This window comes from Manacus candei, unplaced genomic scaffold (assembly GCF_025592945.1).
Source record: "Manacus candei isolate 608988 ecotype Guabito, Panama unplaced genomic scaffold, ASM2559294v1 h1tg000067l, whole genome shotgun sequence".
NCBI classification, from domain to species: domain Eukaryota; kingdom Metazoa; phylum Chordata; class Aves; order Passeriformes; family Pipridae; genus Manacus; species Manacus candei.
In genome coordinates this window covers 5315847-5460025 of record NW_026138115.1, presented here as the reverse complement: position 1 = coordinate 5460025, position 144179 = coordinate 5315847, and the positions used below count along the sequence as shown (strand labels likewise).

Below are 144179 nucleotides of genomic sequence, written 5' to 3'. Positions count from 1 at the left end.
TCCCCCTGCCTCTGAGGAATGATGCTCTGGCTTTCTCTGAGGTAATATTAACCATGTCTCTCTCTGATACAAGAAGGGAGTTGAATATCCAAAATTTTGGGGTTTCCAACTATATCAGTTGGTATACTAAAATACATTATTCTTTCTACATGTTTAAGCTTACATCTGCATTCTTTGCCTGTAATCAGAGGATTAAGATAACCTATAGGCAGATCTTTACAATTGCTTGCTATTAGAGGAATATATTGTCTGGAAAACATATTTTTTGGTCTTATTTGTGCTTTTAGTTGCCTGTTAAAATTTAAGCAACTTTGTTTAAACTTTTGCAGTGCGTCTTTGCAATTTTCAATCTATTTTATTTGTATACAGAATGTAGGGCACCTGCCTTTCATGAGCTATTGCTAAGGCAGGAGGGCTGTGTACAGTGAATGTGTCCATGATCTTTTGCAAGGACTGCCTCATCTGCTTGCAAGTGTTGTCATTAAGACATATGGAAGACACAAGGAATATATTTTTTCTTTCATAACTCCCACATCATTTCCATTAAAAAAAAATGAACTGATGAATGTGTTCTTAGAGTCAATGAATTTATCTGAATTCCCAGAACTAAATTAGTACCTTTTTAAAGAAAAGTTCACCCTCTGTTCTAAGCATCTGAGCAACCCTACTCTGCTGCACATATAAAGAAATGAGATGGAGTCAGCAATCTCTGCTGCCATCTTCTGATGCTATTTTTTATGCAACCAGTGAACAAGGGACAGAAATATTAAAATCCCATCCTTTCTGAAAATGAGTGTAACAAATGAAAAGGCATAAATCAATAATCAAAGCTCTGTCACACAATCACAGAAATTTGGGAAGAATATGTCTTTGAATCACATTCAATCACCTTCACAGCACAGAATTATTCATTATGATATATTCTCCCATCTAACTGAGGCTCTGATATCCCACATGACCAGTTGTATATTCTCCCCAAAAGCTTCTTTCTCATATCATTTCATTAGAGCCAGAGACTGCTGCTCTTTGTCACAGGGCAGAGATTCACTCTATGAGTACCTATATTATTTTTAATGGGATACTAATCCACTTGATCCAGGTTTTTGAAACAATATAGATCTTGGGCCACGATCATAATTTACCCTCACCTTATTGTAACAATAGAATGTTTCCCCCCTTCACTAGCAATTTCCTCCCAGATCATTATTATTCTTTCATGTTCTCAATATTTGGTAACAGGTCAAACACCATCAGAATGATCTTTACTGAGAGATATAGCTTGTTTGCCTCCCACTGTCCTAAACTCCAAACTTATGTTCTGCATATGGGATAACTAAGTTACCTTCACCTTTTACACTTTACAGGTATTTGCATTGTGTGCTCAAGTCCTTATCCCCTTCTCATTCTCACTCTTTTCTAAGTAATGATCTTTTGATATTCATGATCATCAGCCTTTGAGTATACTCATCCAGATCATTTCTGCTGACTTATAATCATGAGCAATTTATCTTTATTACACTAAATCCTATTTGTTTTCCATTTCCATCAAATCTCAGTCATCTATTGCACTACATCTTCTGCAATGAAATCATCAGCATATGCAACATGGATTTGCACCAAATGGTCAACTTTTTTAATAGCTTTAGCAAGAAATAGGAGGAAAAGTGCCCTGCCTTCACACAGTGTCAGAGCTATCAGATAGATAGCTGTGTTTTCTTAACAGTTTTATTAAAGATTCCAAAGTTTTGTGATTTTTGAGTGCAGATGATATACCATCACATGCTTTTTTAAATCTGACAGGAAAAAATAATTTTTATAACATTTCTCTTTTTTTCAATAGAAGAAATACAGGGAACATAACTATAGCAAAAATAAAAGAACAATCAAGAATGTTAGCCTTTTTCTTTTGGTTTCATTTTTCAATGTTACCCTGTATAAAAAAGTATCACCCCTAGACTTTCAGTCCTCTTCTTGATCTTCCTCTCTATATAGCTGTAGATGCTTCCTATCAAGGGATTAAAATTTAAATATTTCAGTTATCATTTTGGTCCTTCCTTAAGTATCCAGAACTGACTGACCCTAGGTTTTTTTTCAGCTGCAGACAGGAAGTAGCTATTAAAATAAGCACTAAGCCCAGCAAGAAGTTCATGTACAAATTGTAGTCCACATCCTAGAAGAAAAACCTTGACTGTTGGCACATGCAGTGCAAACACTCCATGATAGATTTTAAGAACTTTCTAAACACACCCACTCTCCTCAACTCTTGCACTACAACAAGCTTTCTAAAAACAAGGTCCTGTTATGATTTTTTTTCCCTGTCTTTTTTGTATCATTTCTTGCTACCAAGCTGTGTTTTAAAAAGAATCATTTCTCATTACAATTTGTCAGCTAACTGTTGTATTCCATCACTCTTGATCAATTTTCTTTAGTTTTCCTGTGGAATCTGTATCTCAGAATTCGCATTTAAACCATCTTTGCCACGTATTTTGTAGAACCTTTGTGAACACATCTTTAGAGATAAAAAGGACAAGATTCTATACTATTATTCATCAAGCATAAAGTAGTCCCAAAGGACTGCATAAAGAAATGCAAGTTAATGAGAAGTCACACATCACTTTTTTAATATTAAAATTATAAGACAATATTTTGCCCTTCTTCTCTTTAATGCCTCAGATACCCTGTTAAACACTTTCACCCTTTCACTAGACATTTCAGAAAAGTGGTCCATGATGGTTTCTGTGAGCTGGGTAATGAAAATAATTTTAAGGTCAGATCAGCTTTCTTTTTGTCCCCTCACAATTACTACAGCAAGAATCTACCTCTTTAGCACCCCTGGTACCTGAAAATACCTTCCACATCTTACTATCTTATATGTAGCATCATTCTGCTTCACTGTAGTATTCTCAGTTAAAATATATTTAGAAAATATGTATTAGTTTTTCTTGTAATCTCTCCTTTTTTTCTTTAAACATGAACTCTATTAAAATGTTTCTAACTACAAGCCTTATCTACAAAAGGAGGCATTATTCAGTGGGAACACTGCCTCATTTGTTGGGCATAGATTGAGAGACAAGCTGAAGTAATGAGAAGTGGAAGAATGCTTTCTTTTTTGGGCAGGAAGGAAAAAGGGCTTTGTCATGATTGCATTCAATTTTGTTAGAATTTATTTTAAAAATGAGTACTTATTTTTTCAGACATATTTCTAGACCACCAGACAAGAGTCCTGGGCCTAGTGCAGTATTGAATGCAATGAGAAAGCAAGTGAAAGAGAAATAAAACAACATATGCACAATTTCTTAGCATCTGTTCAACACCAAAGTCTATTTCTTGTACATAAGAGAAATAAATGTAGGAGTTGGAAGTACAAGAGTATATGCAACCTTCAGTAACTAGGGAGTTCATGAACTTTGTGCATCATGGCTATTTGTGATAGCACATCCAGTGATCATATCACCACATAACTGCATGCTCAGTCCTCACTACCATGTTAGTCCTTACAGTTGCAGTCTTATGGAGACAAGATTTTTTGGTCCTGAAATATCCAGGCTAAAAATAATTTGTGGTCCACCAGGGCCTTAATTTCTAAAGAACTTAAATACTTGGACCTCTGCAGAAATGGGCACATAAGAGCAATGATGAAACTTATAGCAAAGTCATTTTAAAAGCAGAAAAGTGGTCACAATTTTCCACTGTTTTCTGCTCCTTTTTTTTCTAAACTCTCAAAAATTTTAAATTACAGTAAAATCTGCTTTGATACTCTTTCTATTTGACTGTGTATAAGTCAAATTTTCGCAAGTGACTCCTATTTTCCTTCATCTCAATTTGAATTCTAAATTTTCATTTTTCTATTACTCGGTTCTGGAAGAGTTGCACCTTTACAGCTACTATTAACTGTATTCTTCTTTAACCCTTGCAAAATTGATTCCCAAATGATTAATTAAAAATCACGCCCAAGCACATAAAAAATGAATTGTTAAAAAGCACAAAATAGAAGATACTTTACTGGCCGATTTCCAAATGTGTGAAAAATGTGTAAAAGCATAGCTTAAGCAGAGTAAATATGAATGAGATACACACAGGAATTTCTGATCCAGTAATTTTACTAGGGTTTACTCACTTCTTTCTGCTTTAGACCACAAAACACCTATGGTTGTTTACTAACAGTAGAATTCAAACACATTCCTTTACCTGTCCTTAACCTTAGACTTCCTGCAAAAACCAGGCTGTCAAACAACATTGTTGGAATCAGCTGCACACATTTGATTGAATGTTGCAATGTCTCTGTATAGAGGCATGTCTGGATGTTGCTTTTCTTTTCCTCCTTATCACTGACACAATGTGTTGCTGAATTGTGCATCAGCAGCCACAGCAGTTGCACTCCCAGAACTGTGAAAAGAGTGATAGGATTTTTCCCTTCAATTCCTCTAAAGTACAAAACATACCAGTTTCCCCTGGCGATATTCTTTTGTGGTGAAGTCTAGATTGGATTCATGCTTTTGCTCCAAATGGCAGATTAAGAAATGCGTGAATATTAATTTGCAGTATGTTTTGTAGACTATGTTTCCAGTAATTCTGTGATTACTCTCCAGTAATTGTGTACTAATAATGCTAGTTGCTTATATACAACTTTGAAAATAAATATGAGGCAACTTCATTAGCAATGGACTCTCAAGAGTGATTTCATAATGAAGATAAATTTCCTCTATTTAATATGGAGAGGTTGCAGATATATTCAGATACAGACAGGTGTAACATCACTAAACAGATGCAATTGAAAACTCACAAACATTTTTGGCTGGATTTACATCGGCTACCTTTTAGGCATTTAACTGAGGCACATAAATTAGATATCTGGTCTCATTCCATAGTCGGCAGAGATCACTGACCACGGAGATTACACAGAGATCACAAAATAAGACAATTCAGGCTACCAGAGACTGGCAATCAAATAAGAGAGCAGACCTGAAATTAAAGACTCAGGGTGTAGCTCAAGGCTTTACTGGGCAATCTGGAGGAGAGTTTTATCATAGTTTTCAATGCATTTAAACACCAGAAAGAATTCAAAGAAGTTTTAGGATTGATGTGAATGCACCTTCAATAAGAAACAATGACAATGGTAATTCTGAACATATCACATCTTTCTGCACCACTGTGCTAGCAGGGATTATCTGACAGAAGTGGCATGTAAAATCACAGCTTGTAAACTGAGATTCATTAATGATCCCTACTAAAAAGTGGAGATGTTATTGCATGACCAAGCCCATCCTGGAGTGATACCCATGCTCCTTGACCTACTACTTCCTTTCCACTTTTTCTTGAATGTATAGCAAATTTCTTGCTTTCTGCACCAATCTGATAGCTACTGAGCAGTTGCTGTGCTGTGAGCAATTAAATAGCTGTCAGGGGTGGCAATACATGATGATGGATTAGGCAAACCTTACTGTTTGCAATTTTGGTCAGTGAAATTTGGAAAGAACTTCAGCATCTTTGGCTGAAAGTCCCTCCATTAATGTCAGTGATTAATTATTAACAAATGTGCTGTTGTTATTTTAATAAGCCTCTCCATATGCTTATTGAGCTGTGGAAAAGCTCACACCTCTCTTAAAAAGTTTGCTTCACAATACAGTCACCTGTTCTGTTTCCAGAACGAGCCTGTATTCACCCCTGAGGGGACCTGCTGTGTGTGGAGGTCAAGCCCCACAATGTGTTGGCTTCACAGGAACAGCATGAGAGGTCACAGCACAACAGATACAATCCTCCAGCTACTATTCAAGTATGGTCTGGAGGTCTGGAACCAAACAAACGATCCACACAATCCTCACTTGATCTATTTAAAAAATTCCCCAAATGCTCACCACTCTGCCAGAAATGAAAGTCACCTTTTTGCTGCCAAAGTGATCTTGGAGGACCCTTCACAGCCAAAGAGCTCTATCCATCACAGACTAAGCACTAGACTCGCTGCCCCTGAATGGCTCCATCCACCACCCGGCTCTCAGCGACTCTCATCAGCAGGAGACAAAACCGCACACTGCCCAAGGCACCTCCTGAGAAAGAGCAAGACATGGCAGTAAGCTCACCTCCATCCAAGATGTTTCTCCTTGAAAGAGCCCATCCCTTTCCAGCCAGTGCTGACTGTCTGCCAGCCATGGCTTATCCCCAGGTCAGCCACCTGCCCGTTGCAGAGGCCATTCTGGAGTTCCTGCTCTGTTGAGGAGTCTGGGGGCTCAACATGGCCCTGGCAGATCCAAAACCCCTGTCATCTGCAACAGGGCTCCACTTTGTGTGCAGCCATTGGGGTGGATTCAGGGTTGGCAGGAACCTTGCCCTGGAGCAGCAGAGCTGTGCCACAGCTACCATTTGCTGTGTCTCCAGAAGGAGCAAGATCAGCATGAGGTGCTGCCAGCAGCCAAAGCTCTGGGTGTGCACTGCTGACCTGGGCTCTGTTGCCCACTGTTCCTAGAGCTGCAGCAGGGACCTTGGATGATGTTCCATACCAGACTCACAGGGAAGTTATGATGATAGACTGAATGAGCCAGCACCAGAAAAGCTGTTATTGGGCTGCATAGGGTCATTCTGACCCACAATACTCTCCTGGAGTCTCCAGGAGGCATCTTGTGAAAGCCGTCAGGTCCCCCAGAAGTATGTACCCAGTCCTGTGGTGAACAGAGCTTTGACTCAAGCACTAGCATCAAGTACCTCGGCTGCATTTAACTCTGCAGACACTGCAGTGAGTAAGAGGCTGCCTGCAATGGGGACATCCCCCAGGACAGACACCCACACCTACCACAGTCACAATTTCTCCTTGAAACACTTAGCACACATAGTTATCTTCCTTAGAGAGGGAGTTATACACTGAGGGGGTTACCTGACTTCTAACCATTGCAGAATGTTGCTAAGTTTGACCTCTTTTTCCTTCTCTATTCACTGGCTGAAAAACTGACTTCAAACTCAAACAGGTGCTAAAAATGAAAAATCAGATGTATTTCAATATTAATACATATATCAGTCACATAGAACATAGCCAGTTTCCTGGTAAAACACCTGTGGAGCCAGAGAAACCACAGCATATTAAAAATGCATTAAAGGTCATAGGTCAAGATTGAAAGGAGAAAAGACTTTGTACACTTTCACATATAATCTCTTCTACTCAGAGAAGAAGCATTAGCTTCATGTAGAAATGCCTGGGCAGATGTGTCCATGCCATTGTTGTTGTTTTAAATCACATTTATTTTCAGATCACAGCTTTGTTAAGATCATTAGTCTGATGACCTAGCAAGACAACAGTTAATGTAGTAATTTGCCCTGGGCTGTTTTATTTTAAAAGCAGCATAAGGGATAATATTGGAACTTGGAGTTTGGACAGAGAAAAGTGTGAATGAGGCTCCATGTACTGTGTCATTGCCTCTGTCAACAACAATGAATCTAACAAAATACTTTTTCTTTCCTCAAAAAAATGCAAGGAATCACCTCATCCTGTGAAACAGTCGTGTTGTAAAAACAAATTAATCCTCTCAAACTGTTTTGAATTTCTCAAATGAGAGAGTTAAGTGCTGATCCTCATTCCTGATGCTGGCACAGAAAAGGATAGGATGTCCCCTATAATGGATATCCAGGTGGTCATGATTATTAAAATACAGAATAATAACAATGAACCAGACTCTTATTATGGACATCAGAGGATTGACTAGGAACATATAATATACATCAGTTCTTTCTTCCATATGTGTGCTCTGCATTTTTTGTATTTTAATATACTCAGAGGCAATGCTCAGACACAATTGAAGCAAGTAGGGATGGACTAGCAGTCAGAAAATGATCTGTAATTTAGTATTTCTTCCATGACTTTTGACTCCTTTACACCAACAAGCAAACAGACCAATGTTGCAAATGTATTTCTCATGTGGAACTCTATCGGCACTTGGGCTTTAAATCTGCATTTGAATCAGTTTAAGTAGTACCACTGAACACAAAATTTCACTATAACATGTACTTCACTTTGTATAGCTGGCAGTTGCAAGTAATGAGCAATCTTTAACTACACCACAATTTATTCACTGGTATTATTTCTAGTCCAGCTGCAGAACTGCATATACTATCCAGTAAAGGAAGCAGAAATCAAACCACATTGCTTACATAGTTTATCATACCAATTCTAAATCTCAGGACTCGCAACTGAAATCTTGCTTGTCCTGAAACACTTCTCTCAGCATCTTTGTTCCTCAAATATTTGCATTCTAAAATTCTCAGAAGGAAACACAAAACATTGCAGGATAGAATAATTTGCAATTGATGCTTTTTTTTTCTATTGTTCAGTGAGCCCTAGTCGAGCTTCCCATGGGAAAAAAAGTAACAAGACACAAACAAGAAGACATTTCAAGAAAAATAATAATAATAGACTGGTCAAGTGTCTTCACTGAAGAGACACTGAATCCTGACACTGAGATTGTTTACCTGAGGTAAAAGAACTCTAAAAGGATATGACAAAATATGCAAATCAATGACTAACTATGAGAAGGGGTATCAACACCTTCTGTAATCTTTGTCTCAACATCCATGAACAAGAGAACAATAAAATTAATAGGAAATGTCTTCCATCCGGCATAACTAAACTGCAGACATCTTAACCAACAGATCTGTGTCAGAATTTAATATGATTTAAGGAGATCAGACATTTGTAAAGATAATAAAAAATATCTACAGACATAAGAATAAATACTTATAAATCTTTTTGGAAAAAAAGTTTTACTGTTTAGGTCTGTACCACTTATGACATGCAAGAACTTAAAACCCATTAAATAAGTATTACTGGTAAAGAAACAGATTATGTTTAAAAATTGAAGTTAACTGAAATAAAGCAAACACTTTAACAGTAAGGGGTTTAAACATTGCCACAACTCTGGAGGGGTATAGTGGCTTCTCCATTGATAGGACATTCAAAGAAGGATTGTTTTTTGAGGGGGTTGGTTTGCTTTTTTATTGTTGCTTTTGTTTTCCTCCTGAAATATTCTGGTACATGACAGACCCTGATAAAGCAAGAATTACTCATGGAAATCCTCTGCATTCCACAAAAGGTCAGACGAGAGGATCAAAATAGGTCCATCTCTCTATAAAAATATCTATGAGTATGTAAGATTTGCCCTGAAAAATGACTTCTCCATTTTGATGAGTATATCATTCACAGAGAAATATACATGCAAAAAATTAACTGACTGAAACCTATATAGGGCAAGACACCTGGCTCTTGACACTTCACTTTCCTTTGACCTGTGATAAAACTGCAGATGAATCCTTTAACCTCTCAGTACTCTTACTTTGCAAACCATAAAACATAAACAATAGGTTCCCGCAGTATAGTTTGTTGAGCTGCTTAATTAAAAAATATTTGTAAAGGGAATCTAAATCCTTGGATTAAAGAGGAGAGAGACATGCAAATGATTATTGAATGCAGGTGCTCACAGCTCGGTAGTAGCAGAGAATGTTATCCTCCCATGTGCATTGTAACATCTTTGAAATAAATGTCAACTGTCATTTTAAAAGTACTAAGAACAAGCACAATAGGCTGTTCCTGGGTAATTTGTCCTCCTTGGCCCCAGCTGACAGGCACAAATTTTCTGCATCTTCATGAATCACCTTAATGTAGTCAATCAGAAGATATGTAATAAGATTTGCATATTTGCAACTTAGCAGGGCTGCAAGATTTGCAATTCAGTTTTTAAGTATCAGCTGTTTCTTTTCACATTTATTCCAAAGGCTCTGGCAGCCATTTTTACAACAGATCGCATGGATCTGACTGTGTGACACCTCCTTCCCTAATAAGGAATTTGTTTGCTCAATATTCAGGCAAAAGACATCTGAGGCATAGTAATGCACTGTGTTGCATCAAAAAAAGGCCTGGACATGCACGTAGGATTAATAGAGACCTCTGCTCAATGTGCAGCTGTGGTTTGGCCTGAGGGTCACAAATGCTGTGTCTGTATTCACTTGTGGGCTCCTCCAGCATCCCTGGAGGTAACAGTCACAGCCAGCTAACATCTTTGGGGAAAGAGGGTCTATGTAGCCCTGTGCTATTTAGTCCATTGCAGGAGTGTCTTAAAATTATCTTTCAAGCCCTTTACAACCATTAGCCACTTAGTAATGGTAATTAACACTAGGTAATCACTAGTATTAGTTATATTTCCAAAAGTGTTCACAGATCTACAAATCTTTCTTCTGTTAATGTTACATTCAGTGACTGCAGCTGAACCAGAAGGAAATAATCATCACCACAATTGCTTTTATTCTAGAAGTTGAATTAATTATTATTGCTCTTTTTGCTCTTCCCATTTTTGTCTTGATTTTGATAGTAAAATCCCTTATGATGTTCTTATTGGAAGGGATGTGTGCAAAGTGGATAAAAGAACTGTCAGAACTGTATACCTGGACTACAACGTTTTCATCCTTCTCCTCTAACCAGTGAGAGACAGATGAATCATCTCCAAAGTACAGAAGCAGAAAGCAGGGACAAATTAACATAGTGAAAAGCCCACTTCCTTCTGTAACACAAAATGAATTGCATAGGATGCACTTATTTTAACTTAATGAATGAATGTTCTGACAAATGCACCAGAGAAAAGTTAAAATGCCAGCATGCTCTTTGTTTGTCTTAGTTTCTATATCCTGAGTGCTAATTTTGTAAGTGAAAAGAAAAGAAATCACCAGATATATTTAGAAATCACTAGATATCCAGCTCAGTAGATGTTTCTGCTGCATGCTATTATTTGCCTGCAGGATTCAAAGCTATGCACAAATTCCAAGGTCCGTACCAATATTTCCACTGGTTCTAAAACAAGCTATGCTCCTGCTCCCACAGATGTAAGGGGCAGAGAATAGCATTCATGCTGAACATAAATTCATTCTACTCTGAGAGGTATTGAAAAGATTTAGTTTTTTTTAAAAAAAGGGGGAGATTACAAACGTTATCTCCAGGAATTGTTTCACCAAGGGGCCCTAACATTCTGACATTTTACCAGAGAAACAACTGTTTTCATTCCCTGTTGAAGTCTTCTGGGTAATGGAAAAAGAAACAGCTTTCCTGTGCAGCCTCTGAGCCTGATAGTGGGAACATCTCTACAAACTGATCCTATCAACAAGCTGTGCTATATTTTTTCTTGAGGTTTTCTTTCACCCTGACTTTTTGTTTTACTGGATTGATTTATTATTTGGTATAGGCTATTTTATATATACCAGCAGCACATGCTGTGGATCAGAGTTTGTCTGTAAGGTGTACCTTCCAAACTGCCTATCAGATTCAGGATGTGAATCCCTTGTTATGACTTCGTGACTATTTTTTCACAGTAGGGATGAGTAAACAGTGCAAACCCACTTTCTCCTACAAAAATACTGACAAAATAGTTTTCATTCCTTCATCGACATTACTACATGCAAAACACGTGGCAGGAACACATGTAGTTTACCACTAAAAATTTGCTGCTATGTATATGACTCTGTCTGAGCTGAAGTTTCAGCTCCTTATTGATATCCTGGTCACCAGGAGTATTGCAAACTCAGCTTCCCCTGGGCAAACATCACTGTGTGACAGCAAATCAGCCCGTATATACCACAGAATCTATCCAATTTTGGGAAGATTAATTTTTCATTTTTCTTAGCATTTCCAGTTCATTGTTTTTGGGAATCTGACACAAAGTTCCATATTTCAATAGCTAAATTCCTTTTGTTATCCAAACACATTAATTTAACACATATAAGGTGAGCTTATATGCAACTCTCCTGTGATGCAATGTGCAGTATAGATACATTACAAGAGCTGACAGTAATAAGCAGTCAGAATCAAAATGTCTTCCTTCCTTTTCGCTCCATGTCTTTGCCAGTTAAATTCTAATTAGCAGAGGACAGATAAATATGCAGACAGCTTCCATAAGTAGAGTTCTGTACTCATAATATTATTAATAATGAAGATATTCCCCACTGTTACCGTGGGACCACATGTCTGATAAGGCTAAACTGAATTACTGCATGTACCAAATATTCACACTGAGTAAACAGAAGAAAGAAGAGATGGTAAAGATTTCAGCTCAAACAATGACAGGAACTCAAACTTGTAAAAATTGGAATAATAAAGTCATATTTGCTCTGGGGATAAAACAATCTAGCAAGAATATAGTTGCTCATCCTGTAGCAAGGATGAGAGGTGAGAATAGAAGAATTTAAAAGCACAGGATGTTTTCCTCTAGACATTTACAGTCATTATGACTAAGATATTTCTCTTGGTCTTTGTCATACAGCATTTTTTTCTTTAAAAAACATTCTAGTTTGGGATTGGAAATAATAATAATGTAGTATGTGGGGACAGTCCAATGTTTGGATATCTTTATAATGTACGGCAATATCTAATATGAATCTAAAAGCTCAGACAGTCCTTATAATACTTCAGGAATTTACACCAGAAAACTTAAAAATGATAAAAAGTCCTACATACTGTGTGTGTCTAGTAAAGTGGGGAGAAAAGAATCTTTTGCTGCCACTGCATTGCACTGACTGAATGAGCTGAAACCTCTTAATTCAATCAGAACATCCCAGGAGAACACAATTGCTTGAAAATTATGTTTGGCACTAGGTATCACCCTTCCATTTAAACTCCATCTATTCAAACAGCAAAAGAAAGTCCAGCTGCTCTCTGTATCCAGCTGCTCTGGAAAATCCACAGCTAGCACTTGAAGACATTAGATTTTAAGTTATTATATACACACATCATTAACTTTTAAATGTAGAGTAAATGGAATATTTTGATTATATCTGCTAGTATATGACATATATTTGAACCAACCATGAATTTTGTCTTTTTTTAAAGTATCTATATCTCCACAAACATGGATATAAAACAGGTCATTATAACAGGTTCTTAATCTTTCGAAAGTCTGACAATAAAAAAATAGATGTAACTATCTCAATTAAAAGCCACTAGATAATTGATTATTTGTTGATACCCCTCTGCTCAGGCATTTTTGGAACAATTAATTATAATGTCTAACTAAATTGGGCTCATCAACTCACTATTATTCAATGGAAATCTGTGGTATTTACTAAATGAATAGTTTGAATTACATTCTTTAAGTAAATAGCCAAGTTTATAGAGAGTGACAGTAAACTATCTTGTGGATACTGCAGTACAGATTGGTTTTTCTACCTGCATTGCAAGTGCAATTGATTTGGTTTTGGAATGGTTTTTCATCCTGTAAATAGCAGGAGAACATTTTCTCTTTTAATTCTATCTTTTGTATAACCCTATAGGCAGTGGGGTACATGCAAAATTCAACACAAAAACTGAGCCCATACTAAAAATAATATCACTTAAAGATAAGTCAACATTTGAACCTCAGACTGATTCCTTTCCAATTATTTGGTTCTTTGAAAGAGCTCCTGTGGTTTTACAGCCAAGTCAAACTGAACCCAGACAGGGGCTGTTTCCAGGCTCTGACCCAGATATGTCTGATTGTGCCTTGAATGAAAACCTGAAACCTGATCTGCCAGAAACCTGAACTCTGAACTCTGAGGCTGTGTCTAAAACTTCAGCAGTGAAACTTCTTGAACAACTCTGAGTAACTGACACCACCAGCTTCCCAGACATTTTTTTTGGCCTTCTGCCACCTTCTTCCTTCCCCAATTCAGCCCACTGCATAGCAGCTAATACAAGCGTTTCTGCCAAACCAGCCCAGTGGGCCATTCCAAAGGCAAGAATAAATGGCCAGAGGGAGGCACTAACTGCTTGTCCTTCCATTGGCACTAAACATTTTATTGTGAAGTTTCCCCTTTAGCTTAGTTCCAGTTTCTATCCAGATCCTCATGAAGACTTCAATATCTACAGGCAGGGCTGCAAACAGTTGTTTGTTATCACTGAAGACTCACTGATTCTGACAATATGACAACAGCAAATCACAACTTCAAGATTATAGGATAGCTGGTAGCCAGAGTCAGTGCAAAAGTGCAAGGTGTAAAATGTCCTTCAGTCACCAGCAAAGGAACACAAAATACATGGGAGACATTTAGTTTCCATTCCTTTCCTGAGGAGCTGGATGAAGATAGCAATATTGTTTTGTGTTTGCAGCCTGTAAAAGAACTGAGCATATCATATTAGTGTTCACTCTGGTTTGTATTTTCAAACACTGGTAAAACTGAAATGAACTGGAAAGGGAAATGCTGGTAATCCATCTTAATTGATTGACCAATATATCAACCCTTGAAATCTAACAACAAGCCATAAGGTTGGTGTAGCTTAGGGCAAATAATTGAAATAATGTTTTATGCTATATTTCCATGATGGAAACCTCCCTACAATGCACAAAGATCAATACTGAGAATGATAAATGGATGGTTTTGAAAGCTTCAGAAGTCAGCTGGCTGACTTCTAGTTCATGAGGTACGAGAAATATGTCAACCATTGCACAATTGCGCCATTAGTTTTGGAAACTCATTTAATAAATGTTTGTAAAAAAAGAACAAAAGGATTTGTGACCTGCCTGTTTAATAACTTTCTACACATGAGAAGGCAGCTCAGCTGTTTTCTAACTCATCAAACTTTCTTCACACCTGGGAAAGCAAAACTAAAGTCTAAATTCCTGAAAGTTTTCATTCTACACACTGAGTTTACTTTGTGAAACAGAAGTTTTATTGAAACAAATAGTAACTTTGGTAGAGAGCCTGGATTTGACTTCAAGATTACCTGCAAAATGAGGGAAGGGTGGTCCAGTGCTCTCAAATTGCCAGAGGAAACATACAAAAGTGGAGAGGAAGAGTCAGCGTTTAATATGACTTTCTCATTGATCATTCTGAAGGAAAACCTTGTCAAAAAAAAAGGAGCTAGGTCTGCTCAACTTCTTGTAAGGTTGTTAGGGATTAAGCACTTAACCAGTGAAGATTTCTGCCTTTGCTTTCTTCATTTATTTGGGTGGAACTTAAAAATTATTAGTGAAGTCTGAAGACATTATAGTGATGGCCTCAAAAGGCTTTATGGTCATTCTGATACAGAAGGTGTAAGAAGATTTATAAATGCCTTTTTTTCTGACTAGGCAGAACTTTGAGCTTTAAAGATACGTAGAGGTTTGGTTTAGTCTAAATACTTCAGGTAAAATTAAATAGCTTATCTCCACTTCAGAGTGAGCAAATGCATAAGAGGCTAACAGGGCCTCACATTAGATATATATCCTACATGTTCTGTGCTTGGGATGCATAGTAATGGTGCATGGAGATTCTATTGCCCATTTTATGAAATCCTCTTTTCTCCTTCTATACACCATTTAACTCTTCAGTGAAGCATATGCCAGAATCTCATCTTTCAATGACTTAGCAGAAAGCACTACACAAGCAATAAACTAAGAGTGAACAAGGAGGTCTCAGTTAAGCAGATGTTAATAGTTCTTGGTCATCTTTCAAAATGAAGACCATTTACCTTCTTAGGACTCAAGGAGGTGAACTAACTCAACTGCTGCTGATCAAGGTGACACAGATGCCACCATCAAAATGTCCTAGCTTTTTGTATTAGACACCTCATATACTCTCACATTGGAGATAACAATTTCCATTTCTCCTCTCCTAGTATCTTCCTATTTAGCTGTGTGTCTCTTTGGTCTCTTATAAGGTCCCACAAAGGAAACCAAGAAAAGGAAAAGGGAAATCAAAGTACATCACCCAGATCCTTTTAAAGATTACAAAGTGAAGACTTAAACTATCAGAAAAGAGTAGTTAGTAATCTCAGGACAAGGCTAAGAGAGCAGGGGAACAGGCAACCCAGAGATCTGAAGCCACATTAGGCTTTTGTTGGGTTTGAGTTTTGTTGTTTGTTTTTTTTCCAGGCTGTGATTGCAGTACAGCAAATACTTAACTGAAAGAGAAGACATGATAAACAAGGTCAGATGTAATGACCACGTATGTTGTGCTTTTGCTTTCATGGTACTCCAGATTCAACAGAAGATATGAAAGAGGCAGCAGATTAATGATCAAGGCATTCTTTTTGTAAAACAGAAAAGCAGGTTAAAATTGCCCACATCTGAGTGAGTTTGAACTTCCTGCACATGTTTTCTAATCATAAGGCACTTCCACTATGAGTGTTTTCTCCCACAAATACACTTCAAATTTACTTGACTACTTTGTTTTATGATAAGTACAGTGCTTCCATGGTGCATTAAGTGTCATCTAGACAATTGTAACCAAGTGGACTCTCAGGGACCTGTGAACACAAAGCAGCTTGAAATGGAAGATAAGTACCTAGATATTGACTCAGTCACAATGGAGTTACCTCCACAGTAGGATCTTGGATGCCATATAAATTCTTCCAGGGGAAGCATCACATGTATGGTTTCTTAGAATAGGTGTATGTTTCATTTTGCTCTTACTAGATATATAAAATCTTCTGTGGTTAATAAGGGCAGTGTATTTGATGGTTTCTTTAGGTTAATAAAACACTCTGTAGTACCAAATTTTTTCTAAATGAAGACTTGCAAAGTTAGAAAAAGGTTAGAACCTCAGTCTAAGTCCACAGGACTGTCTGTAATCCAATTCTTTTTGAATTTCCATACTCACTTTCATTCTTGGACTGCTTCAGCCCCCAGATGACAGGTGGGTGTAACCTATCAAACTTACTGCTTACTACAAAATCTTCTCACACAAATTGAGAAGTAATTATTGCACACAGCTACTGCATTGTACTTTGGGATATCAGTGAACTCACATTGCATTTCCTTGCCCTTTCTTTAAAGGTGCACAGAGAAACAAGGTATTCTTATAAAATTCTCAAAATTTCTAAGGCATTCCTTTAGATTTCCTGAATGGAAATCTACAGAACAGAACAAGAGGATTATAAGAGAGTTCAGACTGGCTTATTACCAACCCCCACTGCATTCCTCTAAACATTTTAAACCAAGCTGGATTGTTTTTATTAAGATAGATTTGAATCATGAAGTTATATAAGATTAATCCTTAACAAAGTCTGAGCAATGAGTCAGCCATGATGCCTTGATTATTCTTCCTTCACTATATTGTCCAGCAGATAGTAATTTTTTTTCCAAAATATAGTGTTTCTGGGTGGATAGAATTTCATTTCCATACATTCAGATGCAAAGAATGTGGTCTTTGGTCTATGGAGGAAACCTTCTTTGTCTGTGTAGAACCAAAATAATTTTCTAGCACCTCAAGATTTGGAGCAAGTCATGTGGCTTATTTTCAATATGTGCTACTTCTATATGGAATCTACCATGTTTTTTTAGCATTAGGTGGTTCATCCACGCTCTTATGCTACACGAAAGGGCTACACAGCCCACACTGTCCTCCCAGTGTGGAGCATCTGCGTATTTAAACATCTTGCTTTAAAACAAAAAAAATAATTTATTAGCATTCAGTACAGAAGCAATTTTATATCTGTAGCTCCATGAAAGAAAAGGTGAGCTAGTACTTTACAAAGTTAAAGTAATCTCTTGAAACTCCTTGTTCCCCATAATATTTTCAGAAATCCTACAGATCAAGAACACAATATCAGCTCTATGAAAACATGAAGGAAGACATGGATGTGTGTCCACAGCATAAGGGTAGAGACTACTATACAATATGCTGCACTGCCATAAAGATAGTGAGCCTGTCCACTCAGAACCTGCAGTGCCTCTGAAACAGAAATAATACACAAACAACACAATTGCCAGAAAAAAAAAAAAATGGAAAACATTGACAGACAACATTTTCAGAATCAATCTTTTATATTTTTCGTACTAAAACAACTTCTCCTTCTTGTTTTATATTTAAATTACATTATAGTTCAAAGTTTTAAGTCACAGAACACCTCTCACCAACTTCAAGTGCAGCTGAATGTGTGTTTTGAAGGATAAAATTAACAGAGTTTCTCAGCTAAATAATAGTAGGAACTTTTAGCAAAATCAAAATTGCATGTTTTACTTTAACTCTTTACTAGTAACAATAAATTGGAAGGAAAGGAGGAAGAAATGATGCTTTAGGAAAGCACTTCAGTGTAACTGGCTGAACTGCTTTTGAGCATCTGTAAACAAGCTTCTATAATGGGAACTGTCCTGGAAGGGACCGAGTTGTCATCAATACGCAGAAATCTGAAACGCTGTTAAGATTTTTTTTCTGAGGTCCTGTGTACATCTGGAGAATAATATCTTAACTATGAAGCATACCGTGGTTTACTAATTATCACTAGATATAATCCAGGTGTTATTATCTTTACTTACGAGATGCAAATATGTATTTTCCTATCTGCTCCTCAACCCGTCACTGTGAAAGAAAATAGAAAAATACTAAGTATCAATTCTTTTTAATTACAATTCTGACATATTTCTAAATAGAAATTCATCTAGAATTTATAGGCTTGTCAAGACAAAGAGGTGAACACATTTTTAAGGAGAGTAGGCATTTGGAAAAGAAAAAATATTAAACCATGTGTTTTGTAATCTTTAGGACTGGAAAAGGATACCTGCTCTATTGCTCAATTGTTAATTCAATTTTGTTAATTGAATGAAATGGTCATCTGCTCTAGAAATTTCTTTTATTTAACAACTCTGTCTTGTATAACTCAGCTCAGAGGATTCCAAAGGAATTTGCTACTTCTGTCCTGCCTTATCCATCTGCAATTAATGAGAATGGTGGAGGATGGAAATGGATGAAAGTCCCTTTTATAAGACCTTTAAATTTATCTGGAGGGAATTTTTAACAATATGCATACAGAAACACACATAATTTTTCTGTACATTAGCAATGGGGATATGTGCAAAACAGATACTGGTTTTTCCTGTAAATTTCTGATATTTGAGCATGGAATAACAGCAACTTCATATTTTTTGCGGCTGTAAAATGACTACTCTGTGTCTACCAGCTATAAACTCCCCGTCAGTCTTTCCCATCTCGTAAATAGGATTATCTTCTTTTCTGATTTTGCTTTTGCTACTTCCTATGAAAATGCCTCTGTTGTCCTCATAAAAGCAATTTATATAGGGCTATTTTTATCTTACTGTCTTTTGAGATCTGGCTCAAGACACTCTATGTCCCAGCTATTAGCTGGAATGAGAATTGGATCAAGCTGTTACCTCCACCATTAGAAACTGAAAGCAGAAAATCTTATATATAAGATGTGAGGCTTTGCAGTGGGTCTGATTTACCACTAGTGAAAGATTTGTTTAAGCATGTTCCCTGTGCGGGAACTGATATGTTGTATCACTTCAACTCATCCAGTCATCCGGAGATCCCTTCTTCTGGCAACCCCATTGTTTCTTTCCCTGTAAATCTGACTTATTTTTCTGTCCACAGACATCACAATCTCGCTGACCTTTTTGTTCCTTAAGGCATTTTTCCCTCTAGGCAGGTTCTTCTTCAGGCTTGTCTTCTGTCACAACAAAGGTCCCTGCTGCTTCTTTCAGTTTTCAACTGGGAAGCTAGAGGTTTGTCAGTTCATCAAAATGCTTTGATGATTTTTATGAAGAAAAATAGTAGATTGGCCCACTGCTGCAGACCTAGGGAACTGGTTTCCTATAAACTAGATTACAGATGAGAAGTAAGCTTTCAGCTTTCCTGGTCCAGACTGCAACTTAAATGCAGAAGTGTTAAGTAAAGCAAGAGGAGCTTAATACCTTTAAGTAGTAGTGGAAGCATGCTCTGTCTTAAAGAAAATGTTGGATCTTAATTAAATCATTAGTACTTACGTATAAGTGGCCTCTCCAGAGTAAATTTAAGTAGAGTCACTTGGACTTGTAGCTACCTTTCCAATACAATGCGTCTTGTATTACGAACAAAAGTCCCAACAGAGACCTTGATGAATAATGTAATCAAATGAAATCTCAATTTCCCAGCTGTTGAAAGATAATGATAATATTGCTCTCTATTATCCTTTGATGATCTTGTCTAGTGAGATAGTTTGATCTTTATGAAAGAGCTCAGTGCAGTCTTACCAAACTAGCAGCATGAAAACACGGGAACTTGTTGAAGTACAGAAATTGTTACTGTCTACAAATGAAACTGTTAGCAATGGATATAGAGACCATGGGTAAAATACAGGGACATTAACAGAAGAGAAGGAACAGTTTTGGTTATTTAATGGAAATACACATTTTTCCTTGATTGAGATTGGATTTCTACTGATTTTACATTTTGTTGATGAATTAATTTCCTATTTCTAGTTGTTATTAGCAAGACAGTAAAAAGGCATTCAGTTCCCTGCTGCTAAAAAGTGAAAGGAGAAATAAATGAGAGATTATTTATGCAAAAAAAGTGTCAGAGCAAATATGAATCACAAGTTCAGCCTCTTATGAAAGCAGATAATACAAGTTGTCTGAAAGAAGGAATTGCGCGTTTTCCTATACAGTGCAATAAATTTCCTTTTAAAAATGAAGTCATTCCTGAGGTCTTGAGTGTAAGAATTATACTCAACTTATGGTTAAAGTGACAGGACTGATATTAAAATTTAATGTTCTCAGTATTGTCATGTTACAGTAAATCAAACTGTTAGAAGCTGTAAGATTCCTTCGTTCTCTTTCTGAGAAGACCTAGACTTCTTTAATTTGAATGGATGTTAGCTTATGATTAAGAATCAAGTTCTTGATAGGAAATTGCATGAATTTGTGTCTCTGTAGAAATCAGAGGGAGCTACATAGATAGTTCATAAAACATGCAGTGCATTGCTTTGTCTACCAGTGCCAACTAGCATTCTGGGGCTTTATTTATACGATAGGTCATGTGGATGACAAGCCTGAAGGTAGAAATAGTGATCTAATGATTGTTTGGAAAATTCATACTCCCTTACTTCAAGGTATGGTGTATGATTTTTTCTTATTAATGTGCAGAGCTTTCATATATAAAGGTAAAGGTAAAGGAAGAATTTCAAAACAAAAGATAATATATTTAGGTAACGGCAATAATTACTGTTAGAACATACCTGCTTCTTTTATATCCACAGATATTATTGGATCTGAGTATGACGCAAATGGTATGGAATAAGGGATGGAGATTGTAGTGGGTCTGGCTGAGATGGAGTTCATTTTTCCATAGCAGCCTTCACATTGCTTTGCACTGTTAGCTAGAAAGGTGTTGATAACATGCCAGTGTTTTGGCTACTACTGAGCAGTAAAAGGAAAGAAAAAAGAAAAAGAAAAGGTTCAATATCATATTCTAGTACCTCTACTGCCCAAGAATGCATCAATTGAAAAACTATGTTGGTAATATACATTTGATTTGATGACACCTAAGTATCAAGAATGATGTTTGGACCATCAAACAAGAATTTGTTTCCAAAGCAGAGGGTGGATGTATAACCTTCTCCATACACATATTGGTAGATGTGCTGAATGATAGCAAAATTATGGAAAAATAAAACTAGCTATAAATCATCTTCCCTTGTGCTGCACACCTTGCAAGTACTGAATAATAAATATATTTTGCTTTAAAAGTTGCCTTTCTAAAACAGAGAAATGAAAAAGAGAGAAATACAACAGTGTAAGAGTCTGGCAATTAAAAAGCTTGACCCTGAGTTGCATTTTGTCCTGCAGGCAAATGAAGGTGGAGCATCGGTGAGGGCAGGGATAAGCTATATGGAGAAAAAACCAAAAGCAGAGGGGTACTTAAAGGAAATGTTGGGTGGTGGAAGGACTCTGTAGGAGCTAGTTAAGAAGGCCAGTTTTATAATGATACCAAGATAAAGAACCTGTGCCAAAAAGATTTGGAAGGTATAAGAACAAACTCAACACTCTGTGAACTGCTTTTTGTGAGGAAGGCCTCAACTGAACTGGCTACTATAGTTCTACCCAAAATCTCCTCATATTATCTCAAAATCCATCCTTCCTGAGGGCTGTCCTCATGTTCCGAGCCCTACATTCTGCTGCACTTCGCAGCTCAGAGGATGCCTGCCTGTTTCATCTTGTTCAAAACAGCCATAGAATAAATTATTTGAGAAATGGTTTCAGCAGATGTGAATACAAATATTCACAATTTAGGGAAGCCAAAGACCTATTTTACAAATCCCAAGAGCTCAGTTTGAGTCAAAGAGTTGAAACTAAAACTCTTGTAGGCTCTGAATGTAAGCAGAGAAAGTGGTGGTTTATTCTACAAACATCTGGAGCTGCAAACAAGACAAAACATTATTATTCCCGGGCAGTCATCGTTTCTGATTAAAATTGGCAGAGTGGTGAGAGTGATTAATCTAATTCTCTTAGAATTGTATTGGGAAATTAAGCTGTTAATGAAGAAGAATCAGAAAAAGTTGCTTGTATGTTTCTTAGGAAATAAGGCACTATTGACTCATAGCTCATGTGCAACGTCAGCCTCCTTCAATCTTTCCTAGTCCACTAGATGCTTAGTTATTCATTGGAATAGAGGAAAGGGAAATAAAAGTTCTGGAATTCAAAGATTAAGGTGACTAATGGAAAGAACATCTCTCATTTTCTCTTCTGGAGAAAAAATTTGAGGTAGCCTAGATTTTGAGAGATATTTTCCATCTTCCAGTAACTTTTCTTTATGAGACAAGGATTCTCTCCTAAGCCTTTCTAAATAGCATCTGCACATACTCCTGTGTGATTTGTCCATCCTGTTCATAGGTACTTTGTTTTTCCTGTGCAATGAATTGGGACGCAATGAATATTTCTGATTTGGGACTGAATATTCTGTCAGTTGATGGCACCCCAGGCTTATGTGCTAAAGTTACCTAGACTAAGACTAGATGAATTAAAGGATTTAACCACTGTAAAGTGGAGAATCCAACAATGTCTGACAGTCAGGAATTGAACCTGGCTTCTCGCTATGATCCACGTGCACTTTTTCCTGAATGGATGGATTGAAGAGGGTTACCATGTAGTGAGATTCATGTCTAGAAAGGATCATGGCAATCCCATACTCCTTCCTTCATGAGCATATAATGATTCTAGTTATTTGCAGGTAGTTTCAGAATGGAGGTTCTGCAGACTATCTTGTATTTAGGGAACTAAAATAAAAGCAAACAACAGTGGATCTTGCAGCTACCACTGTGTTTGAATTTATGAAGGTCTGAAATGTGTTCTGGTTGCTTTATTTCTGAAGCCCCACAACACTTCTGCCAAGTAGTATTATCAACTCCATCTTATAAAAGCAGATCTCCAGTGTAAAGAGGCCTAATGCTTTGCACCTGGTCACACTGAGTAATTGGGAAAAGTTTGGAACTAAAATCAGCTCTTCAGACTTTCTGTCTTCTGCTTTAAGACCTTGTTCCTTAACAACAAAAATGGAAGAGTAGGTAGGGGGCACTGTCATGTATTTTTACCTATTTTTTTCACCACCAAGCCAACTACTTGACATTATTTATGAGAGGTTCCATGATTTGGAAGGGGAAACTGTTAAAAAGATGATTTTCCATCAGCCTTACTTACATATATCACTCAAAGCAACATTTCATCAGCACTGAAAGGTAGTGATGAGACTACATTTTTTAATGTTATACATGTAAATTTTTATTTTAAAAAACACCTTCTTTCCTCTTAACTTCATCTTCCTGTGTGCTCATACCCTAGGTATGATTTATAGAGCACCCAAACATTTCACGAAAGACTGAATAGGAAAGCAGCAGCTTTTTCATACAAACCGATTTGTTAGCAAAGGATAAATCAATGTGGCAGGCAGAAATACAGTGGAGATTATAACACAAATGGTAAATGTGGAAGGCCTCTTGGATGGGAGGAGCGGGGTATTGTAGTGGGGAAATTAATGATTTACAGTTCAGAAAAGAGAAAGTTTCCTTCGTGGCAGTGTTACGTTGCCTTTAAATGGAGTAGGAGGTAGCCATGATTTAACACCAGCCAGAAACCAAGCCCCATAGAGCTACTCACCGCCTGGTGGGATGGGGAAGACAATCAGAAGGATAAAAGCGAGAAAATTTTGTGTTGAGATAGAGACAGTTTACTCAGTAAAGTAAAAGCTGCATGCAAAAGCAAAGCAAAAGATGGAATTCATTCATGACTTCCTGAGGGCAGTCAGGTGTTCAGCCATCCCCAGGAAAGTAGGGCTCCAGCACTCATAATGTTTATTTGGAAAGACAAACACCACAACTCCAAATTCCCAGACTTCCTCCTTCTTGCCCCAGCTTTATATACTGAGCGTGATGCCATATGGTGTGGTATCCCTTTGATCAGCTGGCATCAGCTGTCCTGACTGTGTCCCCTCCCAGCTCCTCCTGCACTCCTAGCCTCCCACTCCCAGCTGATGGGGTGGGGTGAGGAGAAGAATAGGCCTTGAGTCTAATTAAGCACTGATCAGCAGTAACTAAAAAAATCCCTGTGTTATCAAAACTGTTTCCAGCACAAATCCAAAACAGAACTCCATTCTAACTACTATGAAGAAAATTAAATCTATTCCTGTGAAAACCATCACAAAGGATGGGGGAAGAAAGAACGAAAAAATAGCATAAATTATTTCTTTCTAAGACACATGGAGTGAAAGGTGGTGCTTTTTGAACTACTTTGCTGCTAAGATTTTATTCAGAGAAGCATTTTTCACGGGAAAAGGAATAGTCTGGAAAATTTCCTAACATATTTATGAATTCCTAATATGCATGAAATGTGAAAGCCAGATGAAGAAAATGTTTGTTAGCACAAGCTGGAATATTCGCACAGTCAGACAGCTACTACCAGACAATTAGATTAAGGAATTGCAAAGTGTAAACCAATCCTAAATCCCCTTAAGAAAATATTCTCCTCTTAAGGCAGGCATGAGCTGGGTATTTTACATTTCCAAATAATTTCAAGTCTAACAACTGCTATTCCTTAGCAATGGATTAAAGACTCCAAAACTCAGAATGGATTTTGTTCTGCATACAGATCTCTGAACTACAACCAATGGATCAACTGGTAATGAAGGGGCATGACACCATCAAATCTCGGTCATCCACTAAAGCCACAGACTCTGGTGAAACTCTCATGGTTCTGCTCAGGCTACCTTATGCTGCTCAATCCATGGTCATCACGAGTTACTTATCCTTTAATTCTTTCATGTGTATGGACTACTCAAATAAAGTAAAGCAGTGTCTCAAACACTTTCAACACAATTAAAACCATATCACCAACAAACACCTTTACTAGAGGGACAGTCATATACAATATTTTTGATATCTAATTTAAATGTCTGAATTAGTACCCTAACCTTCATACAGGCTGCACATAGGGTAATCAGGGATGTTTCAGAAGGATATTCATCTTAGATTCAGCTCATAATGCAGAGAGCTCAAATGCCTAATTTGGGCATCTCCTTTAAATGCGTAATCCACCTGTGAGTTATCACTACTCACAGATTCTTAATTGCAAGTGTTTTACAGGCACAATGCACAGTGAGGAGCATGAATTAGGATGCAAATCTAATGAAATATTTTGCTTTACCACAGCAAACACAATTCACATGGGTTTATTCTGGGAATGTAACACTGGCTGTACTCAGCCAGATCAAAACTTCATTTAAATCTGTTATGTCACCAGCATCAGAGGATGGTAAGACATCCAGGAAGCATCTAATGCATAACAAGATAGTGAGCAGTGATAGTCCCCCTACCTTCCACGTCCTCTACAGGGTTCACTGTGTATTATGTTGCCATGTTTTTATAGAACAAGCTACTTCCTTTCACCAGCAGCACTCCCTTCTTTAATTTTTTAATGGTTTTAATGGTATCTTGTGAAGTGCTATAAAGCTGAGTGCAGCTCATAGCTCATCAAAGGGGGTCTTAGGTAGAGCTTTATATAGTCTATAAAGACTCTATATAGTCTGAAAAAAAAGGTTTTTGAAAGATGCTTGACAACCCTGTGAAGTCTTTTCTTCTGAGTAGGCTTTTGACTTGGGGATAGTCAGGTGAGGAGAACTTGTAGACAGTTCAAATTTGGCCTTCTTTCTACCAAAATCACATGTTCTGTAAGGAGATTATGTGCCAAACTCTACTGGTGATCCCATGGTGTCCTAGTTAGAACAGCTGGGACTCACTGTGTGGGTGTAACCCAAACTGTGTATTCTACACCCTCAGCAGGTACAAATAGACATAAGATTCACAAATGCTAAATATTACAAACGGATTTAAAACATTAAAAGAACTTAATTGTCTTGGACTTTACTGTAAAAATTTATTCCCTCTAATGAAATTTGAGTCTGTACTTTTGAGAAAAGTCACAACATTATGTTCATGTAAAAAAATCTATTTTAGCAGTCACAGCAAATCATCACTATAGTCTTTAGTTTGTATCACTATCTGAAACACTTAACCTATCCACCTCAGAAGGAATCATTCTTTTAATAAAAAGCAACAAAATTTGTTAAACAGATAAAATATTAATTCTAAGCAATGGAATAAGACAAGAAAAACCAAAATCTTAAATTTCTTACCATAAAGGTTCAGCAATTCACTTCTGATGCACATTAATCATTTGACCTACTAAGGGAAAGAAAGAAATGTCCCCTAAATCAAGTTCTACTCAGCTGTTGGGAATAATATTTTCAATATTTAGAGGAAGCAGTGAACAAGAATTCCTCAGTTTTCACCGTCACTGAAATATTGAAATAGAAACATACAGCCTATTCAGTCCTCAGTTCCGTTAGTTAAAATGGATCCTTTACAGGGGCTTCATTAGTCATAAACTGTAGCAAATAGAGTTAATATGGACAAGATGGGATGGAGTGTCACAAAGGTATTTCCCTGCTCAGAGAAGAAAGTGATTGTGTTTCACTCTAGTTCTCAGAGAAAACATGCAGAAAAAATGTTCGCTTTTATTAGAATACAAAACAAGGATGAAAACACACATATATTTAATTGTCTTGGTTTATTTGAAAAAAATACGATTTTCTTCTGTTATGTAATAAAATTATAGAGGAGTAGTCAAGGTGAAAACGTTTTACCTCAGCCTTTGTTCAAACTGATTGTCAGGGTGTCACTTATTGCCTTTGTAATGCTGTTGCAGTTCTTAGAGAGTGGAGAGATTCTGAGTTTGTTTTTCAATAAGTTTTCTCCAGATTCTTCATCAGTGACCTCAGAAATACAAAGAACTCCCACTGGAGGAGCTAGAAAAATCCATTCCTTTTTCAAAAACACCTTAAAAAAATAATATGTTACCCCTTCCCCCACACACCACCATATGCACACAGATAGAGAGAATAAAATTGTATTAGCTATTAAGTTACCAGTACTTACTAGGTAAGAATTAACTAAATTGTTGTAGAAAAGAAGCACCAACAACTGGGGAAGAGAGATGTAATTTAAAGCTAAATTGCAAACAAGAGAATATTTGTGAGAAGGAATGATTGAATGCAGCAATAAAGAGAGAACTGAGACAGTAACTAGAGGCTGTGTAGATGGATATATTCAAAGCAAAAATAGATTCATTCTCAATATGAACATAAAAGTAGGAGGGGGGGGTGAGAGTTCATTGCAGCAAATGTCCGATATAAATTTTATAATAAAAGTAAAACATCTGGATTTTACAATGTAAACATCAAACTGCAAAGGTCTGAGAGAGATGATCCTGGATCTGAACACCAGCCTGCTGTTTCAAGAACGCTTGTCTATATGCTAAATATAAAGTCCAGAAAACATTACTTAAAGATACATGATCACAAGTGGAAAATAAATAAATTTAGTCCCAGATAAGCCATTTCAGGTTTTACACAAATAGCCCAATGAATATTGGGGCATATTTCCAAAAGCTGCAGTTCATTATTGGTGGACACTAGGGTCAAATGAAAAACTCACCATTTCCATCAATTTTTGACTCTAACTGCAGGTTACCTTTTGATTTGTTCAAAACAATCTTGCTACTTTGAAGCTTTTGTTGATTTGATGCATGTTTGCTTTCTGAACACTTTCTCTGAGTATTTACTTTTTGGAAATGTAGTTCAGCACTTCAGATGAGAGACTTAAGTCACACTGTACATTTCTATTTTTCTAGTGAATACATACGACTTTAAAGCTAATTTCCAAGACAAAGGTTCAAATATGAATTTGATATTCTCCAAGTGTTTGTGAGAAAAAAGGCCAATCTAAGAAATGCCTCCCACTAAAACTTATGGATTACAAGTTCCTAGGTGATATGAACAGAGTTGCAGCATGTTTAATAAAAATTTAAATTATTAAAAGACACATGCAGAAAATAAGTATAATAATTTGTCAGCCTCCTTCAGGTGCCCATTCAAGTAGACCTGACCCTTGAGAAAGAGTTCTACTTGACATGCAAGCTTCTCAAACTTCCATCATTAATTTGTTTGCAAAAACAAACCCACCATCAGTGAAGGAAGAGTCAGAATGTGAACTGTTACAGGTGATTAATCTCTACAAATCAATGGGTCCAAACAATATCCACCCAAGGATGTTAACAGGGCTGGCTGATGTCATTGTGAGGCTGCTTTCCATAATCTTTGAGAAGTTGTGGAGATCAGGAGATGTCTAAGGTGGAAGAATGCTGGTATCATACCATCTACAAAAAGGGCTAAGAGAGGATCCAGGAAATTATCGGCCCATCAGTCTTAATTTAGTCCCTGGGAAAGTTATGGAGTGAATCCTCCCGTAGGCCGTCACAAATCAGATGCAGCATGTGATTGGGAAAAGCCAGCACAGATTCAACAAGGGCAAATACTGCTTGACAAGTACAGTTGTCTTCTATGACAAAGTAATCTACTTGGTTGATGTGGATTGAGTGGTGGACACTGCCTACTTGAATTTCTCCAAGGCTTTTGATACAGTTTTCCTCAGCCTAGCTTAGAGGTAGCTGCAGAGCGGGGTCTCCTGGGAAGATGGATCATTTTGAATTGTGGATTCTTTGACAAGTGGACCAGAGGATCTGGGTGAAGGATGCTGGAACACACAGCAAGGTATCTTGTAGATAAGGATAAGATTAATATGTCTGCTAACCTACACAGTTGTCAGGGAACACAGATCCTAACGGTTAGGGATTGTTTGAGAAATAGTTGATTATTGGAGAGTTAATCATGGAAAAAAAGGGTGTATAAGGAAAATTTCATTTTTTTTTTTTTGTGACTTCCATTGACAGGCAGAATCATCAGGTACTCAGATAAGCAAAAATGACATCAGAAAAAGCCAAGTTTAAAAAAAAAAAGTACAATTTTCACTAGAGCTGTCAGCCTGCAGCTATTACAAATGAGAAATTTATAAGTGTGTAATTTACAGAATGTGCATAGAAGCACATTTAATGCTGATACAAAGACAGCTTGGATGTGTAATGAGGTTTTTATAGCATATTGTGCTAGGTTTAAGGTAGGCTTGTAGGTATAGGTTCCTCAGCAATCACTATGGGTTGGTTGAGGGTGTTTTTAAGTCTGAAAAATGTGCATATAAATAGGACTCTATATAAATTTACATAATTATTTCAAATCTGTCAATGTCTATTCTTTGGACATGATCCCTCTGTAATGTATGGAGGCTACATTAGTTGTGAGAGTTTTTTTGTAAAGTGTCGCAATGCTACCAAGATGAGAAAACTAATCCCATGCTTAATGCATGGCTGAATCCTTCCAGAAAATGATGAGAGGCATCCTAGGGAGAAAGGACTACTTACCATAAAATATATTCTCAGTATATTTCTCCTCTTTCTTTTTTAAATTTCATTTTTTAAGCACATTTGCATGAAAAGAGGATCTCTGACTAGGGATGTCGTTTGCATCCTCCCCCCCAGACCTTGGTATTTTAGAATCCTCATGTGGTGACTAGAGTCCAAATGCTGTCAACACCTAAAACCTTAATCTTTCAAACACAGCCACAGATTTCCTTGAACCAATCTACTAAAGATAGTGCAGCACACGCATAGTGTTTGCAAAAACAAGGCCCAGATGAGTGTATGCTCTAGAGTGATGGAACTAGTACTGCTGGAAGAAAGAAATTTCAAGGAACTGAATTCGGCTCAGGATTATGCCACTCAATAATTTCTTTGCCTGGAAAAGCTAGAGCAAAAGATGGTTTTTGCCAGTACATCTCAGGAGTTGCTAATGCTACGTGGTCTCAGAGGGAACCTGAGGGAACCATGAGCAGTGGTCTCAAGTGCAGACTCTGAAGAGATTTTGTCCTTAAGATGCTGCTGACCAGTGCCAAAGCAGAGATGATTCATGGCTCTGTGGCATGAGCTATGACTCTAGACTTTAATGAAGAGTTCATTTTTAGCTGAGTCCACAGGCTAAATTCTAGTACAACATTCTTGCCTGCAAAGACCACTGTAGTTATTGGATCAAATTGTCAGCTTTTCTAGAGCTCTTTGGCCTGATGACAGTATTGGAGAATATTGTAAAAGATATCAATGAAGTACATTTAAGATTTTAAGTATATTTTCCCTTCATTCAGAAGTGACCTCTTCTGTAGGAAATCACATCTGTTTATGTTTTGCTCTAAATAGGGAGAGCTGTCAGGTTGTGTCTATCTGTGTCTGAGCAAAAATTCTAGAAATGGGCTGCATATACACCCGTGCTGGTGTATTTTACCTTTGTTGCGGAAGGTCCCAGTGTACCAGCAGAAGACATCCCATCTGAGGTGTTCACAACCAGTCAGAAATCATATGCCAGGTTACCAAAGCCAACAGAAGTCTAGGGGAAAAACAAAGGAAGAATAATCAGGCTCCTTTTACTGACAGGAAAAAATGAAATTTTGAGGAGGAGGTAGCTGTGTGCCTCTGAGGGAGAGCTCTCACTTGGAATCTTATCACCAGAAAAAGTAGCCATTTTTGACCCCAGAACAAATACATAAATGCTTCTGAGAGCCAGATTTTGCTCCAGGTCAGGTATAGACTCGGAGAGAATAACATGAAACAGCAGTTTCATTGCACTGCAGTGCATGCAAACCTCCAGTGTACTTTCTGATTCCCAGTCCACCATTCAGTGTTAGCAGCAAAACCTTAAATTAAAATTCAACTTAAACCACGGAGTTTCATCTACTTCCAGGTTTAGTTGGGATTTTTACATAGTTTCCAGTTAGATTCGTAAGTCAGACCATCATTTCCCAACTAAACTTTACCCAAAGGTCTAAGAATCTCAGTGAATATTTAGATAGACCCCAACCTGTTGTTCAGGTTTCCCATGCAATATGGAACCAGGTGAATTTCCATTCTGTGGCTTAGGGCTTTGCTGAGGATCCTTTTCAAAATGCTTCCTGCATTCACATGCCTTCCTTATTCTGTTGTAGTTTGCACCAATCCAAATAAATGACGATAAATACCGAGATTATTTTATGAAAAATTAGACAACTTCATCTTCCTCCATGTTCTTTGTTCATAAGTGGCAAGTGACATACAGTTGGGTTTCACTCATAGTTGCTGACCATTGCACACACCACTTGTCAGAGGAACATGACAAATAAAGAGAAGTAAAAGTATGAAAGAGGATAGATTTTGATTGGATGCTGAAAATAAGTAAACATGACATGCAATTTATCAAAAGCATAAATACAAGCAATACCAACATGTCTGTTCCCTCTAAAATGATATATTTTACCAGAGGGATATTTTAGATTTTTCACTTAGTGCCAAGGTAAGTTTAATTCCTTTCTAATCTACAACATATGGGTCGTATGACATTACACATTATTTGCATCACCAATAAAACAGTCCATTAATCAAATATGCCACCATAAACTCCAACAGTACAAAATGGAAGATGTGCCTAATATTTTAAGTGGAATTATTTGCTTGAAATGCTCTCTTTTGGTATAATAAACATCTGTTAATTTTAACACTGGTCAAGCATACTGACAATTATTATAAATCTCAGTTTAATTGAAGTCTTCACTGGAAATACAAAACAGTCTGTGAATACATTTATCTCCAAGTTATCTAATGTGGTTTTATTTATTTTTTTCATCAGCATAACTGTGCGAGTTTAGAATAGAATCATCGTGAAGTAACTAATAACTATTATTTGTGTAATTTCAATATTTTATCCAATCTTGGTCAGTCTGTAGCATGTTCTATTAGAAATTAAATTTATCTACAAATAGATAATTTTCTTTATAAAATCTAATATACTGTAATGAAACATTTGTGTGAGGCAGGAAATTATATGCACTGTTCATAATTCTCAGTTCAGCATTTGGCTTGTAGCAGTTTCAGATTTGGAAAACAGGCATAAAAATAGATACAGGATTTACCAGTATTTTAACATAAACCACATTAATTAAGACTACAGAAATTTTTTTCTCTTAAACAGACAAAGGCAGGAGATATGAATTCTGTTATTACCTTGATGAAGAAAATAAATATTTAAATAATCATTTTCCACACATTTACATTAATCTATCTGGCAAATGCCAATGCTCAGATAAACATGGGATTTGTTAGTCCCCATTCAGGAAATAAAAACTATCCCTTTGTCTACCAGACTTCATCTCCAGTACTCAAATACAGACTGAAGCAAAAAGCACTTAAGCATAGGGTTGGCTTTGATCACAGTTATTAAGTCCCATTTAAAACAATAAGAAATTGAGGCTATGGGTTAGGCTATTCTCTAACTAGGAATACTTTGCCAAATCAAAGCTATACTTATCTTCATCACAGGTATTAGTTGTCAGTCATTAAAGAATATCCAAAGAAACCTGGTTACTAAGTATGGTAGAAGAGCTGTACGTGTGAGAATAAGTCTCTGAACAGCTACTAGCACTGGGGACTCTATTCAATATTTTCATTCTCACAACTCACAGTCTCTCTCTTTTAGCCTCCTGTCTGCAAAACAAGTACAAAAATACCCTTCCACTTAGGGTGATGTGAGACTAAAATGCTCATGAGATACATTCATAACCTACAATTAAAGGTGCTATTAAATCAAAAGGTGTTACTGCTGTTTATTAGAAAGCACATTCCATTAGAGGTCTCCAACACTTTCCATTAAAATTATTATTTTGAAAATTAAACCCCACTATTCTTATTAGGGAAGGCTAATCTATTTTCAGCTAGATTGAGATCTGATCTTAAATTTTATTCAGTACTCACAGGAATTTTTAAATTTTAGAAAAAGATTAATAACATATTTTTATTGATTTCAGATTGCTTACATGCATGCTCAAGTTTAGGAGGTTTTCCAGTCAGACTAGTGATAGTAATTATTTTCCTGCTGAAAAATACTCCTAAAGTCCCTAGATATTTTAATTTGATGAGAATTCATCAAAAATAATATTTTCCAAAACATCAGACCAGGCATATTGAGCCAACCAAGAGAGGATGTCAGACTGAAAAGGGGGAAATTTACACTATGTGTCTGCTTAATGTAAATTTTCATTAGGTGTCATGCTATTCAGTTATTGTGAAATAATAAAATACACCCAAAGAGCGCTATATTTTTAACCTCTGGGTTTTGATGACATGCAAAATCTATGGGAGTAATATTGTCACCAGCAATTCCTGATAAAAAATAGTTCTATTTAATATGGTTGGCTGCAGTTCACTCTCTCTATATTGTAAATATAATACAGAATATCACATGTGAGTCACTAAATTATGTAACTGCTCATGCAAACCTGTACAATACCCCTAATGGCCCCTCATAAATCTGGAATATTTTGCTATTTCTTCCCCTTCTCAAGCATCCAGACTTGGGTGTATTTCTTTTCAAATACTTTATTTGGTTGTGCAGATCTTTTTCCCCACTGCCCTCAGTCAAGGTACCAATGGGGTGAAGGTTCAGTATCAATCACTGTGCACAGCAGGAAAGCAAAACTTGGAGAAAATACTTGCCATTAGCAAGAGGTAGAGTTGAGATGTCTGCTTGACAAATTCTTAAACCTAAACAAGGCAAAAAAGAACAAGCATGATGTTTCAGAGAAGCAGTCTATGGTAGACTGGATTTAAAAAAAAAGTGTGGGAGGCCAGCACTCTCAACTGAAAACATTTAAAGTTTTGTTATTGTTTCTAAATAACAATAAAACACATAATAAAATCCCCACTGTATGAAAAAATTAAAAATTTCCCACAAGAGTTGATGGCACTCCTGATAAATTAATTTGGGGTTTTTTTTCCAATCAGAAAACAGCAGTCCATCAAAACATTCCAGAAATATATCAATATCCAGGAACTTTGACCAAAACACATAGAACGTTATAAAGAGTCAAGGCAAAGTAAAGGATTTTAACAGCTCCATTTTCTCACTGCAAAAGTGAATTAGACCATCTCTGGTTTTTTTCAAAACAGTGTTTTTCCTTAGAATTTCTGCTTTTCTGACTACTCAGATACCCAATATACGGCACAGGACACTCATTAAGAGCTTGTTTCACCTGAACATATATCTGAACATATATTAATCCATTGGAGTCTGTGTTTTGTGAGACTTTCACCACCGAGAAGACCAGAAGACCATGGGATGCCACTGTGTTCCATGGAGTGGTGATACCTTTACTATTTAATCCCCTTCTGTCACTCTCTTTCTTCCCTACCCCTTCTTTTTTCCTATTTATTTCTGTCTCTCTCTCTCTGCCTCACATTTACTGTTAAATAAAATCCATACTGTTGAATTTCGCATATTATCTTGTTTGCACCTTGATTCAGGCAGAGGCATTTCTAATAATTTTAATAACCGGATCATAGTAAGGTATTAAAAACTTGTCCTACAGTATCATAAAACGGTGCTGAAGCTATTGCTTCCAACTTCATATGTTTAGTATTGATAAGTACAAGCAGACAACAAAAACAAACAATCCAAACAACCCCTCCAGTCAACTCCTCTGTTGGCATCTTGTCAGGCTTTCCAAGCATATGAGTAGCTATATTTCACAATAATTTTGTAGAACTGTACAAAGTAGACTTGGAAGATCATGAAACCATGTAATCTACTCTATTCATGTCAAGATCAACCATATCTAAACCATCCATCACCTTTTCTTTGTCTTCCTTAAATTTCAGTTATACAGATTCCAAGTCACCTGAAATACACATCGATAAGATAGTATCAGTTCACTTTCTGTATTTTTTTCCTTTTTTCTCTCTTGCTCTTATAGAAAATTCACAGCTGTTTTCCTTAAGCGCAAGTACCAGTTCTAGTACTCTCAGTCAGCTGGAGAGTTGACATGGCTCTTAAAAAATTTCTTTTTTTTTAAAGACAAAATACAGTTAATGCCTTACAAAACATTTTGTTTCCCTGAAAAACTTTGTTTATCCAAAACAATTCTCCTTCTTGCTACCACCTGGAAGAGGGAAGTCTGAATTTAAGCTGTGCTGTTTGAGAAGTGTGATAGTATTTTGATTGTATTCAAAAGCTGCTCATAAAATCTCTGGATCTCACAACTCTGATCAATATATGATCAATGCTAATTTATCCTATCAAAACAGAATGAGGCTGTCTCTCATCTCTCTCCCTCTGTACAAAAATTATTTACACATAGCCTTACATAACTGTACTGTTTCCTAATTCATTTTGGAGTTTATTCCAAAACTGACCCCTGGTATTAGGGAAGGAAAGAGGGAAAGTTTAGTCATTTTCTCCATGGACTCCTTCCAGGTCGAGGCATTACTGCCTCTTACTTCTATTGTGCTGTGATAAACTCTCTGAAAACCATTCAATCTGTGCCTTCCTATATCAAGATTCCCTTCTATTCTCCTTTGTTTTCAGACATTGCCGTTTGTCTTCATCTCTTACATTTCATTTGTTCAAAATGTTTGTTCTGTAATGAGGAACGGATCCCACCTACATAAAAGATAAATCTACACTTGCTCCTATAGATGTATCCCATTCTGCCACCCTCATCATCCTTCTATCCAGTAACAGCAGTTGTCTAGGACCTTACAAAGAAGCTGCTCAATAGAGAAGAAAGTAGTTACATGAAGTCAGAAGATACTTAAACTTAGTCATAAACTTAGTCTGTTTATGTACAGTCGTTAAATGAGGTAGTCACATAGTGTGTAAAGCTGCTTGGGAATCTTAGCCTAGACTACTATCTGGCACCAAGGGAACATGTCTTCCCCAGCACTTGTTCTTTCAGGTTTTTGGCTGGTTGGTTTTTGCTGACATGCTCTCTTCCTGTACCTGCTCAGTCCCAAATTTTGCTTCACTTAAGTATCTTCATAGCTGATGGTGGAAAAGAGGTAACAACGGCAGACTTAGCAGAGACAAGACCTATAGAGCCCTAGCAAGCAAGCAAGGGAGTTTATTACCAAAAAAACCCTCAAAACATCATTTCAGTCACTGGACAGTACAAGTTTGGTGAGCTGCTAATTGCAGCTCTGCCCTATGCCAAAATACTTACAATTCTCTCTTTGTTTGTTAGCTTTGTCTTTGTTTTTCCTGTATCAGTTCAGACCCATTAAGACCATATATTTTAACAGTTATGATTTTACAGTCAAATATACAATGCATGAATTCACGGCATTCAAACCCAAATGCACTCTCAAAATGCTAGAGCTTAGGGAAATAGTCCAGAGTGGGGGGTTGCCATAATATTTATTATAGCAATACCACAGATTCTGTTAGCAAAACCACTGCTGTGTCAGCATGTTCTGGAAAAATAATAAAAAGAACTATAAATAAAATACATATATTTAATTAAAGATTAAATCTTTGAGAGAAACCTCTCCTTAAAAGGGACTACAAATATGGGGTTTGTTGTTTTATCTTTGTGATATATCTTGTTTTTCTCTCCAATTTATATTTTATTAATCTTGCTGCTTATTTACAAACATAGTGGTTATTCAAAAGATGAATGGATGGGTTTACAAAATCACTGGATACAAAGCTATTCATCTAATAAATAATCTAGTGCCTACTATAATAATTCTACAGAAACAGACCACAGAGGCAGTCATGTCAAAAAAGTGAATCTCCTACATTTTTTGGTTGCTGCTTTAAAACAGATTTTCTTTTCCTTTTTTGAAAGCAAGATAGCTTGTTATTCTTGGCATACACAAAAAATAACATTTAACAAACAAACCAGAAATATTTGAACATATATTATTGCCTTAACATAATTGCTTATAATTTTGAAATGTTCCCCACTTCCCTGGGCTGCCTTGTTTCAGCATCAGTTTGTTTATAATTCCCTTCTTTCCTGCAAGTGCCTGTGAAAGCCCTGTATTTATGCTTACTACAGCGACATGTGACTATACATGATCAAAGCTGCTGTTCTTACAGATATCCCTAAATAACAATGCAGAGCTTGCAGATACATGGTATAAAACTTTTAGGATACTGTCATCCAATTTGAAATGCTTGCTTTTCAGAAGACAGCCTGCACTGCAGTCAGGTGGACATAGGGGATATTTGGTGTCTCAGAAAACATGTTCTAGGAATCCAAGGTGGCTACAGATTAGGTTTCTCATCTAAGGCTGAGGACATATACTGTTCTTCAGAGAGGCCTCTCTATGCACGAAGGCTGTAAAGGACACAAAAGAAATTAGGGAGGTCGAAAGTAGTCCTAATTTTCAGTTAAAAATAAAGGACAAAAGAAAAAGAGAGGGTGATTTATAATCTGATCCCAGTGTCAGAAGAGCAGTCAGGAGGAGACTGAGAGAGGGGTGTATCATGCATATTTGTGACACCAGCCCACTGCTGGATGATGACATTTCTGTGGGGAATCTTAATCTGAGATTACCAGCTGACAAATATCAAGAATTCAGTGATCTATATTCACATTCCAATGTCCATGGAGAATTTAATGAATTGCTCAGCATTCTCTAAGCATCTACAAATATCCCAGAGATTTCAGGGGGGCATTGACTCATTAAGATTAGTCAGTGGACAGGTGCTAGCAGCAGAAAGTGAACCCAATCATTTCATTACTTGCCTTAGGAGAGATGAGTAGGTAATGTAAAAGGCCTATGAAGTTATTGTCTCATATCAAGGTATGGATGGCTAGGGTCCAGAAGGACAACTGTGCATCTGAGATTGGTGCTTCCTTGTCAAGGCTGAAGCCTTGTTCCTCTCTTTCAGGCCTTTGATTTAAACATGCCAGCATGAGCTGGTTATGCAACATAAGAGCTTGATAGATGACAAGGATAAGTATTTGGCATGAGAGTCATCTTGAAGTGTGACTGAGGAAAGGGTTAATGCTTAGACATACAGGTCTGAGCAAACGTGTGAGAAATCTCACAGTTGTGAAAGAAGGCCATTAACTTTAGGGATCTTTGAAAACCTGAGGGACAAATATATTATAGAAATGCTAAATCTCTGATGAGCATCTGGTTGTGTAGAACAGCCTAAAATGGGAGATGAATCCCAGTTATGAAGCTTGAGATGTGAATCCCAAACTTACCATTCCGAATAAAATATCAAATAGCTCCCAAAGGGCCTATCTTGTTAAGAGTTGAACGGGTTTATGTAACAGAAATAAATATAAGCTTTAACATGAGAGGGCCTATAGTTTTATTAATGGAATAATAAAAAACAATAAAATGAGTAATGTGTTACTAGATTAGTTTGAAGTATGTACAGACAAGGTAATAAAGATGTTTAAGCAGCCAAAATCCTTAAAAGATATTAATGCAATCAGATTTTTGAGATCATAGATTTTGAGGTAGAAGGTCAAGTTTTTATGCCAATGCATTATGTTAATTTAAAAATTAAATTTACCAACTGAGAGATAAAATAAAGTATCTTCAGTATATTATGGACTGCATAACCTTTCATCTCTAAGAAGTGAGTATTGGCCCTAGGTGTATTTTGGGAGCTAACTGCATGCTTGCAGGTCAGGGAAGGAACTGAGTGTAGTTTTCCCAACATACATTTTCTGATATCTTTCATTGCCCTAGATCCCACCAAGTCAAGGAGATTTTAAGTATATATATATATATATATGTATGTATGTATGTATTAGGAACTGAAAAATTAAAATTATTACTTGATTTTCTCAACAGAGTGGGAAATTGTATCTTGTTTCTTTCTCCTATTGAAGTACACAGTACTTGTTCTAATAACATCAGTAGGTTTAATAACTTTAATTGGAATGTTTAAAGGGGCATACAGATATTTAAAAGATGTATTGTTCATTGTTTTCCACTTAGTGGTCAACTGATCTTGTTCTCATTTGGTGAGAGAATGTACCCTGCAGTATAAGTCTTGGTGCTGGTCACTGCGCTGTGACCGTAGAGCAGCTATGTCCAAGCTTGCCTTAAATGAGTTAGTTCAGGAGCTGGCAGCAGTTTACCAGCAACAGTGTGGAACTCAGCACTTACAAACAGCCCAGACATTTGCCCTGCAGGACTGTTTCCCAATAAGATTTGGGCTGTCACAGCTCTTGGTGTTGGAGCTAGTTAGTTGAAAATTAATCACTGCAGCTGTACTGTACTGGTGTTATTAGGCACCTGTCCTATTAGGAGGAAGTTGCTCTGGTCCTTTAACAAGTACAGAAATTGGATTAGTTCGGTAAAGAACTTCCAGCTGGGAAAAAAGATCCTGTGAACTCTTACGCTGGTAATTCAGGGATGTATGTGAGGAACATCCCATGTCAAAGACAGCAGCAGAGGATGGCTGTTTCTCCCTCTGTTAATACATCCCCTTTTCACAGTGCTCTTCCAGACTACACTCCCACCTCCACAGCCGTGGCAATCATTGACACTGCCCATGCCTGCTGTGCATAACATGGTTCCCTTCCTTCAGCAATCATCCCTCTCCCACCAGCCTCTCCAGCTCTTGCCACCATCCCCAGTCAGCTCCACCTCTCATCAGGGAGCATTAAGCAAGTGGCGAGTATGGCCTGATCCTTCAGACTGTTGCCCAGAGAAAGTGGTACTAGTTTGGCATCACTCTGATGTACAAACATCTTTCCAAAGAATATGCAGAGCACTGACCCCTTTCAAGTTTTACCTGAAAAACACTTGACCTTTCACTGTCTTCACTGCGTTATGCAAAGCACTGTGCTATTGTCTTTGTTTCTCTCAACAGAGCAACACACCTTCATCTCTGGCTAGACTTTATACAGAAACAGCATGTATCACCATACCTTGTGCTGAGCCTGGGCTGGTAAGCACAGCTTGAGGGTACCACTCACACATTAAAAGAGGGAACACCAGCAAGCTCCCTGGGGAGCAGACTGACACAATGCTGTCACACTCCACCAAGAGAGAAAAGCAACTGAACATGCACAGCAGCCAAAGCTGAGGTGTGTGGTGGTTTACTTTGGCTGAATGCCAGGTGTCCACCGAGCCTGCGCAGATTCCCACCTCCCACGGGGAGACAGAAGAAAAAAACGTGACAAAATCCTGAACCTACCAAGAAAAAGGTTTATATTTACGTGGAGAAAAAGAAAGGAAGAAGCTAATAACGTTACAAACACATAGACAAAGGAAATCAACAGTAAAATAATTCTACCTCCCTCACTGAACGGCACCTTGGACAGACGCAGCTGTCTATTAAGCTATTCCCAGAAGGAAGAAGAAGACCAAGTTAACTTTCCCTCCCCTTATATAGTGGGGCTGACATAAAATGGCATGGAATATCCTGTTCCTCCTTGGAAAAGGAAGTGCTGTTTGACTATACAAACCTATTACAATCTCCATCCCTTATTCCATACCATTTTATGTCACACCCATATCCCCATTATCCACCTACATCCTACACTCATACAGGTCTTGTCTTCTACAGTTGTCTCATCGCTGAGCACCAGCATCAGCTTAGTTCGGGTCTTCCTTGTCTGGTGACTTTTCCTGCAACATACAACTCAGAACACAAATTAGTTTTTTCCCAAGGTTAAATCTCCTTGAGGCAATTGGGTTTCCCAATCTTCTCTCATTATCCACCAGGTGTATCCGGGTCCTTGAGCAAAGGCAATCCCATGAATGCGTTTGCCTTTGCTCATGGGAGGGTTAACCCAAACTGCTTTACCTAACATACCTCTCAAGTGAATTACTAGGACTTTGTCTCCATCCACAGTGTGAAGGGGCTCTGTTTGGGCAGGGCTGGCTCGATTGATGGAGCCTCTAGTGTTGACTAACCAAGTAGCTTTCGCTAGGTGCTGATCCCAACTTTTGAAAGTCCCCCCCACCCAGTGCTTTCAAAGTAGTTTTCAGCAATCCGTTGCATTGCTCAACTTTTCCAGTGGCTGGTGCCTGATATGGGACTGTTAATATCATGAACACTTTGGTTAGATACTCTAAAGCCACACCGGAGCTGAAGCAGATAATTGAAAAACATAATTTTGGCTTACAGACCTAAATTGCTTTCAGTAAGTATATTAGATGCCTAGACCTGGGCTTTAAAAGAAAAAATTATCGCAACAATTTTAGATTTCTTTGTGCCCACTGCACTGGGTTTCACAGCTTGTATTCTGAGTTGCCTAACAGTTAGGAATAGCAATATTTACTATAGATCATGGAAAAAATTAGACTATATAGGCCCTCATAAAATCTATTCTCCTACTCACAGAAGGACTGTGAGTAGGAGAACTCACATCATTACTGACACACATTTGTCTAATCAAAGCCTCTAAGGCTGTGAGCACCACAGTCCATTCTGGTGCTTCACTACCTCTACTTTTTTGGTTTGGGTTTGGTTTTCTGTTTGTTTTATCTGATGGCTAACCTGGATTGTTCTTGTTGAAGTTAAGTATTTCTCCCATGAATAGTGGGAAGTGTATAGCCTTTTGGATCTGATTTGCTTTGATTTCTTCAACAGCAAAACCAAAATACCAGATGAGCTTGTTAAAAGTAGCAAATGCTTTTACATTCCCCATGAATCAGATCTCTGAAACAAAAGAGACCACTTCTGGCAGCATACAGGAGGAATTTCATTCTCTACAAAAAAGCCACTGCGATTTTATGATAACAAAACAGAAATGCTAGTTGCCACAACTGATTTACTTTCTTGTTTCTAGCCTAATGAGCTGCTGAAAAAAGTAGATGTGGGTGGTTAGGAAAAGAAGAAAAGAGCTGGTTGAAATAAGCACAATATTGATAAACTAAGTGTTGAAACACACAGTGGACTAAACCCCACAATTTTGTATTGTGTAGAAAGATAAATTGAGGAAATTCAGCTAACACTTGTTAAAGTTAGGAAACATATCTCTACTCTGATTAAATGTCATCAAGGATGTATCATGTTATCAGACATGAGATGGATTCCACTCACTACAATTAAACATTTACTTTTCTTTTCACCCTCATCATTAATATAGCTCTCTGCCATGCTGAAATGGCAAGGTTATAAGCATGCAATGATAGAATATCATGAGATACCTTTATCTATCAAATAAATAGCACAGAAATCAATAGCATAGAGGAGGAGGATCCTGGGAATTCTGAGTGAATGCAGAAAACAGATATCTGCAGGTACGCCAACATCCTCATGTCTGTTCTGTGACAGATTGTTTCAACACAGCTAAAGTGTTCCCTTTATTGCTTTTCCTCCTATAGCTATAATATAAACAAGTCTCTGGAGTCCTTGTACATGTTCCACTTAAATATTTGGGCTTGTATCTATCGGAAAATACATTTCCCCCCTACCTTCTTATCCTCCTGAAGGCACTTGGTTTTCATAACTGAGTAATATAATATCTGTTCTGCAGGAGATATAAACTCTTTCATCTCATTGACACTAATTAAATATGATAATTGTCCAGGTAGGAAAAAGTACAACACAATGCATTTGAGAAAGCAAGCCAAACACTTGTGGCTTATGACATTCCTACAACTAAAGACTGAAGCAAGGAGAAACTGCTATTGAACTTCTGTACAGTCAGAGCACAATATTCCTGCAGAATGTTAGGCAGAATTGAGTTCTTAATATTTCTAAACTGCATAATAATAAAAATACATTCTATTTTATTACTCTAAAATGGAAAAAGCCACACAAAGTTCCTAGACAGGTGATGTGGTGAAGCATGTTAATTTGGATCAACTCACTTAAAAAAATAATAAAAGTTTTTGCTTAATCTGGAATTTTTAATATTTATCATTTTTTACAGTATCAGAAAATTTCAAAGTGCCATTTTGACCCTAAGTCTTGAAAATCTTCAGTTAAAAAATATATGAAAAGAAGAGACTGGGATCATTTAGTGATTTTTTTTTTTATTTTTTTTTTAAGGTGAGGACAATAAATTCATGAAAATGACATTTCCACGAAAACAGCTTGAGGAACTAAAGATCACTCCTAATTGGCATTTTCCAAAACCAGAATTGATTCTGTTAGCCATATTCCAGATGTATAAGAATCACAGGCCAAACCTTGAACTCTGCAAGGTACCACAAAAGAACTGCTGAAAGGTAGCGTGGGCAAACAAAGCATCTTAGGTATGACTAATTGAAAACAAGATAAGAGATAGGTTAGCCTGGTGAACAAGCACAGGAGTTAGGTTAGCTGTTAAATCTGCAAAGCAGACACTATTTGTGGTTTTTAAATCTACACTGTTCTGTTGCTATGCAAAGCCTATTTATTTGTGTAATGCCCCATCACCTTCATGTGAACAGTTTTGGAAAAGGATCCTTACTCCTGAACTACAGTAGGAATAGGAAAACCTAAGTAAAATACTTTTTAAAATGTCAATCACAAGAGAGTAGTAAATATGCTTGTACCAAAAAGACTGCCATTAATTTTAATGAGATCTTCTTATGTGGAACATTTACAGGTTTTGGTCCACTGGCTAAAGTGTAGAATGTACCACTGTTGGTAATAATAATAAATTTCTTCTTTAATGTTGTTGTACTATAAAGTAATTATAGGTGCATTTGATGTGGAAGTGATAGCTCTGGAGTTAACCTGCTCTACTTAATCCAAAGTGTGTTCAAGTCTAGCTGGCCCACTGGGCAGCTACTGGAGCTGATGGGATGCATCCAGGATTTTGGACACATTTGATTCCTGTGTTCAAATGATCTGTTTACAGTTGAGTGAATTGGGGATAAGGCTGGAATTTTAACCACTGGATCACTTCAGTTATACTCCATGTCATCTCTAATTCTTCTTTTCTGTGAACCAATACAATTTCAGACCAATTGCTCGAGGGAGTGGAATGATGAACAAAGTTCCACATTGCTCATTGAAAATTGGAGAACTAAGAGATTGTTGCATTGCTAATCTGAAAAAGAGTAAACCACTAAAAGTAAAATATTAGCTGACCACTAAAAGAAAATATTAGCTGTCTGCCCTTGTCTTCTGACTCTTCAAACAAAATTACACATAACTAGTAACCAGACAGAATGATCCAGATCTCCTTTTATGTGGAGTCCAAAATTGCTTCAAGGTTTTACTTCGTTATAAAGATGCCAAGCCTGACTACAGTCTTACTTGGTAAAACCAGAGCTAAATCCTATTGCCAGACATGGTCTGAGAAGACCATCTTCTGATAGGCAAAGAGGTATGAATTGGAATTCATCTAAGTTTTCTGGTAAGTAAAATTTCTAATTCTTCTACGTACTTTCTCTTTGTTTCTGTGTGATAAAAGGAGCATCCTGTGAGAAGTTACAGGTTCTAGAAGAACACTTAACAGTGTCCAGACAGGTCAGGAAACAGGTAGTTAGTGGGCTAAGGAAGCAAGGGAACCATGCAATGTTTGGAAGTCCAAGGTGACATAGTCCTACTAACACTTTTTTCTTCTTCCTGTTAGGAACAGAGTAAGATGATGATATTGGCCACTTCCATAATTACAGCTTTACAATCAAAACTTTACAGAGAGTTATGCTGGTTATTAGAGATAGAAATAATATATTTCTGTATGTGGACTGAACTTTGTTTTTTAATATTATTTGATCTGCAATGTCTGCTCACTCGCATGAAGGATTAAATAGAAAGTTTTGGGGGTTTCCACCACAGTCTGTTTAAATGTTTCAACAGGCTTAACTCACCTCTTCACACAATCGCACTTTCATAGCCCTTTCCCATCCACTTGTCCGCTCTCTGAAAGGTCCCTCTCAGATTGGCCAACGTGAAAACAATCAAATCATATGGGGGAAAAATCAAAACCAAAAAGCTGAACAAAATAAAAGACCTTTCCATCATACAATTTTGATTTAAATTTGTGTGTATCCAAATAATTCCTTTGGTAAAGCTTTTTACAGTCCCTTGTGCAAGGCAGCAATCAGCTGTTAAAAGGAGATAAATGAAAGAATGGAAAATTATAACACATTTCACCTGCATATTGGCTTTAACACAAACATCATTCATTTTCCAAGGTGATTAGTATTGTGCTGGCCTGCAGGGAGCAGGCAAATGAAAAGGGTAAGATTTAATACTCTATACAACATGCATAAAGACATTCACATCCACACACATCCACAGCAAAGGGTTTTTCATAGCTATAGAGCTTGTTGTAAAAGCTCCTTGTGAATGTGATTCATATCTTAAGACAAATTTAAAAACTAAAGAGCCATATACCAATCACATTTATACAGAAGCAAAAACAGAATAACACCACTGATGTCCACACCATTTGTCAAAGTTCACAAAAGTAAATGAAATATGAATCTGGCTTGAAGTCCTTGCCAAGTTCTCAGGCAACAATACTTTCTTGATTAAGCAACAGGCTATGAAGTACAAGAAGCTATTGTCCAAGCAGCTGGCAGCGATTGATTAATAATAACACTAGCAGACATATGAGACATGCTGAAAGTTATTGAATTCATTAAGCTAAATTCTGTTGCAACTTGAAATTACTAGGACTCTTGCCACTGATCACTGTTTAGGCCAGCCTGACATTATTTCCCATATAAAATGGGAAATAAAGCAGTAGCACCAAAAAAACCATTGAAAACCAAAATCAGATAGAACCCTAGGAAACACAAAAATTGTGGAACCATTTCATTTTAGAACCTGAGGATGGATAACTACTCTGGTAGCAATTAGAATAAAAAGGCTTATGCTACAATTCAGCAGATATCTTTAACCCAAACACACTATTAGCTAATATAGTAATATACTCATAAGTGATGGGTTTTGGTTTTGTAAACTATTTTTGTTTGTTTTTAGCACACACACACATGCACACAAAAGCCAGAAGAATAAGGCTATGATCCCACAGTCACAAGAGGAGGTTCTAGTGTCCTTTTTGAGTCCATGAACAAAGGAAAAATAAAAAAAACTTTTAGTATTGTAATTAACATTAAAAAGTCAGAAAAGGATGTGCAAGCCATCATGTAAATGACGCAGCATGTAAATGATTAAGAGAATGTCAGATAAATATTTTTAAGAGTTCCTACAATTTTAATTCCTTCTTCCTCTTCCTTTTTTTACTTATGTTGTCATTCTAATTGAAGTCACAAATGGTTCCTGACCCCAAAACTCCAAAGCATCTTAGTGACTAGATGAAAAAAACCAGGCAGAAACCCTAACACACTTGTAATTATTATTGCCATGACATTGTCAGTCAGGTCATGCACTATGCTAATTCAGAAGATGAGAGATTAACCTGGCCATTGAGAAATTTGCTGTAACCAGCATAACCAGCTTTTACAGCTGCAGGGCAAAACACAGGCCAGCTTAATATAATAAACTCTGGAGAAAAAAGCCAAAGAAGGGGAGGGATTTCTTGCTTTCCTGACAATGCTGACATGAGGAAGATTTGCCCTTCACCTGTTGCTCTTGGACATCAGAGATTAAACTGAGGAATCTCAGTTATGCTGTTATGCTGTAAATGCCCTTTTCAGGTATAATGGAAAGAAAACATGTTGTCCAGACCCGAAGGCAAGGAGTTGCTGTTCTGGCCTGAACAAATTCCCTTGTGGGGACACCTGAGCTAGCTCTCAGGAGCCCAGCTCAGGTGTGGTCAGCCACACAGCTCCATTCTTCTGGTAGTCTGTGTAGACTAACAGGCAGGATAACAAAGCTGGTAAGGAAGATTTTTGAAGTGATCGAACTGCATTTGATACCAAGAGAAGTTGCTCTATATCTGGCACACCATTGTTACTGGAAGAAAAAGCCAACAGTGGAGAAAAAACAGTTTGGAGGAGGTGGCAGACTTGCAGCATGTGTGACAGAAATTCTGGAAATGGTTCTCCATGACTGGTGTTACAAGCTCATAATCCATGTATGTTATTATTCAGGATCCAGTACAGGAACCAGCAAGTGGAATAGAGTACAAGCAGACTGGGATTGGAATGTGCATAAGGGAGAAGACCTTGGGAAAAGTTGAGCGAGGAGATCAATGTGAGTGATGACAAGGAAGAGAAACGATGTTCAGCTTGGGTCTCAGGTATGCATTAGCTGATTGATGATCTCAAGACAAGAAGCTGATGGAAAGGGAGGAAACTGCATAAGGAATTTGAAGCCTGAGACTGAGAAACATCATTGGGGAGGGTGCAATAACAGGCCACAGGCAGAGACAGCAACTGGCTGAGGAGGTAGGAAAAAAGATAAGAAGGAATGGCTAAGTGAGAGCCTGGTTATAGAAGCAGAGCAGGGAAAATGTGAGTTATGATCACACACAGTGCTGTTCTTCCAGTATTTCCTCACATGGGAGCCAACAACTTTGTAATTTATGCATCCTTTTAACCCCCTTGGAGGTCTAGTGAAAAATAAATTCTGCAGAAATGAGGTCAGATTTGCACTCCTTCCAGGGCTCAAGCTGTTACTAGTTTATTCTTTCCCCCATGCTACGGATGACCCAGAAATAAGACACGTATCCAAGAGTGGAGACCTGCATCCAGCCTTTGCTGTTGGACTTGGTCATCTTGCAAAGAAACTGATGATAAATTCAGTGATTCCAAGAGACATCAAACACAGAAGTATATCTGTTCAGAAGTAGTATTCTCACTTATGATTCAGGCACAGGTGATAAAGAGACTGTGTGTGGACGATTTCTGCTTGTATTCTTCTCTTTTGCTTTTATGTTTCTGTTCTTGAAGAAATCTTTGGAAAATAGCAATTTATTCAGGGCCTGTCACGCAGCTGACAGTCTGCTGCTGCTATCAGGAGATACATCTTATTTCTGTTGAGCTGATTTGACAGACACTTGTAAAGTTTCTCTGCTTTATGTCTCAGCTCCAGGAGATATCCTTACAGAAACAGAGTATTTTATCTATTTCACTTTTGACTAACAGATTATTATTATTTGTTTCTTGTCCCAAACCATCAATATTTGGCAGTCTATCCTTAGCCACACTGCTCACAGTTCTTGCTCCTGTTTGCTAGATGAGCTTTTCCGTCTTACCAAATTCATTTTCCTGCACATAGAGCTGACTGGTGAGGCTCTTTGGGATATTGTCATCAAAATGATTTTTCAATAGAAAACATCATTTCTGCAATTTTTTTTTCTGGAAAATAGAATGGGTGCACTTAACCTGCTCCAAGGGCCAGTACAGCTCATACAATATGTCACTCCAGATATAAATATCTGCATCCTAGCTCAAGGGTCAGACGCCACTTTGTAGGAGATGGCAAGGAGGCAAAGACACAAAAACAAGAAGGACCAAGGGATCTGCAGATAACATTTCTGTGAGACTCTGTTGCATATTATGAACATGCAACTTGAGGTGAAAACTTCATTAAAATGAGATTACAGCACCTTTTAACAGATGTTTCTGGGATGGAGGAAAGGAATCTGTGATCTGACTTCAAGCCATTTGACCATACTTACATAGTGGCAATATCATCCAGTAAGCCCTGATATATCAAAGTGTGATAGCTCAAAATGTACTATGCAAGTTTGATCATAAGCCTTTAAATGAAAGCTGGGCTTTGTCTTTCTTTGTCTTCCTTGTGAAGCAAAATTTTTTACCAGTTACAATTTTATCATGTTTTATGATTAAACCAAATCCTGAACTTTATTCTGCGTGGCAAATATGAATTTGTACATCCGACTCAAATTTAAAACTTATTATAATCCTGATGGTCTCATACTCCAGAACCCTTTAAGAACTTGTCCTGTCTTAACGTGCTGCAGAGCTTCAAACAAGGTGAAGGATAAGCCAGGCAAAGCCCTTCACTGCACTCACCTCTGCTGAGCCCCCTCTGACAGCACAGAAAGTCGCAGCAAAAGGGAGAATTATTGACAACCTCAAGGACTTCAGAGCTCTCTGGTAATCAGGTGCCTCATTTTCAGCAGTTTAACAGTACCCAAAGAGCCTCAGTACACAAGCATGGAGGAAGGCAGACAAGAACCTATCTACAGAGCCAGCCAAGCCCTATGAGAATGGCATGTTCCTCTGTCCACAGTGGATAATCAAAGGACATCATCCTAGTTATTTCCCACCTCCTCATTTCAGCTGAGAATTTTTCATAGCAGGGAAGTATTGTGTACATGTTGCATAAGCAGAGGGTGTATTCAAATCTCTTTTCCTTATGCCACACCAATCCTTTCCTCCCTAAACTTTCATCCCTAAAGGAGGTCCTGTCAAGCTCAGGCCCAAAACGCCATGTCAAGAAAGTTTAAATAACTGCTTCTCTTTTTTTTTCCTGGGCTGTTTCTATGTTTAACTCACAGACATATTTTAAATAAATGATCAAAAAAATTTGCAGTTATGCCTCCAAAGCACTGAAGAAAGTAATAAGTGGCTTTGGGACTTCTGGTCATCTAATTTTGGTAAGATATGGAAAGCTAGCTGAAGGTGTCCTTGAGGCTATTTTCTAAGTCTGAGACACCAGAATATTCTCTTGACACAGAATGAGGAAAGGAAAAGAAAACAAAAACAATGCTGGATCGGCAAGGCAGAACTACAGATCAAACGAGATCCCTCAGCGTTACAGTGTTCACCTCTTGATTTTTCCTCTTGGCTTTTCCTGTGTTTCCAAGCAGTCACATATAGCTTTTAGTTTTAGGAACTGCATGGCACTAGCAACACAGTTATAGTTTCACTGTTCAGGTTTTCTGAGCAGGTCAACTGGCACTGCAGCTGCCCCTACACCCTGCCCCTACACACAGACACATCCACCCACACGTGCACACTCTTGCATTCCCAATGGGTCACACAAGGTAGTGACCACATGCACTGTTGCACTCAGCCTAGGCTAAACATAGCAAACATGACTGACACAAGAAACAGAATTAAGACTAAGGAAAAAGTTATAAAAATCTCACTGCATCTCTCCTTCACTGTGAACCACTTCATCTCTGAAAAGGGGATAACAATAACCTTTCACATTAAAGGATTATTTAAAAATCACAGAATGGTTGGCTTGGAAGGGGCTTTAAAGATCACCCAGTTGCAACCCTCCTGCCATTGGCAGGGACACTTTCCACTAGACCAGGTTGCTCAGACCTCCATCCAACCTGGCCTTGAACACTTTCAGGAATGGGGCATCGAAAATTTCTCTGGGCAACCTGTTCCAGCTCATCATCCTCATAGTCAAGAATTTCTTCCTTGTATCTAATCTATTCCTACTCTCTGTTTGAAGCCATTCCCTCATGTCCCTCCCTGTCACTACAAGCCATTCCCTCCCTGTCACTACAAGCTCTTGTAAAAAGTCTCTCTCCATCTTTCTTGTAGGTTCTCTTCAGGTACTGAAAGGCCATAATTAGGTCAGCCTGAAGGCTTCTCTTCTCCAGGCTGAACAATCCCAATTCTCTCAGCCTTTCCTCATAAGAGAGATTCTCCATCCCTCCATGTCCTTCCTGTGCTGGGGACTCCAGAGCTGGATGCAGCACTCCAGGTGGGGTCTCACCAGAGCAGAGTAGAGGGCAGAATCCCCTCCCTTGACCTGCTGGCCACACTGCTTTTCATGCAGCCCAGGATACAATTGGCTTTTTGGGCTACAAGTGCATGGCCAGCTCATGTTCAGCCTCTCATCCACCAGCACCCCCAAGTCCTTCTCAGCAGGGCTGCTCTCTATCCCTTCATCCCCCAGGCTGTATTGATAACCTGTCCTGACCCAGATGCAGCACCTTGCACTTGGTCTTGTTCAACTGCATGAGATTCTAATGGGCCCACTTCTCAAGCTTGTCCAGGTCCCTCTGGATGTCATCCCATCCTTCAGGAATGTCAACTGTACAACTCAACTTGGTGTCGTCTGCAAATTTCCTGAGGGTCTGCTCAATCCCTTTGTCTATGTCATTAAACCAGATATGAAACAACACTGGTCCCAGTATGGGCCCCTGAGGAACACCACTTGTCACTGATGTCCACTGGGACTCTGAGCCATTGACCACTACCCTCTGGATGCAACCATCCAACCAATTCCTCATCCGCTGGACAGTCTGTCCATCAAATCCATCTCTCTCCAATTTAGAGGGAAGGATATTGTGGGAGATCATGTCAAAGGCTTTACAGAAGCCCAGATGAATGACATTTGTAGCCCTTTCCCTGGTCACTGATGTAGTCACTCCATCATTGAAGGCCACTGGGTTGGTCAGGCAGGACTTTCCCTTGGTGAAGCCGTGCTGGATGTCCCAAATCACCTCCCCGTCCTCCATGTGCCTTAGCATAGCTTCTAGGAGGATCTGTTCCATGATCTCCCCAGGCACAGAGGTGAGACTGACAGGTCAGTAGTTCCCAGGAAATTAACTAATTAATTAACTAATTCATTACTTAATTTTCCTTTAGAAATAAATTAATGTTCATCGATGAAAAGTATGGTTAATCCAAAAATGAGCTGCATTTAAAAAAAAGTTAATTCATTGCTAGAGCAGCATCTGAACGAGTTTCAGAATTATGTAGAAAATTACACATAATACTACATGACAATAAGAAAATAAACACTGAAAAGTATACTTCCATGCATTCAAAAAATATATTGTACTGTTCATATACACAAAAATGTGTCCTTTGTCTGACTGCAAAATTTTAAATCAGTAGTTTTATATGAGAACCTCTATGGCTTGACAAAAAGCAAAAAGAAGGAGAAATTTTTCTAAATATATTAAGAGTTTAAACATAGACAAAAGAAAAACATCGTTCATGGTACTACAGAGTGGAACAAGACATGGAGTTTTTGAAGATAACCCTAATGAAAAGCTCACAAACAGATTCACAAGTAAATCAGTCTTACTTCTTCTGGTAATGCTAATCCTTACCATACCATACCTGAGACTTAACCATTATCATCAAGAGAACATTTTGCATTGACTTCAGAAGACTAGGCCTGAAAGCAGTGTAATAAACAGAAACTGAGCAAAAGGTGTTTTAATTAAAGAAAACTTCCTGCCGATAAGATCTACCAAGACAGAGATCTTTAAAATTGTAGTGCTTCTTCACTGATTTCTTGTACAAGTCACACAAATCTTATTTCACAGAGCAATCACTGCAATGTAATTTAAAAGCAAAAAAAAGTCAGCACTTAATCAGATCAGTATGTGTTATTCAGAAGACTTGCACATTAAGACAACAATACATTATAAACCCATTTAGTAGAACAGCCTTTAAGATGATTTGCTCACTTCCAGAGAATACTGTGTTGACAAAACCTTTGCAATAGCACTTACAGCTCTATTACATGACATGGATTTTCAACTAGAGTCAGCAGAAATAGCACTTAAAAGTACTTCAGACAAGTTCATTATTGACATGATGCCCTGGCTATTCCCTCAGATAGCCACTGTCACAGTGGAACTGTTCTGACATTCTTTGATATAACACTCAAGCACAATAACTTTCTAATTCAGTAACTTATAGACTAACACACCTCCTCTATGAGAGATGAGAAAGAAGAAAGTGAAAATCCTTCTCTCCTGCTTCAATCATTTCATTGCTATGGTTAGCCATGGAGATATGACTCTCTTTGAAAGTTTTTGTAAAATGACAAAGATGGATTTGTCCGCACTGTGGCTGTATAGGACACCCACTGAATTTATCAACACCATTTAATATTAGCATGAGCTCCATTATAACTCCAAAGAGGCATCTTCTGGCTTTACTCTTTCACTTACATTGTGTGGACCATGTCCTCTACACAGAGCAGGGCGGTACTCCAAAGGGAAGCAAAGTTTTCAGAAGCTGAACTGATTCAAATGCACGTTTTCCTTTCCACTATCAAATTCCTACAGCTGTGTAACTCCAACAGGTGGAAGGGAGATAGCAAGATGTTTGTACCTTCTAAATAAGATACAAATGGCCTGCGGTGGTTATAAAGGAAAGGACAGCGTCAAAAAGGCCTACACTGTGTTGTAGGTCACTTTATAAGGGGTGCAGATCACCTCATAGATTCTTTGCAAAGCTACAACATCCTAATTCCTTGTGTTTCATCCACTGAAAGGGTCCACATCATTGTCTAAAGAGCAAGAATTTCCAACTATATTTAGAAAGTCTAAGTCATCTCCTCACCTTTGCTCATGTAAAATACACCATTCCTGAAGGCAAAGGGCTTTTTGTCTGTGACAAAATAGGCGTTACTATTGAATTAGGAAGTTACTAAATTTGGAAGTCAGTTAATCAGTGCATATACTAGGTGTCTAGTGGACACTAGGTGTCCACTAGGACAGTTTCTACTAGGTGGAAATAGCAATTTGACATTTCAAAATTATAACCCATATTGTCATGACCATACAAGTCAAATTTACTGGAGAAAAAAAAAGCAGTGAAGGGGATGGAAGGCCCTTATACATATAATGCAGTCATCAAAACTGCACCTGACATTTGAACATATGTGCAGATGCTTCTTACGCTAAATAGGGAAAAATATAGGAGTTCTTATTTAAGTCTCTAAATGCCCAGTGGGAAATCTCTTCTAGACTGGACAATCTGTTGTATTTTTTAAATGGAAAGTGAGAATTCTACACCAAGTATCACCAGGAGCTTCAAAACATTCTCACTGTCACATAATGACAACAATGAACTTCCTCAGTACCTTTCTAGTTACTGCATTTATTTGTCAGCCTGGTCCTCAAAGCCCAAATTTATTCTGCCTGGAAATAAGGAGGAAAGAATTGAAACAGTTGGCAGGAGAATTGTGTGTTCACCATACTCCAGAAAAAAAAGTAGGGGGAAATAGTTCCTTCACCTTCCCAACTTGACACATATAATAAAGGGTTTTGATAAAATCCTGTATGTGCAGCTGTGTTCAATAGAGTGAAGCACTGAGACAGGAACCACTGCAGATCACAACTGAAGCAGTTGTCATGTGAAGATCTTAAATGTCAGAGAGAAGCCAGCAGTCAGTCATCAAAAATGAGCAAAAATTCATAGCCTGAATTACATCTTACCCAGCAAGGTTTTGTATGAATTACAAAGGAATATGGGATATGTGAGATTTTTTGATTAAAAATTATCCATCTTCCCAAAGCAATCTGTCAATCACCACCTAAATTTGACTTGGATAACATGGTGGTATAAACACAGACACCTTCAGAACTGCACCAACAGTAGGTCAACTGTGCTAACAAAATTATTATTACAAATAGTGAGACACAAGCATTAACCCTTAAGGAAAACGGTTTGTGAAGACAAGGCAGACTAAAGCATCCAATTGACACTAAATTATTCACTAATTTGCTGATAGAAATCTATTCTAGAAAGAAGATTTAGCTTTTAGTAAGACCTTTAACATTTTTGACACACCATGTTTTGTGCATTCATATATGTATGCATATGCATCAACTCTGGAACTAAGTGTTTGCAGCACTTTAAGCTCCAGGAGTTCAGTAAATGGAGACTAGGCTTGGCTGGCAGCAAAGTGGGGTCAAAGCGAGTCCACACACATGCGTACAAATGTAGGCCATGCATCAACCAGAATAACCAGTGCTAACTCAAGAGGCCTTGCCTTACTAGCTATATCAGTCATGCTGATGGTAACAGAACTTCAACTGTGATGCTGAAATAGCTATCAAAGAATACATCAGCATCTCCACCACTTGCTTGTTTTAAATCAAGACTGCCTATAGTTTAAGTGCAGGTATCAGTCTTAAGATAGAAATTACTGGCTAAAATTTGATGGCCTGCTATAGGTAAGATTAGATTGTCACAATAATCCCTTCTGGTCTTAAAAATTTATTAATTTTTAATAAAAATTAATTTAAATCAAATTCCATCTTCTCTCTTTTATGCTGCTGCATTAAGATAAATTATGAGACTCTGTTATGCAAAATATTTCAACATAATATTACAGAATTAACTCCATAAGAGAATATGTCTGTGGATGGGAGTAGAAATGCCCTTCATTTTTTAAATTTTACTCACCTTATAAAATAACTCTCTCTCCTAACTTAAGCCTCAGTATTCATAAAACAGTACCCCCTAATACTGCATTTATACACATAAAAGTGTAAATGAAAAAATAATCTGCTACATGAAATTCCCCAGATGTTTGCAGCTTACTGGGCAATGATTATTTTTGTTCCTACCTGATGATATCATAAGCAGAGAAAGGGCACTTCCTCTGAAGCCTTGCAAATCTCTCAGACTGTCCATGGATTTACTAAATAACACAAGGTTCCAAAATTCTCTTATCTGTGAAGTCAGACAATGGCATATTCTTTAAACTAATAAAAGAGCTGCATTGTCTGTTAGAGCATAATAATAAGGCCAAAGAATTTTCAGAGGCAAAGAATTGTAGAGGATATTTTGTCCTTTTCCCCACCTGTCTTTCCTATGCACAGTTGAGACTTATTCAATTTGCACTTCCTGTCCCATCATGAGTTTTCCATGTCATCTGTAACTCATCTTTTCCCTCTGCTCTATCTCACGGTAGCTGACCTACGTTGAAACAAGAGACCAATAAATTCTGTGGTTCTGACAGATTTTCAAACCTCAAATGCTTAGGTGAATTTAAATTGGTTAACCACAGAATGGATAAAAATTCACTAATGTGTGCACACTCCTGGATACAATGCTTCATCTAATCAGTTTTTTAGCAACCCTGATGACAGCCATGATGATAGCCACTGTGTAGTGAAAGAGCATTAACAGCATTTTACATTTATATTTTTTTGCTGCACCAGAGAATTTTTTGGTCTAATTTTGATTCTCATTACAAAAGGTCTGATTGAAAGTAACAAACCTAAAAGGAAAGTGATCTCATTTAATTGTAGTGGTTGGTTACACTGCATTTTATAAGGTTGCTTTCACTTATTTTATATAACTGGGGGGTTGTTAATGACAAATAGTAAGAGGGTTTCATTTAAAATCCTACTCAGCAACTTGATATGTCTCACTACTAGAAAGTGCAAACAGTGAAGAAATTATGGGCTTTAATTTATCTTTCTTTTTTTTATCAGCCGTGCGTTACATTAAGAAAGCCACTTATTCTGAGTGCTGTTGGCTCAACTTCTTTTGGAGCTGGCATATGTTACATTGCAGTGACTGATCATTGTGTACTGCTGCAGCACTATGACAAGGGGATGGAGAGTAAAATAATAAGTATCTCTGGGAAAGGAAGGCCGAAACATCCCTCAGTTTAAGACTAATTGCAACAGTGTTTATCTCTGAAGACTTGTGAAGTATAGTCCAAGAGCACAGCGACAAGCTGCCTGGTTGTTACTGATCACACAGTACTGCCATTAACAAAAAAAGACATAAATCACAACATTCATATAAAGTGGGTAAAACTATCTTCATTTTGCAGGCAGTTTAAAACATGGAGATTAAATAACTCGAGTAAGATGATGTAGCAAGTCAGTGGCAGATCCAGGAATACAATACCAGTCTTTATTCTATGTTGAGTGCTCTTGTCACTGGGTTGCTGGATTAAGATAATAAGAAGGCTCCACCCTGATAGGAATTAAGAAATCCCATAACTTCTGCTTGCAAGCAGGGTTTGGAGCAGTTTGGCAAGAGCATTTCAGTGCAAGAGGTGGTTCACATCAACCCCTGCTTCTGCTCCATAGCTTTCCTCTCTTTTCATTCTTCAGCTGGATAGTTATCTCTTGAGGGATTATTAAATATGGTTGCACTATACATTTCAAAAGGTGTGAAACTCATGGCTTTTTCACTGGGACATTGTACAGTCAAACAACAAAGACGTTTTCTCCATGTTACTTCTACTACTGTTATACAACCAACCAAATCTCACTCAGTGTTCCTATCTCATAAGGTAGCAGAACCACGTAAAAAGAAGAATTAGCACTAGTGATCTATTAGTAGAAAGGGAGAAGAAGCAGCAGCAAATGGAATGAAAAGACTACATTCCTCACCCTTTGTGAGAAGTTAGATGAAAAAATATGAGCAATAATGGATAACTGAACAGACAGGTTACTATCTCCACTGAAATGTGACATTTCCTCAGGTGAATGACTTGGCTGGTTGACAAAGACTGGCACTTTCCTCTCCACGGTGGCCACTCCTGAGTGCTCAATTTATTAACAAAAAAAAGAAGACATAACACACCACAGCCATTGAGAATTCTCGTGTGATGACAGTTCATCTATTCGAGTCAAGGGAGAAACATTCTCTTGAAGTTTTTCCAGTGTGTTGGGGTTTGAAAATACAACCGTTCAAACTATTTTTAAGCCCCAGTTCAGATTAAAGTAATCAACAGACTCGGAAGTTGATATAAACAGGAGATTTTAATGTAAACAAAGCATCAAAATCTAAGCAGAGAAGATGCAGAGAAAATCATTAAAGGTGTTGGTCCTTAACTAGTAATCCTGAAGGAAGAAATATACTGATTGTCTCCATATATCCACAGCACATGCAACCTGCTCTAGGTGAACCTTCTTTAGCAAGGGGGGTTGAAAGAGATTCCTCCAGAGGTCACTTCCAATCCCAATCATTCTGTGATTATATGAAGGTCAGGCTGTGGGAAATAAAGTCCAGAAAACACAAACTACTTTGATTTTTAAAAAAACAATACCAGAATAGGAAAACTCTTTCCTAAAGATTATCTCAGTCCCAGAAAAGTCTGTTCAGCTGGACATATTTACCCTAAGATTTTTCAAGAATTTGGACATGGATTGAAATTTGTGCTACGGTTTGTTTGGACTTCTAACCTGACCAAGGAGTAATGTCAATCATTTCTTAATTTTTCACGTTGCAAAAACCTTCATTTTATCTCCTTAATGATGTCTTCACTATAACAGCATTCCAGGGCCAAACTTATCACTTCCCACTGACTTATTGTCATGGTTTGAGATAGCCCCAAAATCCAATTCCCTAGCTCCATTCCCCCTCCCACATCTCAACCTAATGTGAGATGGGTTTTTCCAGACAAAACACACCAGACTCAAAGTAGGGGAAAGGGAATATATTACAATGACTGTACAAATAAATACCATATCACATTATACACACGATCACAACTATCTCTATCATGGAATATGTATTTACAATGATCAGATCTCTTCTCCCCTCCAAATAAAAGTCCAGGAGGGAAAGAAGGACAGATCCCTTCCAGTCCTTAAGCAGCAGCATCTTCTGAGGCAGCAGTCTGTCTGTCTTCTCCACATGCAGCAGCTGATAGCTGGATTTCTGCCAGCACTCACGAGGGAGGTATCCAACCTCTCTCGGCCCCATCGCCTCACAACCGAGGGGTCTTCCGTGGGCTTCGTAACCCCAGACAAGGTCGTATCACCACGTCATATCACGAAGACACAGGGGGGTCTTCGTGACGGTTTGGTATCTCTTGCAGGGCCTCTGTGCCCTGCCTTCAGGCTGCCACCGTGGCAGCAGTGCAAGGGGGGGAGCCAAGGTCAACTCCCCCTGCATTCCTCTCAGAGCTCTCTAGCTCCTTTCTGCAGTGCATGTCGCACTTCAAGGCTCTTTCAAGTAAGAGTCCATCATCTTCCTCCTTCCAGGAGGTCTCAAAGGAGTTTTGGGGGGCTGGTACAGTCTTACCCCCAGAACTCTGTCTCTCAGGCTGCTGGCTCTCTTTTTCCCGGCTCTCCTTCCAGGAGTCCTTTCTCTGGTGCTGCATGTTGCTTCTGCTGCTCCTCCAGTTCGGGTTCTCATCTCTGGCTCTCTGCCACCATTTCTCTGGTCAGTGCTGGCTGCTGCTCTGTGACCATGGAGAAAACATCTCCCGGTATAACTACAGGCACCTAGCCCAGCTTTATGCTGTTCCAGGTCCCCGTAGACCCCCAGCCAGGGGCTGGGGGGGCCCAGAGGGCCCAAGGGGCTCAGAGCCCCTTCCTCGTGGCTCTACAACATGGCCACCTCTCCTCAACAAAACTACAAGTCATCTCTTCTGGTGAGCTTGTGAGATGTTGACATTTTTGCAGGAGCGCCCATTGGACAGAACTCCAAAACTTCCAGGGGTTTCCACCCCTTGGGGTCTACCACTTTTCTTAGCCTCTGGGGGAAAACAAGATTCAAACCACGACACTTATTAAGGGTGGAGAGGAGTGTGAGTCATGTTTCATCAAGACATCTTGTGCAATGTAACTTTTTTTTCCATTTGAGTAGAAAGAAATAGTCAGGTTTTGGAGCTGTTAAATTGGATTTTAAATGCTTTGACAGATATTACATTTTAAATGGGATTAACCTTTCTCTTCAGTCTCCAAAGTCTGAAAAAATTATATACATATATTCTACAATGATACTAGCAAAAAACAGTTAGAATCCACCAGGTGAAAACTTCAGTGATGTAGCATGTAGCTTCAGGCAGTGCACAGTTAGACAGGGAACAGGGAAGAAAAATGGCATGGATAATTCTGAAATGTATTAATAGACTCAGCCAGGAACAAAATTGCCACGCTACATTAAGAAGATGCAAAGACACATGGCAGCAAGCTCTGATGCACCAGGTATAGCACAGAAAAACTAGAAGAGTGGTAGTTCTTCAAGAGTAGAAGCCCCAGGGAAGAAATCAGTTTCTTCTTCCATAAACTTGTGTCAGAAACATGGACAGTCTGCTGGGAAATTAATCTTTCCTATGCCTCTAATTTTTCTTTCTTGAAACAGCAGAAGGAAATTCCATGGAGGCAGCTTATATTTAAGACTGATCAGAAAATAATATTTCTTCTCTTTCAAACGGCCAGAGTTTTAAAAGGGGTTCTCCCTGTACATTAGGAGAATCGGTGGATTTGCAATTATTTTATGAGAGGAGGGGGTTTGCATTTTACATTTTCTTGTTGTTTCTTTTTTTGATGGAAAACAGTGCCCTTCCTTAGAATATCCAGCTGTTCACAGGATAGGTCAACTCCATGGATTTTTGAGAACTTCAGATTTTACATCAATGTCCTAAGGACCAATCTACTGGCCACACTGTCAGGAGTTCACTGTTCTATTATGGTATGACCCAAATTCCACATTAGAAATTTTCTCGAGAAAAGAAGTTGGTCAGAACTTATGCTTTCCTATTAACTTCATTTTTATACTGAGATGACTAAAAAAAAAAAACAAAAGAAACAAACAAAAAAAAGACATTCTGCTGAAAATTTGATGCCTAGTCTTCTCAAGGACCAAAATTCTGCACTTTCAATAGCTACAAGATAAATCTCTGCCCTCACCAACATCTATGTCTCTGCCATAGCCATTTCCAGACAAATCAGAACAAAGCAGGGCAAAGGCTATCACTGCCTTGAAAATCCCTATCCACGCCTTTCTTTCTTCCTGCTGTTGCTACTAGAGACAAATGATTTCAAGAGCTGTATTTCTTCAAAGCAGGGTGAAACTATCTTCATAAAAACAACAAAACAGAATAACCTTTAAGAGAAATAAATCCCAAACATAACCTCTTTGTCACTGCTGTTAGCATCCTCTGATTTCTTTCTATGAGCTTCTCAAGCTTTGACCCCTTTTCCCTCCTCTTGCCTGAACAAGTTGCTGTGCTCTTCACACCCTTATCCATTTAGCCTCACAAGAAAGGATCTGTGTTTATCTCTGCTTTCAAAATGGCTAGCAGGCTGGCACAAAAACAAAACAAAACAAAACAAAAATAAAACAAACAAAACAAAACAAAAATAAAACAAACAAAACAAAACAAACAATCAAACAAACAAACAAAACAAACAAAAAACAAACAAACAAACAAGCAAAAAAAAAAAAATCACAAAAAACAAAGCCAGTATTTCTGAAATATCCAGGCAACACAACACAGGGCCTTTCATAGCTAGATGGTTAGCAACCTCCCTCCTCAGCAAATCGATGTCCTCAGGCATAACCCCACACTCGCTGCATAATCTCTCCACTGGCTGTCTCTGAAGATCAAGAAGTGTCTGATCTCATAGACCTGACTGTAACCCCTACCAGAAGGGCCATGAGGCAGGAAGCAGAAAAGGAGGGAGGACCTTACATGTCTGTACAGGGAAGCAAGGAGCTGAGAAAAATAGTGTCTCTGGATCCCACAGACTGCAGGAATGGCAGGAGTCCTCTAAGCACAGGTATATTTGTCACTCCTGCCTGCCTGCCATTGCCAGGGTACTAAGACCTCATCACTTCAAATCTATCCACAATGCATTTCTTATCTGCAAACAAGTTTTTTTGCAGCAACAGTGGCTCTTTGCTTAAGGAACAGCCTTCAGGTGTGGATGAATCAGGTGACAAGCATCAACCTACTGTAACTGAAGATCTAGGACTCTGTGCATGCAAAATACACTTCCAGCCAAGAATGTGTTTCATATTTTTTTCTAGCACTCAGAAAATAAAATAACTTCTTACCAGTGATATTATGCAGTTACTCCACTAGCTCAAAGTGGTAAGAATTCAGCTGTGCCTACAATCTACGTTGAGACAGTTACACCGGTTTTATAGAAACAAGACAATATCAAACATTAACTGCTCAACAAAGGCAATGAAAAATGAAAAACAATTATTCACACTGTTTCAGGAACCCCTCGCCATAAATTCATCTGATAATGTTCACATTCCTGTTGGCAGGCTACCACATGATAGGTGTTCTGTGTAGTATATTTACATAAATGTCTGCAGGAAAAAAAAATCTTGACTTCGAAATTCATTTACTTGCAAAATTGAATTTGTTTCATATTCAGGCTTTGCAGTAGTGTCTTGTATGAGGAGTGTAGGGTTAGCTGTTAAAATGTTAGGCTTTGAAAATATCTATAGTTGACATAAATAGGGATGAAAGAAAATTTTCTGATGAAAGAAAAATTCAGGTCATCAAATTAAAGAAAAAATACTGATATAGTGTAAATGACCAACTATCTAATTTTAAGATACAGTTCCACTATGTGAATAAAAATTCCCAGTGAACAGTCCTAAGGTATTCCTGTGTAGATATTTGCTTTTACGAAAGATTTAACAAATCTTAAAAGCAGCAATCTCCTAGAAAAAAACTAAATGCAAGAGGAAAAAAGTCTTAATTTGTAAAATAAATTATTCATTGAGGATTGTTTCTCCAGATGAAATTTCCATTTCGAATAACTGATTTCATACTTTCTTACTCTCCCATATTCTTTTCTTGTCTCCCTGCAGAAAAAGAAAGTTTTCTTCCTTTTCACAGAAGAAAATATATAAAGTCGAGATTTTTTACACTCAATGTACCAATTTGAAAAAGAAACAAAGGAATGTATTCTTAAAACAATACATTTTCAATATGTTTACCCCTTGCAAAAACAAACAGAAATGGAGTTTGCAAGAAATATTAAAGTTAATTTAAATTGCAAATCTGACCTTATTAAAATGGCTTTGCAGAGAGCTATAAACAAACAGTATGTGAGCTGGTAATGTAGCCAAAATAATGGAAGACATTCTCAACCAGCATTATAATTAAAGTTAAAAAAAATATTGTTTTCACAGTTCTGAAAATCTCTGAAGGGGTGGAGGAGCTGGGAAGATGTTTTAAGGAAATCTAAAGTTTGGTGGGAAAGTATTCCAGTTAGATTTCTCCTTTAAGAATTGTTGTGACATTTACTCTTTCAAAATCGAAATAAATTCTGATTATTAAGCACTTAGTAATTTAATGTGTTTTGAATACTTTTCTCCTACAATTACTACATTGCCTCTTAATGTTTGAAGCACAACCATTAAGATTTACTGCATCTTCTGTGAGAATAAAAATGGAGCAATTAAGACTGTGCTTGTATCTGCAATGGATGTGGAGAGCTAATAAATTTCAGAATTAAAAGCCAACAGATAAGCTGGGCTGCTTTCTTGGTTTATGGAAAATCTATACCTAAAGGTCTATTTAAACCAGTGTATTGTTAGCAAGCAAATTGTTTCCTCTTACTTATAAAAATAATACAGGCTGCAGAAGATCAGGAAAATTAGATGAAGCAGAGGTGAAACTCAACAGGATATTTCTACTACCCCAATATTCTTACTTGATTGTGGCTCTTTGGTACAGTATGCATGGTTCTTGGTAAGTGTAAAGGAGTACTAGCTCTCTGTGTGTAGATGTTTTCTGATCACAAATATACTGAACTGAAAAATGAGCCATTTCCCTCCAAAACAGAGGCATGATAGAGCAGGGAGGTAGTTGTGCTAAAAGTTATAGGGCTGCAAAGATATTATTTTATGTACGTAAGGTGTTTTTTTCCCCCAGAATATTCTGTGTTTAAGTTTCAAATCCCCCATCAGCCACATGCAAATCCTGGAAACTTGGGTTTATAAGATTCTATGGATATGATGAATGTGTATTTGCTTTCTCTGGTCCCTGTATACAGAACTTGGATCTACTCCAACTGAGCCTGGAGTCTAATCTTTCTGTGAAAGACTCCAGCTGAATTGCGAGCCACAGAGCACTGGCCTGTAGCCAATCCCACCCTGCAGTTCCTCTGGACTGTTTCTCAGGCCCCTTCATCTGTGCCCTCTTCTACCTCACCAATACCTCGCGATGACATGTTGGCCTAAAGGCTGTGGGCTATCAGGCTGCATCATCTTTTGGTTACTTCTGGCATAAAACCAACAGGAATAACGGCTTGGTGAGATGCGTCATCTATATGACAGTATAGCAAGATCAACACAAAATTTCTAGGTGCTAACAGTGAATTCAAAAATTTGAGCACCCATCATGTGACAAAGGAGCTGAGACTCCAGCCTAGTTCCTTATGCTATAAAGCCTGCTTGGGTATTCCTCCCCATCTGAAAAAGAGTCTTCAGTTCCTGTTGGCATCTGAACAAATACAGACTCATTTTTAGATCAAGAATAAAGCAAAAAGAATTAAAAATTAAAACAGAGACTCCCCCTTCCCCCAATCCTATTACTGAGAAAGGAGAGAGCAGCAGACGTACACCAGTGCCAGACATGCAGAAATGCAATCCATGTGGGGATAGATCCAGGGACTGGAATGGAGAGGAAATGTAATGTGAGCCAAATCCTCAGCCAAGGAAGTGCTACCTACATCTCTATCATTGTTATGAGGGAAATGCAGCCTAAGAGAGTCTTTTGTATACCACAGCAGATGGAATGATTGTCATGGAAGATACTACATGCTAGGGGATGACTACTAAAAGAAGCCATCACACATCTTTAGTTCCCTTTCCTTCGTACATTTTGTTGCTACATGTTACCAGATGAACATGAAGTAGCCTAAGCAGGACCATTAAATACACACTCAAAACTAATTCCACCTTTTTGAGTAGAAAGAAAAAAAAAAAAAGCTTCAAAACTAGGACTGCAGGTATGGCAGATGTGGCTACATGAATCAACACATACTCTGTCACACCAAGAAGGTTCTCAGAGACTTAAACTGACATCAGTATTATCCAGACAGCTCTGATTACAAATCTTGGAAGCTGTATGAAGCAGACTGGCATATCAGTGCAAATATCTGAATTAGTTCAATTTCCCAATAAATTATCTCATTCTAGACTGGGGAATTTTTCACATGGGAAAAAAGGGAAGATAGGTGTTCCCAGGCCGGTAACTTCGATTGATTGTTTCCAGTTGTCAGTGTGAAAATCAGTCAAATGGTAACAAAAGATTTCCTTTTCATGTTTTTTCCTGCAGCTGAAAAATTACTCCTGCTTCCAAGTAGGATGTCCAACAGATTAAAAAACAGTATAAGGTTTCCCTCAGTCACAGACAACATCTAAATTGCTATCTATCAGAGCAGAGGGTCCAACTGTTTTCTGGCCCATTACAGACCATGGAATAGGGGTACACATATCATGATTAGGGTCATGATGGTTATCAGTGAGGTCATGAAGAAGGAAAGAGGAAGATGCTGAAGTCAGGCTCTCAGAGGTGAGAAACTCCTGAATGGTGATTTCATTTGCACATTCCCTCATTCAAAGTCCTTCCTCAGCTCTGCTGCTGGGCTCCCTCCTCAAGCTACACAAGATTTCTGCCCCATCTGCATTTAGATCAGAGAGCTGCCCCACAGCACCCGTTCTGAGAGTCACAGGCAGTTCCTAGGTGAAATCAAACTGCATAGCTCTGACTGGAGCACGTTTTATGAGAATAGCAAGTAGTTGAGTAATTGGTCACTTGAAAGAAATACAAGGCAATGGAGAATGCTCAGAGAGACTCAGAATTGTAGTTTAAAGTTTACTTGTGCCCTGGGCATGGAAAATGAATTATTGCCTTCCTCTTTGCAGCAGTTTTTCATACAGATTAGAAGATCAAACAGCCACATACTAATTTTTTTCCTCACAATCCATGTTTCTCTAGGCTTTTGATTATTCTCATTGCTCTTCAATTACATCCACATATTTCTTTGCAAATATACAATTCACACTAATAATAGTCAGCAGATGGGACAACCAAATCCTCCAAACTGAAGAAAGGGAACAGCTCTCAAGACTGAATTTGCTACTTAGACTACAAATTTTAAGAGAGGGAACTGTTTCTACTGTCAACGGGTATAAGAATACATAGCAAACTTCTCTGAATTCTTTTCTTTAACTATTCCATAAAATGATTCATCAGAAGCAGAGAGACACATAAAAACTAATAAGAAAAAAAGTGAGATATTTTACTTAGAGTAAAATGAATAGAATAGAACAGAAGGGAAGAGAATGTTTCAGTTGGAGGGTACCTACTACAATCATCTAGTCCAAGACTCCAACTAATTCAGGGCTGACCAAAAGTTAATTATCAAGGGCATTGTCCAAGTGCCTCTTAAACACTGTCAGGCTTAGGGCATTGAACACTTGAATTATGGAACCAATTGTACCCATACTTTAGATGGATGATATAAGATCTGTCTGCAAGAAGAAACAACCCCCTAAAGCACTTGATGTCTGCGCAGCCCAGTGTGTGGGCTCACCGCTTTAGATATGTGTGAAGCCATTGCCTGAACCCAAAGTGTCACATGCCTGGCACACAGATGTCCCTGAAGATACATTTAAATCTGTCTCTAACTTATAAAGCTGTTACCACCTCTGCTATTCTAAACCTTTCCCCACAAGGCACTGACTTGCTCTTAAGCAAAATGAGTGAAACCAGCTGTGTGGTTTGCCCTGCATACTAACACTGCTTCTGAGAAAAAACACTGCAAGAACTATCAAAACAGACATCTCTGAGCACCTCTCATGCCACATGCTGTCTGTCCTACAAGCTTGTTTGTATTTGCAGAGATCCAGAGGAGTCAAGGGAACACTGTTTTCTCCCCAGTTCTTCCCTCCTCTCCTTATATTTAATAATAATAGTAATTCACTGTGAGCATCTACAAGCATGCAGGACAGGAAACCTCTGAATGTTAATCTCTGCAGAGAAGTTAATTTTCTGGATGATATTATAAACTGAACTATATTGTTTGTTTTTATAAAGCTACAAATAATCTACCTACATACTCCTTTCCTAATCTCCAGCCTCCTACATGCTGCCCCTGCACCAGACTGACTGACACCAGAAATGAAGGGGGAGAACAAAATCGAATTTCCAAAATAAACTCAGAAAGTACATTGCATTGCTGCAAAGCACATTTTGCAGAAAGCAATGAAAGTAATTTCCAGCACAGACCAAAAAAAAAAATCCTAAATCATGGGAGAGAAATGCAAATATTCATCGCTAGGAGATTGTATGCATGACATGCCAAAAATGAGCTGAAAAATTACATTCAGAAGCAGCCACATGCAATAACTCTGACCTTTTCTTTGTTACTGCATTAGATAATTATCAGACCAGGAAAACCATTAAGTAACACATGACAGAGGCATTACAATGCTTACAGCTTCTTTCTTCATGGGGTTGTCTGAATTCAGTCAGTTATTATCCAGAAAATAGAAGTCAGCTCTTAAATGCTAAAGGATAGTATTCTGGTAGTCTATAGCCCACAACAGGTGAAAATATCAGCAGAAAGAAAATGTATCTTTACTATGAAGCTGATTATCAATTCTTAATAGAATTGGAAATATATTGAAGTACAGTACATACATACTGTATAGCAGTCAACATGTCATGCAAATTGTTATGGAAAACACATTGTCATTTGGGCGGAAACTCTTAGAAAATCCAAGAGATTGCTTGCAAAAATCAACAACTGTTAAATCCTCACATATCAAGAGCAGAATAAAGTATGAATCCCCCAAGACAATCGTTTGACATCAAAGAAAGGAAGCTCACCTATAAAAAAGGGAGAGAGGCACAGACCAGTAAGGAGACTTACTTTTATTTGAGTCCCCCAAGAAGCAGGGCATGAAGTCCTGATACCTTGTGACTATCAAAGCAAAATGTGACAGTTCAAAGATGCTTTGGGGTAAGAAAAGTGCTGGAAACTGATGGAGATTGACTTAGACAAGTACAAAATATAAGGCAAATAGAGTTACTGTTTGATTAATAAAGCAATAGCTCAGGCCCTGAAACAAAGCCAAGCTGTCACATGCTCATTTTGTGGAGAAAAATTGACTCAATAATAGCCTCAGGGGGCTGGAGAGTTCAGTGAGGAGTAAGACACTAGGACAGACTGACCCAGAGGGCTGTCTGGCAATGAACCTACAGAGTCAGCTCAGCTTTGATGGTCAGCAAGAGGGTGAGTAGGACATGATGCTGCTCTTCACAAGGAGTATGTGAAAAAGGTTAGTACTTAGCACTGTTTTAATAGAGGGAGAACTAACAGGTGTGCACTTGACATTTCTGAGTATAGAGCCAGGCAGAGAAGCTTCCTCTGGAAGAACCAGTGGGAATTTCAGGCAGCGAGAGCTAAACATTTCTCAAGCCCATTGGGCAAATATTTGAAAGAATAATGACACAATAAATGCAGCATTTTATAGCCTCAGCTAATGAGCAAGCTTCAGCACCTACAGCTCTAACATAATTGAAAAGCAGAGCATTACTTAACCTATTTCTCATCAATGTAGGTGTTTCATCCTCAAGGCTCAGTTTAATCTCCTTCCCTCACTTATTCCACCTGTGATCTGCCAAGAGTATTTCCCCCTTTGCTAGGCTGTTGAATTCTGTCATCTGTAAAGAGCAGGACTATTAATTGGAATAACTCTCTCTGGAATTTGCTTATGTTCTTTCTTTTGATGGGTAAGCACCAAGTCCCACTGACTTTTTCCCCTCTCTTCTGTAGTGATATTAAACACATGCACTGCTTTTACATGATCTATCAAAAGGAAAAAAATAAATTTTCATACAGGTTTAGCAATAGTCCTATTTAGAACAAAAACAGATAAATACATAGAATAGACAGGCTAAAGAAGATGACAAAAGAGCAAGGTACCAGTCTGATGCAATATAATTGCTACAGATTGACAAGGACTGAGGTGCTGTTCACCCCAAAACTCTTCCTCAAGTCCACATGAGTTGTGGATGCTCAACCTATACTTTTGATTAATCATAAAAATAGCTCCTGAATCAAATTTGACCAAAGTTTTTCAATCTCAAGATTTCCCTATCACTCTGATATCACAGAGCAGAACAGGAGCTGCTGGTTGCTACATTCCTGTAAAAGGGAGGTCAAAAACACTTTTGAGAAAATGTGTCTTGGTGTTAAAATCCTGAAAATGAAGAACTCTTCATTAGAGAACCAGACCTTATCTCTTAAATTAAGGCTGTTCTGGAACTGCTCAAGCCCTGCTTATCCCTTCCTTAGCCCTTTCCTTGCAGGAAATCTCCAGACAAACTGGAAAACCTAATCTTCATGTTCCCAGCACTGACAGAGGTGGAAAAAAAATTTAGGGAAAATACTCTTTTGTTCTTGATGAAAACCTTTTAAGTTGTTTCTGCCCTCGGATAAAGATATGAAAAAGAGAGAAATCTGATTCTGCAGGTCACTCTTACAGTCCAGACTTTATAATAGACACAAGGGTGTCAGTGACCCCTTCATAGGATAGTTATCTGCTGCCATGGTTAAAGGAAGTTGTGCCTGCATAGAACTAGTCCCACTGGCATGTTTACAGCTTTAAGCCCTTTACAAAGACCAAAGGGGTTTAGATGAAGGAAGAAAGGAATAACTGTTTAGGGGGGCAATTATGTCTAAAAGGAAGTGTTGGTTTAAAGAAACTTAAGCACTAATCTTCTATTTCTTGTCTCTAGCAGGAGTAGAAGGCTCTATAGGCAGCAGAAGTGCTTACTTGAGAGAGGCAGACAAGGCAGCTAAGTGGCATCCCAGACAGGGAGCTGGGGCACTCACACAGGACAGTCAAGACAGTGACAAATAGATCTGCTGCCCTGGGCTGGAAAGACCTAGTTTTCTCTGTAGAAACCTTGCCTGCAGCTTCTATAGCAACAGGATAAGAAAGATGCTGAAGGTAGACATTATTTTTTCCTCTATGCTGAGTCACCTGCTCTGCCATGAAAAGCAAGTGAGCTTGTCTCACCCTGGGGCAGGTGGGTTGTTTCTGTAGTTTGGAATGAAGCATCACAAAGAATTTAGAGCATATCAAAATTGTAATCCCAGTACTCTGTATGAAATGGGTCCTGCACACCACACCCATCACTGGAACACAGCCACAACCATAGAGGGACAATGATGAAGAAGAAGATAGTGTACCACTAACCAAGAATCAGGGCAGGCAGGCAGAGCACAGTGATATTGTTACAGGGCTCACAGCCTCAGTGTAGCAAAGCCTGCAACTGCCTAATCAAGTTCTACAAACAGGCCTTATCTCATACCAAATCTGACAGACAGTTATTGAGGTGGTACCGTGCATCCTAATATCACTGCGCACCTGATACATGGGTCAGTGAGAGAAATCTCCAGCTCAGTGGCTTCCAGCATCCTGGGTTTCCCTCAGAGTTTTCCTGTCCAAGTTCTGGACAGCTTATGACAGCTGATGAGCTCAGGGCCCCCAGGTGTTAGTGTTTTAGTGTTCTGGGCATATTCTGGGATAATCAAAGGCGTTTGGTTTCACCCTCAGATGACTCCACCAGCTGTCACAGGAGGAACTATGGTTGTGCTGCTCTATACAGGGAAAGTCCTTCTATCACTGTCCAGGGGAAAATTACTCTCCTGTGTAACAATATACATTGTTATTTTGGGAGAGTGTTTTTGGTAATTAACATTGTGTCCAAAGAACTCATGTCACTGGGTAAAGTACATTCCAGAAAGCAAATGGCCGCAAAGAACCCATTCCCACAAAAGCCAAGACTAGGAGCAGGAAATAGTCACATCAGCAGGACTGAGGAAAAAGGGATTTACAACTGTTGTGCAGAAAGCCTGTGGCCAAGACCGGCTGCTTTGAGACCTGTCAATCTCATAGCTAAGACACAAGATGCTACTCCCTTTTCAAGCCCAGCCCTGACCAATGTTCAGCTTGATTTTTGAGCCTTTCATTTCACTTCACTTTCACTGCTTAAAGTATTGATTCTTCCAAGAGAAGGAAAATATTTCTTTGCCTCTCTGAGGTGCCATGGCAATTAATATGGGTATAACTTTTTAGGAAGCTACAGAAATGGAAGGCACTGTAGAAGTTCAAAGCCATATTATTATATGGCTCAGAAAATGATACAATATGCTGACAGAAATTATACAGTATACTGCTTAATAAACTTACAGCCAGCATAGTAAAAATTCTGTCAGTAATAAACTCCTTTCCCAGTTGACTGCAGACCTGTGTTGCTAAAAATTATCACCCCCTTGCAGGTCCTATAGCACTCCACCTTCATACTCAGTAAAATGGTACCCCAATGACATTGGCAGACATTTAATTTATTATCCACAGTAATGAAAAATACAAATAATTAACCTTGGAATTCTTGGGCTTACTCCTAAATTGATGCATTAAAAAAGTAATAAGATTTTATGTACACTTCGGTGCATAAGTTTTGTGTCCAAGTGAGTATGTCATCAAGATGTGGACCTGCCTATATTTAATATCCTGGAGGTAACCTTTATTTCCCTTTATATTTCTCTTCTTCGCTTACACTAGACCTTATTGCAGAATCATCTGGGCAATCTGTACTCATGTCCCTGCCTGGCTTGCAAAGTAACCAACACACATCCAGAAGGCTTAAAAATAATACGGAATATTCATAAAGTGTTAGTTGATATTTGTTAATTTTGAGCATGATGTTAGCTTATCCTGTTATTTAAAAAGTAGCCACAAATGATGTATTTGTGCACATGGGTGACTGGGGAGAATAAACACGCCGCCACACATGCCAATAGCCAGTAAAATTCATGGGACCATTTTGAAAGGCCTCTGATTTACTTCCTGTTAGGCATAAATGATCTGGACATCGATTATCTGATCAAAAGCATCATCTTATCCACTCGACTGTCAGCACTTTTTAAATGGAGAACAACACACTTAGAGAGTAATTTGTAAATAACAGAGCGAAAGTTGTTCATGTAAACAGATCAATGGACAAATGCATAAAGAGAATGAGGCCTCTTGACAGATTACTCACAAAAACAAGTTATTAGAATTCATTAAATATGCATTACCAGTTTACCAGCTTTAACTATCACACCACAGCAGATGACAGATTTCAGAAGATGTGCCTCAACAGTCTGAGCACAACATATTTGAAGTATTTGAATGATCATGAACTACTGGTTTAAACCCAGACATCAGCATAACCTTTTGTCCTTTTATGGATGATAGGCCACATATCAAGATGTTTACTGAATGCAGATAAGACTTAGAAAGCAGTCTCACCTGCCAGGATGATACCAATCATATATTAGTTTTTCTCTAAAGGAAAAGAATTAGTCAACAGTGTCCTTGGCCAATCTTATCAAGTCCAGCATGAGCATGCTATGCACAACTCACATCTTTCTGCTCATTGCAAAGCTGTGGAGAGTGGCTTTTTATTTTACACATATCACATATTTCTGTTTCTGCATAGTCCCTTACCTTGTCACATTGATCTGAAAGCTTAGCACAGGACATGAAAGCTACAGAATCTGTCTATCCATTACTAACATCACTAGCAAAGAAAGAGTTAGTTTGTTATTCCTGTCCAAATCAAAAGATGACCCATAAGCCAGATTTAGCTGAATTATAAAATACATCCCACAGTCAAAACAAGGGACACACAGAAATTGTGGGGATGGGGGAGGAGTGCAGAGGGAGGGGGAGAGGGAAGCCCCTAGGGCCCTCTGACACAAGGGTTGGGTTCTCTAGTCTCTACAAATAATTTCTATTTCAAAGGCTGTTGACGCTATGTGATTTTCAGAGAGACTACAGCAGGGTATGACAACAGAGTGCTTGTCACAGCCATGGGTGGGATATCCAGATTTAAGAAAAAGCTGCTGTCTGCACCATTTGATTCAAACTTAGTGGGGCAGACAGTACTGACCATACCCATAACTAGTCAAATAAATGCTAGAGTATGCCTGGTCAAACTGCATCAGGTCTGCAATTCATTACAGAGCACCAACTGTGTAGCTAGAAAGATTCTATCACCAGTGCTAGAGCCATAAAACTTTACCAAAAGGTTTAAGCATCATCCTGGTGAGATTCTTATTTTGCATTTGTTATGAGAGAGTACTCGTGACTTGGAAATAATTTAGAGAAAAATTATTGTGTGAAATACACAAAGTCTAAGACCACCCGGGTTTCCTCTTGCACTAAAATTTGCTTATGAATCCTTAAAAAAGTACACAAAAAATAAAGGAGAGCCGAGCAAGTCATTTCCAATGGATAAAGAGAGAAGTGCTTTTCCAACACAATAATGTCTCAAGAACAATACAGATTCATCATACTGTGGGAAACATCTAAATTCTTTTGATATATGTACAATACTGCTACCCTGTGATATGTCTTCAAAGAATGTGATGGCCAAATGCCACAAGGCCTTCTCAGAAATGCAGTATAGACCTAATAAATACATAAATAATCCAACATTTCTTTGACATTTATTGACTTCCCAGGGGCTCATGGAATACGAAAGACTAGAATTTTAAGCAGTGTCGCCTTGTGTAGTTGAAAGGCAAAAGATGGAAGGATTTTGTTCACCCATAGTCTAAGATTTAAAGAGAATACAAGAAGCTGAAAGTGGGAGCAGAGGAAGTAGCTAGTGAGCTTTTTCTGAAACCAAAGATAGTATGGGTACAGATCTCTCATATAGAGAGCAGAGTGCCTATAACTTAAATCTTATCTATCAAAGTAAGCTAGGACTGGTGTTTAATATTTGTATTCCATAAAAAGAAACACAAATTTAAGGTTGAGCACAGTTCAAGATACCGTCTCATGTCACAGAACCTGAGATTTCTATCTTGTCCAGTCTAAGATGTGGATTCTGCCAGAATCATTCAGTGCAAAATCAGGAAAAAGAGCTTTACCCCTGCTACTACTTGATACCCCCCCACACGCTCCCATATAAGACAGCAGTAAATAGAAAAAAATATTTTGTCATTATTCAAGTATTTAGTCTTTCTACAAGATGCTTTCAAGTGTGGTTTATCAAGATATTCAGTTTGGAATAGAAGAAATGCACTAAAGAAATAATTTTATGAAGCAAACCTAGCTTTACTGGTGATAGTTGGTCCACTATTGTGCTGTTTTCTTAAATTATATTGTGGCTGTAAGCAACACACTGAATTGCAAAGCCATAACTGTAAATAGTTTATATGTCTTTGTGTGTACATATCAGGAACAAAGTAGAATATAAAGACAATGGAATAGCTCATACTCCAGTTCAGCTATTATGCTTGCAGAGCTTGATTTACTCTTTTTAATAGTGTGTCTTCTCTATGCTGGAGCTGTCTTAAGCATCATTAAAACACTACATTTCTTTTGCCAGCTAAGAACATACATATGTTTTTACAACAGCTCATCTCAAATGCCAAAACTCATCTGACAACAATTGTAAATCAGCATGAGGCTGAATCCAGAGTAAAGCCACATGTATCCCCGCAAAATAGCAATCAACCTCAACATTATAGAAAAACAGACTGTCAGTTTAATTTTCAGGACTAAATCAGAGAAAACAAGAGTCCAAATCCAGGCATGCCAACTCGACTGCCAGGCTGTGTATTGCTCTGGTGTGAACTCTTCTTTCCTCTCTCTGAAAAATCCTGATCTGCTCTGGAATGGTAATTTATGCTTTTAAAATCAGCATTAGGAAATGCTGCCCCATGTCTACCATGAAATACGTATAGGAAGCACTGAAGTCAAGCTTGCAGTGACCTGTTTTGGTGCTTTTGGTTGAATCTTAAGATAAGGAGACATGCCAGATGCACCAAGTGGATTCAAGAAAGGACCACACTGAAAAAGTCTCCTCTTTTTAAGTTCTTATGTTCCTCAAGCAACAAATCCAGGACAGTTATTAGTCCTCTTGTCTCACTTTTGCACATTTTTTTGTGAACATAATGGACCTTTTTGGTTTCTCAATCTGAATTCTCCTACAGTTAAAATCCTGATCTGGATGCAAACAACAGGAGCTCAAAGAAAGAGGTCACAGAGGTCATAGTTTCACTGCAAATGATAACAATTATAACCATGATAAAAAATGTCACTGCCTTGATATCCTTTCCTCTCCCATTCCAACCACAGGCACAGGTGGCAGGTACCCTGTATCACACTCAAGAGGATGCTGCAGCAATGAGATGGCTTTGAAAGTTGCCTGTTGGTGGGTCTTTCAGAAGCTGCTGCAGAAGCAGTTTTGAAAACATCAAAAGGAATGTATTGCCATCCCTCTGCCACCCCATCAGGTACATGTTAAACACAATCATTAGCTTGTGAGAAGCTGATTCTGGTTTCCTCAGCCTCCTCATTTTCCCAGATACCTGACTGCCTTGAAAGAACTTAGGAAGATAACAGAACCATGTGTCATTGTTATCTCCAAGTGGAATTTTTCCTCAGAATTTTCCAAGATTAAGTTCTTCCCATACCAAAGACATCTTTTGTCACAGAATAGAAATTCCATTTGTCCATGACGGTTATAAAAAGGTGAATAAATAAAATATGAAAAAGAAGCCTTATCATGAAATTCATTGAAATGAAGCTAAATATTTAGCCATACTTAACACGACAGACAAATGCCTCTTGGATTGCAGAATCACAGTTCTCTTCCTAAAGAAGTCCCAGCATGCAGAGCTCAGATTAAACCTTTTTTGTGTGCATAACAACTGATCTTTCATGTCTCAGTTTTTGCATTGCCTTCACCAAACTACAGTCCAGGTTTTAGTATTCCAGCTCTCCAGAGTAAATTGCAATACACAATGCCGACTTTCTATAATGCAAGCTGTTATTTCTGGGGAGGAAGGGAATTTTAAAAGGCAAGATTTGTAATTCTTGTATTGGTTCTCTGATCTATAATAACATTTTTTTCATTTTTGATAGAAATTTTATCAATAGATTTCAAGACTGGTACAATGTCACTGGCACACCATCTTACAGACAGGGAGTCTCAGATACAAGGAACTCACATCAGTCACTTGAAAAAATTTTCACTTTAGGACTGGTGCAAAACTGAGTAATTCTCCAGTAACTCAAACACCTCAATTTCAAGTACACAAGGGTTTTTATAATTCAGTATTAGAACCCTACCAACAGGTTGACAATATGTCTGTGTTTGGCCTATCACCCTACAGGAGTATCAACAGTACTAAAAATTACTCACAGCTTAGGATGATATCATTCCATCCCCTTGGTCTGAAGGTGAAATCCTACCTCTCAAACTTCCTTAATCAGCTGAGATACCTTTCCATCTCTTCACCAAGAGAGTTTTAAGGACAGATTGCACAATGAGGACAGAAATCCAAACAGAAACCTCCACGGAACTACCTGTAGAAGGGCTAACTACCCTAAGCTCAAGCTGAAGGTCACCAAGTTCCCTGTAGTCACTCCCTCTGGGAGTTAGGTCCATTCCCACACTTAAAACATCCTATAACTAGCAGAGGGTTGCTCCTCAGCCAGCTATTCCCTTGGTCCAGGGCCTGGCACAAGCCCTACTGCCTGATGCAGTGTTTTTCACATTACAGCTCTCAGCAGACTCTGCTCTGCCGAGCGTTATGTACGGCTCTCTGAGGCATCAGATTATAGCTCCTCTGTTACTAGAAGTCCTCCCCATTAACTTTACTGCTCCATGCTATGTATTACAGCACGAGGCAGCCCAGGCACCCAGCAGCATTGCAGCACTGGGGCCAAACAGCTGGTTTGTCATTGCTGTTGGGGAAGCCAGAAACAGGAGCTCTCACCAGCGGCTGGCAAGCGCAGATTTACAACAGCAATTCATCCGGCTCTTCCTTCTCTCTCAGGAGCTAAAGGTTCTGTCCTAAGTAAATTCACTCACTAAATAATGCAGAAGGAATGTTTCAAAACAACTCAAAACATTGCTAAGAGGCTGCCAAGCTGCATGCCTGCACTGGCTACACCAAGCTCAGTCATCCTGGTGTTATCCTGCTGGCTGAGACAGAGCCCTGTAACTCACCCGCTCCAAAGACACTTGCAAATAACTACTGTCCTCTACAGGTCATATGGTATCTTGGAATCTCTCTTCCATTTTCCTGTATATGCTTCGCACCCAAGCACATTCTGGGTAGGCAATTTGCCTTCAAAGCACTGTAGGTGAAAGGGAAGACCTGTCAAGGTTCAGTGACCATATTTTAGTCCCCTAGCACCTCATGGAAAGGTTTCTTTCTCACTTTCGCACAAGAAGTTAAAGTTATAGCAAGGAAAGGCAAAGTGAAAACCTGAGATGTTCCTGAAGATCACTTCCTGTCAGAGCAAACTACAAGGAAAAGAGTCATGACCCAGAAGCACAGAGCACCTAAAGGCCTGTAAAAACAACCAGTGCTCAGAGGAATTTCATAAAGAAAATGGACAAAAAATACCCAGACAGTATTAAGGTTATAAACCAATAAGGAAAATTTCTGTAGTTTTTCAAATATGTTACCTCTTGTTAGACAGGGGCATGACACTCCCACAGAAAACATTATCTTCCTCCTCTGCAAAACCTCACATGAAATACTGTTCATAAGAGCCACCTAAGACAAATAAGCATCATGTTCATTGCCTTGTACATTCTCCCCGCCACACAAATAATGTATATCCATCCTTTAAAGAAGAAAATCTCATGGATGCCTTACGTAAAAGCAAGACTAAAGAACAGTCTCCACTTAAGTTTCAAACATCCTCTAGATATTGTTATAAACTCCATCAAAATCAGAAACATTTCTCGCTTTGCTTTCCAGAAGGCAAGGCATAATGATACATTTTCATGACAGGATCTTGTATATTTGTTTTAAATTACACAAAGTCCTTCCGCTTCTCAGTCCCTACACATATCCAGGTAGGCCCTTTCTGGGGCAATGCCAAAGGTACAGAAAGAAAACCAGGCAACCCATAAGTAAGGATTTCCTTGAGCAAGGTGCTGCCAGAGAGGCTGATCTGAGACAGCCCATATTTATGCCCAACACAGTGGGGGTCTGTAAGGGACAGAGAAGGACAGCACCTCAGGAAGCCTGGGGTTTAATCCAGGGTGAAAGCAAATAGCTGGCTATTAACCTAAAGTGCATAAAGCTTTTGAAAACCTGGCATGAGGGAGTGAATTGCTTTCCCGGTAAATGCTGCTCATTTACCTCTCCCATATTTCTGATTATGCTGTTCTGTAATACTTGATAATGGCCAAACCCATCCTCCCTTTTTGCTTTCACACTGTTGACCTCTTCGTTTTCATAAGTTCTCCAATCACCCCAAAGTCAGCCAGTTCCTGTTTCTGACGTGCTCTTTGTGACCTCCCTTCACACATGTTTACAGGGCTGCTGCCTTTCCTTGTCTCCAGAGCCCTTTGAGCAAAGAACTGCCTTGTTCAAGGGTAAGTTGGATGACAATTCCTCTGTCAGTGCAAATATGCTGCTTCTTTCTCACACAGTGAGCCTGTCCCTTGCAGCTGCCTAAGCTATCAATTTCATACTTTAAAACTTAAGCAGAAAAGATGAGCCCCACACCTCAGAAATCCTCAAAGTGATGAGAAATAACAATCTTGCAGCTGTACACTGTAAAAAGCTCCTATACACTGTTCTCATTTGCTGTCATATCAAGTCTGGGGTTTCATCTTGTGATCCCACCTGTGCACAGCCCTCCCATAGAGTCTCTGTAGAGCACATACAGCTGCATGGTCCTAGGGAGACCTTCCAATACTGGGGCTGTGGCATGTCAAAGGCTTTTAGGATATAGGCTATAGCAACATAATCATCAGTTAAGAGCAAATTCATTGTGCTCTAAAGATAATAGCTGCAGATCATTTCTTAGCTTGAACACACAAGCTAATGACACACACATACAAAAGCTATGTCACCGGCAGCAATTGGGCATTTGGGGCTTTTTCTTGTTTTAATAGCTTTGATCCAGACAAGCCACTGTAGGTAACAGATGCGTTACAAAGCATTTGGGTTTTTATAAGTTAATCTGCTTAAAGGAGATGTAAAATTATTAAAAGAATTAGTATTCCTTATAGGGGAGGCCTTGGCTTTTGTGCACAGAAGGCTATCCATAGTCTCAACGTTATCTTTCTTCTCAAGTAAAGCCTCCTTCATTCCTTGTTTTTTATGGCTCAGAGAAGCAGGACAGCTATTTTCTTAGCCATACTTCCACTGCCATCTAGTGCCTCCAGCACAGACTGCAGGGCCTCTTGCTTTACGAACTTGTCACAAAAGATAAAAAGTCCTAAGGTTCATGTCAAACCTCAATTTTTCATTCGGAAACCAATCTTTGAGATACCACTACAGATTTATTTTTTTTTTCTGAGTACAGATCAGACTTGCTGTAATGAGGTGGGTCTTTTTGCAGCCTGAAGTACGAGCTGCCCCTCCTGACTGACTGGACTGAGTGGTGATTTCAAATACTGTGTCAGTCACACTCAGTGAACTGGAATAGCACTGCTGTTTACCTGGTTTTGGTTAGGACTGAGAGACTTTTCACAGGGAATTAGGTCTCCAGAGGAAAAGAAGTAGTTATAGTTAAGCAATAATGTGGGCAGTGTTCATTAGCTTCAGGAAAACAACACTGAGGAAAGGTAGCTGCAGATAAAACAAGTAGATTTGGCCTTGTTTTCCTCTCGTACCATTCTGGTTTTTTGCTAGGTACGACTGACATAATTTTTTTCAGTGAAAAAAAAGGAGAGAGCCTGGAGATGAGGATTTCTAAGGGCCTATTATGGACTCAAGTTTTTACAGATGCATTGGCACAAATCCTCCTCCCTTGTTACATCAAGCTAAACACGCAGGGACTGATACATCTTGAAGGAGACACTATGTAAGCTTTCCTTCATTCCACTATGTGTTGCTATACCAAACAAGGCCATTTTCAACCTATCCTACTCATCTCTATTCTACCAGTTCCACTAGAAAGGCACTGTGAAGCTTAGCATGTTGCCTTACCATTTTCAGAAGATTTCTTTGCAGGTAGTGGCAGTGGTTGGTGATGTGCTTATGTTTCAGTTCACCAACTCCATCGCTTTTGCCTGTTTTCTCTCTACCGTGAGACTGTTGGACCGGGAAACCACAGGACACCAATGTACACAGAATCAAGGCTGTCCTTTCCAAAACTGTGTGAAAAGACCTACACTCATAATGTGACTATCATTAGAGGCAGAGAATCATCAGTGTTCCATGCAGAGATGAAGAATAAAAAGAGAAACACATTCAGTGGCAGATTTAAAAGGAAATGAAGTCACACCTCCCAGTCCCCCACCATCACTAAGGCAGAGCTGACAACCACCAAACAGATGCACATCTGCAGTGGCTTGCTCTCAGGCCACCGTCATTTTCCCACTCACACTTCCAACAGAATGTGACACTGAGCTTTTAATCAGTGTTGTCCCTGCTAACACTTTTAGTCTTTGTAGGAGGGAAGTTAAAGCAGCAGCTTTGTTTCAGGTCTACTAAGGAAGACTGCTCAGTGCTACAATATCTCTGTGTTGCATCTGTTTTCTAGTGAGGAAACTGAGGCATGGAGTGAGTCCAGGACACCATGTTAGGATGCACTCCAGAACTCCATCCACCACCCATTTGTAGGTCTGGTAAGTGTAGTGAATTTAAATGCTATACTATCCAGGACTGCACACAGTGCCCCATAATCATTTAAAAACAGAACTGTACATTTTGAAAATTCAGTACAGGTTCATATGTAAATTCATTATATTCTGATTTCAGAGCACTGTCAGAGATAAACCTAAACAGAAACTCTCTAGATCACCAGAAACATGCAGCATGCAACACACACTTCTCTCAACTGCAGTAGAGGGCACTGATAATATCAACATGGTGCTGAGTTCCTTGCAGATTAAACAAGTGAGATGAGGTCCACAGTCTTTTGAATTAGTAGAAACAGGAAGAAAAAGAAATTTCAGTTAGAAAATGCAAAGCTAAAACATCACAGAGCAGAAAATAATCACCACCATACTTAGAATCAGCATATTACTTTAGCAGAAACTAGCAACTTTTCCAGAGAAACTGCCTTCTGAAATGACCTAGTACAGATAAGTACCCCCAGCAGAAGTCTTCAGTGGCATCTGAGGATGCAGTATATGCTCATCAGGGAGGTTGCTAAACACAGAATTGCTGTAATCAGGTTTTGATGTAATAAAAGCAACCCAGCACCCCTTCTGCATCAGGGTTCTTGGGTAAAAATAAAAGAAAGAAACACGGTTCAAAGGAAAAGAAAAAAATCCTTCAGAGTATTAACATTCCAATGCCTGGTTGTATAATAAAACAGATCAAAAACATGCCTTAATTCCAGGAAGTTGAGTTCTACAAAGAAGGTACAGAAGATTGGCATCTATCATTCCCAATTCACTGTGTCACACACAAGAAAAACACTCACCTTTAATCCTTAATACTACCACTGAGGATGTCACCCAGGTGGCCTCCCTATATGGCACTGGGGAATGTGTGGGAGACGAAGGCAGGAAAGAAAAAATACAATTAAGGTGACTTGTGGCTTGGGGGCTAAAACACCAGAAGAAAGTTGAAAAGCCTACAGGGCCCTGTTTATGTCTTCTTGCAGAGCCTGGTTTACATTAATTCTATTTATTATAAAAATCAAGTGAAGTGACAATATTCAGATACAGCACAAGAAAAAAAAATTAGCTGCAATGCAGAGCTAAAAAGATCAAACTGTACAAAAAATAAAGATTGTTGCATTTTCACTTGGTTAAGTATTTGAGAATTTGATATCTCTAGTATTTACCATTCTAAAAGTGCAAACACAAAAGGAGAATGAAACCAAGGTACATAAAGAATATATTTACATATGGGGAGGCTGGAATTTTTGTTGTGGAGATCTACCAGAACTAACATTCAGAAAAAAATTATTTACATCTTCCTCAACATGGTATTTGAAATGAGTCTCCCACATGGATTCAGTAACACCATAACAGAAACTCCCATAGGCCTGGGAAGGGGGTGCTCATACTGAAGGTATCTGTATTCATCTAATCAAAGTATTTCGCCTCTCAAAGGTGAATCACGGGTGTTTCATGAAAGACTCAATTCTTTCCACAAGCAAATACTAGAGCTCAATAAATACGAAATACATTCTGCAGTATCAACCTTGATTTTATCATGATTTGGGAAGAAAAGCTGGTCAATCTCCCTGCACCCCTTACATAGATCATAAACAAAAGCAACAATGCTGTTCGTTTTAAAATCAATAGCAGAACAGTCACCTATAAAAGAGAATTGGAAGATCTCTTACCCTTTCGTCTCAACAATCAACTAAGGTAGGTCCTAAAAATGTGCAACAGAAAAAAATTCTTATTTAGCAAGGAGATGGGTTGAACAATCAACAGGGTACTCTCACCTTCTCCTTCTGGTACAGGCTTGCCTGGCTGCATTTTTTCTATAATGCTGGCAAAACTATTTATTTAGGATAAAGCATCAGTTGAGCAGCAAGAAAAAAAATGAAGTTCAATCATTAAACAGCAATCTTAGACTGAATAGGAAATAGCTTATGCCAGAGACATTGTGCATCCCAGTGAAGCTTTACAGATCTCTACACCAAGACATCAGTGTGCACCTCAGTTCAGCCCAAACCTGGTTGACCTCTTGCCAGTGAACACTATCATTTGTTGCTCCCACTACAAGAGCAATCACATTAGAAGGGAATATGGACATCCTTAACAGGATTTGCTGTTTGTCATTGCCATCTGCTCTTTCAAATGACTTTGTTAACGCTGTATAATCAAGCTAAGAGGCTATAGAGTTGCTCCTGTGTGATCTCAGACTGGTCGATGTACATGAAGCTTTCCAAAACCTTGGAAGGGGGGTGGTAGCAACAGAGAAACATTTTCCCTTTTCATACAGCTCTGCTGCTATGTTCAAAGGGAAGAAATCTTCTGCGATCAGGAGCAGGACTGATTCACACACATCACAGATATGCCTTTCAGCTGCATAACCTGTGTTCATGTTTTCTAACCTTTTCTAATCCTAGAGCTCTTGGGAAATGCAGTGTCTATAATTAGCTAAAATACTTTTACTTTTTAGCAACAATGATATCCTGAATTCTCTGCAGGCATTTAACTAAAATATTGTGTCCTGGGATAAAAAGTGTTTTCCCCTAGAGTTAGAAAAGTGGTTAACCCCGGGGGGTGGTGGTCCTGGTGTGCCAGGGCCAATCACAAGCTACATTTCGCTACTGAAAAAATCAACATATGGCACAGGCCAGAAGAGAAGGAAGTTGAGGTAGTTGAAAAGGTTGTAGCCATGTTGTGAAGCCACGAGGAGGGAGGGTCAGCAGGAGCAGCACAGTAGCTGAGTGGAGACCCCAGGGGCTGGTGATCGAGGGGGACTCCGAAAGAATTGGAGAGACCCCTGGATCGCACCTTCTTTCCCCTCTTCTGTGAGGGGGAAAGAAAACAGCTGTGTGCAGAGCGGAACAGAGACAGCGGTGGTTGAAAGCCAAAAAGATAGCCAGCAGTAGCAAGATGGTGTGGAGCCAGGCTCAAAGACAGAGAGATGCCCTGCAAGGAGGGAGAGCTGGCAACAGAACAGAGAAAACTCAGTGAAGACTGTTTTGGGGGTAAGACTGAATTCAATCTCCCCAAAACCCCTTTTAGAGACCCTCTTTTGGAAAGAGGGGTAGACTTCCATTTGAAGGGAGTTCAGAAGTGCAGCAGCATTGGAGAGGAGGAGTGAAAGTCTCTAAGGAAGTCCCCCGAAGGCTCAGGGTCAAGTGCCAGGGGCCGAGGGTAAAAGGGATAGGGACGCGGCACCACACAAAAGGGTTTGGACTCGGTTGAAGGTCAGGGGTGCAATGCCACTTTATTAGGGGAAAAAACAGGGACTCATATAAGGTATGGGCAAGGGGAGGTTCCATAACTGGGGCAGAGCATGGGATTTACAACTCAGGGTAGAATGGGATTGGGGAATAGGGGAAAGATGGGTGGAACTTTGGAGTATCCAGGGGAAAGGACCAATGGGAGCTCACTCTGCACTCACCGTCAGCCAATCAGTGAGAGATGAGCGGGAAAACCAGGGAGAACAAGGGAGTAAACAGCTTTTGGAGGGAAATAACTGAGGGCAAGTCTGAACAAACCCTGAACAATACAAACCATAGGGAATAACATGGGGGTACATTATAATATGGTATAAAACTGGTAATAAACTGGGGAATAACAAGTCAGTCCATGGATTTATAGTCCTTTCAGGCTCCATATACTTCCCGCCAGGCCTTGAATCTTTCCCAGTCCGACTGGGATCCTCCTCAGTCGAGGGATTGGGATTTTCACAAAGTAAGAACAGAAAAATTCTGACTGCAATACTCAAATCTGCTACCTTAAAAATAAAGGACACTAACTAATACCACAGAAACTAATTTGAAGGAACTGTGACCTGAGAAGTGACAAAAGGACTTTTTTTTTCCTGGACTCTTGTTGAAGAAAAAGAGAAATTTAATCTAATGTAAATATATTAACTATCTTTTTTACGATGAAATAAGTTGTTACCTATATATATGTACGTAAATAAACCTTGTAAGTATTTTCCCCTTCCCCCGATGCTGAGTAGCTGTGTTTCGTCTGAAAACCCTCTCACACTGAAGCAAATTGTGGCTGGGGGTCTTGAACTTGGAAATTGGATTTTTGAGGGTCTCAAACTGCGACATTGTTAATGGAAAACAGTAAGGAAGATGGCTGTATTTTGCAGCAGGAACTGAACAAAGGAACAAGCTAAACCTGGACTGTTCTTTGCTTTTCCCTGTACTATTTGGGAACATGTGTGCAGTTTGTTTGGAGGTGGTTTTTTTTAGTGATTGTGTTTGAGGCTTTTTTAATAGTGATTTTGGTGTTATGTCCTCTGTCTTAGACCATGAAGGATCCCCAGATCATGGCTAACATTATGCACTAAGTTCAGTCTCCTCTTACAAAACCTTGAGTTAAATCTGTATTGAGCCACCTCTAGTACTTTGAATCTATGAGCACAGAAAAAACAAAAAGAATCACTGTTTTCCTGCCCTAAGTGAACTTTAAACTTAGTCACTTGACACAAACAGAAAAGGGATTAAAAGAAAACAGTCAACACTCCAACTCCAAAATACTTTTAGGATACTTTCATCCCTGCTTTCCAGAGATATGTCTAAGTTCAGCCTGGGGTGTACAAAATGCACTAGTTTTAATGCACTAGTTGCAAAGTTACTAGGAGCCCCTGAAAAAAGTTATGTTTGAGTTCTGTGTCTGTTTCTAACCTTATCCAAATAAAATTCCTTCGGGGCAAATAACTGCATGGAAGTATCTTGGCACACAGTGAAAGCTTGGCAACACTGCTGCAAACACATATTTCCTCTGCTCAATTACTAGTTGGTGCTTTGGTTTCTTTTTAGAACACACGTTCTAGAAACGCCACTGTAACGTGCCGGGTACTTTACATGGTAAAGAATCAGTACGCTCCTCGTGAGGTGGTGAGACAAAGAGACTTTATTTTAAAATCCGCGCTGTTTTATCCTTTAACACCATGTTAAAGGATCAATGAGGTTACCTATGTCGGCGCATGCTCCCCTGGGCTTCTCTGCCCTGGCACGTCCCCTGTGCCTTGGACACGCCTCCCACACACCACCTTTATGATTTCAGTGACACTTGAGAATAAATGGAAGGAACATAACTCGTGGCAGGAGGAACTTGCTCATGCTAACTTTTCATGCATTACCTATATGATCAGGATGATTTCTAAGGTTCCAGCCACACAAAAAAAGCAATACGTTTACCTATGATATATTCATTAAGAAAATGGATAATCATTTGCATTTTCTGTTTCAGCAAACCCTGACATCATTTGGCACATGATATTTTGTCTCATCAAGTATCAAAGTATAATATTCTCAAAACTAAAAAGGCTATCTGATGATTCCACTACAAGCTTAACAAGTCTTCAAAATTAGGGTGGTTTTTTACAATCTCCCTGCCTACCGCTTTCAGTATATGCTAGACTCATATGACTGTAGTATTTACAAGGGGTTTACAAAACCAACCAACCAAAAAAACACCTCCAAAAAACCAAACCAGCAGAGTGAGAATAATAAAGTCTAAGCACTGTCTGTCTTTGGCCATACCACTGAAATCATCAAGGGCAGCAACAATTATTGTGGTTATTTTCAAAATATGCACAACCCTCCAGCAAGCGAATGAAAATTTATTAAGTGAAAACAACCAACTTGCTGCTACAATGCAATAAAACTGATTCAATAAGGAAAGAGCAGGCCACTACCAGTCCAAATCAAATCTGGAAATAGAAATTTATTTTTGATAGAGTGATACAAGGAGGTGACTGCAAAAGGAACCACCACCGGTAGCCTAAAGTAATAGAGTTTCCTGCAAAGGAGTCACAGTGTTTTGCAGGGTTTGAAAATCCCAAGAACTGCTTGTGTCTAACCTCAAAGGTGGGGTGGTAGAGAAGGGACAGAACCGATCTTGATGCAGTGTTTGCACAGTGGTAGCACACACCTGGTTACTGGAAGGCAGTATTTCCAGGGTAATTCATATCTTCATTTCCAGGCATGATGGCCTGGAAAACATAACTAGCTCTGGAATTTCTCCCCTCTTTGTAAAGTTGAACGCTTAAGTTTAGCTGGAAAAAAAAAGTGCATTTGAGATCCAAAAGGATACTCAAAGCAAAGAAGCCTCCTTTAAACTTTCAAAGTACATCTGTACAACACCGTCTGTTTCCATATGTAGAAACTGACTTTCAGCTAAATCTTGTAAGACCTTAGTACTCAGCAGTTCTACTTCACTGGTCCTCAAATACAATTTAATTCCCCTCATTAAACACAAAAAAGCCACCCAGAAATATGCAAAATGTATACTGAGCACTACAAGAAAATCATTTTATCAACAGCACAAGTCCTAATGCATATGGATTTTAAGATACTTTTAATGAGGGCTGGTTGGTTATTCAAAGTGTCAGAAAAACTCTTCTAACACAATTACGTTAATGCCAAGCATATTTATCAGAATCCACAATGAAAAAACTGTCAGCTTTCTTCCTGAAAAAAACAAAGACCCATTTACAGAAGCATTCTACACAAATAAAGGGGGCTTAAGTGTTTTATTTGTCCATTTGGAATGATTAGTGTTTATAATCAACAACATAAATCCACCTCTCAGTGAAAAAGTTGACAGCTTGTTATTGCCAAACATATTACAATCTGCTGAAGGGTGAAGAATTACAGACATATAAAGATGAATAACATTATATCACCATTAAATCACATACTCTGTTCATAGCACTTTAATCCTTTAACATTGTAAACTAAGATTAGGAAAAAAAAATCAACTTGTCCAGTGACAAAATACATTGTGTTTAGTACACAATATAACAGTACAGTTTAATGCACTAGTGCATTGAAAGGTAAAAAAAATGGACAGTTTCTTTGGAATAACTGCATCATTGCTGATCTCTCTCTTGCACAAACACTACTTGCAGCCACAGAAGCTACCAGTAAGTCTTCAGAAGTATCCTACTAGGAAAATCCATCACAGCTAAAATAAATTTATTATGAGATATTATACTCATATTACTTGAATATGAGGACCCAAAATTAAATTCCTTCACATTTGGAGTAACCAGTGACATCCCTTATGAAATCAAGCAAGTAATGAAGAGATCTGCATCCATACTTCAACCATCAAATGAAAGTGATGTGGAAAACAGGCTTTCATTTTTCACCCAGTTAAGTAAACAGTTACTTCATATTTGGAAGCTTTCTAAGAATTTTAAAGTTTAGTGGTCTTAACCATTTTTCAGGGTTACTAGCATGTACAAAATTGAGCAGTATAAGTATAACAGCTAAAAGACAAAGCATTTTCAGTTATTAGAGATGGAACATTCTCTTCTCCAAAACCTAATTTGGAAAGTAAAATTTCATAAAAAATTTCCAGGAATTATTTGTATTGCATTAACTCTACATGAGATGACAACTTCAAAGACTGAAGTTAACACTTACTGGAATCAGCCTTCAAAGTAAAATGGATCAGAAGAATAATCTCTATAAATGCAAGTATACAGCTAATCTTTTTCTCAAGATGTTGCCTGGTAAAAATGGCCTCATACAGCTACTACTACCCTATCAAGTCTGCAGACTACTCACTTGTCAGTTATATAAGATGTGAATGTGAAAAATAGATGGACACAGGAGCCATGTTTCATTATGGCAATAGACATCATCTTCTGACCAACAGCAAACAAGAAAAAATAAGAAGCCAATTGAAGTTGGAATGTGTGTGAGGGAAAATCCCATTCAGTATCTCTTTATATTCTCAATGATTGCTTTCTTTATAACACAGTAACTTGGGGGAAAAAAAATAAAATGAAGCAACAGCAAAACAGAATCCCTCCTTTCTCAAGGATCTGAAGTTCCCTCTGAATTTCATTCCACGATACACAGGAAAAGCTGAAAAACAGACACTACAGTGTCAGTACCACTGGCTGGCTTATTATACAATTCTGTCTCTGTCCACCTGCTGTCACTTACCTTATGAACAGACTGCAGGCTCTTAAGGGCAAAGACTAATCTTTTTTTATTTTCTTTTATACTAGGAAGTGATAGCATCCATATCTCCTTTGTGCCACAATAAGATGGTAAGCTAAATAACATTGTTATGCTTTAATTATTTTCTGTTCTAAGCTTTAGATCCATCAAAAGTGAGAGATGGTTGCCTAAGTTTCTGGAAAACAAAGGCCAGTTTACACACATGACCTGACACAAAAATAAGTACTCTGTTTGCCAGCATCCATGATGCAAAGCTTTTATTCTTTGCACCATGTAAAAAACCCACAAGGTTATCATCAACAAACTATAAGTTATGGTATCTTTTCATCTATTTCAACCCTTTCATTGGAAAGAGGAGGTAGATTAGAAGTAAGGCACATCCTGCACTGCCTGATCAGCCATAAGGCATATTTACATTCCACTGAAAATAGGATCTATTTTAGGGATGGCAATGCAAGTTGGAATAAGTAATCAGGAAGAACTAATCAAATGCACTTGGAGTACCATAATGTCTAGTCACAGACTGTAGCAAAGAAACAGACAAAACATCTTTTTTTTTTTACTATTGAAAATCTAGGTACTTTATCCAAATGAAACTTGAAAATGATAGACCAACAAAAGTATGGGGCCACTGGTTCATAAGGCTTACTGGCACTTAATTCTTTCTTTCACAATGAAAGGAACGGACATAACCATGGAAGTGTTAAATAATGCAGCTTAAGATGCCCCTGTCTTCAGTTAACTTCTAAAGTTATCTTAAAAGTGAGCTGGTAAGTTAAGATGTTGTTATTAAAAGATATTTAAATCCATGAACTTGTTTTCATCATTACCTTGAACTAAAATTTACCCCAAAAAATCAAAGGGCAAAAATCCCATAGCAACTGGGGGATAAAGTTACAGTCATGTTGACGTCTACTCAAGTAAACCTTTAACAAATAATAAGGACAGAATACAGATTCTTTGCCAACAGATCAATCACAGCATAGCATTAAGCTCTCCTCCAAGTTTGAACTGGCTCTTATTCAAAGTAATATGAGAACTGGGTTCTCCAAATGTGAAAGGCACCTCAGCTGGCTTCAACGTGAAAGTTGTCAAACTGTGCAAACTCAAACGAGCGAGTTCCAAGAGCAGCCCAGCCATTGCTTGGTTTAGAAACAGTGACATTCTCCCAGAGTGGATAACCATTTAACAGTCCTGAGGCAGAATTGCCCTGTCAAAAAAAGGAAAATGTTAGCTTTGTAAAATCCAGCATCTGTGTTGACATTGAGCCTACTCACATGGGAGACGACAAAGCAGAGAGATGTCAAGTCAACTTTCAACTACGTTTCACACATTTTTAATGCAGAGGTGCTTCTAAATATTGCACAGAATCCTCCAGTGTCTATCAGTTCTGTGAAACAGATCTAATGCCTTTACAGGGAATATATAAAAGGCTCATTTTCCCTAACTCACAGCTTTACTAACTCAGTGTAAAATCTGAAAGGTAAACTGGTTTTCCTCTTCCACTTGTACTAGGCTCCCTCAAACAGCCCTACTGTCTTAAGATATATCTGCCCCTATTTATGATATACATGGCACTAATTCTGCAGAATTAGGCAGAAGTCAAAAGTAAAGATAGATTTAATTTTGTCATTAAGCTGAGAGGAAGAGGAGACAGCAGAACTTTCAAGTATCACTCAAGCTACTTCAAGCCATTGAAATTAAACAGTTTCAGGAAAAATTACAGTTTATCTTGCCAGTGTTCCACTAAACAGTATTTAGAAAAAAGTACTTCAGTTTAATTGTATTTCTTAATCTGAAAGACAATTATAGACACAGGTAAAAGCAAAGAATGCCTTACAAGAAGGAGTTAATGTAAGAATTCTTTAAAGAGGGCTCTGCTCTTCTGTTATTACATCAAAAATATATTTGGTACAAAAAACTTGAACAGCACAGAGGGAAGTTTGAAGCACCGAAATTTTAAAGTTACCGTGAATGTCTTGTGTTTTAAGTTATTTATGTTCAGTAAACCTTCAGGTTAACAAATGTTTTGACCTGTTTTACATATGGCAATCACTATCATAAATGTAGGTGTACCACAGCCAAAAGTAAACTACATCCATTCCAGTAAATGACTCAGGTACAAGTGTCCCTTTGTCTCCAAATGACAAGAGAAAAAAACCCAGCTCCTAATACTCAATGACATTTTAGCATGAGGGACTCAGTGCATCATTTTAGAAGAGTTATCTTCAGTAGCAGATCTCCCCAGCTAGGATTCAAGCTTCCCCACATTCCAGACCACACTGCAGTTACAAATGTTATATTAGACAATGGGATTAGGCATTCAGAAGAAGGAATTAAGGCCTTTTAGTTAATTGCACCAATGTCACACCCAGGTGAGTGCACAGATATATTTAAAGTAGAGTGTCATAGTTTGAGATTGGCCCCCCCCAAGAGTCGGGGGCTCAGAGGTGACTGGGTGCCAGGGTTCCTTGGAGAGCCAATCACCATTCATGTTGTTTGCTTCTGCTGAAAAATCATATATACACAGCACCAGAAGCTGTTGGCAGTTTTTCTATTGGTGTCTGCTGCGTGTAGTTGTAGAAGGCCAGGGGGTGGCTGGGCTCCTTCTTTCCCCCTCCGGGGGATAGGGGAGCCCTGCGTCCCCCAACTCTGCCTAGGCCAGAGGTAAGAGACAGCATTTGGAGTGTGTGCTGTGAAGGAAGAGATTCACAGCACCTGAGGTAAGAGGGAGGAGGCTAGGCTCTCTTCCCCCACCCCTGCAGCTGCGGGACGCTTAGGACAGTGCATAACTGGACCGAGCTGCCTGTGGCCAAGGCTAGGGGGCTTTTTTCCCCCCACACTGCATTGAGACTGGTAGGGGGTGGATTTTAAGGCTCAGCATTAAAGCAGAGCCAAGTGGACAGGCTGATAATAAAACAGCTTGGTGCTAGGGAGAAGAATCCCAGGCAAAATTGGAGACGAGCCAAGAGCTCGGGAGTTGCCCAGCTGAAAACTGACTCGGAGGACGCTTGATAAGCTGAACTACACTGCAGCAGCCTACGAATCGAGGTATGAGACTGAGAAAGAGAAATCACACAGCAGACCGAGGAGAAAGGACTCAAAGCTATCTTCTTGGACTTCGTGAGGAGAAAAAAACTTCCACAAACAGCTGGAGCTTGGTGAGGGGGGAGCGTTCGGGCCCCGAACACTCCCATGAGGGAGAGACTGGTTACTTCCCAGCCTGAAAAGGTTTCTCCTGGACTAAAGTTAAAGGGAGGGGCTTAAAGGACTGATAGAAGTGTAATAATATATATATATATATAGTTGCCTTTAGTTTGTATAGTATTTATTTGTGTAAATAAATGTATATATTTCCCCTTCCCCCTATAGAAGCCTCTGGCCTGAAAGTTTCTCTCCGGTGTTTGGATAAATTGTGGGAACGGGTGAGAGGAAGCCTGGAAATTGGATTTTGGATTTTCTAATGTGGCTCAGACTGCCACATTTGAGAGTACTTTCCTCTCCAAGTGTCTATGGTCGAAAAGAGTGGAGTGGAGGGGAAAGAAAAAAATGTGGGCAGGCTTCTCATTAACTGTAGCCCATTTATACAGCAACATTACGCTCATGCTTATTTATAACAGTAGAGAAGGTTGGCAGCTCATCTGAGTTTCCTAGTTCTTTACTAGCTGCACATACAAGGCCTTAGCCTGCAAAGGGAACTGGTAGCAGACAGATTTGTAAAACAGGCCAGTTTTGTAGTCTACTGACTGTCTTCAGAAAAAGAAAAATCAGATCTTTTTGTTAGCTTAAACAAGAGATTTGCCTCTCTGACCCTCCTACCTCCATCTTCCAATTCATCATTTATTTTCTATACCCTCTACAGTTTCTCAAGATCCTTTTAAAAATACAGGCAGCAGAACTTGGTATGGCATTTTAATATTGGTTTAAAATAACAGATATTATTTATGTTTTAGATAGGGTAAACTAATACAAGTAGACCATCAATAGTATAGCATTGTTTTGTCTAAACCATTTAGGACTGAAGTTTCATAACTGTTTTTCTGGCTTTTTGCCGGTGTCCTTACCTGAATGTTGAGAGTAAGTGTGTGCCATGCATTATCCCGGACACCAGAAAGTCCTTTCATTAATATTTCTTCTCCAGCTGCAAAACATGCTTAAGTTAACAAACTGTTACTTCAGCCTTTTGCTGATGCTGATAAGTACCAAGCCAGCAAAAACAAAATAATATCTATTTTTCAGAAGTGCTCAGGACTGACATTTTACCAATTTCAATCGCAGCATGGAAGGCTTAACATGCAAACCAGGCTCTACATTATCAGTGCATTCTCCTGTTTTGCCAGGACTGTTTTCCCACTAAAATCTCTAATGCTCTTTGCAATTTGGCATGAGATGAGGATTCACTCTATTGAGAGTAGGAGTTCATGAAGTGTGACAGTAGCTATAGTATCTATAGACCTCCTTCTTTGTGTATTGTTTGGAACTATTTTAAATCACAGGGTTGGAGTTGCCACATCATCATGTTGCTTAGTTCTACTCAAAATTTAACCTAAGCAAAAATTGGGTGTGCTTGACACCTGGATGGAAGACCTGAAAAAAAAATTAAATGCTACAGGTCTTCAATTATTCAGCAGACAGCTTTAGCTGCAAGGTAGTTTAACATTCAGGCTCCCTTCTACAAATCTATAAAGATGACCAAAAATCACTGTGCAGAAAAAAATTATCATATTGTGTAACAAGTGTCTCAGCCTGAAATAATGAGGTGGTTAATCATTTCATCTAGGAAAAATTAGTTTTGACAGCCTGAGAAACTAATTGGGTAATGTTGCGATGTCTTATTAAAAATAAATACTGGAGTTCATCCTAAACACAAGTATATTTTTACGTACAGCTGAAATTTAAGTTTTTATGGAGTTAGGCATTGCAAGGAGCACCAGTATGCTAAGGGAAGATATGTAAAACCTTCTTTATGCTACTTGTCCATGGTAAAAAAGGAAAGGAACACACACACAAACACACAACAATATATCTGATCAGATATTATTGTATTTGTATTGTATTTTTGTAGATCTAGAAGCTGCATTCGACTCATCAGAAATTACTGCAAATTTTAACTCATGAAGTGATAGGAAATCCATTTAAACAACATAAGCTGCCACTATTTGAAAGAAAAGAACTTTTAGCTACTGATGAAGTTTTATGACACACTCTTTCATGTGCCTGTCAAATGCTCTACAGATGGAATGTTAGCATCACAAGTAGAATATGCTCTCACTCCACTGAGCTAGACTAACAGTAGGATGCATAATTTGAGGAAAAAGTAGACCACTCATCAGCATCACCTAAGCCAGATGTATGTACAGTGACTTGCACTGCTCTTCAAGACAAGTCCCTGCATGTCACTCAGGATTTTTTTCAATGTGTAGTTTAAGAAGACAGATCAAATCCTTCTGTAATTAATACTGTATCAGAGGATGTATGATAAGCAAAATAGTTTATATTTTCTAGTGTAAAATAGGTTTTGTCAGTGGAAAAAGAAAAAAATCCAGAAAGCTAAGCCTAAGTAGCCAGCCAGTAGCCTCAAGATGCTTTCTCCATCTACAAAAAGGGTCCATTATTAGAGCACAATAGTGATGACAACTGAACTATAAAATCTGAATGTTAGCCATTTTTATCAAGGTTGTCAAAAAGACATGTTCATATGCCAGCATCCTCTTTAGCAAAGAGCTGCTTACCTATATCACGAGTCACTCTGTAGGTGCCATCTGCAAAAACCCAGAAGAAAACTCCCTTGGTACGTCGAACATAGATCCCACCATTGTCAACTCTTCCCGCAATAAATACACCCCCATCATGTTGCTTTTCTATGTAGATGTCACAGGTGACTGTCATGTTTACCCTGTAAGAGAAGTTCAGTGTTTTCAGAAGGAAGGAATCAATTGTTTTAAGCAGGCAGTAGGTATTCCTTATTCAGTAGAGCAACCTTCTTAAGGAAAGATTTAGCAATCTTAATGTGGGAGAAACACAGAACTTGTTTAGACCCATTCCCACATGTGAGTTCATAGATTTCCATAAGCATGGCAATTCTCAGAAACCAACAACAAAACAAAGTGTTTTGTCAGCAAGTTTCAATTAATTATTAAAATAAAATTTAAGAAAACCAACCCACACAAACAAAAATCTACCAAACAGTAGTTTTGCATGTCCACAGAAAAGCTGTCCGGTCTGCAAAATAAAAGTTGCTCCTAGATAAATCAAATCCAAGATTCAAGGTCATAGCACCAGATCTGCTAAAATTTGCCGTTTCTCTAGGATTTTTAATACAGGACAGGTCTTAAATAATCCAGACTGCTTGCCCCAAAGCCAAAACAAATGTTTTTAAACAAAATGTTCAAATACGTTGAAATTATTCGATTTTCCTGAGGCGATACTCCAGCTCAACAGTAAGACACTATATTATACACATAATGACAGCTGTGAAGGAGAATAAAGCAAAGTGATACCAGAACCATCAAATAGCACCTAGTAAATTTACACAACTTATTCCTCCCCAAAGTTGCACAACAAGCCTCTCAATCATAAAAATTAAAAGCATTCTTTACCTCTATTAATGTATATTCAAACTAAAAATCTATATCTCATATCTGAAAACATTTGCAATATGGATACAGCTGCAAGGTCACATATTTAGGAGGTTTATAATTATCCATGATTATTTACAGAATGCAAAAAGACTCTGTGACACCAGCTCAGCTGATAACTGAATCAAAGAATACCTATTTTATATATCTTTTCTCCTCACCTCTAACACAATAGTAATGTTATAAGAAGTATTAGATTCTTGGATATATATTCATTACACAAACCAGATTACTTTTGTGACTCCCTATGTATTAAACAAGAGAACCCCCACATCCTCCTTCAGCCATTATTAAGAGACTGGAAGCAATGAATAATTAATTAAATAGTAATGTTTCAGAATATAGCTAGGTTCAATAAAACAATCAGAGCAAAACACTATCAAATTCAGAAGAAGGGAAAAAAAGGCTTTCACATGCACAAGTTTAAAATGCAAACTAAAGCTAACTAAATAATCCTGAAATTGAATCATAATAAATTGCCACTAACGACTGAAGTCACATATGATTCCACAGAGAAATTTAGCCAAGATTGGTTCTGAATTTTAATGGCATACACTAATTGTTAAAAACATCTGCCAGAGACAAGATTAGCTTTAAACTGAGCATGAAGCAAACAAATCTGAGGGCCTGAAATTGAAGACCAGCATTACAAAACATTACAGATCAGTAAAACTTGAAGGATCAGCTGAATATTCAGGACACAAGCATGGTTCTGAAAATAAGATGAAGATTCAGAAAGAACTGGATCAAAAATGAAATAATAGGAAGTGTTTAGGAATGTCAGTACAGTAATTTAAGAATACAGCCTGCGTAGCTGTTATAGGAATCACTGAATATGATTTACTCAATGAGGAAAAGTTGATTATAGGGGAATATGAGATTTTTTTCTTAACAGAGGGCTGTAAAAGAAAACATCAGATAACTGAAGAACAAGCTCCAGTTACAAGATTATGGTATTCTTCCAGGCTTCAGATCAAAGTGATTCAATCACTTCTCCAGGCCTGAAATTAGAAGTGTGAAGCAAGTCCTTAAAAAGCATTTGGGACATCAATGATCTAATCAAAGCGAAAAAAATGTGACAGAATGGCTACTTTAAAGACCATATCCAAAGAATTTAAGCTAGACTTCTTAGTAGAAGAAAAAGTTTTAAGCATGAAGTTTATGCTTACTATAAAAGTACAATTAGTTAACAGGCTCTTTCCCAAATGCTTCTTAATTCTAAATAAACATTATTCTAAAATATGCTGCTTGATTCCAAATTAACATTACAGCTCCTAGAAAAAATTGCAATTGTAACCATACTCTTATCAAAGCAGTAAACCTCAGTTACATTTACCCAGAAATGAAACTGGTTGAAGTAGCAGTTGAATCAAATCCACACAATTCTAGGAACTGCTCAGAAGATGGCAGTCTGCAACAAATACAACTGAATTATCCATGAAATAGTCTGGATATTATGAGATTGATCAAATTGTTAACAATTAATCCAGATAACTCAAAATTATGTAATTTAAAAGTAATCAATTTTTTTTGTCCCATTTAAAAAATATTGAAACTCAGGGCATATTTTGAATTCGGATTTTGACTTGGTCTTTCTAGTACGTCAACTCAGATCCATTATTCTGAAAAAATAGCTTGAAAAAAATATGCAAGACAGAAATTAAAAAAAAAAAATATGCAAGACAGTGTAGCAGTGGGCCAAGTAACCAAGAGATGCAGTGGACTTCCCATCCTTTAAGAGTCATTTAGACAGACACAGTTGATCTTTGGCCCTGAGCAGCACTCAATGACTTTTGGAGGTCCCTGTGACATCATTCCTACATACATACATACATTCCTACATACAGAGAATTTGAATGCAAAAGCACAAGCCCTCTGTCCAAGAGAAATGAGGCTCGAGACAGATTAACTGATCCTAACTCACACTGGTAAGGAGGACATTTCCCCAAACGTCACTAGAAAATAGTATTTACATACCACTGAAAATTTCCTATGATACTGATGGTCTGGTCTGCATCAGAAACCCAAGTGATGGGCCGCTGAACCACCACCTGGCGGAGTGTGAACACATGATCTCCTGGGTCAGAAGCATTTACAAAGTATTCAAAGACACCTGTCTGATCTGCAAAATTTGGGGCTTCACTGAAAGGTGGATTACCTGTTCAGAAAATAAAATACATATCAACTCCAAAACATTATTTTTCTTCTAAATACTCTTGTTTTCAGAAACTTCCCCTGAAAATTTTCTTCAGAATTTTGACCTGCCATATGAAAGCATAGTCTCTGAAATTGAAATTTTAAAGTAGACATCAGTTTTCACAAACACACGAACAAAGTAAATTGCCTTCTTCCCTACCTCCCTTCCAAAAAAAAAGTTCACTATAATTATGAGCTATACCATTTGCATCAAGAATTTCAGAACTGCTAGTGAACATCCAGTTAAGACACAGAGTAAAATACACCTGATTTGAAGTGAAGTGTACAGGTGAAAGTTGTTGGAGAAACAGATATAAATAAAAAAAAAAAAATAAAAAAAAAACAAAACACACCAAAAAAACAAAACAAACAAACCAACCCCCCCCAAAAAAAAGAAAAAAACCAAAACAACAAAACAGACCTCAGACTACTTCATGTAGAGGATTCAAATAGCATAACTTACTGCCTTTCTACATTATGGTTGTACCTGTGTGTGAATAAAACTTTTGGATAACAGAATTCTGACTTACGTATATTAAAATCATCTTTGTAATTTGAAGGAAAGGGATGAGGTGGAGGCGGCTCTGGGTAAATGCATTTATGTCCTGTCTTGAGTGTGGTTAAAGTGTAGACTTCATCCACATCTAGATCTAAAGAAAATCTTCCCCTCCACACCTAGAATTGAAGAAAGCTCAAGCTGCAAAAATTAAACAACTAAATGACTAAATACTCAAGTTCTCAAATTAAAGAAGATCCTCTAAAGTCCAGTTTTAAGGCAAACGTCCTGTCTTCTTGCCTCAGCATTTAATATCTCCAGGCTATTTTGAAAACTCCTTTCCCCCAAATTCTTTAGTACCTCCAAGAAAGGTTGTATATAACTGGTAAAATTGTAACCAAAAGGCCTTAATGAAATGTGCCCTAAATATGCATCTTAAGCATAAAAGTCAAGGAGTTTCAGCAAAGGGGGAAGACGCACCTGAAATTGAAGAGAGACTGTAATTCCAACTGATCAACTCACCTTTACAGGGCGGAGTCGCTGAAAAAGACTCGAGTTTCCAGAGTCAAAACCAAGTCTAGAATGCCACACTTGAAGGGTTTCCACCATAAACTACAACGAAACACAATATACAATTTAACACAACAGCAGCAAAATAAACAACCTTGAATATTCACCTTCAGAAGTATCAGTCCTCTATGGGTGTCTAATTTTTGTTATTTTAAAGCTGTTAAATGATCACATTAGAGACTGCGACTCCGCTCAGCTAGTCATTACATATGCCCTATATTTTTATCAATTATACATCAATAATGTCCTAACATGCAGCAATCTTGTTTTTAAAGACAGAAAGCATTGCAATCACACAACATAATCTTTAGCTTCTCTTTTACCAACAATAGTAACTAGACTGAAATAATCTCCTGCTAATTTCACTTTAACGAGACCTTTAATTTAGTTACTGGTCCTTTGATATCCATTTTTGAGCAAAGTATTTTGCTTACAGATCTCCGAAATTCTGCAATACTATGACATATCAATAACATTAGCTACAAATTTTAATCATACCTAATCCCTAAAATTAGGGATATAAGCAAGCAACCTAGAGCTTGCTTTTCCTAAGCAAATCATTTTATTGCCAAAAGTACTGTCCAAGCTGTCTCCTTGTAAAGAAAACCAATGTCATCAAAAACCAAATTCTGAATAAGTAAACTCTGTCAACTTCTGAGAAGGAATCATCCAAATCAATTAACAAAGATTCACTCCAGTTTATAGTGAAAGTATTGTTCACATTTCAGAGTGAAATTTAGTTTAGCAAGATTAAAAAAGAGAATAAACAAACCAACAACTGGGAGATTCTCAGAATTTTCACAGGATGCAACAACATAACCTACAGCATAAAATCAACCAGTTATTCCCCTGGAAAGGAGCTGATGGCCATGCTGGCCAGATAAACTCCATCAGCATAGTCAGAGCACCCAGCATTGGAATAAATTCTAAAGAAAACTCCAGCTGCATGTCTCTTCTGGGGAATTTCTTCTTCAATATACAGATGATAAGACTGGGAGGTAACAATTCTACAATTTCAGTCATGACATTGCATCTCCTGGTAAAAGCAGAATTCGAATGCTTAAAACTTTGCCAGGTGTGGACAGTCTCTGGTATTGGAGGCTGTTAATTTCTTGCTAACCTGTGGTACTGTCTTGCATGTATTTGATTATGAATAGTAGTTCATTTTACAAGATTGTTCAAGCGTATTCAAGATCTACTTACAAATGATCCTTTGAGGTAGAAAGTTGCTCTCTGAGGTGTGACACTGAAATTAGGTAGTGGAGGCCTGATACACTGAGAGTGATTATGAGTCTGAAGAAAAAAATAAATTTAACAGAAGGAACATTCATTACTGGAATGCATCACAAGGCAACCCATAGGAAAAACATGCAGCATAGAACTGAAATTAAAAAAGCACTCATTTATTTCACTGTTAACATAATAACTACAATTATACTACTTTAATAATGTTATTTTTAATACTGATTTTAAAAAAGCACATGATTAAACTTCCTCCCAGAGTGTGTAATCAAATTAAAGCTAATTTATGATAAAAAGATAAAGAAGACATATATACTGGTCTTCAGGAAGACTCAATTAGCTATTCAAAACTTCACGTAGAAAAAAGGCCCTCTAGTGGACTCACTAACAAAGCTACCAGTACCAAAGGACATTCACAGATTCTGAACTACATAAAATCAAGACAGGTCCTTCATAACAAAACATTATCTTTCCTAGTTCATTGGAATTGCTGATGCACATACCATAGTTTCAATGATGATGGTAAGGTTCCCTAGACCATCTGTCAGAGCTACAAAACTGCCACCTCCTTCTAAGTGTCCATCCACTTGCAAGTATGACCAGCCTGGCTGAGTAAATTGTGTTGTGTGTGCTGAGACAATATGAATAAAAATCAGAATACAGTAAGACTTAATAAAAAATAGTACCATTTTCAGTCTTAATTAAATTTCTCTCATACATGCTTACACAATAAAAACCTGATTTGGGGAAGAAAGTAATAGAACTTCCATAATAAATTCTACCTACACAAGAAGAAAGATTAAAGAATTTTACTAAGGCACAATTTAAAACACCAACTCTCTGGCAGAAAAAACAGTTAAAATGATAGAGGTTATTTAGACAGGAAGAACAAGCTATTACACCACTATGTAAGGTACTCACATACATGCAATTTGAAAATTCATCACAGTTTAGATTTTCACAAATCTTTTTTTTTTTCTTTAAATAAAGTAAACATTTGAGCCGGAGAAAGCATAGATGGGCATCTCCATGAGAGATAAGTAAGGTTTTCAGCATAAAGGAGAAAATATGACCCAGATCCTGAAAATCCTGAGCAACATGGACAAAGGAACAACCGCTCAGCTGTTCCGAACTGTTCATGGGACAGTACGGCCATTTTTGGTTTAATGCTTTTACATATATAGGTAACCAGCATAAGAACAAAAATTAAAGTATTTGTTTTGTACCTCACTCATGGCACTGCAAATCCTACTTGCTCTAGTGAACAAACATTACATACAGAAGGACTACAGGGAAGCCAGTGAATCCATGTGTCCATAGATAGACACTACATGAACATACTTCGCTTTCCCCAAGCTTAAGGAAATGCTGATTTACACAAGCCAAGAATCTCAAGCAGGGTAAGAATACAGAGGTTCTTTGTTCCATTTTCTCAAATTGAAAAGTATCAAATGAAATTGATACTCCTCAAAGGTTAAAAATAGAAGAGGGGAAGAAAATATGAAAGCACACTAACCCTTATAGGCACTTCAGATCAAAATATTGTAATAGTAATGGTTATAAAGGCAGTAGTTTATTCATTTCTGCTACATCTAAAGGTCAACTATTAAGATATTAGATCTTTTTGTTTTCTACTGAAAGGAGCATTTTTTTCTCCCTTTTTAAAGTATTCACAAAACTTTTCACAAATCTGCCTTAATTTGGTACAAAAAAAAAAATAATACACATAAAAACACTAAAGAAATGAAAGCCTCAGAAAGTACAGTGATGCTCGGTGTCAGATCACCGAAATTTTAACTGCAAAGTTTTTACCTGTAATCCAGATAGGAGCTTCAACTTTATAGTGGCCACTCCATGGCTCTTGTGCTGTCATTAGCCCACACCGACCAAAGGGCAACTCTTCATAATAACTAGCCACTAAGTTCCATGCGATTGTTCTGGAAGAAAAACAGGTGTCAGCTGTGCAGTTGGCTCCATTCATATGGATAGTATTATATGAACTTAGTACAATAATCCATTCCTGTTTTTTCTCCAGCATACAATGAAAATAATTTGGGGGATGGGGGTAGGGAGAATATCTTTCCAGCTAAAGGGAAAAAAAAAAACCACAGGAGAGAAAAATAAAGCAAATCAGCTTGCAGTGTTGAGAGCTTCTTCCAAAACTTGTGATGCATTCCCTGGCTATATCATCACAAAAAACCTGCATATTAAATGAAATACGTATTGAGGGTTAAAGACTCCATTTGTCTGCATTTTTTTCCTGTTTTGAAGGCAAGAAATTTTGTTGGGAAAATTTATAGCTTTTTGTTGGGGTGTTATTTGGTTGGAGTTTTTTTGATTAATTGTTTATTGTTGTGCATGGTGGTATTCTCTTCTAAAACTGGGAGTTATGTAATTTCCCAGTAAAGAGAACAGCTTTCTTCCAGTTTTCAGTTTGGAAAGAAAATGTGCAAAACAGTAAATTAACAAATACAGTGTGTTTTAGAATGGATTCTGAGGGAAGAAATTGAATGGTAAAATTAGATAATTACATCCATACATATTACTTTTGACTGAAGAAAAATAACTTGATCAAGACCTTAAGAAAAATACAGATAAATTAGCATTATGGATATTTTTCTCCAAAGTTTTTCATGTGGACAGTTCTTCTTAAAAACATTCTCTTTTTAATAATTATTATCAGTCTCAAAGGTATCTGAAATTAGCTGCATAAACCATTGGATGCTGTGGAACAGTAACTAAGAATACACTAAAACCTGTGGAACTTCTACTCCAGAAAGAATTAAGGACAGCAGACTTCATATGTTACTATATTTGAATTCAGGCTGACAGCAGAGCGAGTTTCAGTTTACCTGCTTTCTTACCATAGCAGATAGATGTCTTATATAGTACTTTAAAGAATTCTTACACACCAAGTTGTGAAAGTGAGCAATAGTGCACAACACTTACGAGGTCATGTTTCCATTTACATAGTTTTGGTTCAGGATCCGAGCCCAGCAGCCTGCACCTACTTCATCATTGAAAGTACTGTAATCTTCTGAAGACCACAGTTTCTTCTCAGTTAATATGGCATTTTGCACTGTTTTTGTCCCAGGATAGTGAGCCCTACATAACATTTTAAAAAGAAAGAGTACTTAGTACAAAGAGAAAAGTCAATGTTTGGAAGTACATATAGCAGCAATGATTCATCTCCTTCAAACTGAAAATGAGAAACAAAATATCTTTGGAATACTACAAGTGGAATAGAAGAAAATGGACCAAGGTGGAGTCATAACATTCCAGAGCTTATTGTATTTGCATCAGTAGAAGAATATTTCTTCTGATATATGACAGCATATAAGTAAACTTAGATTTAAAGATGCTGTACAATTTCCACAGCTTGTTAAAGCAAAGCTCTATCCTGAAACTAAGCTTGAAGATTTTCCTAACTAGTCTGCTAAACAGAGAAAAGACATGTTAACTCATAGGATCTTAAACAAGACCATAAATAATTGTAAAATCAACAATAAGATACAGTACCAGGCATTATTCTAAGAACTTAACTGTATGAATGTCTTCGGACCTAAACATGAACTTAGCTAATTTTTTTAATAAACTCAGGTTTCAAAAAAGCATGCTAGTTGGACTACAGAAGTTACAGAGGTGTAAATTGAAAGTAGTTGAAACATATAATGAAAGCTAATTTTCTTTTCAAGATCTTCCTTAGTATGAGGAGAGATGCTTTCTCCTAATGGAGACTATTGATTACGTTCAATCACAACACTGATTCACTGTGCGAGATTTGTCTGACTGAAATAAAACCTTTTTAAATCACTTGCAAAAAATACTTGGCATATTCATTGAAGACACTAAGTACATACACTAAAATGAAATTATCAGCACTGGAAAGGAAAGCATAAATACTTCCTTTACTATTAGCCTGAAACTTGACATATTGATACATTCATGGCAGGGACACAAGAAACACCACTTTTTCTAGGCTGACTGTTAGGGGTTTTTTTTCCATTCTTTTCCCTCTACTGGACAATGGGCCAGTGTAGTCCTTCATACCTAGCTTCACTAATGGGAATGTAACCGATAGTAGAGATTTTAGCTCCATTCTTCTCTGCTCTACAAATTACTGTATATTTCCCCTTTGGCTTGGAAACATAAGTATTACCTCAGTACCAAGCAAAGGTTTTTGTAGTGGCATAAAGTGCAGAGCTTGCAAAAACAAGGCAGAGTTTTCACACTCCATATCCTGAAAAGGTGTTTAATATTATGTGTTAACAACCCTGCCAAATAAAAGCTGAAATACGTAAGAGATTATTTAATCTACCTGTTAAGACTGAATCAGAGTAGGGATGTAAAACTTACACTTGTAAAGAGTTAAGCAACTACAGCTTACTTAGACAGTAAGTAATCCACACATGATCCAAGATTCCACCTGCAAAAAACTGCCAGGATAGTGTTCATGTTCAGAATAGGGGGAAGGATTGATTGCAGAGGTAAATGACACTGCCTGCCTATCTGTATTTGGAGAAAAGGTCTTCATTTCTACACCTCCTATGGGTCAGATATATAAAGAAGGATGAAAAACACCCCACTTGAAGCAAGGAACTGCCACATTTGAAGCACTTGATTGGGTCAGGCAAGTTTATGGCACCTAGTAATTAAAATTTATAGCTACTGTAAATTGAAAAGTTAATGAGCAAGTCTTACACACATTTCCATTCAGCCACCAAGTCAGTAATCAGTGCCAAATTTAGTCTACTAGCACGATATTAGCATCATATGACAAAGTCCAGAAGTAGTAAAACAAGTCAGGTGGTTGCATGCTTTCCAAACACAACTTTCTCATCAAAACAAAATGGAAACTAAGAATCAAGACATTATTGTAACTCAAAGAAGAATCACAGCCCAAATGCACTTCTGGATCACAACCATTTGAGTAACAGACCAGTGAAGTCAGTAATACAAGGCCGTATACAAAGCTGTAAAGCTAAAGCACTTTTTGCATACCAACTACAGTAACCAAAAAACTCCCCAGAATAAACAGGGTTGTCCAAAAAACCTTCAGTTCATCAAAAGTACATTCACAGCCAATAGGAATCTTCAATACAATAGAGGACTCACGATTCAACAAAAGAGTTGAGGCTGTTGCCAGGACAACAGCCGTGTGATTTGATGTGGGTTAGTAAGAAAGATTATACAATCAATCCTTTCCTTGCAGGTAAGAGTACAGAGAATTAAAGGTTTGACTGTGTTTGTTATAAATGAGATGAAGACAGACTATAAACAAACCACCGAGAAAGAAAAAGAGAGAACCCCCTACCCAATCACATCGACCACTCCATGTAGCTCAGAGTCAATCAGCAAGACAAAGGAAATGGGCTCCCACAGTCTATCGCTGGCTATGATCCTCACCTGCTCCAGACCACGCTTATCCAATGTGTACCTCAACAGCTTGGAAAAAAAAAGGAGAGCAAAGAACAGAGAGAAGGGACAAATAAAAAAAATGTTTTTCAAATTGTTAACACCTTAATTGGGAAAGGCAGCATCTTCTTCAGCACTATTTGAACATAGCTAAAAAAAAAAATTATGTTTCGATTCTTGTTTTTGCAACCTAGACAACTATTACAAGAAACAAAATGTACTAGACTGTCAAGCACAAAGTGCCTTCAAAGAAGGACACCTTCTTCCTCTACCATACCAAACCCTAAAGTACATGAAAACAGGAAAAATTAAAAACATTTGGTTGTTCTTTTCTTACAGACACAAAACTACAGATAAATACAAATTATATCACATTTCATGCAAGATACTCTATTGGCAGATCAGGCACTTAGATGTTACAATGCTGATTGTTAAGCTACAAGGACCACATACGAGGCAAGGACAACTGAATTATGATGTATAAACCTTGCAAAAGCACAGTAAACATTCAATTAAGAACAGGAGTTGATTCCCCCTATTTTTCCTGTTAATCGGCTATTTCACTTTAACAGTGAAACAACAGAATTGAGCTGAGCTCTTCCTAAACACAAACAACGAAAGAAACAAGAAAAACCCCAGACATGTACACACCTTATTACTCAACTGTGTTGTATGTCAAGCTTTAAAATTGCAACTACTTCACACTTCCCTAGAGACATTTTAAGACCTTGAAAGTCAACGAAACAAATCTAAAATGCCATGTAACACCAAATCTAATGATGTACTAATGACGCAGAGGTCCCCTAAACAGCATTTGTTGTACTTGTAAATTCAGGTAACATCAAATGCCCAACTATCTTCAAATAATTCTGTATATTTCTACCAGATACAATCTTCTCTTACAGGGCACACTATCTGCAGAAAGAAGTGCTGCAATATTTTTTTTTCACAGATCAGAATACGAACTAGGTTATGTGCAGTCTGAGCAGCCTGAAACATCAAGATTTCCTCCCCCAAAGTTTTAATAACTTCAGCTGAACACAATGTTACTACTAATAACATTACCAACAGTATACTTATGTGTTGTACTTTTCATTACATCTTGTTTTAGAATAAGGCAGTATTTGGTTTTCAGACTCATACATAAAAAGGCTAACCTATTAAGCAATTAGGGAAGGTTCCTGATGACTAGAGACAAAGAGTTTTAATGTCCAGCTTCAAGAAGAAGGATCTGGAAAACTACAGTGCCATCAGTCTAGCCACAGCCTCCAGGAAGGTCACAGAGCAAGTCTTCCTGGAAGCCATGTCAAAGCACTAGAAGGGTAGGAGGACAACTGGGAACAGCAGCATGGATTTACCAAGGGCAAATCATGTCTGACAAAGATGTTTGCTTCCTACAACAAGATGATCACCTGTGTGGGCAAAGTGAAATCAGTGGATGTCATATACCTTGACTTCAGCAAAACCTTCCAACTAGGTAGATAGAAAAGTGCAGTCAGGGAGCAGATTACTGGCTTATATTAGGAACAATCCTGTTTGACGTCTTTAATAAAATTCTGGAAGTTTACATTTTGCTTTGCTTGCAGACACAGCTTTTACTTTTTCTGTTAAGCTGTCTAACTTCACTCATGAATTCTCACTTCCAGCCTTCTGATTCTCCCCACATCCCATTTACCTTAAATATCCATCAGACTACAAATGGTATTTTAGGCAGGGCTAAAGCTCCACAGGGAGCAATAGTATCAAGGTAAAAATTACCTGATGCAAAAAACAACAACAACAACAACAAACAAAAAGGAAAACTGAAAATTAAAGGAAACACAAAAGAGAGGGAAAGGGCAGTTACTTTTTGTGGATGGATGCCAAAGCAATCACTTCAATTCTGTTGATAATTTCTAAATAAGACAATATAGAAATTTAAACCCAGGTCTCCATTCCACACTAAAAGGAACTAGGAAAAAGTCACTGAGAGGTTATACCTGGAAAGAGATTACAGAAGAATATACAGAAAAGGATTTCTGAGGAAGGAATTTAAGGCTATTTAGGAAAACAGACTGAACAGCAGATTTTGCAAACAACTAGACATGGTTATCTAAGAGACATACAGATACAGCTGACTTCTAGCAACTTCATGAACCTTAGCATTTGAAGGACAGATGCCTAAATATTATTATCTGTCACTAGGTCAGCAAGAACTCTGATAGCTGGTATCTTAAAATCAGCACTGGCTCAGAAACATGGTGTTCTCGTTTTGTACTACCCTTAGTTTCTTGACAGATAACACCACTGCACAGGAAAACCTAACTGTTCCTTTTCTGTGATCAGCAGTGGCAGGGGGAGTTGGGGAAAAATGTCTGTGACATTCAAGAAAAACCTCTTACAAAAAGAACTTTCATCTTAAAGAACAACTAAAACACATCTGTGGTTCTAAAGGCACAAGCAAAAACAGGTACTCCTAGCCTTGATTCTGTCAAGCTCTTAAAGAAATAAGAACCATACACACTCAGTGCATTCATTCTGCAAGTTGTATTGGTATGGAAATCATTAGTAAAACATTTCCTAATGCACTATAACTTCCTGAGGTGCAAGTCTTGCCTAACCTGGGAAAGTTCTAAATTTTTAAAACAAAGGAGTTACTCAATGCTGACACTATAATTTGTATTTCTCTGGCAGCCACTTCCAGGTGATCTGTGTTTACAAGCTCAACACATATGAAAGTAGTTTCTTTATAAAATCCCTGCTTAACTGACTATAACCCTTGAATCATGCATTAATTTAAACAAAGATGAGCATATCACACTTCCTTACATACAGAGGATAACTGGTACACTAGTGACCACAAAAATGTTTTTATCACAGTAAGGTTAACAACATGGAGCAGTTAACAAACATAACACAAGTGAGCAATTTATACAGATATAGCTCATTTCCACTTGGGACATGTAATTTTTAAAAAACTATTTATAGTTTTGAGAAACCAGAGATTACAAAGAAAGCAGAAGCAGCAGAATAAGTGTCAAGCCAGTTGACAGAAGCAAGGTAGTAAGAAACTGTATTATGGAACAAGAGTGAAGGCAAACAATCGAGTTGGTATTTGCCAAAACTGCAACAGTGGGCATTCCTAGCTGCCAAAATTGAGATAGGTTGTATTAGTTTACAAAGTTTGGATGTTTGTTTTTACTTCTATTTTACTGTCTCTGTGTGCACTTTTAATACTATCTGTTATCAGATATAAGCAACAAAACAGAAAATTCTAGATTTAAGATATGACCAGAAAAATCACAAACATGTACCAGGGAATACCACAAGCACAGGAAGTCCCAGGGTGATAAGTTCCACTGTGAAAGTTCAAGTTTACCTGAAATTAAAACCAATTGAAGACCAAGAATTCAGTCTGAAGTTTTTCTAGCTTTGAAGATGTACATGCAGGTTAGTTAGAAGTTTCCTGTCATTCACTATTGCTAAGAAGCCTAAAACACAGTTCCTAAATGGATACTTGAAAGAAATAATGAAAGAGTGGTAAGGTCAGCTTACACATGCACTAAACTGAAAGAGAAGAAGACAAGAAAGAATAATCCATCACCACTGTACATGATGATGAAAAAAATGGGAACGGCTAGGAAGTATGAAGTAAGAATATATGACTCTTGAAAATGGAGATGAAAACTTACTTAAAGAGAGGAAGCAATGAGCCATGTTTAAAATGCCTCCCTTCTCCCACACTTACCCGACTACCTCAATAGCATCATTAAGATAGGGATCAACTAGCATCTCCTTTGAAATGTTCCAATCTCCATCCGCAGCGATGATGCCAATGTTCATTAGACCCAGTCTGTCCAAAGAATGTCGAAGCACCTTAGTAACAGACAACACCACTTAAAGTACAGCCTTCATCAGTAAGGCAACATGAAAATTTAAGACTGAAAACAATTTAAGAACTGTAGGAGTCATCAGTGCAAGCATTTATCTTCAGACCAAGATGGATAAGAAAAGTTCTCACTTCTCAAATGACAACTAAGACGAAGTTAATGGTAAGTATTTTTAAAGCTGAAGGGTTATCTATGATATTCAGACAGTCATTACACAAAAAGGGGCTTCTCATCACTTGGATTACTTTTGACACCCCATGTGCATACATATACTCCACTTGGACACTCTCAACATACTGACTCCATGCATGCATGCAATTCATTACACGTAAGTAATGGATTTATCATAAAGTCAGTCATATTAAGTTGATCTAAAAATAACGACTGGCTGGATGTGGCAGTGGACATACCTCCACAAGTGAAAAAAGTGAAAGTTAACCTGATCCCCAAAAAAGTATATTGAGAAAATGGAGACTGAAGTTTTAAAACAGAAAAGACCTTGTAACCACGCAGTTTTCTATAGGAACAGAAATCTTTGCCTAACACCTGTCCTGTTCAAGTGAAGAGCACCTAAACACTCTTCTCACAGCCCATTTTATTGAAGAAAAAAAAGATTTTTCCAACCACTCAAAGATCAATAAGTATGAATCCTTAAATAATTTCTCATAATAGCCCTCTAGCAATAGAAGAAGAAGAATAGGGAGAATCTCCATTTTTCATATAGTCAAATACGGACAGAAATAAAAGTCCAAGTGTTGATGACAATAAAAGCCTAGATCTAAAGGACATAAAACTTACTAAGAAGAAGAGAAGTAGCAATGAAGTTCTGTTCAGTTGTTTGAAGCCTTTGAAACACAAAGTTTACCAGAAGAAAAATTCATAAAGCTAGAAGGCCGCCACACTTTAAAGCTTTCTAGATAGTTAGACACTGGGAAATATTGCCTAACCATAGAGATAATTCAGAAGAACAAAATGACAGGAACAGTTGCAGAACTTCCAAGCTGAAAGGTAAGTACTAAGGACATAGAACTGCAGACACTCAAAATGCATTCCACAATGACATATGCAGAACAGTTCCCCCACACGAAGTACTCATGTTTATGTACAGATACTCCTTAAATTCTAGCATTAAAATGGCAGTATTTAAAAATATAATTGGAGGAACAGGATCTTCTTGAACAAGAATTTATAAGCATTAGAATCCTCATTTCTTTTTTCTTTTTTTTTTCTACTTAATAAGAAACATAACTAATGCCTTAGTGGATGAACTAACTAAAATAACTTCTTACAATTAAGATAAATACATAACAGGTAAGCTCTTAGCTAACAGAAAACGTTTGATGTGCAGCAGCACACTTCAGTAAATTGACCTTTTTCAAAATGGCAAATTGCAAATAGAATTATCATGCTGATTAGAGAATAGGTGACATGTGACCCTAAAAGAATGAATGGTAAAACAGGTGTTAAAAAAACCCCAACTTTTATCAGTTAACATACAGTGAAGAACAGGCCAAAATTTTTCAGTAAATATTTGGGTGATTTTAAGAATAAATGTTAAACTAAATATTAAGCTCTACAAGCCAAAAGCTCAATTCAACAGCATTCCAAATGAATGCTGCACCTAGACTTGACAGCTTGTTCTCCACATTCCTTCTTCCCACACTAGGAAGCCAAGACAGTGGAAAAAGCCTCCATGTGACATGACACAGAGTTGGGATTGTTCAGCCTGGCAACCTAACTGCAGCCTCCAGTACCTGAAGGGAGCCTACAGGAAAGATGGAGAGGGACTTTTCTACAAGAGCATGTAGTGATAGAACAAGGGGGAATGGCTTAAAACTGAAAGAGGGTAGGTTTAGATCAGTATAAGGAATAAATTCTTTAAGTGTGGTAAGGCACTGGAACGGGTTTCCCAGAGAAATGGTGCATCATTTCTGGAAGTGTTCAAGGCCAGGCTGGATGGAGTTTTGAGCAACATGGTCTAGTGCAAGGTGTCCCTCCCCATGGCAGGGGCATCGGAACCAGATGATCTTTAAGGTCCTTTCCAAGTCAAGCCATTCTATAAGTCTTATCTGTTTTTAAGAAGTAACTCTATTGCTTCTTAGCCTCGAAGCAACACCAAGGAAAGGAAGAAACCAGAAGCTTGTACTTAAGATTTCACTGCAAGATAATGTAACAAACAGAAGAGAGTTTTCAAAGCGTGGCAGGGGGTAGCGGGGGCATTCAGCAGTGAGAAATATTAGAGACTCGAGGCTGGTTATGTGAAATATTGTGTTCCTCCAACCTTTTAGAACAAAAGGTACTGAATTTTGCACAGCTAAAAACACAGAGCATTTACTATGTTTTCCATAAAATAAGAACCTGGAGGTTTATAGCAATATTTAAGGTACTATAACCTCAGAACTTTGCTACAGAATTTTAAGTAATTCTAGATCTTGGACTTCTAGCTATATCCAAGCCAGTATGAAGATGATACAAATTTGTATGATTTCAGACACATTGACTGAAGTGTCCATTAAAATGTGAAAGTCCTAAACACTTAGCATACATTGACTTGCTTTACAACCTAGAGATCTCATCATTTTAGCATTCCATGTGTGCAACTACAAGAAACAGAGTTCAGTAAGTGAAGTAGTTGCAGAATTAGGGTCTCTTTACTAGGCAAATTCAGAAAAGCTAATTGTTTGCATATGATAAGACAAGCATTTCACTTTACAAAAATAAGAAAAAAATACATACCTTAATGTATTTGCTACTAAATGCCCTTTCATTCCATATCTATAAAGGAAAAGTAAAAATCCATTTAGAAAAATCAGGATAAGTTAATGCATAATGGAAGATTTTATTTATATATATCTGAGATTATACAATCCATTAATCAACTCCATGTTTTCGGTGTGCTAGAGGAAAGTGCTCTGGTTGGTTTTGTTATCAGCTTTTCAGGGGAAAATTCTGTATGGAAGTTCATAATAGCTGGGTTTTTATCTTTCTGTAAGATCTCCTGATTGCCTTCTTGCTGAAAAGAGTGCTAGAGCTGCTTGAGCTCTACAATGGCAGCAGTGTTACACATGACTCTGTAACCAACTGGTCTACAGTTTGTTAGGAATCATCAAGAAACACACTGTGGCTTCAAAGCGTGACCTAATGAATGGGCCCTATTGCAAGACAATGACATAGGAGAGTAAGAATAAGTCACATATTGAACAATTCAATGAAGATTACAGCTCTTTCTAATTTACACAGGACTACATTAAACTCAAACACAAAAGATATCTAGCATAGTTTAAGTAAACAGACACAAAATGAGCTCATTTCTAAATTTTCCAACTTTTATGGAAAGAGTGTTTAAGCTAAATATGGCTCAAAATTCAAAAGCAGGAATACATTTTTGAATTTTGAATTTTGGAAAGGAAAGGAATCCTTTCTAGCAAATCTCCTAGCCTATAAAATGTATAAGCAGAAACCTTGTTTCTTTTGTTTGTTTTTTTTAACCGCAACATGAACACCAACTCACATTCACCAGTAAAGGTGAAAGTATCCCCCATAGGATTAGATTACACAACCATGTACAAGCAGACAGTTTCCTGCAGATGGGATAAGCCCCACTGATTTTGGTATTTCCAGATCTTTCAATAAATGCTAACATGTGACTTTTGAAATGAGCCAGTAAAAAAGTTACTTACTGAAAAGCTCATCTCATCATAAAGTAAAGAGCAATACAGAACAAGTGCTATAAACAAAGAGAATGGTAAAGGCTAACAATGAAGAATCATAACAGCATTAAAATTGTTTTGATGGTTTCTGAGCCTTCACAGACCTCACTGATTTCATGTATTTCAGGTTATACCCCCAAAGAAATTGAACAATATACAATGTCACCACACTTCCTATAGAAGCAGAAACTCCATTTTCTTAGAAGGAAAGAATTCTGAAGGCCAAATACCATGAAGCAACAAAACAGAAGTTGAGCATTACTCAAATATATGAAGCGCAGAACTTACCTTCTAGTCCAAGAGCATAGGACAGAGAAAAAAGTAACAGTAGTTTGTTCTCCCTGTATCCACAACTGAATTGCTGAAGCATCACTGTGTTACCCACAGTGCAAGACTGACCCAGCTGAAATAAGTGAGGAACATCAAGGGGGATGCACTCCAGAGGACATATACATGAGGTACACCTTCCCATGTTACAGCAGAAAGGTCAGATCGCTTTTGAGGGATGGGAACCGTTTTAGAAGCTTTTTTCTGGACTGCTGAAGTGATTTTCAGCTTTTCTGCTGTTAAACTATCTCATATAAAAACACTTCAAAGTCCAAAATAAGTGTTCAATAAGTACAGGACTGATTTTAGAGGAATCTTAGCCACACACTTTCTTGGTCAAATAATGAACTTGAAAAATGTTTTTCCAGATTGTCTGCTTCTCCTTCTCGTTTCCAAATTATGACATTTTTTCCTCAAACATTCATTTACTATCTTCCATATATTGCACTGTAGCACAATATAGCAGTTACAATGTACTGTAAGATATGCATCTTTAACTACTATAAATAATGCAGGTAAAAATGGAAGACGTTGTAGAGGATTGCTCTTCTGCAAAATAACAACCATATTTTATGCTAAGAAGTCATGTTAGCTGACTTTCACAAACTGTCTTAACTAATGCTTTTCATTAGCTGGTAACTGCTGAAACCCAAGCAGAAAAAGCAAGGGACAAAAGGAAAAGATTTCAGAACATTCAGATTCTCTGGCAACTTTGTTCTAGAATTGGGAAGGCCAGAGCCATTTGACACTGGTTCTGCTTTAACAGCCATCACTGCAGAAAGACTGTAAACTAACATAACTTCTGCCTTTTCCTGGCAACAGAACAAGATAAAACTGCAATTTAGAAAAAAAAAAAAATTCTCTTTCCATCCTCCTCCTCCAATAATCAACAAATAGAGAGACAAGACCAAGATCTTAGGAATGAAGATAGACAAAATATACAGATTTTGCATTACTGACCCCAATATAATCAATGTCCAAATCGTGATACTGTTTTGCTCCTAATATCCAAGAAACAATATAGTAAGCAGTGACATCTGGATAGTCATAGGGCCAGTTTTCACCCTTCCCTATCCATCTTGGAAATGTCCAAGGTAATCCTGGAAAGAGAGGAAAAACAAATTAATAAGGCAAGTGGTTGGTCTACATTACTCAGAAAGTTTCAATAGCAAGGTGTAATTTACCTAAAATGAAGAAGCAGACATGCACTTCAAATTCACTTAGTTCCAGTGAAGAACTGGAACATAACTTATTTAATGAATGAAACATAACTTATTTAACTGGAGAGTACGCTCTAATAGCTGTTTGGGTTTTTTTGAGCTAGAAAACCTTTATTACTAAAGAACAACTAGACTGACTACATAAAATCCTTCAATTGTATGGTATTAGCCCTAATAGGTTTAAAAATCTGAAGATTTTAGGATAAAAATTTACAAAGTTAAAGACAAGGAATCAATACTGAACATAAAAAGTTGCTAATCTCCTGAATATGAATTTCAGAAGTGATGATCGGATCATAATAGAAGAAGGAAGATTAGGATCATGAAAAAGAATTTCGAAGTCTCAGCTGTTTAGCAGATCTTGTAGTAAGGAAGAAAAACAAATTAACCTAACCAGATGCTGCTAAGTTTTCAGCTGACTTGTACAAGATACCATAGGCTAATTTAAAGGTAAACCCTGCTTCCTTTGTTGAGAGCTTTATCTGAGGGAAGAGGGTTGTTATCAATAGTCACAATTAGTCATAGATAGTAAGCTTAACAGAACCTGACTGACAAATCCTGCACCAAGTCATGCTCTGTGGCTGGATATGGTAAAGCCTGACCCCTGGAAGACCGGGGCATTAGACACCTTTTAACTGACACATTTCTTACCTGTTCTTACATTGTTTTGTGTGAAATACATTTTGTATTTCGAAAATACAATCTAGGGTTCCACACCTGTGTTGTCACAGCACATACACAACTCACGATCAAAACAGGAAGATAAGAAGCTCCTCTTACAACTCAACTACATACGTAACACAAAGCAGCAGACCAGAACCACTAGAGTGGGAAGGGGGTGATCAGTTTGTAATAAGAACATATAATTGAATGAAGTGTGTATAAGATTTACAGATTTATACTTCCAGTAGCTTTATTTTATCCCTCCCAATTTTTCTACTCTATTATTCAGAAATTCATCTCTCACGATAAACCATCCATGTTCATTGCTGTGATACATTCTAAGCATTAATGTTAGTTGATACAAGCAAATTATTAGACATTTTTTCCCTATGCTTCTTGTTACAGTAGTGCAACATAAGGATATTGTGCTACTGTAACAAAGTGGAACATGGTAAGTAAGTGAAGCATCAAGGCAAGCTTAATAAATTAGAGATTCCACTTTGCTGCAACATCAAAATATCTGCCCATTAAAATGAGTATGTTAATTAAGTGTGAGAGATAGGTAATTTAGTCAGAGGAATAAAAAAGCATTTAAATCTTAAAGCTTGAAGTAATTTACCAATCAGTTTAATGTCGGGGTTCCTCTTTTTAGCTTCTTTCATCAGCCACCATTCATAGCCCCGGAAGTAGTTCTCATCATTTTCATAGTGCATATGGGAGGGTTCAGTACCATCTAGGAAGGAAAGAGACAGGTAGCTCACAATTATCCTCTGTGTCATAAGCTGTTACACATGGCAAAGTTTGCTGTATTGCTCACTGCCATAGTATGCAAGTACATATCTCCGACATGGTTCACAAGTTCTTTGGTATGTATTTCAGAGCAAAACGAAGAGTGGAGGGAAAATGCAAGACTTGCCACCCTCTGTTATTAGCATATTAACTTAGCATAAATTTAATATTTTTGATTTTTAAGGGACTCTGCCTGCTTTTAACATCAGATGTGATTAAAAAAAATTAAACAAGCAGCTTATTTCTAAACCAAAAAAACAAAAAAAAAGAAGGTTATAGTTTGTTTATTCTGGGCAAGGTAAGTCCAGGGAGAAAAAAGAAAGGAACTACAATGAAATGTTTCAACCATAGGAAATAGGGAGTTTTTATTTTTACAGTAAAAGATGTAGTTTATAATTTCCATGGTGTTCAGTGACTGCAGGAAGAGTTTTTGGAATTGAACACTATATACTGATTTTCCTCAGGCAAAGGTAAACAAACTAGAAAGGTGCAAAAGAATCAGTGTTGCAAGGGAAGCCATCATACACAAAAGTCAAGTTATAACTTGTGTACACAACTGCAACAATTATTTATGCTAAAATATATGCAGAGACCTCTTTTAATGAGACTTTTTTTCTAATGAAGCCTGCTTAAACAGGACATTTCATTACAAAAAATAGGATTGATATTTTTACCTTAGTAACACAGAATAATTAAATTCCAAATTTCGACTTCTGCCAGAAGACATCTCCTTTCTCCTCTCACCAGCAACTCATTAACAAATACTGAGCTTTTAAATCCAGTATAGTACTTTTCATCATGTTAATTTTTGTAAAAGAAAGTAAACCAAAGAACAAAAAACAGTATCTAATTATACAAACACAGGCATTACAAATAAATATATATATAATGTCACAAAACCAGATTCTGCACTTTCTGTTTACCAGTTGTGTCTGGTTTAAGTCTATTCTTGATGCGGTCAGACTTACTTTGGGGAAAGATAAAAAAAAGGAAAAGAGAAGAAAGATAAGAACTGTCATCACTGCTTCTCAGCTTCTGATTACAACCAGTTACTAAACAGTTTCTCTTATACGTGAATGTAGTCGGCTAGGCAAATTTCACCAAGACGTTTTCATTTGCAATTCTGCTCAGGCAAAAAAAAAGAAAAAAATAGTAGCGACTGTCAGCCAATGCCACTCCAGTGAAATGTAGCAGCTCATTAAACCAAAGAAATGTCATTGCTTCTGACCAGCTGTCTTTGCATTTTCATGCTTCTAAGTATTGCAAAACTGGTGTTTGAGAAATGTGCTGCAATGCAGAAAGCTACTGGGGGGGGGGGAAAGAACTCATTTGCTCTAGAATGCAACCCATTAACCATATGATAGTGAGAACTGTCTCCATAAGGTTAGTATAAATTTCTCTTTACAAGTTAGCAGATACATTGGTTTTTTGCAACTTCAGTACAACTACAGACTGCATTTCCATGTCTCAGCTAAACTGATGTGTGCAGGACAAGTTACTTACAGCAACACTGAAACAAGAAGTTAAACGTTGCTCACGCAAAATCCATACCTGTTGACTGCCCATCACCTCCAATCTCTACTTTGAGAATATGTAAAGAAGCACCAAAATTAGGCTAGAAAAAAAGAGAGACAAAACCAAAGAGAATCCTGCTGTTAAGAAGAATGTGTTAAGTAAGGATACAATTTTGAGTATGCTAAAAATGTAACACTTTTTTTTTTAAACACCTATTATAAATGTAATGAGAGATACACAGAGTTCTGCTTCAAAAGAAAATCGAGCAGTGTAAATAGTACACTGGTCTTTAACAGGTTTCATTGACTCTTGCACTGTTAACAACACACCTCCACAACTGTGCAGATTTTAAATTGGTTATGCTCAAGCAAATACTGAACCACTCCTCAAGTAGGATGTGGGCTACATGAGGAACACAACAGTATTTCAGTGTTATTAGAAGTTAAATTTGCTTCCTTTTAAAATCAAATTATTGAAGTTAATGTCTCTGTAAATTATTTATTCTTTGGTGTAAAGGGTTATCCTGCTTATGTGACAGAACATACATACAGGTCAGAAATAATCTGCTAACCAGATGCACAAAGGCAAGTGAGGGGAAAAAACCCACCACAATGGAAAACCCACCTAATCCATTATCCCCCTCCCCTGGCATCTGACTGGTGGAAACAAATATAAAATTCAAGCTCATATAGGTGACCCTACTCCTAGTATGTTCTTCCAGCCATTAGTGGCTTAAGAGTTGCTCAAGCCAGAAGTTATGATTAATCATTATTTTAATAACCACTGGCCTCCTCCATGGAATTACCCAAATATAATTCTGGTATCTAAAAGAATGTTGTAAGACATCACAACACATTTTGAGTAAAAAAATAAGTTGCATAGACAGTAGTTTGTTTGGCTTACAAGTTTTGGATTTTTTTACTTGCTTTGAAATAAAAAGTACATTTTTCCAATTTACCATTTATCTTCCCAAGATTTCTGATTTTAAACTTCTAATACTTTTGTTCTCCCATTCCCATCACAAAAGTTGACTGACATTAAAAGGCAAGGAGAATAAGGAAAGGTATACTCCCTCCACAGTATAACAGCTTAAGAGGCTTTGGTGAAAGAACATGTCAAAAATTCTTTGAAAATCATAATCTCTCAACTAGATTTTCTTTTATCACGTGCCTATTGATTCCTTCAGAAAACTTGTATTAGTAACACACAGCTTCAGTCTCCAAAAAACATAGGGTTTGATTGCTCAGTCACACATTATGCCTTACTCTACACTTTAATTCTTTAAACTACACAGTAAATTATTCCCCTCCAGCCATCTGGATTGCATTACTTGAAAGTGACATGACATCCTCTTCCAGCAGAGTAACTTACAGTGCCAAAAGCAAAACAAGCTATTAACGTCCAGTGCAATAATCTTGCCTTATAATAAGTTGAGGAACTGCACAGGTTACACTTGCTAACTAAGGCAGCTTACAAACCAGTAATATTTACACACCTTCTAGAGTAACTGCAGTTATATTTGAGACTAGTTTGGAATAGATAAGCTACTAAAATCATGCAGACTGCATGCAGGCTGCAAAACTGCCTCAAAGACCCACTTCCTGTCATCACTAAGAACAGCTAAAATCCTCATTTTAGCCATAAAAATAATTTCTCATGGATGATTTCCCATGGATGATCAATGTATGTTTAATACATTTTTGAAAATGTATTTTTAAAACATATTTTGAAAACATGAAAGGAATTTTCATGTTTGAACAAACGGACTCTTGAACAAAATCCTGGTTGTCAAAATTTAAGGTTCTGGTAACAATCAACATTAAAGAAGATTCTTTATAAGATAGGATATTGTCTAATTTCAGGTAGCATTAAATATACTATAGTTGGGGTTCCAACACTACACAATCACAAATTCTGCATGAAATTAAACATTACTGTAACAGTGAAACCAACTTTACCCTGAACAGGTAATCTAAAATCTGGGAGCGGTAAGGTTCTTGGTAGTTCACCAGGAGTCTAGACGTGGCCTAAAATGGAAAGAAAACATGAAAATATGAAAACCCAACTCAAATGCTTAAGTATGTCCCAGTTTTTCAGTCTAGGACTTTCACATGGCTAACAAACCTACAAAAATAATTATAGCACCAGGAACTCAGCTAAGCTCCTACGTGTTTCTAATCCTTCAACTGTGCATTTCTGGTTTCGCAGATTGCAATTGCCTTGTACTCTGTTACCTGCAATTCACCGCAAAGAGAGTCCAGAGAACAGAGAAACAGAGACCACACAGGCTTATGGCACGAAAACGCAGCTCCCTCCCGGTATCATTTCTCCCTGCTTCGGTTCACCGTATATCAAAGGCAACAGGAGGCACAGAGGCAGGAGGGCAAGGAAAGCATCTCAGCAGGTCCATGAGTGAGTAAAAACTCCAGGGATTTCACGGCTGTGCTGACTGGACCACAGGAGAGACGACGACCGGCCGTTGGCTCTTCCAGCATTTTAAGACGCAGAGACGAGGAGCTACGAAGACCCTCTACAGAAAAGCCCATCCTGGCTTAGCTCTCCTCTACTGGCACCCGGGACATGGCTGCCCCTCGGAACCCCAAAAAGCCCCTGCCAACCCTAAAAAAAACTGGAGGGCTGGGGCGAAGCGGAGCGCGACTCCAGCTCTCCTCGCAGGCAGGACCACTGCCCGCACCGCTCCCCTCAGCCCTCCAGACCTCCTCCTCCGAGCCCCATCACGTCGCGTGTGTGTCCTCACATCCCCCAGCCCTCACGGCTCCCCTCCAGAATCCCCCCTTCCCGGCCCAGGCCCCGCCGAAGCCACCACACATTCCCATGGGACGGAACGTCCAGCCCCTGTCCCCTGTGGCCCCGAGGAGGGCACTAGCGCTGCCAGCACCGCAGCCCCGGGGGCGCCGCTCACCCCGCCGCCGCTCACAGCCCCGATCCCGTCGAATTGCCTGCCCAGCCCGTCCGCATCGTCCAGCACGTAGGTGGCCGTCAGCAGCGGAGCGGCAACGACCCTGGGGGGTCCCAGGCCGCAGCTGCAGCCGAGCAGGATCGCACCCCACAGCAGAACCACGCTCCCCATCCCAGTCCCAACCCCAATCCCGACTCAGCTCCGCTCCCGCCCCGCTCCTGCAGCGCCTCGGCACTGCCCGGCAACGCGCGTCACGTGACCACACCGCCTGGCACCACCACGGGGCGGGGCGTCAGCTCCCGCGCCGCCATCTTGCTCCAGGGAAAAGCGGAGGGAGGGGAAGACGCTTCAGCTTTGACGGACAACCCCTCCCCAGCTGAAGTCAACAGTCGCCATTTTGACAAAGGGCAAGGCTGGAGAGGCGCGCACTGCCATGCTGGAACTGGCCTTGAGCGGCGAGTGAAGCTATCGCGGAGCCATCTTGGGCGTGGGAAAGCCGATGGCTGTGAGGCGAGGAGGGGTTTATGTGGGAGCATACCGGGAATTGCGTTCAGTCCGGAGTGACCGGGCGCGGGTGGGGCAAAGCGCAGCTGACCCTGTTTTACGGAGCCTCTGACCCTCATTTTCGGGGCTTCTGACAGGGCTAGGTACTTGTCCTGGGTGAGGAATGGCCTTTTCCAGTGCTACTCTCATTCCTAGGCCCTCGCCAGCGCCTCGGAGCCAGTTTCCTGGTTCTGCCCTGTTCTCAGGCTGCCACCAAATCCTTTGAAGAGTCGGCACAAGTCGGCGCTTTGAAGGAGCACATTCCAGCGCGCTGTGAGAAGGACCTTTGATCGCCGTGGGGGAAGCGGCAGGGAGCGGCCCTGGGCCCGCGCCAGTCCCGCAGAGGCGCGGCCCGGCTGCCCTTCCCGGGGAATCCCGGTTGGCCTCAGCTGCGTCAACAGGACCCCAGAGAGCGATCCTGAAAGTGGAGTTTAACATACAAGGGGCTGAAGGAGCCTTTCTGTTTTACGCCTTCAGGGGCGCGCTGTGGGGCAGCCGCAACAAAGCGTGAGCAGCTGAGCTGGTGCCACACGCCCAAAGTTTCCGGGGGGATAGCCAGAGTGGTCCCACAGACTCCAGCATACAAGCATTCGGCTCAGAGGAAAGTATTCAGGAGCTCGACAATCAGCTTGATTGTCCTATAAAATTCATAATGGGGAGCTCTCAGTGTGCTGACAGTGTGTTACAGAGGAGATGCTTCGTGTGCCCAAAGGAGGAATGAGGCACCAGAAGATGCCGTTGCTGATGTCCTGCAGACGTTGTGGAAAAGCCCAGATTTTGCACATTTCTAGCCATAAAGAATGCTCTTACTCGAGCCTCTGCGGCTCTTGTCATTTAGGGATCTGATGTCTCAGTGATGACATTACCTGGCTGACGTTTCCTGTTTATTTCTTTTTAAATAACAATACCAAGCACTCACAAAACATTTTGTACTTTGCAGCATTATCAAGCATTAACTAATGAACCTGCTCACACCCAAATGAGCTATACAATATTATTATTACATGTAGAAGGACAGAGTGACTCCTCAGGGCTACAGTGAGTCAGTGGCAGAGGTAGAATTGTACCCGTGGTCCTACTTAACATTCATTCCAGCAGACTGTACAGCTTTGCACACCCGGAAGGTTTGCAAAACCGTCATAAATTATTAGTTGGTCACTTTTGATAGTTTCTTAAATAAATGCATCAATTTATTCCACACAGAAAGCTTCAGCTATGAAATTCAGTTTCTTAATCATTCATAGGACCTTAAAAGTGTCAGTTTTCAAAACTCATATTGGCATCCTATGATGTGGTGAGTGCCTCCCCTTTTCAGGTGGTACAGAAAAACGTTCTCAGAATATGTTTTGATGGAAATAAAAGGATGTTTTGGTGTGACTCTGTGAAATTTATTCTGCATTAAGAATCTTGACCTTGCTATGAACCTTCTTTGGGTATTTCTCATGGCCCAAGGACATATGATTTAGACCCTTTGTAAGTCCAAATATATCCAGTAAAATTATTGAGGACTTGTTCATTGCTTCTTTTCTAGATAAGGTAGTTTTCCACTTTTAATGCTTTTCTATTTCAGTTTTTTTTATTGATGCTACATTAATCTCAGCCAACACTAAGAACACCTGTGGTTCCAAGATAGCCAGATATCTGAGATACCATGTATGTCCAGATCTCAAAAAAACCCTGGAAAACTGTGCTGCTTACATCAGACATTAAATTGTTGCATATGGACACAGTCAAGATTTGATTTTTACATATGGCTTTACTTCCAGAACATATAAAAGGCATTTTATACGCTTGCTTCCTTTGACCTTTCAATTCCACTATCAGTTGTTACAGCAAAGAACTGTAGAAATGTTTCAACTATGTTTCTCTATTTCTAGATATTTCTTTATCAAAGTGTAGGAATCCTCAACAAAACAGCAGAACCAGCACACTGGACACCATTCTTAGTAGGTACCAAAAGGCAGGCGGAAAGTGATAAACTTTGTCTAATGACTTTTCTCTCAGTGAAAATGAAGGTGTGACTGAAATTTATTTTAGAAATTGATCTAACCAAGTGGCCTCCCTTTCACTAGACTGGAGGAGGCTATGATAAGAGTTTGAGAATGTCCACAAGTATGGAATGATTTAATAATTTAGACTTCATGTAACAAGCACATCAGTAAAAAAATTGTGGATGAAAAAGAAGGAAACAAATCTCTCCATCCAGTGGTTAAATGTTATAGAGCTGTCTGGTATTGTTATCAAGGAAGCCTATATGTCTCTACTTTAGAGGTTTTAAATTTGTTCATCTGTTTCATTTCTCCTTAGCATCTGAATCATCACAGGACAGGTTTTTGTGTTGCCCCACATTTTAAGTGAAATTGTACCCAGTTTCTTAAAGAATTGTATCATTCCAAGCAGAATTTAAGAAAAAATACACACAGTAAATTATTCTGATCACAGAGGGGAAAGAGAACTGTGCTTATGTAACAACTTTCCACCTATTTGAATAGAATTACCTGCTAAAAGAATCACTCCTGTGAAAGCTGTATCCAACCTCAGATTCAGTTTATATAAAAATACATAAATATGCATCCTGTCACAGTGTATAAAATTCTGTTATCCTTTGTTAACTAGAACTATTCTGAAACTTCCCATAAATTCTGAAAATACTTAATTCTTTTTCCACAAAGTCATAAAGTCATTGTGATGTATTTTTAGCTCTTCTTAAGTGCATTCTTACTTGATTCTGTGATAAATTTGTAGGGAAAGGAAAATGAGGTCCTTCAGTCAAAAAAAAAGATGCTATATTTGAACATATACAAAAAACCACAAATAAAACATGGTATTTTATTTCTGTGGATTGGTTTGTCTGCAGAACATGATGTCTCCTAGCTAATGGATTCAAAATATATTCTGCTCATGTAATTAGGGTTTGGAAGTTGTTAACTCACTTGTCTACCATTGGTTTCTGTGTTGCCATAGTTATTATATTGTCTCCTTGCACTGGCTAGCCAAATGGCCAATCCCATCCTTGGCCCAGCAGCCCTTATAAGCTGCGGGAAATTCGAATAAAGTCTCTTCTTCACTGCTGGATTCCCTGCAGTGGTCTCTGTCTCCTGGCTTAAGTACCTCGGCCACCTGTCCCTGCCACGAGGGACGGGCGGTGGGGGGGCGATTCCAGCCCTGAAAACCTTCACAGAGCAGCTGGCAGTGACCCCCCAGAAACCCCTCGCAACAATTAGGCAATATTTTCAATTAAACTTTTTTAAACTCTCTAAAAGTATTCCTAGATGTAGCAAGGTTGGTACCATCCTTTTTGCATATTTATTTGTAATTACGTAATCTTTTTTTTCCCCATGGATAAACTTAGATTAACAAGGAATTGGTGGGAAAAAAAAAAGGAGGCCAAAAAAAATTAAGAAATGTGTGAAACGTGTGACTCATTTTCTTAAGAGCAGCTTCCTGTCTTGTATCTGATAAAGCAGAAGCAGACACTTAGACACTTTTCCTCAGAAGCAGACACGGGTTACACTACCAATGGTACAACAGGGACACTGCTACACAGGGACACATGGCTGCCAAGGTAAGTGTTCAAAATCCAAGAAGTCAGACACACAACTTATATTCTGGAACAGGTTTCAAGCTATCTCTCCCTTAATGTGAGGTTGGCATCATACAATAAAAAGAAGGGACACAAAAGGAGCTGGAAAAGATTTCTCTGGGGGAAGGATTATTTGAATCTCAGCACAACTGAAACATGGGACTAAGGGGCAAATGACAACTAAAGATTGATTTAGGAAAGACATGCCAGCTTGATTTTTGTTTGTTGTAATGATTTTGCCATGATCAAAATACCTGGTGCTTATGACAGGGAGTTTTCAATATTCTGAGCTGTCCCATCACTGCAAAAAGTGTCTGAGGCCTCACAGGGGATTCCAGTAGATTTTCTGTTATTGTTCTTTAGTATTTTATGGCACTAACAAAATACTCAGTGATATATATAGATATATATAGAGAGAGATAGATATAAACAATACTTAAAATTAGCAGAAAAATAAGCTCTGGTAAAAATAGCTTCTTAGAATACCAAGTATCATGTACATGAAAATATTTTGTAAATCTTTCTTCATGCATAGAGGAAATCTTGATGCACATAATGATATAGCAAAATAATACTTGCCTCCATGGCCTATATCCTGAAAGACATGGCTTTTTTCTTTCTATTTGCTCACATTAACAGAATGTTTATGCTCAATAAAGCAGTCCATAAAGCATATTTCCAAGTTAAAAAGGCCAAGCTCTTTAAGACCTGTTGGAGTCTCTACAGAATCTTATCAGACCAATGGGTGAAATTTAGTATTGCTTGAGGAAAAATGCTGTTCATTTTAAGCAAAAAAGTCCACGTTACTGAAAGGTGTATCTCAGTTCTCCTGAACTGTGAAGTGTCTCAAGGAAATCAACTTGGCAATAGAACTTATTTTTGAGAACACAAAGCAATCTACTTTGTTGAAATTGCTTTAAGAGAAAAAAGAAATCCAGAAAGTTGTCTGTCTTTCTGTCTTATGGTTGATGCACGATATCACCAGTACAGCATCTACCGCAGTAGCTCACACAGCACTGTTCCTTTCTTCCCTTAGAAAGTTGTTTACAGATAAGAGTATTTATGTATTTATGTATCTATACTTATGAAAATTTAACTTTATTACTTTCAAAATTTCATCAATGGACAGACTACATAAATCTCTCTTTGAGCCTGAAGAAGATATTGTAGGAAAGCATTGATACAAATACAATATATAATTACTACCTTTCTCTAGAAACTTTCACAAGGTTCCTTTACAGGCTTGTTTGCATATGTTACTTGAAGCATAACATTTGCCTGTCCATTTCTCTAAATTTTAGTTCTCGTTGAATTCTTGTACAGCAGGTCTTCTGTAGCAAAATGACAGAGACAGGAATTATGATAATAATTGAATAATGAGTCTAAAAGAAAAAATTACTGTTAAAAATATTTTTTTTTCATTTGAAATGCAATTCACAACAAAACAAGTCTATAAAATAAGTCAGAAGTCTACAGAATTAGTCACAGTGGGTTTGGACCATGAAAATCAAACCATTAAACTACATCATTAAACAGAAATTCCTTTATAGTTTGTTTTGTTTTATTTGTTTTAAATAAAAATCAGTGGGGTAAATTATCAAACATTGTTTTTTAGAATAACTGTAAGTCAATGCCATCCTCCTTGGCAAAACCAGCAGGTACGCTCAGTAGCTGACAGAAAACCTGGGAAGGTGTTAAGGTAAGCAAAATCATCTTGCATTACAAAGTCCTAATTATCAGAAAAACAACTGAGCAACAAAGTATGATATGGACTACGTCCTCTGAAATAAGACCCCAAGCAATTTGACTGGAATTTCTTGTAATCAGGGAAAAACAGTGCTTTCTACTTTATATTTCTGTGCAAGAAACTGCAGCATGCATTGTGGTATGCTTCATTTGCTGGCTCTTTGACACACTTAAGTATAGGTCATCAATACATGCCAGAATGACACACTTCTCATTATTATCCTGATTGAAAGCATGTCTTCATATAAGTACCATCAATGTGTCATCACAGCTGGGACATGGATTACCTGGATGTTAAACAGTCTCCAGGGCTGCGTTCACAGAAGCTAATGAACATACTGTTTTAAAATAAAAGAAAAAGATGGGGTACAGTGACATGTGAATATGAAGGACAGAAAAAATTTCCCAAGATGGCAAATTTCATGTGGTCTCAATTCATTTTTTTTTGCATTTCATCTTCAGTGGCCCAGCCTGCCATTGATCAATTATACCTTCAGATATTAGCTCCTTAAGGCAGATGGCAGAAGAACAAAGCAAAGTCTTGCCCCAAATAACATGTGGTTTATTCAGACAAGTGCAATATAAGGACAAGTGTTTTACCCTATGATCAGTGAGATCAACAGAGCAAAACTCTCAGAAACAATGAGCTAAAATGAGAAAGCTGAAGCAAAAAAGGTGGGTGGTATGAGGAAATTGTTGGTCTGTGAGTAGATATGAAAGAGAGAAGCTGTTGTGAGCAACATGGAGACAAGTTAGGAGCTTGTAAGGATGACGATTCTGTAATACAACAACTAACAAAAGAGAAAGAGTTTATGGGGGAGGGAGAAGGAATTCCAGTTTCTCAGTCACGAGACTAGTAAACACTGCCTCATACACTACATTACACACATGCTTTTGAAAGGGCATGTTTCCCTGTTAGACAAGAAGAGACCTGTCATAGGAAAAGAGATGCTTAAATGTGATTAGAAGAAGAGGTAGTTATTTTATCTTTTACTCATCTGGTCTGTTTGTTTTTGGTATGAAGTGGGTCAGCAAAAGCCCACAATCCAATTTTTAGAGCTAGATTTTTAATTCGTGATACTTGTCTATACTGGTAAGCTTACAATGCCCTATTTACCGTGTGGTTTTATTAAACCACACTGAAATGTAGAGATGTTATGTTTGTCCTAAATACAGACACTGCATTTTTTTTTAGTTAGTTCCCATGTAGGTAAAGTTCTTCAATGGACCAAATTGGCAAGTCATTCTCAAGAATTTTCTTTGTCTTTCAAGCTTGGGAATTAATTTAGCTCTAACTGTAAAAGATTAGCCAACTTGATCAAATAAAGCAGTGGCTGGTAAGATTAAATACTTGCTTTCTGACTAGTTTTGTCATTGGTCCTTTTTTCTTTTTTTTGGCATGAAAGGGGTTTTTTTTATAGACAAGAAATCCATATAATAACCTCTCAGCAGAGGCAATAAACCTGCTTGGGTTTCTCTGATAAACCCATGAAGTTCCCCAAACACACGCATCAAACCCATAAAAGGCTGAATTTTTCTTACCACATGGGAAGGTTTCTGCACTCGAGTTGTTTTCAGTTTGAGTTCTTTCCCATGTGGGGACAGTTGCAAAATTGCTATCTTGCAACGTACTCCTTCTTCAGCCTCTTCACCTCCCCTGCTGGTAGTCCAGGCTCAAAGCACAGATGAGTTATCACAGATAGTCTCTGAAGCAGTTTGTATATTTGGCAGTAGAACTGGACCACAACAAATATTCTCCATTCTCATATTTCCTGAACATAACAATTAAGTCTTTAGAGAAGAGAACTACTGAGTGTCAGAGCTGTGATACAACCAGTGAGTACCAGCTTCTCACTGCTATGGTTGTACACCATTTCTTACTTAAAGGTCAGCTCTTCAACTTGCTTCTACATCTCACATGCACAGCTCCTCCCATCCCACTGCTTTAGTCAGAGCTGCCATTTTACTGGTATATTCATGTTGAAGCCGTTGAAACCCACAGCTCTGGTAATGCCTAAGATAAGCTTAATTGCTAATGGTTTTATAGCTCATGCATGGCAACTGCAATTTTTAGGGGAAAGAAGTGTAAATGAACAACTGTACTCAGAGTCTCCACCTGACATGAGTCAAAGGGACACCCAGCAGATTCTCCTGTGCATGCAGGAACCCAACAGCCTGCCAGGTTTCACATGAGGGTTTCTGGGACATGCAGTAAATTTTGCTGGAATAGCACAGTTGATGGCAAGTTCTTGCAGGATTGCATACAAAGGAAGAGAGAGAAAGCAGGGATGTGTGAAGGTACAGTGAGAGAGTGATTCGCAATAGGAAGACATACCAGTCATGCATTTTCCTCTTCTGAGCAGATCCCAACAGTAATTGAATCTCTGTGTTTCTATCCTTGTCCCTCCATTGACTTAGAGGGGAGGAGGTTATTTGGTTATTTATGTTCCCAAAATCATGCTTACCAGAATAACAGAAAGTGCCTTTCTATTATTTCTAGGCCACTTTCTGATCTCCTTCAACTCTCCCACAAGACAGACCTGGGATTACGGGACACCACCCAACCACCAGAAGGGTCTTAACTACTCATCCTGCTTCTGCTGTAGAAGTTTGCATCTAACTGACCTCGACACCTTAGATTTTGGGTGCCTCATCCTATGCAGTCCTAACTCCAGGAGTGTTTAAAACCTTTAATCTCCTACAAACACAGTTTCTTTCTTCTAAAAAAAAAAAAAGATACACACCAAGAAGCCCATAAAAAAACAAACAAAAACATTATAGCTGACATTTTTCTTCTTTACTAACAGAAGGTGAGAATCTTGTCAACAAGCTTCTGAAGTAACAGATGACCACCCATCAGACTACAGAGGGGTCTTTATTGCACCCAGGCTGGAATTAGCCCAAAGATACTACTTGGGGCTTACAATGAACAACAGCACTGCTGAGTGCCATGATGATCACACTCTGGATAAATATTTGTTTGCATTTGTGTACAGTGTTGTGATGATGATCAGTGTCCCCATCAACTGCATATCCCTCTATTCATCTTGCATTCAGGTGAGGAAAAAGAATGAGTCAGCAGTCTATATCTTTAGCCTATCTCTAGCTGACCTTTTGCACTCTTTGATTCTACCTCTGTGGATTAATTATGCCTGGAATGGAGATGACTGGAGACTCTCTGCCTCACTTTGTCAGGTTTCTGCCTTCCTTATGTATATGAATTTCTACACCAGCACCGCGTTCCTTGCTTGCATCTCTGTTGACAGGTACCTGGCATTAGTTCACCCCTTGAAGCTCCAGCACTTGCGCACGAGAAGATTTTCACTGATTGTCAGCGTAACTGTTTGGCTTCTGGAAAGCATCCTGAATTCAGTCATATTGGTGTACAAAGAAGTATTCAGTGATCCCTGCAATTTCACTAATCATACATTATGTTATGATACATACCCCCTGGAAGGGTGGCAGGCACGGATAAATTTACTTCGGATATGCTCAGGGTACTTGGTCCCTTTGATAATCATTGTGTTTTGCTACCATAAAATCTACCAAGTAGTGAAGTGTAACCAAGCCACACTAGATGAAGAAAAGAAAAAAGTGAGGAAACTTATTCTGAATATCACAGTTAGTTTCCTTGTTTGCTTCACTCCATATCACATTATATTGCTTATTCGCAGCATCAGAGAACCTTCCACCACTGACCCACACCTTTTGCTGCCGATGTATAAGGTTTACAGAATCACACAGGCCCTAACAAGTTTGAATTGCATTGCGGACCCCATTCTTTACTGCTTTTTGAGTGAAACTGCACAAACACACATTCTGAATGTGCTGAGGTGCTGCTTGTGCCTACGAAAGCGTGAGGAAGACCAAGTGAAAGACCATGCTCTGTGCAGTTCTGCTACAAAAAGCAGTGCCCTGATCACCTGCAGAACTTCCTGTGAAATGGAGATGTCAAAAAAGCCTGAGTGAGCACATTCAAAGCAAAATTGGATGACCTAAAGGGAAAAGAAAGAAAAATTCTTCTCCAGTCTGTACTTAGGAAATACCCCAAAAGTTAGAGATGCCAATCTAAAAAAAACCAGTAGTTGGAGCCAATAAGAACTTACTGTAGGATCAATGAAATCAATGGAGCATGAACACATAGCTTTAAATCAGGTATGGTACATAAATCAAGGGCAACAAACACATGCACAGTCAATAAGAATGACCATGACATGACAGAATTACTGAGGATTCCCCACAGAACTGCCTTCTATTGCAGTTTGCTAGCTAGCCCACAAGATGGGCATTCATGTACTCAGCTGGAGGAAGGCTGAAGTCCTCCTTGTCCTGATTGACAAAGGAGCAGACAGAGGGAGTGTTGTAAATTTCTCTCTAAATTCATGGTGTGATTTAGGCTGCTGTGATGGTTCCTGTGTTTCAGTGAAGACTCAAATTGTTCTTCAGCATACACCTGAGATCAGCCATTTCTTAAAATTTTTACTTCATGTGCAGGGGTACTTACCTGCTCTCAAGCTTTTCAGCTTTTGTTTCCTTTGAAATATATATGTTCTAATGAATAACCATATTTTATGCAGTTTCATTACAATATCAATATTGGGTTTCAGATAGTGGAAGATTCATTACTTTAAGTGCTTATAAAGAACCAATTCTAACCACTACTGTTTTAACTCAAAAGAAACTTTTCCTGATATATGAAGGGAGGAAGAGAAAGGTTGAAAAGTGAAGTTTCACATCTCCACAACATAAATGGCCAGCCTTTAGACTTGCTTATTATGACTTAAATCTGGACTGTGGTTACATTTTCAGAGTCAATAGAGCAAGGTTTATATCCTTTTACTTAACTGCACCCAAGCCTCTGAAAAGAGTTAAACACAATGGGGAGTTTCTTTTTTTTTTCTCCTCTCACTACCTTTTACTTTTGTTCAATTGCCAGGAAGAATATTTGGTAATGGTAGTTTTTCAGTTTCATAGGGAAAGAATTTTTCTTTCCATCAAAAAAAAATTCCCCTCTAGCAAATCTGTGTGGTGGAAAGATTTTGATCATCCCTTTTCAGCACACTTCTAGGTCTGACATATATGGAGGATGTGCATACAGTGGTCACAAGCAGTAAGAAATTTCTTATGAGAACATCAATCTGTGTGTAAATTAAAATTTTCTCCATTACAAAGAGCACTTCCATAGTTTTCGTGAGTTGCTGTTTGTGTCTATTTATACTTTCAATTAATTTCACGTTCTGAAATGGGAACTTAGAGGCTGTGAAAGCTGAGCTTGTTCAGCCTGGAGAAAAGAAGACATTGGGGGACCTAATGGCAGCCTTGCAACCCTGCAAAGAGGGTATTGAGAAGGTGGAGCCAAGCTCTTCACAAGAGCTCATAGAAGGAGGGACAAGAATCATGTGCATAACCTGAAGCAAGAAGGGTAAGAGTTGATTTAAGGAAGGACTTTTGAACTATGAGGGCTGACAAACAGTGGAGCAGGTTGCACCAAGGTGTTCTGTGTGCTCCATCCTGAGAAGTTTCTAGGACCCACCTGAACAAAGCTTTGAGCAATTTGGTCTGGCCTTGTAGCTGACCTTCCCTTGAGCAGAAGGTTGGACTAAAGAATTCCTGAGGTCTCTTCCAACCACAATTGTCCTGTGATCCTATGAACTGTGTATGTCACTGTTCTGGCTGTTGCCTTCCTCTCTAGAAAAATATGTTCCCTTCTCTTTTTTGTTTCCATTTGCTGGATTTTGTTTTGGTGTGTTTTTTCTTTTTCTCCTGTAGTTCCTTCTTATATATTATGAGGGAAAAATTATGCAAGGAGCAGTGCAAGTTACTTCACCACAGATTTGTCCTTATGCTGACCTATGCATTTTGCAACAGAATGTGAAATTTCACTGTAGCACTGGAATAAAAGCAGAACCAAACCTCACTGTAACTTCATGGAAAGAAGAACTCAGTGATTCACTTTTAGATCTGTCACATGCTGGAAAATTTGGAAAGTTAATTCTATTTGCGCTTTAAAGAATTTAAGAATTAATTTACAGAATAAAGAATAATGAAAACTAAAGCTAAGCAACAAAACTGAGTGCAATTTAACTTGTGTGTCAGGGGAATAGGGAGAGCTGACTACTCTGCATGGAGCAGTGGGCCAGGAGCTGAGGGTATAGCCAGGCAGACTTGGCAGCATCATCACTGACAAGCCACACAGTCCTATGGCACCCCAGCGAGGCACATGGAGCAGGTGTGGTGATGGTAACCAGTACTGGCCAACTGTCCATGATCACCAGACAAATCTGTAGTGATGAGGCAGATCTGAGGTCAAGTTGGGAAGGCATGTCAGGAAGGCAAGGTTGGGATCAGCGAGGTACAAGACTGGGCATGGCAGCACCATGTCAGCACTGGCCTGTGCACAGGTAGTCAATCCCCAAGGTGGTAGGAGAAGACTCTGTTGGTAAACTTAGGGTCCTGACCCTATGCAAAAAACTTAATTTCCACAAAATTTGATCTTGAGATTTTATATTTTTTTAATATTCCACCAAAGCTCCTGAAAGCCATAGCTTGGACCAACCTATATTGGTATGTGTGGATATTTTTCATAGCATCATTTCCTATAGTACCTCCCTGCATTGCTGAAGATTCACTTCAGGATAAAGGAAAATAATGACAGTGGCTGGCCCATAGGCTGGGCTTCATGAAAAACTCATATAAGTCCAGGGTCCTATCCCTTTATGACAATAAAATGTAAGTACCTAATTCCTTCAATTGCTCCAAAATGCTCAGTCTGTGTGTTCAAATCACAATCCTTTGGAGAAATGAGGAAACTTCTAGATGTAGAGACTACAGTGTCCTGTACTTCAATCATTTGTGTATTTACTTCATTATTCTTACATAGCTAAAAATTTACACTTCTTTTCATTCTTTCTCCAAATTTTGTTGACCCAGTTGGACCAAACTTACTATATGAAAGTGAACACCTATGTTCTGTTTAAAATTGCAGTGTTACAGGAAGCATAGGACATGGTAAATGTCATCCAGGCTCCAATCCATGCTATGTATTATTGTTACTGAATACTCCACTTAGAATTCCTGATGGCTCTATAGGCAAATCCACAGGAACTCTTCCCAAAGCAAGGACATTCCTTACAGAAGAGTTTATGAAATTCAAATGTCTATTTAATGGCAAGAAGAAAGGCATGCATTCAAATTCCATTTTCACCACAGACAATGCCTAAAAACATTAGTGTATGGTCTCAGTGAGTCACTGTAGTTCCTATCTCACTTCAAATCTGTATGATAAGAATATGGATAATTAAAAGGGCTGTGATGGTAATTTAATTAATATCCACAGGCTATGAAATGTCAGTGCCAAATGATACTGCTATCAGCTTGATAACAGCAGAGGTGAATTTGTCTATCAATAATTCACTTAAAGCAGAATCCATCTGCCAAATGTCCAGCAAATATATAGCTCAGCTTTGTAAGTTGGGGGATTTTCAGTGAACTGTGGTGACCTAGCTGGTGGAATTTCAGACTTCATTTAATCTGTTTTCTTTAGAATCTTAAAATCATTAAGGTTGGAAAAGACCTTTAAGATCATCTAGTCCAGCCATTAGCCACAACTTGCATCACCCCAGATCATTTTTCCTTTCTGACATAGCTAAACATAAGCTTCACTTTGTTAATGTCACTGCAGTCAGTCCTGACTCACATGATTGTAGGCTAACAGACACCTGGCTGCCCTTTTCCTTTTTTGGTTTATTTTTGAGCCTCTAACACATCTGACTTCAGAATAACTGAAAAAAAGTGAAAGGAAGTGTGAATTTGAGTTATAAGATTAATATATTCCACTTCCTGTTTCCATTCACAGAGAATGACGCTACTGAAAGCACTCTGGTAAGTCTGGTGACAGCCTTCAGCAGTGTCACTCTTGGGCCGCTTTCCATATTAATTACCAATTTCATCAGTGTCACTATCAGTCAAGTTCTCTAAGCTGGTAAGGGACCAAACTATTTGTTTTCTCACACCTCCACACAGCACAGAGGGAGAACATGGGTGGGAGTATAAGGGGGCTTGGAACCGGCACAACCTCAGAGCCAGAAAATCTGCTTGCACGGAGCAAGGCTACAGGGAAGGAAAGCGAAGAAGGGCTTTGAGCTCAGCGGGAGCTGGGACAGCCTGTGCACCCATAGGCCAGTGCTGACAGTTGCCAGGGTTTTCCTTCTGCATGAGACAGCAGCTCCTGGTGGTCCCTGAGCCCTGCAAGATGTCAGCTTACCCCTGCCCAAGGCCACCAACTCCTTTGCACCTACAGGGTCCCCAGTGCTGCTGATCCAAGATAGTGTCTGATAAGGGATCCTCTGATAAGGGGAAAGAGAGTGAAACACATTGTGCATATCATAAAGGTTTTTCTTTTTGGCTGTGTTACTGTCAAATTGCTAGCCTAAGCTGACTCAGGGAAGTTTTGGCTGTTCAGCTGTAATTAAAAGTAACAAAGATAATTCACATAAATTCCATTCTGGACTGTGACTTTGGAGAAAAAAACAACAAACCAAACAAAAAAAACCCACCACCACCAAAAACCAAACAGAAAACACTAAGGAAAAAACTGTATCAAATGATATGTAAAAAGCCTGATCCAAGTGAATTACAAAGACACGGCACAAGATAGAGTCAGATTCTCATCTATGCCAAACCAGAGGCATTGTCAGCAGTGTATCACCTACAGCCTCTATCCAGCTTGTGTACAGTAGAATGTGTATCCCATAGCATCTCTCACTGAACATCAAAGTGTACACATCATATCACTAATGTAGGATGGGAATGCTAAAACAGTGGGAGGTGCAAAAAAAAGTAGGAAAATAGGTCAATCCCTTTTTTGTTCTGTTTTCCAAATTAACTTTGAATATTTTGGTGGTGGGAGTAGAGACTTACAGTTTCTTTAAATGGAGTGTGAGAGAAATTGAAACAAAAAAATGTTTCACAGGAGCGGAGGTAGCTCTCAGGAGCTGTTACTTTAGTGTTTTGAGAAATTATATTGCTATAGCAACTGCTTGGTTAAAAATTCAATACAGGGACAAAAGATTCTTTTCTTTCCTTTTCCATTGTTTTGTTTTCTTGGTAAAGTGAAGATCTGTTGCAGGATGAACAATGGAGGTGCTGAAAGACTGTGTGAAAGCACACCCAGATACTGTACTAGTGTCCAATCATGTGTAACCTTTAGGGGGGGCTGGTGAATGAGAGGCTGGACATGAGCTGGTCATGTGTGCTCACAGCCCAGAAAGCCAGTTGTGTCCTGGGCTGCATCAAAAGCAGCGTGGGCAGCAGGTCAAGGGAGGGGATTCTGCCCCGCTACTCTGCTCTGGTGAGACCCCACCTGGAGTGCTGCATCCAGCTCTGGGATCCCCAGCACAGGAAGGACATGGACCTATTGGAGTCAGTGCAGAGGAAGGACACCAAGTTGATTAGAGGGATGGAGAACCTCTCCTATGAGGAAAGGCTGAGAGAGTTGATTTTGTTTAGCCTGAAAAAGAGAAGGCTTCAGGGTGACCTAGTTGCAGCCTCCAGTACCTGAACAGAGCCTACAGGAAAAATGGAGAGGGACTTCCTACAAGGACATGTGGTGACAGGACAAGGGGCAAAGACTTCAAATAGAAAGAGAGTAGGTTTAGATTAGATATAGGGAAGAAATTCTTTATTGTGAGGATGGCGACGCACTGGAACAGGTTGCCCAAAGAAGCAGTGGATGCCCCATCTCTGAAAGTGTTCAAGACCAGTTTGGATGGAGCTCTGAGCCTAATGGAAGATGTCCCTGCCCATGGCAGGGAAGTTGGAACTGGATGATCTCTAAGGGACCTTCCAACCCAAGTCATTCAGCGATTCTATGATGATTCTTTAGATCATCTAGTTGTGGCTCATGGCCTTTCAGATGACATAGTGAAGTTTATTTAATATAAACAACAACTTTCACAAGCTTTTCTCGAGAGCTGGTCCTAATATCCCCAAATTTGTGCTATATTCCATCTTAGTTGTAGGTATATTTTGATTTCTTGTAGAATCTTGTCCTGACCTTTAATTTCTCCCGGTTTAAAGTCTTCTTCCCTTTTAACAATAGAGGGACAACATGGCTATTTTTCTAACCCCACATGAAAAACTACACCCAGGAATAATTTTGTTTCAAATTTCTAGCATCTTAGCACACAGTTTATTTGCTTCTCAATTCCAGTCATATCTTAGGGGTATATTCAGCCATTGGAAAGATTGTCACCTCAGTTTCCTTCATCTCATAGCTGGTATTTTAGCAGATGTCATGACAAGTTCTAAATCCAGAAAGCTACAGTCTAAAAGAGAGATCTATACATTGTCTTCTGTTTCACATACTTAATTATATGTGTGAGTAAACACTGTGAGCAAATGCAGTTGATCCTGTCAATGCAGTGTGGGCAGAATTCCTTAGGCTCACATCCCTAAATAAAACGAACTGCTGAGGCTGAGGAGGCATGACTGGGGAAGTTGCAGAGATTAGCAGCTCCACTCCAGTGGGTGCAGAGAAAGAGGGAAAGGTTGTAAAAGGCAGCTCCAATGAAAATACATCCTCCCCTTGTATTTCCTTGAACAACTGCTTCTAGATGCCAGATAGAAAACTCAGCCAAAGTGGTACAGCATCCACAACTGGTCACTCTCCTGGTTCCACAGCTCCTACAGTCTCTTCCATTTCAGCTTTCCACAGTCCATCCAGACACACAACAGATGGTTACTGGGTAGTAGAGTGGGCATCCAGTGGCTTCAGGACATAGCTCATCCCCGCTGTTTTCCTCTCCTTCCCTCTAACTCGTTCCCTGTAACTCCTTTCCCCACTGTTCCTAATAGTATCCTAATCTGAGGCACCAACTCTCACATGTGATAATTCCTGTGTCTACCACAGTGGGCTTTTAACCTTAGGCGACCCAAGGACTCTTAAACAGGAAGGAAGGTAAAAAGCTCTAATTTTTAGAGGGCAAAAGGAACTATAACTGTGCCAACTATCTGTGAAGCAATTCCTGAGATTCATTGTATTCTCAGAATGAGAAAATAAACACATTGCTTTACCATCTTCTTTGCTTATCCTCATGCAGTGCAACCCAATAGATAAGCCACAGTAAACCAAAGTTTCCACTTGTCCTTGGAATGCATTGCAGCAGAAAAAAAGAAATCCAGAAAGGGTCAAACTATGACTATGACTGCTGATGTATTCTTGGTAACCCCATGCAGGCAGAAGTGAGCTCTCCTTCCTGGCATATAGAAAACGAGCACATGGCAGCTCAGTGAGCGTACATGAACATAGTACAGGTTCTGTGGAGCACCACCAACCTAAGAAAAAGCTTCATACTAAGGTGGTGCGCAGGGAAACAATGCTGCATTCACATTTGTTACAGAGCTAGTGCTGGAAATGTGTGAAATACAAGATGTAATTTCTTGGACACCTGTTTTGATGTGATCAGTGGCAGTCTTCCTTCCACATCTGATGGCTGTTTGTTCAAAATGCAGTGTCTCAGTCCTGTTCACATATCTTTGGGACCTCACAGAAGAAGGAATAAGATATTACAGTGTATTGTGAATGCATTGCCAGTGACTCCACATTCAAGCTAGCATTGAATTTTGCAACCATGATAATCCCCCATGCTCTGTCTGAGTAGCACATTTCATCATTAAATCTAGTATTCACACTTAGAGGATGATTTATTTATGTGGAAAGCAGAAAATAAACATAGGCAGTAGCATTTAGCAGTTTAAAATTAGCCCTGTTTGGAAAGGAAAAAAAAAAATCCTGAAGGTTTTTTGGATCCCTATGATATTGCTAGTAGATTCAAAATTTGATTTTAAATAAGCCTGGCATGCGCAGTTTCAAAAAGATCTAGAAATATTCATCAGCAGTAAGCACCATAACTCTATGTCTACCAAGGCAAGTCAAGGAAAATAACTTTATTTGAAAAAAAAACCCTGATACTTCCTGTCTCACTATTATTTTTACTCACAATTTCTTCAGAATTCTTTTATGTGGTTATTTGAAAGTCACAGCTCTCGTATCTCAAGGTTCTTGTGTATTTTCCCTTACTTTTTCTTATGGTTTAGGTTCATAACTGCACAGAGTCTTTACAATGTAAATTTTAAAAGACTAAGTGTAGGACAGGAAAAAAAAGAATCTAAAATATAGTATATTTAACTTTAATTATTTTTAAAATAAAATCTTAACAGTGATCTACTATGCATTTTTTAAACCTTAATAGTCAGTTTATTTCTTCACTGTAACAGAAAGCAACTTACATAGGGTGTCAAGGTAGAAATAATAGAAAGTGGAAAGTTGAAGAATGATTTGATAGCTATGAAGAAGTCTGCAGATTCCAAATGCCTGTTCAGTCACTCAGATCAAGCCAAAGGAACCTGCAAAATGGATTTAACTGGAAGCCTTTTCAAAAACTTGCTAAAATGGTACATGTTGGTTTATCTTTTCTTTGTTGTGCATTCACTTCAATTCATTACGGACACAGTTCAAGTGAAACCACTTCTGGATACTTCTTTGGGTTTTAGCCAATTATGCAGTTTGTTTATTTTTAGCAGTTCATTCAGAGAAACCAGGATCAAGAACTTGGAGACCTTTTGAAACACTATCCATACAGGAGGCATAACACACCCAATGCAGACAGTAAATCAGGCTCTTCACTCAAGATACCTGTAAATACACTCAGAAGACATTAAAGTAAGCACCTTAATGATTGCAGTGAGAGGTGGTAGGAATCCCTGTATTTGTTATTTTATGGAAAATGCCTGTGTTCCTGTCACATTTTTCCTTAAATGCTTGATTTTTTTTTCCTGCAAAATGTTTATAGCATTTACACTCAAATTCAGTGGAATATTACAAATATTCAGTTGTATTTACAGACTTGTGTGAAATGAGTGAGCTGAGAGACTATCCTCACTAGGTGGCGATTTTGATCTGTTTAGCCAGGCTTTATAGAAAAGCATAAAAAGACCCCTAGTTTAAAGATGTGTTTCTTATACAGAAGAAAAGGGAGTTTGGGAATGGAGCTGGCCCAAGTTCCCATGTGGCCGGGGTGAGCCGTCGTGATCCTTTCAACCTATTCCTTGAGCTCCAGCAAGCTGTCAGCTGTGAATCATCACACCCAAGAGCAAAAAACAAAAGGCCCAACATGAGCCTCGAAAGTTCCTGCCAGCCTAGATTTATTAACCGCTGGTCTATCTTACTTCTCTTTGTAACAACGTTTTTGTCTAATTGTGTCTCCTTTCTTCGCAGTATTTATTTCAGTATAAATATGTATATTTATATACAAGCAACAGGTATCTATACTGCTAAAAAAGCCCGATGAGTACTCATTCCCAAACTCACAGTTTTCTTCTCACATATTAGCCGAACTCTGTTCTTGGGATGGGCACCTATTCCAGGCTATCACCAGTTCTCAGTCAGAGCTGCTGTAATGTTACCCTGTGCTTGCCAAAATACATTTGATATATTACACCTGCAGAGGTATGGCACATTTCATCAAGAGCTCAAACTCCTCCTGCAATCAGTCAGCTCCTCTCCTCTGACATTTATAGCTAATGAGTTTGCAAGGCTACAGATTTCTTACTATTAGTCCCCAAATACAGCAGAATATGCTTTGTACTGCTGAATAACTCCCCCAAAGAGATGTGTGCTTTACCTTTTTATTTCATTGCAGACATTCACTTCTGTGAATTACTGTCATTTTCATCTTCATGTTTTCTCAATGATAAGACATTCAGTTGTTGCACTGTAGTCTTGTTCTTCGACATCACTAGAAGTCAAAATATTCATTAATTAGCTAGCTTTTTGGACAATTTTGGTCTCCATGTCAAAGTGATTTATGTGTTCCAGGAAGCAGTATGAAATTAATTAAATTCTCAGCATTTATTAATTTTCCTTTCATGTGCTCAAATTTTATTCTAAGCTATATTATCCTTACGAAAAAATGACAGTTCGATAATGTGATACTCTGAGATAATTCCAAATGTCTGCAAATAAAACAAGGAATTAAAGCTAATAAACCCTGCATTGAACTATATGTACTTCTTTTTTTGACACTGAAGTAGAAATAATGTCCTGTAGTACACCATCAACTCTCATTTTTCTGGTTCAATCATATGTATTTAAATATTAACTTTAGCAAAGGAAAAAAAGTTCAATGTTATATTGCATGGGTCCATCCAACAGGAAGCCTCAGGCTTCTCTTCCTCCTTTTCCTTCTGCCTCCATTTCACTAGTCCTTGACATTCATTACCTTCTTTTTTCATTTTCCAAAGTTCATTCCTCTATATTGTTTCACCTTGCTCTCTTATATGTCCTGAAGAATATTTATAAAAAAATCTCTGTTCATCTCCTCCCATCTTTATTGCCAAAATAAGGAATGCTGAGCCACAGCAGAGTACATGGAAGTATCATGTTGTGTGGGGAAGAGGAAAAAAAATGCTCACTAGGTACCAGTATTTTGGCTGGGTCAAAAGGACACATTTACTATAATGGCAGCCAAAAGCAAGATTTGGGAATATTTTCTCAGAGCTTGAATGAACTTCAGGGCCAAGCATCATGAAGTCTCATGTACATGTGATGACAAAATAAACTGATGTCATGTAACCTAGATTCCTTTATACTGCAACCTTCTGTGCTTTTCCTCCTTTTTTGTTTTTCCTGTTACTTGGTTTATTTTTCTCCCTGTTAGTTACTTCTCTGAAGAACTCCTTCGTATGCAGCTGAAGTAACTTAGAAAATGTAGGTTTAAAATTAAAAGTTGTTTATTGCAATAAACATCACGTCTTTACGTTTACCTTAGAATACTATGACCATGATCTAAATTCACGTTGACTTTCAAGAAATTACTACAGCCAGATAAATTAGCTTTTCTCAGAAAGGTACAAGTGTAGTCATAATATTGATTTGATTGAGTGGTTTCTGAGAAACCTGTGATCCTTTCGTGTTTGGGATGTCCCAAGGTCCCGGAGCCAAATTCACCTCTACTTATCTTCAGAAAGTCAGTGGGTTCAACTCTGTATTCCAGCAGTTCCAGTTAGTAGCAGTTTGGTTACAAGGATTCCAGTTTGGTCCATCTGCCTTTCCCCAAAACGTGGCAGGAGCACTTTGCACTTCTGGGCAGCTTAGTTCTTGCCTTTGTAAGCACACTAGCCATTATCAGCAGTGCCACTGTAGACATCCCACCACACTGTGCATGCCCAGAACCTGCATACCAAGAAAAGATGCCCTTTTATCAGCCTTCAAATCAAAATCATAATCCCAAGGTCCACGACCAACTCTTGCTCCAGGTGGACATTCAGAGGACTACATATTTTTATGATGTGGAGGCCCTGAGGCCATGATGGGCTGCAGAGGCATGTCCTTTGCACACAGGTCTTTCCCCTATTTCCCTGCATGTACCTAAGACTCATACCTGGATGTCTCTGGGATAATATAAAATTTCAAATGATGGGCCAGTCTGAATTCACCAGTTGCCTGAAGCCCCCAACCTTCAGATAAAAGAGAAGTATTGTGGAGAATATCTTATAGCATAAATGCGCATATGGACAAAAAAAAATAATTTATAACTGTTTAAAGTTCCTTGAGATGGGTTGTCTATACATACATAAATTCCTATTTTTGAGGCCTTCTTTTTTTGTTTTTGAGCGATATAATTGTTAGTGTTTCTTACATGTTTCCTTTTTTGGAGATAGGCAAAATAAAAACAATATTTATTAAAAAATTAGGTAACTAGAACACATTTATGAATTCATATTAGTTTAGGACAAATAATTTGGAAGACAATTTTTGTAAAAACAGTACTGCTTTCTTTTGGCATTTTTCTAAAACAAGCGTGACAGATTATTTGGAAGAGTGTTCTCTCTATAATTTGCCCAATATTTTTGAGATGTTACCATTTTCAAACTCAAAACCAAAATGAACCATTCCCATTTGAGACAAAACATTAAAGCCAATTTTTTGCTTCTCTGTTTAACTAGAAGAAAAATTATTCAATTCATTTTTGTTGTCTGTCAGGAAATCCACCTAAAGCTCTCAATCTGCTTTTATATTTCAGTTAAAATGAAGAAACTTGGGCATAAGGAGAAGGTATTTTCAGTGGAGTGAGGCAGCTTTACATCTGTTAGGAAGCTAGCCTTTGGACAGTGAAGCCTCCTGTTGCTGCTGTGAGGAGCTCTGGCTCTTTCCATCAGCTCATGTCAGACTTTTATTTCAGGAAAGCTTCCAACTTGCAAATGCAAGGTGTCACTCAGCACTCTGCTTGGTGCACACTCACTGGAAAATTGGCATATGCATCCTCAGAGGGCCAGCAGGACAAATCCTTAACTTTTTAGCACCATACTGTTCTCCCACACACTGCTTTAGCTCTTGGTAGCTCACTGCTAGTTCATTTTGCTCTCATTTATGAAGGATAATGAGAAGAATCTTGCTGAGCTCTTACATCATATTAATAATTATATGTGAATAAACACAGAATAACTGTAGGGTGCTGTGTTGGGCAGGAATAACAACTACCTATTTAAAACAGGATGCTTTTTCCTCTTGGAATGAAAGGCAGGGAAATTGCCAGAGAATGAGTTTGTGGTAGTTAAAATAATAATCAATAAATTTCTTTGTCCTACACCATCTACTGGAGTTTTTTTGGGGGACTGAGAGTCTTCCACTAGTCCTGTTGACTCAGCAAAGACTGATACATAGTTCACAAGCTATTTTTAGGAATGCCCTCATTGCAGTGAGAGTTAGGGTAAAAGATACTTAATAAAAAATATGGTACCAAATGAAATGTTTTAGAAGTTCAGCCATGAATCATGCTGTGAGGATACCAGTGTAAGTTAGTTATGCATGAGCTAAATTCCCTGGTAAAAGAAATCATTAATTCATTAAAAACCTAACTAAGGAGTCAATAATGCTTTTCTAACATGTAAGTATGAAATCTACATCTAGGATCTTAAAAATAAAAGTAAATATCCACATATCCATATGACTCCACTTCTACTGCAGAATTGTTCCCTGCTATCTTTTCATTAGTCTCATTTCAAAAGTCCCGTGTGAAGAAATTTCTATCAAGTTGGATAATCTGTAATCAGCTTTCATTGTTGAGAAATTTTCTACATATTCTCAGATGTGAGTAGCAATGAGAAAATATTAAATGTACTTATTTGCTTTGATATGTTTTTATAGATATGTAAGCATTGCAATGAGGTGCTCAAATAATTATATGAACTATACACATTTAAAAATTCTCTGAGCTATTGACCATAGCTTGATACAAGATAGATACACAAAAAGCCTTTCCAGCTCCCTCAGGAGCCAGCATGTCATTGCTTTCTTATCCTCTAAGTACAGCTTGCCAAGGAAGAACAGGTACAAGGACAGACAGGCTGCTGTGGGATGGACATGTGGACAGCACTGGACACACAGCTGAAAACCTTCCCAGGGTGAGTAGTGAGGACATCCAGAGGAAGCTTTGGAAAGAGTTAGTAGCTGCCATTTCTGAAGGTGCTTCATCTGTTGGCACATCAGTGACATTAGCCACTAACCTGTTCCACTTCCACACTGTGATTTCAGATATCGAGCCATGACCAAAGTTATCCCTTGATGACAGAAGAGAACGCAGGTAGTGAAGATGAAAGAAGTGTTGGCTCTAGCTCCAAATCCTACTGCTAGTAATGACTATATAGCCTACAGTTTTTGTCAAAGCATCATCAGAAACGGAAAGAAGTTTCCAGAAATGGTTTGTATGCACGTAGTCTGTTACTGGTCTTATCTAAAGCTTTCTTGAATTAAAGTTACCAGTCTTCTGAGGATAAAAAACTTGGAACTCAGTATTTCCCCCCAGTACAATAAACAAGAGAAAGAGGAGACAATAATCCAGTAATAATCCCTAGTTCAGAACCTCACACATTTGTGTGTCCAAAGACTGTTTTAATGTATCTGTTCCTTGTGGAGTTTTGTGCTTTCTGCGAAGTGTGTCATTGCTTTGAAAATAAACACACTGTTTTGTTTTATTTTTTTGTCATTCCTACCCACAGACTAAACCCATTTTCCCATTATCAAACAAAGTAAAGAAATTAAAGAATTAAAATAAGGAAATGGAGGCTTTTTGAGTACTTCTATTGATACTTCCCTTTCAAGAACCTTGAAAAATGTCTTGCATCCTTCCCTTTTGCAATCTAGGAATAGTAATTGGGTGCAGAGCTGAATGCAGGGAGGATGCATGCTCTCACCTCAATCAGTATTGACTCTGGTCTGTAGTTGTCAACAATGCCAACAGTGCTTATCAACAGCAAAAATAGAAGTAATCAATAATGTGTCAGGAGGACCAGTGGTATATTCAGATGCTGGGAATATAAATCCTTTTCAAGAAAACATGTTTCAGCTTCAGACTCTGTAACTACAAGAATCTTTGAAGTGTTGGAACCTGGCTTGGTTTTTAATCTCAGAACATATTTCACTAATGCTCTTAATAACTCCCACCAACACAAGTATTATTATTACTTTTATTATCATAATTTCCCACTAACACAATATTTTTTCAAGCATGAGAGGCTGTGTAATTTACCAAAGGGAAAACATATCCCAACAATTTTCATTCTATGGCATTCAAGACAGAACAAGAAAATACATGCTGGGAAATTTTATCAACAAAGGAGGTATCTGAAATTTCTGGTCCTTTGGAAACATAATCATATGAAACAGATACTAAAGGAACAGAGATACCTGATCCTGTGTAGTGTCTGTTTATGGCTGCTGGGCCAGAGTCACTATGCCTGGGTGCTAAGACTGCTGGAAAGTGGCTTTGCAGAGAATCATTGCAGCCAAGAAAATTCCCTTTCCTGAATTATGGTAAACCATGACAAGATGGATCCTGTATCACATGGTCACCCCTAC

The 144179-nt window shown here is 38.4% G+C and overlaps 2 protein-coding genes across 5 annotated transcripts; one reads left to right on the top strand and one right to left on the bottom strand.

The window, feature by feature from the left end:
* Positions 1-86021: 86021 nt before the first annotated feature.
* On the bottom strand, positions 86022-120097 carry GALC (galactosylceramidase). Of its 3 annotated transcripts, none has more exons than XM_051806628.1 (17): positions 119395-119637; positions 118430-118498; positions 116508-116571; positions 114787-114900; positions 113245-113384; positions 110984-111022; positions 108106-108233; positions 101913-102068; positions 100776-100900; positions 99467-99594; positions 98925-99014; positions 97674-97763; positions 97186-97330; positions 96437-96617; positions 93554-93717; positions 91886-91962; positions 86022-89031 (listed from the first exon to the last, which is right to left on the bottom strand). In XM_051806628.1, the coding sequence occupies exons 1-17, from the start codon at positions 119560-119562 to the stop codon at positions 88888-88890; spliced, it is 2022 nt and encodes a 673-aa protein (XP_051662588.1). In that variant the 5' UTR covers positions 119563-119637; the 3' UTR covers positions 86022-88887. The 3 variants fall into 3 exon arrangements, with proteins under 3 accessions (XP_051662588.1, XP_051662587.1, XP_051662589.1); XM_051806627.1 differs by lacking the exon at positions 108106-108233 and adding an exon at positions 104278-104408; XM_051806629.1 differs by lacking the exons at positions 108106-108233; positions 119395-119637 and adding exons at positions 104278-104408; positions 119930-120097 and having other exon boundaries at positions 86026-89031.
* Positions 120098-123416: 3319 nt separating this feature from the next.
* On the top strand, positions 123417-131304 carry GPR65 (G protein-coupled receptor 65). Of its 2 annotated transcripts, XM_051806709.1 has the most exons (3): positions 123417-123499; positions 125133-125216; positions 127764-131304. In XM_051806709.1, exon 3 carries the CDS (start codon positions 128189-128191, stop codon positions 129230-129232), a length of 1044 nt encoding a protein of 347 aa, XP_051662669.1. In that variant the 5' UTR covers positions 123417-123499; positions 125133-125216; positions 127764-128188; the 3' UTR covers positions 129233-131304. The 2 variants fall into 2 exon arrangements, with proteins under 2 accessions (XP_051662669.1, XP_051662670.1); XM_051806710.1 differs by lacking the exon at positions 125133-125216 and having other exon boundaries at positions 123420-123499.
* Positions 131305-144179: the final 12875 nt, after the last annotated feature.

Bases quoted from the DNA above. Each gene is read 5' to 3' on its own strand.
- GPR65 (XM_051806709.1), top strand. From the start codon at position 128,189: ATGAACAACAGCACTGCTGAGTGCCATGATGATCACACTCTGGATAAA.
- GALC (XM_051806627.1), bottom strand. From the start codon at position 119,562: ATGGGGAGCGTGGTTCTGCTGTGGGGTGCGATCCTGCTCGGCTGCAGC. The intron at 111,023-113,244 runs GTCAGTAATGCA...TTTCCTTTATAG, and splicing joins TGGACATTGATTATATTGGG to ATATGGAATGAAAGGGCATT. The intron at 96,618-97,185 runs GTAAGTCAGAAT...TTTTCTGAACAG, and splicing joins CAAAGATGATTTTAATATAC to GTAATCCACCTTTCAGTGAA.